Below are 144,179 nucleotides of genomic sequence, written 5' to 3' on the forward strand. Positions count from 1 at the left end.
TTAGCTTGTGCGCTTGGTGGAAGCATGCATGTCTTGGGTTTGGAATCTTAGACTAGGAGCTTGTCTGACAAGACAGTAATCGGATTACCTGAATTGTTTGTGCAAAGAATGATGAGCGTTGCCCTTTAAAGAGGCGATTAGGGAGAATAATGGGGGAGTTATTTTTTCATGGGGGATTGAAAGTGGGATAGTGGGTCTCTGGGTGAGCCTACCTCCTACCTGTGTGAGAAAGCAAATAGAGAACCACTCACACAAGAGGAAATTTCACCTGTCAACCATAATGCCTGTACAGGAGTGTGTGTGTGTTTGAAGGGAATATTTCCACCCCTTTTGACCAAAGAAGGTGCTGGGTTGTTGATGGTAATGTGGTATTTCAACCCTCTTTGTTCATTTCTGTGTTTTGCAGGTGCAGTGACTCGTTTGGATTTCTATACTCTGGATCACTCTACAAGTTCTTGGAGCCCATGGTGTTGGATATGTGCAAGTGATACGGCAATCGGATCCTGGCGTTTTTGTGCGGCGACCCGAGTTTTGGCTGCGTGATCGCTGTTCATGCTGTTCAGCCCAGATGTGATCATTACTGGCCCTGCTGAAGAAGGTGCCACGGTGCGGCTTTTTGTCGCACTCCACCCGAGAGCTTACTCCAGCAGGCATCCAAGCCCGAGTGTCACAAGATGGACAGTAGCCACACTCGGGAGGATACCAATGCACCAAGTTACGACAGCAGCGACGAGTGGGAGATAGGATTAGGTAATCTCATCATAGACCTGGATGCTGACCTTGAGAAAGACGGCCACCATGATGGCCCTCCCGCGCATCTCGAAGCCAGCCCCATGAAGGTCGGCAAGATGAAGATCAAACGCAAAGTGAGCAGCAGTGCCACCAAAGGCGAAGGGGTGTCCCCGATCACCGTTCGCAAGGACTCGAATGCAAGCACGGGATCCTCGTCCACGATGGACGACGCATCCAGCGCTTATGCCTCCCCGGATCGGTCGGGGCGGGCCGAAGACCAGATTGGAAAACCGATAAAGAGCGTGGTTGCGCCACCCAGCAACCAAAGTGGAAGTAGTAGCAATAGTTGTGGCCCTAAGATGGAAGTGAATCCCGGTATGAAGCTTGATAAGCTTGTCCCGAACCTCGCAATAAAACCAATGACACCCATGACAAGCATGACACCCATGACTACCATCAGCAACGTATTGCAGCTAAAGACTCCCAGTCCCAGCACTAACCTCCTCATCCCCTCCCCCGCGCCCGCTACCACCGCCACGCCCCCTCCAGCCGCCCCTCCAGCCGCCCCTCCGGCCAGACCAAGCTCCCTGCACCTTCCTGGAGAAGGGGGCAAGCAACAGAAGACTCCTAAGAGCCCTGGTGAGGAGGCGGGAGAAGGGGAGGAGGCTGCCAGTAAGAAGATAAAGATAGAGAAGCCTGATTGTAAGGTAGATGGTGCAGCGGGGAAGAGGAGTGGAGGAGAAGCCAGCTGTAGTACAAGTGGAAGGAAACATGGAGGCAAGAAGGCCAAGATTGATAAGGTAATAACTTCATTCCTTTTACATTTTGCATCTGCCATTTTTTGTCCATTTCTTGCTCTCTTCACCATTTCCCTTTATTATTCACCCAATTGGTTCTTTTCTTTTTCTTCTTTAGATTTCCTTTCTCTATCTTGATCCCTCTCTCTCTTTAAACTTCTTTCTTGATATTACCTTCTGTCTACATTTATTTTTATTTTCTTCCCATCCCCTTTTTGTTGTTGCTGTTTCTGTTTCATATCATCTGCTGAAAATCAGAAGGGTGTTTGGTATATGACCTAACGTCCCTCTAGTTCCTAGCCGACAATATATTCTACTACTATTAAACTAACCTTCATTTTGTAAGTTAGTGTATCTGTTATTAATGAAGTAATATTTAGTCCTTTGTTAGAAAATGGCAATCGCCACAATGCATTCAGATGGCCTTGTTCATTTTCATGAATTTAAAATGTAGAAGAGAATGAAATGTTCGGAGCTAATCTGCACTGGAATACAGCCACATCAAAGAAGTCCTAGAGTTGGTGTTTTTTGTGGAATCAAATATCATGCCCGCAGTGTGTAAAAACCTGCCCGCATTAGGCGCATTACTTGCAAAACCGTCCAGGGATCGTGTTCACCACACCACCATTCAATTCAGGTTCAATTTTTATGGCAGTCAAGTGCACTTGAGTTTCATTCCACGTTTCTTGTTCAGAGTGCCTGATTAGGTTCACCCCACAACGTCCCACGTTACTTCAATCCGAAGAATGTGATAATAGACCACATAATCACTCGTGATGGGCCTTCTGCTTATCGCCGCCTCGCACCCATTTCTTCCCGAGCTGCCGTCTCCCAAGTCCTCCCAAGTCGCATGATCCGCCGCAGTGGATGAAAGATAATCATTTCTAATTTCCTTCCTCCTTTTGCTGATGGGTCAATTTACGGTGCTTTGAGAGAGAGCGAGAGGTTGGGAGAGAGAGACGGACAAAGAGAGATTGAGAGAGACTGGGAGAGAGAGAGAGAGTGAGAGAGAGAGAGAGAGAGAGAGAGAGAGAGAGGAATAGAGAAGCGTCCATGGAGGTACGAAAGGGCAGTGAAGCATTTTCATTACTTTTTGGCAAGTTCTGATTTTGCTCTTGCCCTCCATGTCCATCTTCATCCAATAATATTTCAAGGGTTTTAGTGGTGATGGGTGAAAGTTGTTTTTCCTGATTCATAAAAAATGATGTTCATTGAAATCAATCCTCTGTATTTCCATGTAAGTGGTTTTCCCAACCCACCTCTTTAATTCTCTGACTCCTTTATTGAATTGAAGTTGTTTTATAATATTGGCTGGACTCCGAGAATTGACTTTCTCAAGTGCCAAAATGAAATTGATAGGACTCAGCCTAGTATATTTTTAAGTATCGCGAAAGCTCAACAAGAATAAATATTGGAGAAAAAAAAACCTTCAGGAGTTTTTCTCCCATGCTAAATAGCGTATTATAAGTTGTTTGCTGATCAAATATTCCTTGCCTTCAGCTGGGCGAGGGATCAAGGTTTAGAAGATGTGTCACCCTGTGTAAGCTTACCCTAAATCTAGGGGTCATCCAGAGGGGGAGATTGCTACTCATTTCCTCTGATGGTTGAGTGCCAGTAAAAGTTGCTTTTAACCCTAACTTTAACTTTGGCAGGCGGACTGTGACATCAGTTTAGCCATGCAGTAAAATTCTGCCTTGTTTTTAGAAAAGGTTTTGGACTTTTGGTTAATAGGTCATGGATCAGAGAGGATTACGTTTACTGTTTATTCTAAAAATATTATAGGTTTCATATAGAAATGTCTATCTTGGACAATCAAACTATTAAAAACTATTAAAGAAATTTATGCTTCAATTCAGTGGCCTTTATAGACAGGTTTCACTGTATAACTGTTACACATGCTTCCTATGCCTGCGCCGGTTCAATTAATTAAGATTAGTAAACACGGAGATCCATTTAAAATACAAAAGTCTGAAACATATATTTTGTGCCAATGATAATTCCAAAGAGGTATTTATTAATATTCAGTGTCAAAGGTACACCGATAATAAACTCCCAGTGTGACAACTGGCATTTCGATTTCAAACAAACAATTCTTACAAAAACAGCTACATGCAAAGCTTTACAATATGTTGTACAGGTATACAATAAATGCTAGAAAAGGAGCAACCTCTTGACAGAATGGAAATTCTTTTAGGTAATCCTCAGGCGTCCGCTGGTGGCTTTTTCACTGTCTTGTTACTCTTAATGTTATATGCTCTGTGTTGTCATTCCTATTTTGTTCATACATGTACCTGGAAATCAAATAAATTTCAAATTTCAAATTTCAAAGTAAACTACACTGTACATTAGAAAAAACATCAAAGAATAGAAGAAAAGAATGTTCATATAAAGTACAAATGATAAAACACAAGTCGTTCGTCAGTAAGCACTAAATACATCGATCAGGCGGAGAGCGTTGCCTGAACAACGACAGCAGTCCCAACTCTTGTCCCGAGGGAAATGGAAGTGGAACCATGGTGGAACCATGGTGGAACTGTTAAGAAACAAAATCAAGGCAGGTCTTAAAAAGCTGAGACATAGTAACTTCTGGGGGAAGTTACATCACACGTCTATCTGCCTTGAAGTCTAAACTTGCTCTCCTACTTAATCAATAATAATTCTTCTTTATATGGAACACAGTAATTCAACAAGAGTATTTATCGTCTTACAAGTAGTTAGTGGGCTATCACTAAACTATCTAATCAAAAGTATTTTACAATGACTGAAATATCTATAAATAGGTCTGGCTTGTGGAAAGTGATATCTTAATTCATACACAGTCACAACCATCTTGTATCAAGAGTTAATGGATAAACACATGAAAATATAACAATGGGTTTTCCAACGTAAGGAGAATCACACTAAACAGTATCGTACAATTCATTCAAATTGCATGAGGATCTTATAATTTCTCTATAATTTACTAGAATAAAACATGAATATACTTTTAGGAAGGTGGGTGTTCGCTTACCTGTTAAGAAACAAAATCAAGGCAGGTCTTAAAAAGCTGAGACATAGTAACTTCTGGGGGAAGTTACATCACACGTCTATCTGCCTTGAAGTCTAAACTTGCTCTCAACGAGAAAGCCAATCTTTCTTCCAAACCAGGCAAACAACCCCACTATTCCCTATCCCCAAGACAAAGGGGTACCAGTAAGTGTATCCACTGGTCATTCATGATTTATGTACTCTACGAATAAAGGAAGTGGTCTGGGTTTAAGACATAAACAAGGCCTATAGAATAGGGGTCTTTTTGTTCCCATCTATTTGTTTCACCAGTAGCATATACCAGAGAGGTGATCTTAATAGAACCATAGTTTAAAGGTACACTTTAAATAGGGGTTCAACAATTTAAAGTAATATAAGCTTACTCAAAAATAGAATATAGGTTTACTCAAAAAAATAGAATATACCTTAATAAACAGGGTCTGACACTCTCCCCTCCTAGAATCATGGCGTCCCGACATCTTTAATTACAAGTCAATACAATGATAAATTTCCGCAGACTTCAGAGGACAGAGAGAGATTAACCAATCTCATACTTTCCTACCTAGATGGCAAGATGTAATTCTCTGTAGATGACCTCAACATTGGGTGCACCTCTTCGGTCAAACACCGCATCCAGCCGAATGATTCCTCCTTCCACTATGCTTCATTCTTGGGTAGAATGAGCTTCACCCGAAAGGTGGTGGCAGTTAAGGATTTCATTGGTTTGGTGCTATAGTACTTATGAAAAAACTTGTAAAATAAAAATAACTAGTGCCAGCGTTGTCGTCTCTGACTGAACGCAAACCTAATTGTCAGTGTGAAAGTGCAGATGGGCCTCGATGTACCCAACAATGTATGGAACTTCTGATTTCACCTGCACCAAACACGAACAGGTCGTCATGGATTCCAAGTGACAGTGCGCTAACTTTTTGTGATAACAATAAGCAGATATGCATGTCAATTGGGATCGACCTAGTGTCCATAAGGCACTCATAGGGCACACACTCCGTCAACCTCAGCCCAGACAGTGAATTGGGTACCCACTAGTGCGGCTGGAGATTTATCAGATGTGGCCCGATGAGATGGCTTCGTCTGCAAACTCATAATTGCAGATCGCCTTATGGAACTCTTCTTAGGTTTATCTTTGGCCACCTGTTCGGCCAGAAACTTCACTAGCTCTGCCTTAAACTTAGGGTTAGAGTCAGACATTTTTTTTAAAAGATTATAAAGCTAAACTATCCAAAAACAGGGTTAACAAAATAGTTTAAGATATTAAGGTGCCTAAATATACTATTTATAACACCAATCAGGATTAAAAAACGTGCTAATTATTATATAAAAAACAAAAATAATTATAAGATGAGAATATTGATATAGTAAAATAGAAACCACAGTAACAACTAAGCTGGACAAGCTACCCCTTGTTTACTGTTACGCCTGTCAGTAGTAGGGCTGCTACTGATTTGACCTGAACAACAGCAACAAAAATTGATTAGGTCACACTTCAAATTATTAAGACCACTTTCAAATATACGCTATGTCCAACTTAGTGTTTTACAAGTTGTGGCAATCAACACAACAACAATCATACACAGAATATTGTTAATCTCGATCTTCTAAGCAAGGAGAGATACTTAATTAAAAGCAATGAAAAAGGTATTTTCCTTTTGGGAAAAACAACTAATATTTTCCAAGAAAATTTAACATCCGGGCAGTGCCTCCATTTGTTACACAGGCTTCCTATGCCTGCACCGGTTCAATTAATTAAGATTAGTAAACACGGAGATCCATTTAAAATACAAAAGTCTGAAACATATATTTTGTGCCAATGATAATTCCAAAGAGGTATTTATTAATATTCAGTGTCAAAGGTACACCGATAATAAACTCCCAGTGTGACAACTGGCATTTCGATTTCAAACAAACAATTCTTACAAAAACAGCTACATGCAAAGCTTTACAATATGTTGTACAGGTATACAATAAATGCTAGAAAAGGAGCAAAGTAAACTACACTGTACATTAGAAAAAACATCAAAGAATAGAAGAAAAGAATGTTCATATAAAGTACAAATGATAAAACACAAGTCGTTCGTCAGTAAGCACTAAATACATCGATCAGGCGGAGAGCGTTGCCTGAACAACGACAGCAGTCCCAACTCTTGTCCCGAGGGAAATGGAAGTGGAACCATGGTGGAACCATGGTGGAACTGTTAAGAAACAAAATCAAGGCAGGTCTTAAAAAGCTGAGACATAGTAACTTCTGGGGGAAGTTACATCACACGTCTATCTGCCTTGAAGTCTAAACTTGCTCTCCTACTTAATCAATAATAATTCTTCTTTATATGGAACACAGTAATTCAACAAGAGTATTTATCGTCTTACAAGTAGTTAGTGGGCTATCACTAAACTATCTAATCAAAAGTATTTTACAATGACTGAAATATCTATAAATAGGTCTGGCTTGTGGAAAGTGATATCTTAATTCATACACAGTCACAACCATCTTGTATCAAGAGTTAATGGATAAACACATGAAAATATAACAATGGGTTTTCCAACGTAAGGAGAATCACACTAAACAGTATCGTACAATTCATTCAAATTGCATGAGGATCTTATAATTTCTCTATAATTTACTAGAATAAAACATGAATATACTTTTAGGAAAGTGGGTGTTCGCTCACACTTGTTCCGAAACAAAATCAAGGCAGGTCTTAAAAAGCTGAGACATAGTAACTTCTGGGGGAAGTTACATCACACGTCTATCTGCCTTGAAGTCTAAACTTGCTCTCAACGAGAAAGCCAATCTTTCTTCCAAACCAGGCAAACAACCCCACTATTCCCTATCCCCAAGACAAAGGGGTACCAGTAAGTGTATCCACTGGTCATTCATGATTTATGTACTCTACGAATAAAGGAAGTGGTCTGGGTTTAAGACATAAACAAGGCCTATAGAATAGGGGTCTTTTTGTTCCCATCTATTTGTTTCACCAGTAGCATATACCAGAGAGGTGATCTTAATAGAACCATAGTTTAAAGGTACACTTTAAATAGGGGTTCAACAATTTAAAGTAATATAAGCTTACTCAAAAATAGAATATAGGTTTACTCAAAAAAATAGAATATACCTTAATAAACAGGGTCTGACATAACCTTTGGATATTGTGTTTCTTAATGCACATGTATTAATAATGATAATAAATAATAATATTCCGCTTTTATATAGTGCTTAATACATAATGTCTCTAAGCGCTTACAGATATATCATTACCCTGGGCCAGCGGATTCAGGCTTGCACGCACTCAATGTGTGTATATTCTCCACTCCCTGGGGAGCATTCCAGCCAGGCGTCACAATGAAACCGAGGTGGCAGATCAAACATTATTTATTATTGAGTACCGAAGAGTGATGTCACAATAGGAACGGATAAACATGGTGACCAAACAGAGGATGCAATGATTTGGATGATTGATTAAAAGGGTCATTAAATAGTTGAGGGATTTGTTTATGATGTCACTCTGTGTGCCCTCACCACTCCTTTGTCAATCCACAAACAATTGAGTTACATCCCCTAGGCAGGGATCGTTGTTTGATCCTCAAAAGATTCAGCATTCATTCAGACACGTCAGAATTCATTGTATACCTGTAGCTAGCTATATAGTAATTGCTACTTCATCTTTTTCTTGTCTGAATGGGGCATGCATAAAGAAACGTCAAATAACAAAAAAATTGTACAGCAAAATTCACATTTAAGATACATATAGTTTCGAACAACAGCTCCATGAGTATTGGGTTTCGGTTTTAGTCTGAATGTTGTATCATCATATGAAAATCTTATAAAAACTGGATGAGTTTATCATGATCATCATTATGATGGTTGACTAGCTGTCATAACATCGTACCACTTCAAAACTAGGTACTTTATTTTATAGGGACTGCATGTCTTTATACAATGTTCTTATTCAGTGTGAACACTTCATGATTCTTTACAATTACACAATACTTAGTGTTGTATAAACTTTCCGTGTTCTGAAAGGGCCAAATGAGAGCAAATGCTAACGCTTTAATGGATGAATACGCACAGCTTATTGCTTCTAAGGTCTTTCTCTTTGTAGTAGGATGTTTTTGCCAAAATTTTCATTTAAGGCTTGAGTAACCGGAGGTGGGATTTGAAAGATATACATCTGTGAGATTTCAATGACACCGTGAAACATTTAATTGTTGGATTTGGGGATTTGCAGTGCAGGCAATTACGTTTCCTAGGGTTGAATGCTGAGGTGTGAATGGTTGTTTATCAGCAGGAAATCTTACTTCCAGTTTTTTGTTATCGATGTTTTTCGGTGATTAGAATTGGAATCAATTGAGGATGATTTTGAAGCAGTTAAGGCCTGAAGGCTGCAGTATTTATGTTCATCTGATTATCAAGTGAGTCCCTAGATTTCTCTATATTTGTTACAAAAAAACGACAGCAGCAAACAAGCCATCAAACGAAAGCTGATATGTCTCATTAAATTTTCAAATTAAATAATTCGTCCTTGTTTTCACAATGTGACGGTAGTGAGGAAAATCGTAACGCAAAGTGAATGCAATTTTTTTTCACTACCGTCACTTCATGAAAACAGCGACGAATTGTTACTCTTGATGCAACACAGAACATTTTCTGTAAGAAATGCCTGAAATTCATTTCACATGCAACATAAGCCAAGAAACCATTAACCAATTATTTTCAGATTCTATACCTGAGACGTTTCTGCAATTTATTTTTGGACCGGGGCTCTGCATTTTTAAACCTCCCTCCCTTCCCAGTCATTTCCTTAGATATGAATTCATTCCATGTCTTTCATTCGTTCATCTCTGTCTTCCGTGCTTTTCTGTCTTTCATCATGCCAGCATGAATTGCGGTTCTTCTGGAGCCAGCTGTTTCGCACACATCTCGGGACCTTGCCCATCGATCTACCAACTGGACAAGTTCAGTTTAGTCTTGGGATTGAAACCGCTTTTCATCACTTTAAAATTGATCGCCACACATTTGGATAAAGGCCTACCCATGGACTCACTTGTAGTCTGCCAACTAACGAATACATATTTAGCCCTAGATTTTAAAATTGTTGTAAATCAAACAAACAATTTTTACTAAATGAGATGTTTGACTGAGGGTAGTAGGGAAGAAATTTGTTTTTGATTTATTGTAAAGTTGTAAAATCCATATGCTATGTAAAATACTTCTTATTGTTTGGGGGACAGCTCTAGAATTTTGTTAGCTTCAAATGTGCCTTTTTATTATCTGACAACATAATTGTAGCCTCATTGATATTGCATCGAAGAGAAAGATATTTCATTTATTCTCCTGATTCAATGGACAGTTCCTCTTGATTCTCTTTATAATCTGTCAGTCATAAACATTTTCAGGGCATGGAATATAATATTTAAAAAAATGAAGATTGATCAATGTCAGCTGCGAACAAACACGGTCGCCTTTGATACTGTGCCCACTCTTGATCATGACAAGCCTTACAGCTGTCTGATTAAAAGACTAATCCTCCATTCCCCCTCTTTTCTTTCCCAGTTCCGAGGGGGGATCCGAGTGTGGGTTGTCAGGTCAAATTTCCTGCCTGGTTTACCGCATTCAGGCGGTATTTCCTACCTGAGCCTGTTTTTCTCCCTATTTCTTATTTACGCCTCATCACTCTCCGAACCCCCTGGTCAGAACCACTACTTGCTTTTTCTCATTGATTTTGATAATGAACCATGCAAAAGTGTAATGTTTACGACCGATAGAAACCTGGTGCGAAAGTCTGACGAAGGTTGTTTCGAGAAGAAACAGTGTTTGCATGCCTGTACATGCATGTGGCTCATGGGCATGTTCAACTTTTGAGCGGACACCTTTTTGTCAGGGTATGTGCGACTAATTACCTTTAACGAGCATGACTAATCAATTCAGACCGGACGATGTTGTGTTGCAAATTGGGTTTGATGTGTTTCGGGGGAGACAACCTTTCAATTGGTGATTTTGCCCATGCATGTGATACCTAATTTACAAAGGAGTCACCGATCCTGCTAATGTTTATTCTCCTTTCAATCCAACTTGGCAACCCCCCAATTACAAATCATTATCATGTCCACAACTACCAGGAAAAGTGTCTTGTTGTTGTATGATACATGTAGTAGAGCTAATATTATTCCAAGGAAGACTATAATATTGACAATGATAAGGTTTCATTTTCTCTTTACACTTGGAGAGTGGGAGGACGAGAGATTAGAATCCTTTCTGAAAGATGTAATTTAGATCAAATGAGAGGTTTATGGATCATTGTGCTTGTGACGAGTGAGTGGGATGAAGGTAGTAGTGGTGGTGGTTTTGAGAAGATCATCATACTCGGCTTTCATCACTTTATCCCCCATGCCTACGTCTGCCACCACCGCAGCGATGCCACATCAGCAGTAGAGCTTACCTGAGATAGGGAATGTCTTTGCTGCATCCACACTGCAGCTAATATCTAGAAAAATAACTTCTGGACAAAAAACTTCTGGAAAAATAACTGCTAGAACCATGATTTTATGAATAAAGCCAAGTAAAATTGTTCCTAGTTTCTCAGCTTTTTTTTTTTTTTTTTAATGAGGTGGGCCCATGTTATTTGATATTTTGTTTGTGTATATATATATATGAATAAAGCCAAGTAAAATTGTTCCTAGTTTCTCAGCTTTTTTTTTTTTTTTTTTTTTTAATGAGGTGGGCCCATGTTATTTGATATTTTGTTTGTGTGTATATATATATATATATATATATATATATATATATATAGAAATGATATGGGGCCAGTTTCAGATCAAATTTCATTAAATTCAAATTTTATTGGTACAGAGACTAAAAATTTGGAGAAATTGCTTTATAATCATGAGTTTTGCTGACCCCGTTGTCGAGATGTCCTTAAACTGTTATTTGATTTCTGAACGAAAATTAAAAATTAAAAAACAATTTAGGTGGGCCGAAGAAAGGAAGGAAGGATGTGCATTTGGGAGTCTATTTATGAAATTGCCAAAATTGACTCTACGTGGTCCAAATCCAATCTTCCAGAGAATACAGTTCGGGAAGATACCGACGACGCTATAGTGTGAACCGACCGATGTCTTGATTTCAGTCTCCGTCAACATCTCCCAGATAGTGATGCTCTGATTAAACCGTGAGGGAATAATTAAGAGGGTCTGTTTTTCCCACTCGCTCATGTTTTTGAATCAGATTCGCTTCTAGCTCTCGATCCCCACTCTTCCAGCTGCCCCATGTGGAATTGGGGAAAAAGCCAGTAATAAACACTTCCCATGCAAATGGGTGATTTTGCGAAGCTTTGGATTTCACTGTAGTCGTACACGACTCTACTCTACTAGTGTAAAAATTGTAGAAGACTGTTTAGAAACTGTAGAAAAGCAGAATATACATTTGAGACAGACATGTATCAAATAACTTGCTTCGTGGCAGCTATTCTAAGCATGCAATTCTCTTCAATTGCTCTCAAATTAATCCCTTTGAATCGTTCCTTACTCTTCAATTTCTTTAATTTATCCAAGAAGAGGATTAAATGTATGTGTATTTACATTAATTCTGTGATTGCCTATGTGTGACAATTTCTTTTTAGAAATTTAGAGGGGGAAAACACCTAAAAACAAGTCATCCCCTCCAATTTCCTTGTATTTTTTCACTCTGAAAATGACCTTTTGCCTGTTTTGAAATGTCTTTAGTTGGTAATACATCACCAAGTGACAAGTTAGCCTAAAGCAAGAAGAAGAGTAGTTATTCGTTTAGTGGTTACTTGAAGACGGCCGGGACAGGAAGAAAAAAACATCGCCAGGAATTAGAATTTTTTTTAAAGGATGAAAAAAGTATATTTACAGATGACCTTTAGAATCATTGTATACCTCCCATTTTAAAGAGAGACAAATAATAATGGAAAATTTATGTCGATTATTGTATTATTAATGTAGAGTCAGTATTATGGTTTTAGCAAGAGAAGTACATTGCACGCCATTAGCCCCTCATGACCTCTGTAAGATGGTAATGTTCTAATTTATTACATTGTATAATGGTTTTTTTAATGTACCACATCAATTAAAAAATTAATTACTTTTTACTCTTGGGTTGGTTCACACTTGAATGCTATCAGTTTCATGTTTTGACTACATATTTTTATTTTGCACTCAAGCGTAAAAGGATATCATCAAGTAGTCGCATAAGCATACCAGCATATATGATGCATATTTTATTGCAGTGTGAAATTATAAGCCTGTAACAAAGGGAGGGGAATTGGTGCCATTAAAGGATGTTGTTGGGCGTTTATGCTCTTTTGGATAGTTGGGGATCTTTTTTTTTTGCATCACATCTTTTGCAACGTTTGGTTTGAGCTCCAAACAAATGATGACTCATGTGCAAACGCTGCCAAGGGAGGATTTATTCATGATACCAAATTATTCAAGCCCCTGCGTATTAACAAGCGTTCATGTATTTGAGTTGAAATCACCACCCCACGGCCCATGCTGTCAGTATTGCATTAATAGTTTAAAGCAACTAGTGCTATGCGATAGTTGAAGACTGGAATATTATTTTACATACATGAATATTTGCCTACGGGACTGAGACAAGATTCTATGACCGCTCAAATGCCACAACTATTTCCCATGGTGAGAATAATCTATCATGGCCTACGTGTCGTACCCAAGAAGTCGACGCTGTAGGGGACTGCTTTAACATTTGCACCACAGGCAGGCAAGTGAGTGCGTGGAAGTATCAAATTAGCCTGCTTATTTTACAGATCATGATGCAAACAAATTTCAACTCGTTCGCCGCGTTGCAACGAGAGACATGAACCGGTGCCATTTGGCAGACCTCTCTTGTAGCGATCGTGAACAGAGCTCTTTGAGAGATCATGAAACAGTCTCTTAATTTGATGTTTCACAGCAGCTGAACAGTCCCACATTTCTAAAGTGTCGCAGTGTGTGATTAATGTGCTTTAATTCAGACCCGTTAGTTGATGCTGGCTCATAATTTGACCTTTGTTTTTGATTGGCAGTGTGCTTCCTTTTTAACAAGGAGAATTTCCGACAATTTCCTTCATCACTCCCTGTGGAGACGCTCTCAGAATCCATCCTCTTTTGAGGTTAAAAATATGATATTTTGAAAATGCGTAAATAGTGACCAATCTCCAATTATTTTGATGATATATTTAGAGCGATTGCTTAAGAAGAAAAAAAGGTCATGTTTTGATCTTTACATGTTTGTCTCATAATCTGCACAGAGAGGAAACTGAAATAGCATCAATTAGGAGGTTGTTTAATATTTTATTGGGGACAATAAAAACATACTCATGGGAAAATGTCTCCTGAATTTTCCTTTGTGGCGAAACATTCTGTAGTTGTTTGGAATATGAAAAAGGCCCCAGGAGACAAATAAATTAAACGGTTCTTCAGATTTCCGCATGATATGAAACTTCATGTTGCACTCAGGACATTATTTAATTACACCATCAATATCACAATTAATAACAATGGAAAAAGTCCTCAATAAGTGTGATCATAACCAAACCGAAAGAATGAGGAAAAAAAAGATGGCACTTCCCTGCTCAATTTGGGACTTCCCTTCTCTGTTACATCTGTTTATTGACAAAACATGTAAAAGGATATTTAAGCGGTTTACCTAGCAGCCCATTTAACTTCTTGTTTCAAATTAAAGATATAATTACATCAGCACGTGGGCTTTATGGCAGAGGAAACCGATGGAATAGGGAAGGAAATGTTTTCTGTCCTGGTTGGTTTCACGAAAAACCGCTCGGCGTAGATCTGACACCGGCTTGTCGTATCTATCACGTATATCTCTCCTGCCAGCTCTTTGTCTTGTCTAATTTTTCCTTGAGGAAGTCGCGCAAATTTGCCCGTGAACTCTTGTTTCTTCGGTGCGACGCCTCAGTCATGACACGTCATGTAGGGCTCATTAGAGTATCATACTGCCTGCCCTGCTGCGTTCTTTAATGTGGTTAGGATTTCATTCAACAATCTTTCTGAGAATAGGTGAACATGCTGGATAGTTTTGCCCATGAAATTAAGGAATATTCAAGCTAGAATGTCAGATGAGACAGGAGAGGTAAGAGATTTTGTGTCATATTGATCAGAACTTTCAATTTTCTCTCAATTTTCCTTACATTTGATAGTAATAACATCATTTACTTGCATGTGCACAATTTCTACATTGTTTATTGATAATTTCCTCCCCCCCCCCCCTCCTTTATTTTATTTGTTTATAGGTGTATTTGAACTTGTAGTGAAATTATAAAATGTTTATTTTTTGTTTTTTGTCTTAAAAATGGAAACTAATTAGTGTTTATGTTCAATATCCTTTTGGAAAATATGCATGTACATACAAATTACATTCTTAATTATCTGCAAATTAACTCAATTTGTTACAGATATATTTGATTAACATGCGGTTTTCTATTTGCCAGCCTGGAAGTTTTAGATTGAATTTGCATTCACCTTAGCTAGTCTGTCACCTGTGAGTCTGCAATATTTATAATGCCAAGGGAAAATGTGTTTTATAGTACCTGTAAATATAAGATTTCCAGTTATAGCAAAGGGCATTTGGAACTGAACCTTGATCTTCAGGTTGCTTGAAAGGGAACAATTTTAACCAGCATGCAAAAGACTAGCTTCATGAATGTTTATAGTGGTATAATAAAACCCGCATTTCCATGTACAGTGTAGCTGATGTAGTCCCATTTACATTGCAGAAAAACCATTTTTAGAAGTACTATTTACACTATTGGAAAACTCGTAAAAAACCGCTGGTGTTCGATAATTCTGTTTTTTTTGTGTGAGTTGAGCACGTGTGCCACTTCTTGCGTTGAAATATTTGATGACTTTAAACCAGGGTTTATAACAAGACATCACTCCAGAGGTTGGTTTTTCATCGTGATTATGGATAGTTGCCTATCAACTTGTGTCAAAACTCGGGAATGTGAGGAAAACCAACGTCGTTTGCTTGCAGTGTGAATGCCCCTTGTGCCATCGATATAGACCCGATGCTCCCTTGACATTGTAATTGAAACTCATGGCATCAATTTGCTAAGTGTTAAGCAATCATAAGAAATGGAGAGAAAGAAAATAAATGAATAAAAGCAGAGGTATCAAACTTCAGCTGTAGATAATGAACGCTAAAAAAAAAGAATCTTTACTATCATTAGAAATAGATTTCTGTAGCACCTACTCTCTTTACCCATCCTGCATTTCATATTTATGTATTCTCGGCAAGGAAAACAGACTACGAAGGTCCCAGATTGGTTCGTTGTGCAGACAACGCAACTTGAATGCTGTTCGCTCAGAGGAGACAAATACTGTTCTTGTACTCCCAGTATACACACGGTTGATACAGCCTTCTAAATGTTTGCATATGTCATGGCCACAAGAATGTTTGCAATAGCCAATAATGTTTGTCCTCGAACCTGTTCAAATGATCCGCACTTGTCTTTACATTGGTAGACTTTTTGTTACGTCAAATGATACATGGTATCTCAACTGTGTAGTTCAGTTCAACTACATGTATGTGGGCCTCTATGCCTTGTTGTAAAAAAGGTTTCTTTTTAAAGTTAAAGACCAGTTATGGTCATGCGATTGCATTGTGAAAGAAACGTTGTGGAATCGATCAGAAAAGGTTGATCATCTAGCATCTAGCATCTGCAAGGTTCTGGAATCATCAAAATGATAAGAAATTTGGCCCATTCTTCGTAAAGTTACAAGCACTATACACAGAAAGATGTATATGGGACTACCCTTTATCTCTCACAGACCATGAGAGAAACAAATTTACCAAATATATGAATTAGTAGGCGGTTTCCCTGCAAATTTTGTATCATCATGTATTAGTCAAAACATATTCTTTCACATGATTGGTAATGAGAGCTTCCATTTCATTTTTTGAAATTGGGGCGTTTCCAATACTGGTCTTTACCTTTAAAATAGAGGGGCTAAATACTGGTTACATTGTGGTATAGGGTAGTGGTTTTCGCATTAGTAATTGGAGTGAATTACCCTCGCCTTGTGGTCGGTGATTAAAGGCCACAGGAAAAGCAGACACCCATTGTTTCTAACCAGAATCATTAATGTACGCCTTCACCTCTGCATGCGGTGTGAACATGGGTCTGAGCCTCTGGATGATCTGTAAATGCATACAGCCATTCTAGGCTAGACCCTTCATCTCTACGTTGTTAACCATGTTTTGTCCGTTTGTGTGAATGTGGTTCATAGGCTGTAGGCCTACTTCTTCATTTCTACGTTGTTGATGATGTTTTGTCCCTTTGTTTGAACATGGTTCATAGGCTGTAGGCTTACTTCTGCATATCTACGTTGTTCATGACGTTTTGTCCCTTAGCTTTGGTGTGAACATGATCTGGTACAAGGAGTTAATGATTCACAAGCCAAAATGGGGGGCACGGGGAGTGTGAGAGTCGTCTTTTATTGATGCGTCATGACAGACGGAGGGGGAGAGCGTTGATCGCTTGATTCCTCTTCGCCTATCATGCAACGTGTGGCAACCAATCCATCTAGGCTTATCAGTAATTCACCAGCGTTCGTGTCTAAAGACGCCGTGTGGGGGGGACGGAAAACAAGAGCAACGAGAGCAGCGATGATGAAAGGAAAAGGGCGCATGTTTGGCATTTCAGTCACTCATGTAAATTACAATGTAAATTGAACATTAAGCCATGGCTGTAGTGGTGGCGTAAGCCCGAGTACTAGTGCTTGTGCGTTATAGCTATTTACAGCCCCATAATTCACCAGTTATATAGGTAATGAACAAGCCAGCTTCGTGATAATGCTAATATCGTGTCTATCACTGGAGCATAGCAAGAACAAATTAGAATGTAAATTTGTCTCTTGATTTTTGCCACAATGCTTTTTTTTCCCCACAGAATATTTAATTATAGGGTTGGTGTGTTTTGATTGAGTGCATCAGGTATGAGGGTTCCTGGCTGTTCTGTATAAAGAAATTAATTAGTCCTTACCTGATGATATACCTCTAGGAGGAAAATTAATTGTATGCAATTCTATGTCTTTAATTTTAGCGTTCCTTCCCACCTAATGACGAAAGAGCAAATTTGAGATACTCAAGTCTTTAAACGGTAGCATAGAATTTTTATTCTATAATTTTGGTGTTTATTCTTATACAATGCAAGAAGTATGATTACAAATTAAAAAATGTATAAAGAAATTAAAAAGCAGGAAGAGAAAATATTTTTTTTAGTGTTTTAAAGGGCATTGTCTCATAGTTTTTCTTATCACAGGCACAATGTCATTGATGCTCTTTTGCTCTAAAGCTATGCTGAATGTAATTTTTCATGGCCAAATTTCTTGAGCAGCTAATGTTTCATTTTGAGTTATCCCCATCCCCTCCAAAGCCAAATTAGGTTGATTGGATGCAGAACTATCACGCGTGGAATTTGTTATCAGTATTGAAGAAGGAATAGCGTCATTCATTTCAGGGTCGATCGACGCTGCATACTGATATTCACCCCCAAGAAATATATATAGGTTGATAATGTAAGAGCTGTCGTGCAGAAAAGGTTACGAGAACAGTGGCACTCAACTGAGAGGGATTTTCCCTTCCTCGTTCTTCTTCGCCTTCAAGGATCTTGCTCCCCTTTTTTTTGTGCTCCTCTTATCCTTTAATAACTTAATAGCCATGCTAGGGCTTTGAGAGTTATGTATGTTTCATAGTTTTCAATATGGCAGAAATCATTGATTATTCCACGTCAACCGTTATTCCATATACCTCCAGTTGAAGGCTTCTCCATCAAATATTCATTCTCGTACCTACTCCACAGTGACAATACAGTGGATTGATATGATCAGGCATGCATGCTGGGCAGGGGAAGAAAAAAATACTGTTGTGTTTGAGGGAACTCTTTTTGGATTTGGAGTCATATAAATTTGCTCACAGCAATAGTGAAGTATTTAATTGATTTCAAGAGTGCTCTTTTGGAGCTTTTATAAAGGGCTAAATTGCAGACCGCTCTCATGTATTTTGTTGTTGTTGTGCTGATTCTTAGGTAGAGTCCAATGGTTTTTTATCAGCATTTATACCTCTCTAAATCAGATAAATATCACTTCATGACTTGAAAGGTTAAATTTTTGACAAATACTACTTGATGAAGTTTTATCTGCTTTTTTGTAATGTGTAGCATAGACCGTGGAGGAATTGATGCCGACAGTAGACATCATATAGAAAGATATTGAAAGAAAAAGAACTTTATTTGGTTTGTACAAAAAATGGGTTAGTTAAAATGGGTTTCAACCCATAATTGGCCATCCCAGCCATCAGAGGACCTCTCCTGTTATCGAGCTGTGCCGTGTCAAGCCTGATTAAGCAGCCATGGAAGAATGTGTTACAAGCATCGCTTTACAATCAATAGGAGATGAGCTCCAAACAAGTAATAGATCAATAACAGTGATGGCATTGAGCTGTTAACCTAATTGTTCACCGCTCATTGTAAAGGCAAGGCGCATTGTAAAGATTATGCCAATTGGCAATGATTATGTTTTTAGTATCTCTCCCGCTTTCTCTTTCTCACTCGTTCTGTCATTTGTCCTCTCTCCTATCTCTTTTGTTACCCTCACACATCTATCCCTCTTTGTCCTGTTTCAATCCATCTCCTCTCTGTATCTTCACATCTCTCTTTTCTTTTTATCCTCTCTCGTCTCTTTTTTCTTCTTACTCCTTTCTTCTCCCCTTTTTTTTCTTTCTTTCTTCTTTCTTCTCCTCTTTCTTGTCCTCTCTCTCTCTCTTCTCACTTCCCTCTCTAGCTCCTATCTCTTTTCTTTCTTTACTTTTCTCCATTTTCTTCTCCCCTCTCTCTTCTCTCTCTTCCCTCTTCTCTCTCTCTCTTCCCTCTCCTCTCTTCTCCCCTCTCCTCTCTTGTCTTCTCTCTTCTTCTCCTCTCTTCTTCTCCCTTCTCCTCTCTTCTTCTCCCTTCTCTTCTCCTCTCTTCTTCTCTCTTCTCTTCTTCTCTCTTCTCTCTTCTCTCTTCTCTCTTCTCTCTTCTCTCTTCTTCTTATCTTTCTTTCTCTCTCTTTCACACACTCTCTCACTCTCTTTTTATCTTGCTTTATAAATAACTGCTTGAGATGAAGTTATACCAAGTGAATACCACTGTAGTTACTTTTGACAGATTCTGTTTTAAAGTTAGAATTATAGAGTAAGGGGGAAACCCTAAGATCAATCCACTCGTAATGACTCTTTCTGCAATTCTGCAAAGATTGTGTGTTTCACTAACTACCAGTTAATATTTCAATATCTGCTAGATAATATTTTAACTATCTTGCCTTTAGCAAAGCATCTGATATGAGCCAAAAGAATGGTATTTCCTCTATTCTTTGTGTTGAGTAAATATCTCTCTCTACCTCTTGGCAGACGTTATGTTTTTTTATGTGACAGACAACAACAATGTTTTCAATTTTGATAATTTTGTAATGAACTTGGGTCTTAACAGCCTTTCAATGAATCAACATTATTTTATGCTTGGTTGCAACTACTCGGAAAAATGATTAAAAGGTTTTTGCGATGGTTGCAAATTGTTCTCAATTTCCACAGCCATGGGATGAGACATTTCTGGTGCATCAATCTTTCGTGATCAAATGCTGATCTACTCATACATCAAATTCAATTTTGCAGTGGCATGGCGAAGTGGGTCGACTGTATGTAATTGTAAGGCTGATGCATGCATAGTCTCTTCCTTTCTATCTCCCTCTCTCTCTCTCTCTCTCTCTCTCTCTCTCTTCCTTTATCTCTATCTCTCTTCCTTCATCTCTAACTCTCTCTCTCTCTCTCTCTCTCTCTTCCTACCCCTCCCACTCTCTTGTTTGAATCAGGGATGGAGACGATGTGTAATAATAACAATAATAATATATTGAATAGGGAGTGTGATTCTTGCTCCAGCAGCAAGATCGACCGCAAAGAGACCACACATACCGAATTCAACAATAGATGATAGATGCGATCACGTCATGTATTATTCATGAGCGAGTGAGTGAGTGAGTGCGTGCTACTGATGAACAAAAGATTATATTTATTACACAGATGTAGCAGATATTTTAGCTAAGTTTGTATGACACCATTGTAGTTTTATACAATGTATACATATATGGTAAGATAAGATATAGTATGATAAGATTGCTCCTGATAAGTTTGACTGTATTTTAAGTTTACTCAAGATAAAAGATAATCTCAAAGTCTAAAAGCATGAGCTAGATGTATTTAAGTTTCCAGACTTTTGTGTGAACCTGGCTACAGAAGATGAAGCAGCAGTCGGTATTCAACTTGACTTTGCCAACCGTTTTTACGAGGAGGAGCTATAGCGCCTCGATTCTGTTCTTCTGCTCTACTAGGTAGTAGACAGATAGGAATCACAGCCATGGCCATGAACAGGAATTGAGATGAGTTCCAGTCTACGTTTTATCTGACTCCAGATCGCTTTTCCCCCTCTAGTCCTACATCAACACAATCGTGTCATGTAGGTCAGCTGCCTAAATGGCACCTTTCGGTTTAGCAAACTCTCTGCTGGCTGGCATTCTACTCTGTCAATGCATCTTGGTTATGGGCATGGGTAGCTGATTTGTGTAATGCAAAATGTTTAGGAAAAATGTTCCACATGTTGAATGCATTCAGTGTTCATGGAATATACCCACCAATTGCCTTTATAGCATGACTGTATAAGTGGTAGTTTTTCATCATTACATTAGATTTGCAAATTTCTCACTGTGCGAAGAGCACAATTTTTAAAACGGACATGCAATCTTAAAATTTATTTTCAAAAGTATTCGCAAATAGCTGTAGTGTATACTGGATAAAGCTACTTCGACATTGGTCTGTGCAGCCTTGTATATTTTAATGAAATTATGAAAATTGTTACTTTTTTAAAATCATACCCCAAGTTTATAGCGAGAATATCATGTTCATGTTGGTTATTTCTCAATTTTTTTCTTCTAAAAGTCATCAGAGTCTTCAAATCAAACTCAATGTAAAGATATTAATGCTATTCCTGAAGTAGTTAAAAGAGACTACCATTTTTGATTTGTAGGTTATTGGATTTCACCTGGCTCAAACACTATGCTCGATGTTATTGACCTGATGGCTCGCTCAGGAAGTAACATGGAAATGAATGTGTGGGACTGTGCGACATATAATTTCCTATAAATATTTTCCACTCTGACATGATATGAACAGGCACTATTATTATTATGACCACTCACACGTCATGCTATGGAATTCATTATAAATTATTCATGACATATTAACTTTGTCTCCACAATTGAGGTTTTGTGAAAAGATTGTGCAAATGTAAGGGGATTCGATTTTGATTATTTTTTTCATTACCGCAAACATGCGGGCGAACAATGTTTTCAAATACTCCTGTAGTGCAGAAATGTAAGAAGTGCAACTTATGGTACTTCATCATATAGTGCTGTTTCATCGGTCCGCCATTTTATTCTTCAGACAAAATCCATGGAAATGTTTGTTCTGTGGATATGATTTTCGATTCTTTGTCATAGACCAAAAGAAGTTGGAAGCTAAAAATCTGCCGTTTAATTTGTTGTCACTCAGCAGAATGACAAGTTGAAGAAGACAGATGTATCTCAAAATAACATGATAATAAAATGATCAGTATAACAATCATTCAATGTTTGATTATGTATTGCCAATAGATCGCGGTGACATATATGCTTTTCTTTCTATTGATATTATGATGGATCTTCTGTGAAAGAAAATGTATGAAATTCGTTTTTTGGTGGTTGATACAAAACTTGCAGGTTTAATAAAATAACCAACATTTTTTTACTCTGAGGGCAAATAGAGGTTTAGATAGCAGTTATAGTCTGTTGATATTGGAAAAGGAGTGGGAGAAGGAATTGATACAAACAATGAGTATCAGTATACATGTATTTCCATTACCTTTAGCTTTCTTTTTTGCCAGGAGAGCACGGAATATGAAGAGAGATCAAAATCGAGTAAAAAATAAACAGTGGTAAAGAAAGAGAGGGAATATTCAGCATTTGTGTAAACACGGCTTTGATTAGATATTATCACAGCGGCATCGGTGTTCATTGCCTCTTTGAGTTTGAGCAGCCTTTCGTTGCCTCTTTGTCAGGGTCTGAGTGCATTGGGATGAAATGGAATGGAAACAGAATCTGTTATTGAGGTAGACATGCTGACATTAGTGTGATTCGCTGTATCTATTGTCAGCAGCAATTCACTCTTTATTATTGGGAGCAGGAAATAGAGGTTATTGTGCGCACAGCCTTGAGTAAAGAGGAAACTACTAGTTGTGGCACCCATACCCATTTATATTACTTTCAGCTCGCAATTCCTAAACTCAACCAATCTTTTTAAAGCAAAAGACTGTGTATGCGTCTGCGATGTGTGAAGACTTTAAAATTGAAATCATTGCTTTGATTATTACAAATGTCATTTTGAGATTGCAAAATTCTTCAGAGGGCAGTACGAGTGAAATAGAGTAATGTACGGTGTCTGTGAAGGTAGACAAAGTGAGAAAAGGGCTGATAAATGCCACTGATTGAACTTTGTTATACAGGCTCTCAGGAATTTAGCTTCCACTCCTAATAATTATTGCATTGTGCTAGCTTGATGTGAACTGTGCTCACGTTTCGGGGTCATTATATCAGGTGAAATATAAAGGGCATTATAAATGGGATGTGTGATTGATTGGTATGTACTCTCTAATTAATTGACGCGGCCCAGAAAGATGTTGACATGTTTTCCGCAACTTCTGTATATTATGACACTCTGCAGTTTTATTAATTACCCAATGGATGGAGAATAAAAAAAACATTAAATGCTCATTTTCACTTTCATGATGAAAGTATTGTTTATTTATTTATTCCAAGATAAATGATAAGGGGATCCATTCGTAACCAAGGTATGTGGTTATGGATAGATCCACTTCATTATTTCATTTTGTTTGTTTTGTTTTCTTTAATTTCAATTTTACATTTGTTGAGTATTTACAATGTAGGCCTCTTATGAATTATGGCAGGCTTTTCTGTTTGATAATTCTCTACTTCATGAATCAAATTTTGAGTGATAATTGACAATGCTCTTTTTCATGTCGTTAAAAGATGCAATTGCCCCCCCCCCCCCTCCCTCCCCCTCCCCTCAGATATATGTATAGCAATTTATTTCAATATTGATCAAAATCGTGAGCAGAGTAAATAGATACGATGTATTTATTTGTTGGGGGGGGGGGGTGTTTATGCATTATTCTAAAAACAATTTTTGCATGCTATTTTAATTTTTTTCCTTGAAGAAATTCCATCGCTTGTTATACTATATCGACTTATATTTCTTTCCATGCTTGTGGTTGGAATTTTTTTGTCAGATTTGTCGGTGCAAGGAAATCGTGCCAAGCTGGGCGTAAACTCTTCAGGATGTCTGTAAAATTTGATTGTGATGACACTTAGCGATAGCGCGCATTATTCATGATTATATTTCTCTGCGGAATCCCCTAGTCATTTACTCCGATAAAGACGGCGATAAGAGAGTGCTTCATAACGTAAAGAATGGCGTGGGATGCGATAGATAATGAGGGATCTGCTGTACTTGGCATCATTTTCTTGAACTTGATATCGCCGTCACATATGTGATAACAGGGGTGGCTGTTCTTTTAAAAATGACTCATATTAAGTGCCTTTCTATTTCTCTATTTCTCTTCACTGTTACTCTTTCGAGTTTGAATTAGAATACAAATAAGTGGAAACCCCTAACGTACAACCTTTTTAATATCCATACTCTCTCAAAACAAAGAAATACTGTGTTATTTCTGCAGTAGGGCAAGACTCCTTGACTTGAGGTATAAATCTACTGCCACCTGACCTCGTTTAGTTTGTAATCCAATCTGATTTATGCTGTAATACAGTCAGAGTTGATTGGTGTAGTAATTCAACAGGCCTCTGCAATATGAACCAGTTGCCATATATAGCAGGCAAAGCCCTACATCCTGACGTAGGTGTGTTCTGAATATAGAATTGGCCTGTGCCTATTGGCATACTTCATTTCTAATGAAAAATTTAAGTATCAAAAGTTTTTTGTTATTGTCCAGTTGGGATTGAAGTCATAATTAGAAAGGATTGAAATCTCATTATTTTGCTTTTTGGTAGGCCTACATTTCTGTGATAATTATAAAGTGACTGCCGTTTTCTTCTTTTTTTCCCCTTCCTTTTCGAAGCAAATTTTTTATTGCTGGCATGGGCTCTTCCTTTTGGAGTTTGTTTTCTACAATATGTTTGTCATGTTTGTTTTGTTACTTATATTCATAGTTCCAAACTTCCTGTGAATGCAAGAAATGAAGTGTGGTACGGAACATGTCGCTATGAAATGTAGCAGGGGGTACCAAAAGACCTTCTCCAAAGCAAAATGTATCTCGCCACTTGGGCTAGTTTTATTAAAAAGCAATATCTTTGGTATAGAGATGGAACAATATTATCATGACAGAGAGATAATAAATAAACTTTTACTACATTTAGTAGGCTAAATATGGCTGAAACTGTCCTTCAGACATATAAAATTACCGGTACTCTTTTAAGTTCACTGATATCGCCACCAATTATGCCTGGATTTATCTTGTAGTGCTTCTGACTAAATGAGTATGTATATGATATGACCCTGCTGGAACGCAGTAACAATGACATGTTGTCATCAAATATTGCAGCACTCTCCTGCAGACTGAAAGTCAGTGAAGAGAGTGGTGACTGTCGCCATTTCATCTGTCATAACAAGTGGGAAAGACAGACAGTTAGGGGGGAGGAAAGGGCAACGATACAATGACACTTGTGTTACCAGCTCAGCATGGTTTGGCAAGAAGCCTTCCATAACACATGTCAGAACCTGTATGCTGTTTATGGCACCAGATTGGCAATGAATGCTCTTTCGGTGACCTCGGTTGGCTCTCTTTTAGAATGGCCGCTTTCCTAAAATGTGGATCGCTTCCACCAACATGAGCTACTTTTGTAGACTGTTATTTCCTATTTTTTTCTTGCGTGGTGTTGATGTGGGAGCTTTTGTTTGCTGTCTCCGAGTTATTTGATTAGGATCTGTGTTGTTATTTGATTAGCCAGTCAAAGGGGCATTTTACATAGAGCGGCTTCGGTTGAACACAAGAGGGAGAGACAAATTGAAAGGCGAGAGAATGAATGATTGCAAATGAGGGCCTTCGTGTTTGTTTGTGTTCTCTTGAAATGCTTTGGATTTCACGACTGAAGAAGTAGGGTCCATTGTATACGAATAGTCTCCCTTTGGAATAGGAAATAAGCTTAAAATTACCACAATGCAGTGATTTACAGTCATTAGTTTCCCCTCGTAACTATAGAGAGCTAATATTGTTTGCGTGTAGCACTCTCAGGAACTCTTTGGTGTGTTACCTTGGTTTGTAGGAGAAAGTCTCACATAGCAAAGAAATTTGATTGTGTATAAATCAGAACATTTGTTCTGAGTTAGGGCAAAAAGATGTGTAAACAGCTTAGGTCGTTAAGAATGCGATATATTATTAAAATGTAAACTGATCTTTATTCACAAGGTTATGGTTTATTGTATGACCACAAACATATGGGACATGAAACCTTCTTGAATTGCGAAAAATGTCTCGTGTATCACATGTAATTCAGTATGTTGTTGCATTAAACTACCCAAATCTGAACCACTCACTAAATTCATAAACATCTTAAAGCCCATCTGTACTAGTTTTACAGGAGGGATTAGACCACCCTACAAGGTCACATGACAGGTGGTTATCTCAACAAATCAGCTCTCAATTATAAGAAAAAGAGGATCATGGGGGACCAATGGTCACCGATTATGGACTGTTTGTTATATAGAGGGCGCAAGTAGCTATAGTACAGTGGGGCTTTAACATGCACATGACAATATCTGGTTTTACCATTGTTGTGGTTTGCGAAGACTCTGAGTGGTGTGGAAGAGGCCTAGCATATCCACCTCCTGATAATCAGACATTCCTGACTTGACTTCTCCTGTGACCTTTTTTCAGTCCTTGAGTAAATAAACAGCCCCTTTACACAGGACAGAAGAAGGGTTTCCATGCAAGTCTACTCTCCAGACTCCACACAATCATGTGACCCTATAAAACAAGATACAGAAACAAAATTAATGTTTGTCTTGACGTTTTGAAATGATTTCCACGCTTTAGAACTATTGAATGACAACAAATAAAAGCATTATAACAATTGGAAATATTTTTTGGAATAGTTAAAAACAAACAAGTTACCGTTATGCTGTAAAACCTCAGTACTCTTGCAAACTGATTTGTCATTAATTGTTTAATAACGTTAGTCATTTTACATTTAGTAATTGCAACAATTTGAGACTTGTAATTAAATCATTCTGTGGCATTGATCTTAGCAATTTTGGAAGACTCACAAAATATGTGCTAAACCTTTTCTTCTTCTTTTTTTTTTGGGGGGGGGGGGGAGGGGGGACTATAGGCCTACATAAACTTAATAAAGCAGTGGCATTTGGATAAAAGTATTAAACCATTATTTTTAAGCATCCGCAAATTAATGAATATTTATTTTAAGAAATGCAGAAATATGAATCGAGTTCGGCTGTGGAAGTAGACAAATGTTGCCGAAACTAGTGCCAGCCCAATGTTCGAGAGATATTTTTACACTTGAAAAAATAACTAAACCCAGGCATCCAAAATGACATTAATATGGTGATGAATGGGTGTTTTCATGATCATCAGAACTAGACTCTCAACATCTAGTCGCATCTCCGCTATTCATCATAGTACTGATGGCACTGGAGTGAATCAATTATAAACTGCAAATTGAGCAATCAATTATGTAGCGCCTGCCCTATTTGTAGTGGCTGGGGTGGTGTTTGCTGCCTCAAATTGTATGCAATTTGTCAATAATGTTTTGACCTGTTTTTAAATTTTAAAATTAGATTGAGAAGTGGCATTGCCCTAATAATGGAATCGATAGTCTGGATGTCAGGCTGTTCAGAGGCACATTTGTAAATTGATCTTTATTATAATCATATATTTTTGTAAAACTAGTGTCCATGAAATCTTATAAGGCACGATCACCTGTAGGGCTACTATTTTTTCTGGAGATCAATATGTTTTAATCCTCTGGAGAATAATGAGTTTTATATGATTGTTATATTTTTGATATTATACTGCAAATGATACAGTTGTTTTATACTGTAGACGTTTTTCTTCTTAATATGCATTGTTAAGTGTGTATATATCTTCCCTCAGTGTGTGTAATACTACATGTACTAATATTTCTTCCACTAGCATAAACTTTAGAACCTTTCACCATATCATAGATAAAACATGTAAATACAACTATAAAGTATGACTGCTCATATAATTTAATTAAAATATGTATATCATCATCCAACACATTATGAAAATCGCTTTCTATTTTGCCCTCCTACCCACTTTCCACACATTATTATTGATCCTGGTAAATTAACAAATCAATCGTCCGTTTCATTCTCCTCACAGCCCTTGCGTCATTCCGTAGCGGTGGATACAATGGACATCGGTGTAGCCACAGAGCCTGAATCCATAGGACCATGTGAGCCTGGTACCTCCGTCAACTTAGAGGGCATAGTTTGGCATGAGACAGACCAAGGTGAGAGCTCAATGTTGTTGTTGTGGCTTCAATGCTTATTAAAGTTGGACTCTAGTCAAATTGTCTGTATGAGTAATAAATGTTTAGGGTGTTGACACAAAGTCGAGTTTGCGTCATTGATTATAAAGCTCACTTGTTATTGATGTGTGATTAATTTTATGGGCTATATTGGATCATGCCCCCTTTTATATGACAATTGTGACCACTGTTAATGTTGAATTAAGCAAAATATGATCTGGAATTATGAAGTATTGTACAAAAGTCTTGTCAATAATTAGGCTCTGCAATATGTACTGAACAATACAGCCTATAATTTTTTGAAAATGAGAGGAAGGAATTACACTTATTTTAACTTGACGTTTATAAGTTTAATAACTTTTTATTCTTAATCTTATTTTTATCTTTATCAGTTGATCCGAAAAATTAGTAAGAAATGTACCCTCAAAAGTACTGCTCCAGTTGATTTTTTCTCTAGTGGTATTTATAAGTGAGAAATAAATGGGAAGACTTAATAAATCTGTAATTGCTATATATCAATTGTATAAAAATTGAAAATGAATTAAAAATAACAAATTAAAGTAATTCTTTAATAAAGACGGGGAAACAAATCTTCCTTAATTTATGTTTTTGCATGCGATAGACATTCTAAGTGTGAATTGTTTGCTTTGATTTTTTTGGAATTTTAAAATTTATTTATTAATTTCTTTTTCTTCTTTAGGTGTCCTGGTAGTGAATGTGACATGGAGAAACAAGACGTATGTAGGGACCCTGATGGACTGTACAAGACACGACTGGGCTGCACCAAGGTATGTAGCACTACTCCTCGGGTACCCGTTAGGCCTGTTTTCATCAGCTGGAGATTGCCAAATATCCAGCTATTTGAACTATCCCGATTGAAAACTATCCAGTTAATTTGCGTCTTCATCAGCCCAAAGTTGCAATTAGCTGGATATTTGGTCGAGATAATCATCCCAAGATATCTTGGGCTAGTTTGCAAAATATCCCACTATTTTGACCTGTGCGTCTTCACCAGCCTAAAATATCTCGAGATAATTTCTTGAGCTGATGAAGACGCGATTTGTAACTTTAGGATTATTTCCCAAATCAGAAATAGCGTGCTATTTGTCAATCTCGAGCTGATGAAAACAGGCCTAGTTGAAGAAAATGGATGGTTTGGCTTTACTGTACTTACAGGGGAGAGTTTCACATCGAATAAGATCGACTTCAATTTGGCAGGCCGTTCATACCACTATTTTCTCTCATCGTTTACTGGCATTGGTTTCTCAAGGGACGTACCAATCATGCTCACAAATCTACAGAAATGACATTTTTTGATTGTTCATTATTGAAGGAAAAAATATTATCTAAAGATCATAATTGAGAGAGACCAATGGTGAGAGCAACCAGTGGCATGAACAGCCTGCCATGGTTAAGTCCAACTCATAGTTGACCTCAGTCTTTGTGAAACACTCCCCTGTTTTAATGTCAAATTTCTTTATCTTTTAGTATCAGGATAACTCTTGACATTTAATTGCAAATGGGCGGTGTTTGAAATGTTTCCTTTTCGACATGGGCCTTTTATTCTCAGGTCATCCAAAAAGAAAAAATCTCTTATTACAGCAAATAGCAAGTTGTACTGATAGAAGATAGAATCATGTATAATGATCATGTCAGGAGTTTCCATTTTTGGATGATACAAAAAGTGCAAATTGCGTACTTCTATGTATATATCAACATGTAGCATTTTGGTAATTAGGGTTGTGGTTTATCAATAATGAAATCAATTTATTATTCAATACCATGAAAATTAAAAACTTTTTCTAATCTTTCTGCTTTTTTGTCAGGTTCTGTGATTCTCCAACGAGTGACATGGAGAGCAGGGGCAAGGGTAGTGGACGTCCCAAGCGGGGTAGGAACAACAACAGTTCCAGTAGCGACCTCAGCAACTACACCGAGACCCGGTCCTCCATCCACAGCAAGCTGCGCAACTCCACCAAGGGCCGACGCGGCAGTAACGCTTCCAACGGCGCACGTACCCCTCCTTGCACGCTAGACAAGAACACCAGCAAGCGCAAGACCAAAGAATCAGACGTCGAGGAACCCGTACCGACCAATAAGCGCCAAAAGACGAGTGTCCGACCAAACTCATCCGCCAACGAGGATAGGCATACTCCAGTACTTATTGAATGCCCACAGCCGAACTGTAATAAAAAGTACAAGCACAAGAATGGACTCCATTACCATCTCTCCCACGCTCATCACAATAACTTGGACAAGGATGGTAACTGGAGGGAGAGGACAGACTATGACGATGACAGTAAGTCAAGTGCTTCTGATGATGTGGGCGGTCTACCTCCTCTTCAAACAAAAGATAAAAAGAAAGACTTGAAAGACAAGAAAGAATCTTCCAAGGAGGAAGAGGAGGAGGAGGAGGAAGAGAGGATGGATGTTGATAAGGGTGATGCCAAAGGGAGGGAAACTCCGGAGGAGGAGAGTGCACCGAGCTTGCAACAGGGTGGCTCTTCAGAGGGGAGCGTTGATAGCGGTGGTGAGGCTACAGGTCAGAAGAAGGGTGAATCATCGAAGAGTAAAGATGGCACAAAGAGTCCAAAGACACACAAGAGTCATGTGGACAAGTTTACCGCTGGTATGAAGTGTTTGGGTATCCCTAAACCCAAAGAGGCCAAATCTAGCCCATCTAAAGTGCCAAAGAATGATGCCGGTGGAGACAGACTGAGTAAGGGTGTTAAGAAACCTCCTGCAGCGAGCTCGGATAAGGACATGTCAATATTTGACTTCAATTCAGCTCCTGATGAGCAAGTGACAGCCAATGCAATGCCTGGAAGCACATCGGAAAAGCATGTCAGTGTAAGCGTTATACGACCCAACCCTGAGCCTATGACTATCAAGTCAGAACCAGTTAGTCCCAGTTCTTTTGCCAAAGCAGCAGCAGCAGCAGACCATGCCAAAGGACCAAAGCAAAATTTAAGTACAAATAGTGATAATGGGTCTGAGGATAAGACTTCTAAAAAGACTGACAAGGACAAAGTTAGAGCAGATAAGCATAAGAAAGCAAAGCACGACAAGATGCTGTTGAAGACGGGAAAGACGATACGTCCTATCGCTCCTGCTCCTGCTCCACCCGCGACGCAAGCCCCACCTCCACAACTCATAGCCATCCCAACTGCCCTTGTTCAAAACCCTGTGACAGTCTCGTGTGCACTGAGTGTACCAGCTGTGAATACTATCCAATCCAAACCACAAGCATCACTTGTAAGTCCCGCCTTGAAACACATACAGCCTAAACCAGCTACTATGAGTTCAGTACCATCAAATGATGTCAGTGGTAGCCTTTTAACAATGAAGGACAAAGATAAGAAATCCAAACAAAAGAAAAAGGTGAAAGTTGACAAGGAGAGAGAAAAGGAGAAGTTGCCAGGTTCTCCAGTGGACAGTTCTAAAGCTCCAAAAGAACACCTAGGTGAGCAGAGGATAAAGAACAATCCTTTGCTACTTGCTGCTGTACCAGAAACAAACATTCTTAAGCAAGCCTTGACAGCGTCTGGTATAGTTGAACCTGACAACAGCGACAAGAACAAGGCAGTTGCTCCTGATGTGTGGAAACGTGATGGCAGCAAAAGTGAAGCACCTATGGACAGAGTGACAAAAGTATTCCCATCGCCACAGGAAAAACCTGCCAGTACTGCCCCTGTGAGCAATGTAGCGATGCCTCAGATCCCAAAGTTGATACCTACAAGCAGTGTGACTGTACCAAGTAGTAGGCCATCGAAGCAACTTCCTCCGCCTCCCCAACACCCTCAGCATCTAATGCAATCAAGTCATCTCCAAACCCCATCTCAACTGCAGCAACCGCATCCTCACCAACCTCCTATGTCCTTGGCAACAGGGATGAAGCTCCCTGTGTCAAAGCCAGACACCGTCAGCCAAGATAGGGCTTCCTCGAACCTCTCTGTGCATACGTCACTGGCCAAAGAAGGGCCTAGGAACACTCAGCTGTTGTCCCCTCCTAGCGGGAATAGGACTGGTAATATTAGCCCCGCTTATTCAGACATTTCGGAAGATGGTGTGGATGACCAAAACAAGCAAACAAAACCCTCAGAGACTTTTTCCTTTGAAAGGCCAGACCATTTGAAGCCTCACTCAGAACCCTTACAGAGAATAAGTGAAAGCAATCTAGGAGGGGAACGTAGGCCATTGTTTCATGGTAGTGATAGAACCGGAGCTCCAGATGGTGTAGGGAGTGGAAGCATTACGCAGGGAAAGCCATCTCATGAGAGAGATGAGGGGAGCAAAGGCGATGTCAAAGATCAAAGTACTCCAAGGTCAGCTTCAATAAACCCTACCCTTCCCCCTCCAGTTCCCCATGTGTACTCAGGTAGCCATTACCCTTATCTTCACGGCTATGTAAACATTGACCCTTCCTACCACATGCGCTTGATGGCTAGTGATCCCCAGTACAGGCAGCAGCAGGAAAGACTCATCGAGGACCAAAGGAAGAGAGTTGAGAAGCTCAGAGGTCAGGAGGGTCCAGAGAAACCCGGTGAAAGTAAGGCTGGAAGTTCAGAAAAGAGGAGACCAGTGATAAATATTCAAACAGAACCTATAACACCACCTCAGGTCCCACGGCATCCTGACAGTAGAGATAAATCAAGGGACAAAGAGCATATAACAAAGTCAAGGCATATAGAGTTTTCAAAAAAGGAGGGAAGTTCTCCAAGCACTTTAAGGACTCCTGAAAGTGACAAACAAAACAGTGCTATGTTGCTGGAAACGAGGCAAAGGGAAGATATGAGGCAGTATCATTTGTATCGGCAGAAGTTGATGGAACAGCCGCCGCATCGGCAGGCTGAGGAGCCGAGGAAAAATGTGGAACAGGAGAACCGAAAAAAGGAAGGTGTTGAGTTGTCAAAAAAGGAGTTGAGTAACCCTGAGCAGGCAGAGAAGAGTAGAACTCCTACACCTACTCACAGAAATGTGAGTACCCCCACCAAAGAAACATCAGGAAGACTCAGTGCAGACCCTGACAAAAGAGACAGTAAATCCCCCTCAGGGAAAGGGTCCAAACCTGATGGGAAGAAGCTCATAGATGGGTACCCCTACCTCCAACCCCCTTACCCCTATGGGACTATCCCGTATGACCCCTCCCATCCAACCTTCCAACCTATGGTATATCCATCATTCCTTCATCCGGACCTCCGCTACCCTGCAGCCGGTCCAGGGGTCACTCCTGCTTGGAAGTCTCCCAGCGATAAGGCTGGCTTCGAGCAGGAGCCAGAGCGATGCTCATCCTCTTCTCCACACAGTCTTTCCTCCAAGGGTAGGAAGTCACCTGATACTCCAGACCTTCCTGCCCGTGCACTGGATGTCCTTCAGCAACACGCCAACCAGTATTTCAGTCCCCATCAGCAGAAGCATGGCTCCAACTCCCGCCCCAGGACGCCGGAGAAAGGCCGCACCACACCTGTGCAGCGGTCACGGTCATCATCCCCTGCAGCCAGGAAAACACCGGAGGTATCGACATCGTCCTCCATTTCATCGAGCAGGGAAGATGGGAAGAGAGGTTCAGTTCATCAACACATGCATACGCATCAACACACACATGTCGGGGTAGGAGTGACGTATCCAGTACTGCCTTCATACGATCCATATGGTGAGAACTCTTTCTCTTTCTTCATACACCAGTCGCACCATCAAACCGAATCCAAACAAACGTCTGACTGAACAACAATCAACAAGATTGGCCATCCTGTAAAATGTATTCTTTGTTTGGTGCAGGTATTGTCTGTGTGGCTGGATTATGATGAAGATGTTGATCTATTTAAATTTGACGTAGATGCCCCAAAGTAACTACTGGGCAAGTCCAAGGTATTTGGTTATTTGCTGTCCCACATGGTACCATGAATAATGGAAACTAAACAACAGTTGACATTCAAACCATGATTTTTTCCCTTCATAATTGGTCCGATCCGGGCTCTAGCAGGCTATCAACTTCAGATAGATTATCAGGAATATCAGAATTGAAGATGAAGTTGGTTACACATAGGACAATATACCTTAGGCTTGCACTACTTTGTATCATTGTTAAGCAGATTCTTGTGAAAATACACTGAATTACAAATTTTTCAGCTCTCTTCGAAATATTAATTTACCAAATTGTGTCGGTGAGATGTTTTTTTTAAAGAGTTTTGTAGCTAATTTGACACAACTCCTTTTTGGGATACACCATTCATCATCAATAGATTTTGGATAGGTGCTCATTGATATTCCATGATACATATGTTTAATTAATTAATTATAATAACATATTTCCATTCTGATTTCAGTTATGGCCAGTCAGCAAGCTGCGGCAGCGGCCAGTGCTGCAGCTGTCAATCAATATTCAAGAAGGTGAGTGTCCAAGTTCTGCAAATGATGATTTGATATTTCCATCGGGGGGTGTTTCACAAAGACTTAGATCGACTTTAAGTTGGACTTAACTATGGCAGGGCCGTTCATGCCACTAGTTCCTCTAATCATTCCTGGCATTGGTTTCTCAAGGGACAATTAAATCCTGGTCACAAATCTACAGAATTTACATTTCTTGATTATTTGAGGAAAAAATATTATCTAAAGATCATAATTGAGAGACCAATAGTGAGAGCAACCAGTGGCATGAACAGCCTGCCATAGTTAAGTACAACTTAAAGTCGATCTTAGTCTTTGTGAAACACCCCTCAGGATTTAGATTTACTGTGAAGAGAGGAATGACAATTGGGCAGCATTTCACAAAACCGTCGAAAGTACAAGTTGGCCGATAGACAATTGAAACACATGTATTAAAATAAACACACACTTCAATCGGATGTCCGTGAACTTGAACTTAGGACGGTTTTGTGAAACGATGCCTTGGTGAGGAGTAAAATGTTATAGTAGTGTGAGGTAAACCACTCAAACTTAACATCTGAGCCTGACAAATCTTGCTCGTTAGAATGTAGGGTTGGACTTCACTTAAATTCTTTTAGGACCTTAGTATTAAAAGGCTGCAGAAGTAAGCTACAAAATCATCTTGTAAATAACCCTTTGCCTTTGTTGTAAGATTGCCCTAAATAATTGTTTTCATGATTATTTTCCTGTTTGTTTTCATCATTACAGGGAAAAGTCGTAGTAGACATGAGTTGGCTGTAGCTGGGCAAGGATTTACGTGATCATGGCTTTAATTATCATCATTCCTGGGGAATGCCTTCTTTAAGTGGCAATGATCAACGGATACAGACATTGAGCCATGTGGGACTGAACAATGAAAACAAACATTTACCCATATGGGACTAAGCACCGAACACAAACATCACCAGCATTCTGTTTAGATTCGGAACAAGATAAAGCAGCTGAGAAGACCCTTTTATTGTTGCTATGGCTATGATGCGGCCCATCTCAGAATAGGATGAGAGAGACGTTGATTGAGCACATCCTCAGCAAGAGGTTTTGAACAGTGGCATGTGTGAAGCGAAGGGTACAGACAGTATTCCATGAATGAATCACTGAAGGACTTGAAAGCAACATCCTTGAAAGCAACATCCACGAAAGGAACATCCATGAAAGCAGCATCACTGAAGGACTTGAAAGGAATATCCTTGAAAGGAACATCCTTCAAAGGAACATCCTTCAAAGGAACATCCTTCAAAGGAACATCCATGAAAGGAACATCCATGAAAGGAACATCACTAAAGGACTTGAAAGGAACATCCTTGAAAGGAACATCCATGAAAGCAGCATTACTGAAGGACTTGAAAGTAACATCCTTGAAAGGAACATCCACGAAAGGAACATCCATGAAAGCAGCATCACTGAAGGACTTGAAAGGAACATCCTTGAAGGGCAGATCATCTCTGCATGAGACAGGCCGTTGTAACGAACTTCAGAAACTGATATTGGCATTTGAACGTACTTCAATCCTCATGGCAATTTGGTCTGTTAGTGTTTATTAGAGAATTGTGAAGATGAAAATTTCACTGGTAATTGTTTGAATGTTAAGAGAAGGATGTTAGCGAGATGACTTGTATAGAATGCACACAGGTATACAGATTGTACAAATGTAGTGAAAGGTTGTGACTTGTACAGAGACGGATCAAACAGAATATGACAGACATCTTTTCAGTAAAGTGATGGTCTCTTTACCCATGTTAATTTGCTTCTTTGTCTCTCTGACTCTCTCTCTCTCACTCTTGCCCCCTCTCTGTTATACCCTGATGTTATCCCTTTTTGTTTAATCTTTCTTTTTGAAAATAAGTATGTAGTGTTACCCACTTGTTCTGTTGATACTATTCTTATTCCGTTGTACCATCAAATATCCGGGAATCGTTACACGAAACCGTCAGAAGTACAAGATCACCGACATCCCATTGAAACATGTGTTGAATTTAAAACACGCATTTCAAGGGATTGTCAGCAAACTTGTGCATCTGATAGGTTTTGTGAAATACTACCCTGGTTTCTTATGTGAACAAATTGTGCAACAATAATAGGGTCCAATAATCTTCTCCAGTACAAAAATAAACAAAACTAAATATTGCAGATCGTAATCTTACAGTTTCGCTAGAAAAGGTTCTTGAAAGAAAACACTAGAAATTCATAGATTACTGTCCCTTACATTACAACTTATAATGGAATCTAAACAAAAATTGGCTTTAAAAATGTCAATTCCTTCATATTTTGGTCCGATTCAAGCTCTAGTAAAAAAAAGGCTAGAATCGTAGATTTACATGCATTTCTAATTTTCTGTATCTATAATTCTAGCACATCTAATAACATAATAACACATTCTATAATTCCTAAATTACAGTAATGTATGGGACAAAATACCTTGGACTGGGCCTGGTAACATCATTCATAGTGTAATCTTCTACATTTATTTTTGATTACGTTCACTTTGCTTTAGAGTCGAGACGGACGTTGATTGACACAGTTTGTATATAAGCCTGTACAGGTTGTCTGCTGGGATCAGGAGCAGGTGTAGAATTGTATGACTGTCTTAGAGGCAAGATTGTTGAAATGGTGTTGGGCTGAATACATGTACAAACGGCCTTGTGATTTTGAGACTGTCCGACAACCATTGAAAAGTGATGACATCTGAGATAGTGGTTGTGAGGTCTTTCTTTTCGACCTTTGACCCGAATGGATCAACATGAAAATAACATCTGTATGATGCAAATTAACCATTTCCAAACCAAAAATGTTAGTAGACCTATTTGCTATCAATGCATTCAAATTTATTCAGGTTTCGTACATTGGGTGATCTGATTGCTTGTCCATGATTTACCTGGCATAGAGACAACTGCTTTGTGCAAGCCGAATTCGACCCACTGAGATTCTATCATATAAAGAGGATAATTTTTTTTGCTGTGAGACAGAAGAGTATTAACTCTAATCTTAATAACAGAGTTTGTATCTCTTCTTGCTATCAGCAGAAACGTTAGGTTTATGGGAAGGGGGGGAGAAAACGTGCATAAATATTTAATATATTGATAAACTGGTCTTTCCGTCTTTCTCTGTAATGAGAAACTTGCTTTGTATGAACGCATCATGTGTTTGGAGTCAGAAGGGCGTTAACTCATGTACATTAAGCACAAAGTAATAATGCCCTACTGGCTCTGAACAAGTGATATGAAACTGATGGTAAAACTTTACCGGTAATATGTGTAATGGACCTGATTAGACACTTGCTTTGGATTGAAAAAGTGTTGTAGGTCATATTTCTTTTGGTCAAATTGAATCTTTTCCCATCTGGACACCAAATGACACCACTAAAAAGAATGTCCCCTGTATTTGAAAATGCTGCAGACAGCCTGCACATAACGTTCATCAGATTTGTAGTTGATCACAAAGACTGCAGGAATGTAGCATGATTTCACCTATGATCGAAATCCTGGAGCTGAGTTTTTGTCATATATTTTGTGTGTGAGTTTATTACTTTGGTTCATGTATTCAATGTGCCTGTACCCTTTCAAGTTAGTTAAAGTCCTGTTCATCTCACAGGACTTCTGATAATTGTCATCCAACTGGCTGTTGTTCATGTCTCTGTTATGTTTCAGAGTCTAACATGCTTTTAGCCCAGACAAATATTCTAGAAGATGTTTTATGTTGCTAAACTCTCTCTTTTATAAACAAACTTTAATAGCAGAGTAATGATTTATGTCGTGTTGCATTTCACTTCAAACCTGCATTCATGAGAAAAGCAATTATGACTTATCTCAGATAATCTTGCCTTTTATAACACTTTGGGAAAATTGGAAACTTATAAAAACAGTTTTGTAGAGGGGTTTCAATACAATATTGGGTTCTAAAAGTATAAGAGCAAAATAATGACTACACATTTTATTGTAAGTAAAAACCTAATGATAAGAAACAAACACTCATAGATCTGTAGACCAGAATAATGTAAGTCCTTCTGCTAGTTAGCTTAGTTTGTTTTTTAACTCATAGATATCATCATACCTGACCCCAAAGAAAGCCTACCCATTTCAATTATTCAAGGAGTGTTCAAGAAAAGTACTAAACTCATGTGTATTGGTAATAGTGTACATGGCAAAGTACATTTAATTACTGTATTCTGTAAACATTTAAAGAAGCATTATGTTTGTGTGAAAGTACCCCTCTTTTTCCAAGAATGTAAGCCCAAGTTTACAACATTTTTCACCATTCATTCAGCCTCTAAGCTGGGGTCGATTAAGTTCTGTTCATCATTTTGTATGTTCTCTTTTGTTATTAATTTCAAGTGTTAGAGAGAATCGTGTCCTGTGGTAGTGCTTAAGAGAAAATTTCCTTGTAATTTGTCACCTTGATATCTTTGTAGTCCTAATACAATCAAGAACGTTCTGTGAAAACAGGACTTGGTTCTCTTGTTGGACTATGGACTGAAGTACATTTTGTTCTGTTAATGATCCCATTATGAGCTCTGATGAGAGTTTAAAGAAATCAGGATCTTGATCACTTGATGGAACAGTTATACAAATCAGATATACGTTTAAGACAAAGAGTTGTATTTTGTTAGTTTCTTTTTGTATTCTTTCTTATTTCAAAGAGAGAATCTATTTGAGACATTTATACTATGTCATTTTTTTGTTAACTGACTTTCCGATTTTGTTGTTTTTTAGTTTGATTTGTTTCTAAAATCATCATGTCAGTAATGTTCTAGATATAAAAGAAACCAGTGTGTTTATTTACTTCAAATGTGTCATCTTCCATTTGGAAAGTTTAAAAAATGAAGACGAAAAACAATATCCTCCGACTATAGTGAGTCGTTGGGGGGTATCTCCATTGTCAATATTGTAATATGATCTTTGTACATTCTTGTATAGTATCGATGGTATATCCATTTACTGTTGTCTTGTTCTTTTAGACGATTTTTTTGAGGAAAAATTAAACATGGAATATGAAGCGTAAAAAAACAAAATTTGGTTTTGTTATTTTTGTAATTTCTTGAAAAGGTTTGAGGTATGGTGTCGATTGTCTTTGCGAGGTCAGGGTCCTGTTTCATGAAATCTTTTTTCAATGGCAAGTAACAATAACTGTTATAAGCTACTGAAATAGTGGCATTTGATTGGCCGAGAGCTAGGTTGTCATAGAATTTTAGCACTTGTTTATTGATAACAAGTTTTATGAAACAGGGCCGTGGTCATTGGATTGCATTTTGAAAGAAACTGTGTGGAACATACGGAGAGAGTTGGTGTATACCGTGAGGTTCTGGAATCATCAGAATGATAATTAATTTGGATGTAAATGGGATGTACCGCACACAGAAATCGGTAGAAAGGACTACACATAATTATATGTGCAATGAACTTCAGTCCAAACTTGCAGAATGTCTCTAGACATATATATTTAATAGGAGGGCATTCAGAGAGCTATATCTTTTCAGGGGACATTTTTGTTTTTATGTTCTTCCAAACTGACATAATTATAGAGAACAAGAAAGTTGAAGAAACCTCACAAGCTATTTTTCACCTTTACTAGAAGAGTTTACTTCTCTAAAAGGGTATTAAAAAGTGTTGAAATTAAATGGAAAAATTAACATTATTTAGGTTTTTATTCAAAGTCAAGGGCTTGATATAAGTAGGGTCTACTCTGTAGAAGTCCATAAGTCATTTTTGAGGATTTTAAAAAATATTTTGTAAAGATGACAATTTTGTTAGTCTAAGTCCACATAGAGAAATGGAAGGAAGAGACTTGACCAAATTATTAGTGAATCAATAATTATACCCATTTCCCATTTTAAACAACAACAAAATTATTATTAATGTTATTAGATAGATTAGTACCTGAACAGATAGTTTAGTATTATTCTTTCAAGTTCTGACATATCTCTACTTTGTTTGAAAAATATTTAAAAAATTGAAAAGAGAGACAAACAAATCGGATTGTGAGGAGACAGAGCGGGGTCAAAAGAGAAATAGAGAGAGAGAGAGAGTGTGTGTGAGAAAGATATGGGGAGTGAGAAAAGGGAGATTTGATAAGGGAGGGGCTTTGTTAATGGTAAATATAAGTTAGGAATATATAGAAAATGGGAAAGAAATTTAAATTCCATTGTGGAGTGAAATTATGATATTCCAGATCAAAACTCACCAAAGAGTGAAATGATTACAAAATATCTTATCCAAACAATGCAATGAAATTCATGCTTTGAAGGCTTTAAGAAATAATAATTTTTCTTCTTCTTCTTTTGCTTACTTCTCCTTCTCCTCCAATAAACATAAAAACCTTCTCTCTCTCTCTCTCTCTCTCTCTCTCTCTCTCTCTCTCTCTCTATCTCTCTCTCTCTCCTCTCCCTGCTATATTTCTTTCCTCTCCCTTCTTACACCATTCTCTTTCCCTCACTCTCTCCCATTCTCCCTTCCTATTGTAAGAGTTAAAAATTGGACTCGTTCTATATTTGTATTTGTTACAAATACTATTTATTTCTCTAGTCTCTTCACTCTATACACATTCATTTCACATCATTTGCTTACCGGTATCATGCGCGGATCCAGGATTTCTTTGCACCCCCCCCCCCCCCTTGAGCGCCAGGGGGGGGCCCAACCCCCAAAAAAGGTAAAAATCACGTGATTTTACATGATTTTTTTCTCAAGGGGGGGGGCCCCGGGCCCCCCGGGCCCCCCCCCCCCCTGGATCCGCCACTGACCGGTATTCACTTACATATTCATTTACTTCAATTCCTTGACCCAATTCCTTCCTCCATTCATATCCTCTACATACCAAGTCATCCATTTCACCTGGTATGTTCCTTTGTTCTCTTCTCATTCTTTATTCATGGATCTTAGGTATTTCCACTTACTTATCATTAGTTCTCTTCTTCTTTTCCTTTTGAACATTATCTTAAATCCTATTTTGCTATTGGTTTATGTGGATGATGTAGTTTCATCTCACTTGGCCTAAAAATGTTCAGTATGATGCTGCATGCAGTACAATAAAACACATGCAGACCTGGACTGATATGAATTGAGTGAGTTGTATTAATTTAGGGCTCTGCTATTATTATATGATGGGGACTTAGGAGAGAGGTTTTAAGTGAGTATTTGAGTGAGTTTGGCAGTAGTTTTGGATGATTGGTGTTATAAAAATTGATTTGGCAAGAGGTTATTTTTCATTAGTTTACACTATTTATATCTTTCTCATCTCACATTTTGGCCCATTATTATTGTTGTTTTCATTATACATATCCATATATCTCCCATTCTACTTCAATTATCGTAGATTTCCTTTATTTTGTTCTCCATTTTCCTGCTTTCCATGATTTAGGCATCTAAGTTTTATTTATAAATTTCTCTTTCTTTTTTGAAGGGGGGATGTTCAAAGATAAAGGGGTAATTCAACGATAAAGGGGGAAGACAGTGGAGCCAAGCAGTTTACGAAGTTATAGAAAATATTATTATTTTTAAAACCTTTCACCTCTCTCTGTGCGCCTCCTCGATCAAAAACTGAACTGGGAAAAAAAGTTATAGCGCGCCATCTGCGGCTGACAGACGTGCCATGAGTTTCATTGACATCTCATAATCATATTTGAACGGCGCGTGCGCGTGCGTGCATGATGTGCCAGCTTCAGCTGTCGTGCATGATACAGACTGATTGACCTCCGAGGATTGAAATTGCATTAAAATTGTAGGTAACATTGGTATTTTTAAGAGTAAGAAATGAACCAGACGTAATGCAGGCGTTCGGTTTCAGTCATACATGTTTTTGACTTGTGTCATATGTTGTATTGCGATTGAGAAGAGGTTGTGAGAGTGGTTTCAATGCAGTAAATTGCTGAGTAAGGCATATCGTCATTATCGAGTCGAGGAGCGTCCCCAAGCCACGCCGCGCGCGCGGGGCTCCATCTCTGCAGCTTCTGCTGGAGCTCTTATTACAACACTAGTCGCAAGGACGTGCACGTGGGGCATGGCTGTCCAACATTGCTATTTTTGTGGAGGGTCAAAAAGAAAGAAAAAGATAAATAAAAGAAAAGAAATACAAATAAATGCAAAGGGAAAGATTAAAAGATTAAGAAAATTGTTAAAAGAAAGAAAAGAAGAAAGGAAGAAAGAAAGTGAAGTCAAAGAAAGCAAAGAAAGAAAAATGATGTTTCTAAAGACTAAACACTAAAACAGTAGCCGAGACCTGAGTAGGGCTGTCTGAGAATGAAGATCGTCCGCTTAAATGAGGATATCGTTATTGTAGACAAATCGCGTCCTAAAAAATACGGATCTTCCATATTTTCGTGGACGTTTTTATTCTTTGGCGCTCTGCGGGTGTAGGGTTCCCAGTCCGCAAATACCCCCAGTTCACTGTCTACTTTTATTTGCATGAGCGTGGCGGTTCTTTTCTCCAATGTTACATTATGTTTACTGAGTTAGTGAACCTCAAAATGTGGATAAGATGTTTAAAATTGATTCTTTTCAACACGATTCTCCAATTATGTTTACCCATTTAGTCAACCTCAAAATGTGGATAACATGTTTAAAGTTGATTTTTGTTTTTAAAAATCTTTTTCGTTTTTGTATTTTAGGTGAAAGTCGTATTGCACTCAGACCTACACAAATCTGATATCAAGAGATGGAGAGAAACCAAGAGACGACACAGGAACCACATGGTGTGCCTTCCACCTCGGATGGCGTAGTCAGACCCAAACCCAAACTATCCGCTGCTCAGAGAGCCAAGGTGGAGAGAAACCGACAGAGGGCGCTGTTACTGAAGCAAGCTCGATTGTCAGCGAGGCCCTATCCCGAGGGAAGAGGAAGTAAAAGGTATGAAACAGGCCTGATAATTACCAGATTTAAATCTGTTTCCCAATTTTTAAAATTTTCCCCCAATCTTGTTTTCTTTTTTTTTCTCCCGATCTTTTAATTTTTGTTATTTTACCCAATTTTTGTTTTCTTCCCGATTTTCCTGATTTTCCCTTATTTTGTCTATTCTTCCCAATTTTTTCCCAATTTTTCCCCAATTTTCTTACTCAAAAGGGGGGGGGGGTATGTTGTTAGATGCCATTTTTTCTTCTCCGAGTCTATTTTTTTTTGTTACTCAAGGGGGGGGGGGGTTCATGGTTGAGGGGAAAAAAAAACTTTTTTTTTTTTTTTTTTTTAAAGTGCTCACTATCACCCCTGATGAAAGCATGAATGGTGCATATTGATTTTATTGAAATTAATGATGGTAAACCTGTCTTTATCGGGTTACCCAAGGCAAACACAAAAAGTGGCCACCATTTTAGACAGGTTCTTCAACACACATTCCTTTCTTGAGCGAGGCAATTATGGGTGACCACAAAGAGGCCAGTGGCCTTTACAGAGAGGTGGCCACTAAGGCAGGTTTGACTGTAGAACATAAATTATAAATTCAAGAGCCAGGCTTGAATATCTAGGATATTCCAGACAGGAGCAGACTTCAAAATGTATATTGCAAAAGTATTTGAGTGTTACAAATTTCTAGACATCTATCTAAGCAAGGATGTGACATATTTCTTTGAATTCAGCACTGGTAACGCAGAGATGTTGCTGAAGACTGGACGAGTGGTAGACACAGGGGCAGGGTTTCTTCTCGAGGAAGGAGATGGAGACCCTCTAGACATGGTACTTATGCCTAAGGAACCAGGTAAGTTACGCCATCTTCTAATTATAAAAGTTGAAGCTGTCAATTAAATGACCATTTCAAAAACGAATTAAGCTTTGAATTAGTTCAGTCTATTATTAATTCTTCTCAAGCATAAAAACAATATTATAATATATTTAAAAAAATGGCAAATATACATAGTAAGAGAAAAAACTGAAACTACAAAATGGAGTAGTTCACAGTAAAGGGAAAAAAAATACATATACATGGTATAAACAATAGTATGCAGATTGATCAGTAACACACTACACCAGCAATCATACAGGGGGGGGGGGGGGGGGGGGGGGGGGGGGGGTTAATGGTAATTGTAAATTTAATGGAGAATTTTTTTTTGAATAATCATCAATATATACTAGGCCTGAGTCATGTCGGGATTTTCATAAACCGGGTCCCGACGGCCTTGTACCGATCGGGACCCGGTGTCCCGAAATCAGCTCGCAGGATTTGCCACTTGCCTCTATAAAAAGCGCATATCATCAGTATGTCCCTTAAAAGTGACCTTTTTTATCAATTAAATAAATCAACACATGCATACCTCGGCTCAGATCGGTATATTCTTCCATTTGACATTATTTTCATCCATGATTGGCGATGTTTAGTGCCATTTAGTGCCTCTAAAAGTAAAAAAACTGGGGCAGAAATAGAAAGACAACATTTGAGCCGCCATTTTGATCCATGCAGGTTGAATAAATCTGGTCAAAAAATATGAAAGTTAGAATAATAAAACGGCTTTTTAAAAATTTCTTCTGTACTATACCGATCATATAATATTTTAAAGACAAAATAAATATTTATCTCTTATTTTAAACACCGCATGCTTTTTTTTGAAAGCTGAAAATTACTTGGTAATCAAGAGTTTCGATACGGATAGCTGTTGCAAGGCAAGTTCAGACTAGTATCGGAAAAATGCGCAGTGCTCCTCGTAATTAGCTGTAATGCGTGCCAGAACGAACCCAAACAAAGACGTGATCGTAACGAGAAAAAAATCATTAAAAACTACGAGAGCACAATTGGAAAGACAACTACTACTCAAAATTACCATAATCAGATAGATAACTTGGACAATGAATTTAATAATCGCCCAAGAAATGCCACAGAAATTGTGATAATCGAGGAGTAACTGGGTACATTTTTATCGCAAGGGGCCTGCTGCAAATACTCGAATCCTTTGTTATACTGCTTTTTACCGTAGAGGGCGTTATTTGCCTCGTATAGCCTCGTGTTCAATTTAAACACGTGTAATTCGGATATTGCAGCAGGCCCTTCCGATAATTATTGTACCTATAGTAACTCCTTAAATATCACTATTTATGTGGCTTTCCTTGGACAACTATTGTTTTCTTCCTCCAACTTATGTATCTGATTACGATAATTTTGAGTAGTTGTCTTTCCAATTGTGCTCTCGTAGTTTTTAATGATTTTTTTCTCGTTACGATCACGTCTTTGTTTGGGTTCGTTCTGGCACGCATTACAGCCAACGAGGAACACTGCGCATTTTTCCGAGACTAGTCTGAACTTGCCTTGCAACAGCTATCCGTATCGAAACTTCTTGTGATTACCAAGTAATTTTCAGCTTTTAAAAGAAGCATGCGGTGTTCAAAATCAAAGAAAAAATATCTATTTTGTCTTTTAAAAATTATTCGATCGGTATGTTGTAAAGAAGTACTTTTTAGAAAGCCGTTTTATTATTCAAACATTAATGTTTCTTTCAACCTGATTTATAAATCCTGCCGAGAGACCCGGCCAGTACAGTAGCTAGCTAGCAGCTGGCAACAACAACCCCATGGGGCGAACTGCCTTGCAACCCATATATTTATATCAGCAGTTCGGATTGATTCAGGATGAGCTAGAATATGATTGGTAACAATTAAATATATAAGTTTTAAGGTGGATTGATTTTAGTGGTGTGCAAAACTGCAATTTCTTACATATTTCGTTATTATTTTCGGAGCGTCGGTTCTCAAAAAACGAAACCGGGACCCGACGGCAACGGTCGGGTCCCGGTGTGATCGACCGTACCGACTCAAGCCTAATATATACCCTTTTTATGCCTCCGTTACGAAGTAGCCGGAGGCATTATGTTTTTCGGGTTGTTCGTACGTACGTCCCGTTCTTGTGATCGCGTTATCTGAAGAACCGATCGATGGATTCCTGTCAAACTTTGGTCATGTATGTATCTTGCAGAGCCGATGAACTGATTAGATTTTGGGGTCACGAGGTCAAAGGTCAAAGGTCACAGGGCTCATTAGCATACCTGCCAACCACCCCGATTTAGGCGGAGTTTCTCCGCATTTTTCATACCAACTCCGAATTCCGAGTGCATGCCTCAAAACTCCCGATTTTTTAAAATTTTTATTTTTTTTAATTTTTTTTTTAATAATTTTTTTAAAATTAATATTTTGTGTGTGCGTCCGCCATTTTCAATGGCAAAATGTCCATTCTGTCCTGTAAAGTATCCTACAAGCATCTCACATCAGCAATTTGGGGATGTTTATTCATACCTGCGTACAGCCCACGTGTATTTATATTACATGTGCAGTTGATACGCCGTGCATAAACACTGTATACATTGGCGTGTTTTCTTCAATGCTTGTGCGATGACTGCAATTGTGGAAGCTTGTTATTTACCGGACTTCCTCGGATTTATTTTGGATTACTGCTACTATATACCTTTGCAAAATAGGGCTCCTAACTGAGGTGGGTAGTGAAACATGTAGTTTTGTGAGTGTTCACATTTCAAAAATTGTTTATGTGTGGGGCGAAAAGGTTGAAGGAAAAGGCCCATTTGCACCATTAAAATGGAGAGAAAAAAAAATAGGCCCTAAAGTCCTGTGTACCCCCCCCCCCCCCCCCCCCCCACATCTACGGGCTACTACCCCAATCCTTCGGTGGTTCGCGACCTCGTAGTCCATCCAGAAAAATTTACTCCTAATTTCTCTTGTCTCAGGTTGGCAGGTATGCATTAGGTATGCAAAAACAGCTCGTGATCGCGTTATCTGAAGAACCGATTGATGGATTCCTGCCAAACTTTGGTCATGTATGTATCTTGCAGAGCCAATGAACTGATTAGATTTTGGGGTCATGAGGTTAAAGGTCAAAGGTCACAGGGCTCATTATGTATGCATAAACAGCTTGTGATCGCGTTATCTCAAGAACCGATTGATGGATTGCTGCCAAACTTAGGTCATGTATGTTACTTGCAGAGCCGATGAACTGATTAGATTTAGTGGTCATGAGGTCAAAGGTCAAAGGCCACAGCACACATTATGTATGCAATAACAGCTTGTGATCGCGTTATCTCAAGAACCGATTGATGGATTCCTGCCAAAATTAGGTCATGTATGTCACTTGCAGAGCCAATGAACTGAGTAGATTCTTGGTTCATAAGGTCAAAGGTCAAAGATCATGGGCTCATTATGTATGCAAAAATAGCTTGTGAACGCATTCTCATTAGAACTGACAGATGGATTACTATTTAACTCAGGACATCTTGCAGAGCCAATGAACTGAGTAGATTTTAGGGTCATGAGGTCAAAGATCAAAGGGTCATATATGTATATGAGAAATTGCTTGTAATCACGATATTCTGAGAACCTGTCAATGGATTACAATTGAACTTGAATCCGAAAAATTTCTTCTGTTTTGGTTTGTAAAATTGCTCTATGACGGAGGCATCATTTTCGACTGCGCGCAGTCGAATTCCATCTAGTTTAACTTCGCTTTAAATGAAGTTATATTTGTTGAACCTTTTATTTCGGGTGAATGAAATAATTTGTAACGAGGCACTTAACAAAGATTTGTGCATTTAATTTAATTTAATTACATTTTCAAAATGGCCTATAGGTTATCCACTTGGCTCCTTTGATTTTCCACAGGACCAATCCTCGGCGGTGACCCACTGCGCTGCCAGGAATGTGGGCGGGGCTTCCAAGATTCTTACCTTTCCAAACATTTTGAGCTGTCAGTTTGCGATGAGTGCAGGTAAGGAAGAGAAACAAAAATACTCTGAAGTGTTTTTTTTTTTAATTGCAAGATATTTGTAAAATGCATAGCCTACTGAAGCATTTTGAAAGATAAAATTATTGTTCCTTTCTATTTTAGTTAGTGTTTTGGTACTATTTAGGTAAATACCAAGGGGTCATTTTCAATAAGCCAATTTAGTGCTTTTTATGACCCCACCACTATTATTCATATGTATATATTACTGATTTGTTAATGTTTTTAGAGTGGAAATAAATTGAATTTGAATTTGAATTAAATCATATCTACTCAGTGCCAGAGGGATATTTACACTATGTATTTGATTTAATGCCCTTCTGGATCCAAACAGACAATACGTGAATAGTCATTATTCCCATCAATAGCTACTAAGGATTGTACATATTTTGATTGAAGTACAGTCAAACTTGCTTTAGTGACCACCTGTCTACAAAGACCACTTGCCTACAAAGGCCACATGTTTCGTTTCCCTTGAAAATGGTTTCTCATTGAATCATGTACTAAAGCAACCTGTCTACAAAGACTACCTGTCTTCAAAGGCCCCTTTTTGTGTTTCCCTTGGACGGTCGCTATAGACAGGTTTGACTGTACATGTATCGTTGTGCAAAGAAGTTTAATCTTAATCTTGTAAAAAATTCACCTTCTCATGCATTTTACAGAGATAATGACGAGAAGCATGTCTTGATTACCAAGACGGATGCAAGGAACGAGTTTCTCCTGAAGGATGAAGATTTTGAGAAGAGAGAGCCCCCTCTCAAGTTTATCACCAGGAAGAATCCACACAATGTCAGATGGGGAGAAATGAAGCTCTTTCTTAGACTTCATGTGAGTGCCTAATCAATATATTTTAAAGGGATTGGGTATCTTGCCTCAGATTCTAAACAAAATCATGCTGCAATCATAATTATAAACCTTTAGGTCAGTCAGAAATCCCATGACTTTTACAAGCCGATTGCCTACCGGATTATCAAGATATTTATGATTGGAATTAAAAATTTAAAAAACCGTTTTCCCCAACAGTTTTTATAACACTACAGTCTATTGGGGAAAATTAGTATGGTAAAACCGGTCAATCAAAGATTAAACATTTTGGGGGGCGCTTCATGATAATTTTGAAGCGCAATTATTTCAGGGCTTCAATATTACACCACATCACAGACACTGATAACACGTAGGGCCGGGCATTTCCGATTTGTAAAACTGGAAACAATGCCTTTAAAGATAAAGTTGAGTTCTGGTCATGCGATTGCATTGTGAAAGAAACTTTGTGGACTCGATCAGAAAAGGATCAGAAATCATCTAGCATATAAGTATAATATATATATAGTATAAATATAGCCCATATAAACAAGTGTTTTCATCGGCAGCAATCTTGAAAAGATCCCAAACTCGATGTATAAGAATTTGAATGGTTTTGTTTGTAGGTGGAGGAGAGAGCCTTAGAGGTGTGGGGTGACCCTGAAACAATGGAAGAGGCCAGGGAACAGAGAGAGGTCAACAAACAGAAACAAAAACAGAAGAAATTCAACAAGAAAGTCAAAGGTAAATTATGAATTGGCTTTCATAAATACTGGATGTAAAAATATAAATACGGACGAAATTCAACAAGAAAGTTTAAGGTAAATTGTGAATTGCCTTTGATAAAAACTGGTGTAAATGAAAACATTGCAGTAACAAGCCAGTTCGTAGATACAAACTGCGCATGGGCAGATAGAGGTCATCATTACCAAATTGTAAAACCCATCCAAATGGATACTGGATATATGTCCATGAAATTTATTCACGGACACCACTTTCTGTGATACACAGGTGGAAGTATTTTCTCAAGAGGGCAAACAATAGGTATTCATGAATCGACTCCATTACTATGGCAGTGATTTTACTAAAATGCCCAAAGTGGGACGTATCCATGTGTAAAAGTCTGTGGGGGTCATTTGTATCAAAGCTATTTAACTGCGAACTGATCTCTGGGATTTGGGCTTTTTACAGGAATCACCTGGGTGCTGTGGGCAATGATATTTTCAAAGAAAACAAACAGGGACAATTGCATTGTTTTTGTTGCAAAGCACGAATGTATTTTATAAGCAATAACAAATAAAATAACTCCATCTACCAACTAGAAAAATTTAAGAAATAGCTTAAAAGAGAAGAAGAGAGGTGGCATACTTAGCAAAAAACAAATTTAAGAACAATTTTGGAATAATCGTTTTCGCTCAGTAGAAAGATGACACATTTTGATTATTTTCACACAAATCTGTTTCTATGATAAAATTGCCGTTGTTATGTAATGTTAATGTTGGTCGTGTTCAAACTTTCATCTTTATCAGACCTTAGACGAGCAGTGCGAACGAGCATGTGGACCAAAGACCTGAGCGTTCATCAGCACACGTACGGCGAAGAAACGTTTGATGAGGAGACGGACATGTACAGCAAAAAATGCTCAGGATGTGAACAGGTTGTAAGCTATGAAAAAATGTGAACCGGTCTAGAGAAAGTTAATGTGCAATGCAAGTACTATGCTTGTTGAATTGATGTTTATCCCAACAAATTTATGAGGTGCACGAGAATGTCAACATCGGTCATTATAGCCTTGATATAAGGCTAGTTGAATCGATGTTCTTCCCAAGTAATATATGAGGTGCTCGAAAATGTCAATATCAGTTGTTATATCCTTGATATAAGGCTAGTTGAATCAATGTTTATCTCAGGTAGTTGTGAGGCGCTCAAGAATATCAATATCAGTCGTTATAGCCTTGTTATAAGGCTTGTTGAATTGATGTTCATCCCTAGTAATTTATAAGGTGCTCAAGAGTGTCAATATCAGTCGTTATATCCTTGATATAAGGATTTTTCATAAAAATTGTCAATATCTGTCATTATAGCCGTGTTTTAAGGCTTTTGAATTGGTGTTTATCCCAAGTAATTTATGAGGTGCTCGAGAGTGTCAACATCAGTCATCATAGTCTTGATATAAGGCTAGTTGAATCGATGTTCTTCCTAAGTAATTTATGAGGTGCTCGAGAATGTCAATATCAGTCATCCCAATTAATTAATGACCATGATAGTTAGGATACCACATTGCAGTAAGTGAATGAAAATGTTTAACACCCATCAACTCCAAGTGAGGGGAGGACCAAGTTGCGAACACACACTTATCGTATAATCTGGAGTACTCACATTTTACCCCGATATGTGCAGTGATGATCTAAAAATATAACAGCCTCTCTTAATGAATCAAAACAGTTTATAAAATATATTGAAGTCCTGGCAACTTCTTCGGTTAAGCAACCACATAAGGGTGCTGTAGAAATTTGAGGATTGGATTGGATTGGATTGGAGTAGATTTCTGCTACTTACATAAATAGATGACCATTGATAGTCGTATTAGATTTTTCGTAATTTTTTATCTTCCCTACTTGATGATGTCGCCTCTGACAACTTCAGACAATTCAAAATTTCAACATGATTTAAACAAAATCCTACAAGTACGAGAATGATCACTTAGTGATTTAGTGAGTTGGGTTAGACATCATTTACATAAACCAGAAATGAGATTTAGTGATATCGGCTACAATTTTGGATGAAAGGAGTGGAGGTTTTTTCGTTGCAACCTGCTCGATGATATGGGTTGGGGTTTTGAAAAATCAGCAAAACCTAGAGCTGGTGCAGTTGTGAGCATCTTCTTCAATGCCAGGAAACCATCCTCACACCTCTCTGTCTGCTTTTGGTGAAAGGGCTCAAGCTGTGCTCTACTTACCTTGGAGCGGTCAGCTGGTGTACTGGAAGATTTCCTAGGCATTGACAATCCTACCAGCAGATCATTCAGTGGTCTGCAAAGCCTGCGGTAGGTAATAACCGCAAAATCCCAACCACTTAGTGATGTTGCAAATTCCACTGGCTTCTGCAGCGGAGCGATGCTTCATGGACTTGACGTGTGATTGAATGTCATTCGCTCCTCCATGCTGATGGACATTGTTTGGTCTTTGACATTCCAGGACATCCTTGATCTTTGATGGGAATGGGTGAATCCCCTCACCACTTATCTCGTGCCCAAGACGGGTGTCCTTACTAGTTTTGAGGATTATCTAGGGCTCTTTCTTAGTTCATTGCCTCCCAGGCCTCTATTATTTCTTTCCTTCGGGCAAGGTTCCTATTCTTTTTCTCCTCATTCGGTGGGTTTTTACACTCCTTCTCATAATGGTCGAACTCACCGCACTTGTAACACACCAGTACTCTAACTGGACATTTATCGGTGGGTTTGGGACGGCCAGGGTCAGGGGAATGGGACTTTTTTGACCTATTCTTATTATTACCTGTATAATTCCCTTTCTTTGGTTCAGGGGAAAATGGGCTAGATTGCCCATATAGACTAAAGGTATCTAGCTGTTGACTATAGCTTCTTGCCGGTTGCTTGGGGTTGGGGTTCGTTTTATATTGGGCAATTTTGGCATCTCTTGTCGCCTCAGCCTCTCTTATTACACTTATCAATTTTGGATTTTTACCGAATTAATTTTGTTGCAAAATGACTTTGTACCAAATTTTGAGGGAGAAGTAGATCAGACCAAACTTGAGAAAGAAATAAGGCACTTCCTATCTAGATTGGCAGATGCGGATAGACATCTCAAGATTATCCTACGCAAGCCCAAATCCATGAGTATTTCGGATGGCATCTACGAGCATGCTAACAAATCCCTGCTCACTTGAACATGTTCGCGGCAGATATACAACTCAAAAGAGCATGTAGAGGCCCGTGGCAGCTTCTGATCCATAAATTTCAAACTTGGTTTGGTGCCGAACCCTGCAAGTGGGATCTGACTTGCACCAGTGAAGAAGAAGAGAAACTCTTGAAGGGTCATCCCGCGGATACTGTCATCTACATCTTTAACTGCAACATCTACCACTCCACTTTTTGTGCTGACCCGCCGATTTATGTGGCACCTGCTTCACCATTGTACTTCTCGACGAACTCACGTAAATTGGCAAGCATCCCTTCTCCTGAGGATTCCCCTTATTGTTCCTTGAACATCTTGCGATATAGTCTATAAACAAGTAAAATCACATGCATGATTCGATAAGTGTACAATAATTACAAATTATTAATATACAAGCTCACTGCAGACTCCGATAAAAATCATAGCATTACCATTTCCCGAACAATTTTTCCACCGATCTTACCATGCAACATTCTTTCCACTACTTTAAACAACTAGAACCAGGCAGGCGATGATTTCACGATGCTCCGACTGTTCATTGATACCAGTCATGGCAGCCATCTCCTTAGCAACGTCGTGAAATGTCTCCCAGTCCACTTCCCTTGCTTCATGGGCACCTTTCCAGAAAATAGCCGAAGAGCCATCCTCTCCCAACTCAGAACAGCTTAGAAACCTTCTTTGAGATGCTGTCAGATTCTCCTTCGTTTCTTCCAGCCCTCCTTTTCTAATGGCCTCGTTTAGTTCATAGTTCAGCTTTGCCAGCTCTGTGTTTTCCCCCCTAAGGACTGCCATCTGCCATTCCACCTTTTGTGCTGACCTGCTGATTTTCGTGGCGCGTTTTGTAATGTCCTCAAGTGACGCTTTCGTTGATATTTCACCAAACGTGATCCTGTAACACTGTCCAGTGATACATAATGAGCTTGTCATGATTTCTGTAAGTGAAAGATCCATGTCCCTTAAAGCTCTATATTGGCCTTGTTTAATTCATAGTTCTCCTTTGCCAGCTCTGTGTTTTTCTCCCTTGGACTGCCATCTGCCATTCCACTTTTTGTGAAGACTCTGTATTTTTGTCGTCTTGGATGTCTTGTAGTCTTAGGGGTGATCCGTTGGAATGATGGGTGTATCTGGAAAGAGACGGTCACCTGAAGCCTTTTGTCTATAAGCAACGTAGCACAACGTGGCTTTGGGGAGGGCAACATCAGAGTAGGATGCATGTCGAAGCCTTTGTATCTCGACATACGGGATGTATGTGATGCAGATGGGTTTACATTGTGATTTCCTTTCTTGAGATGGCTCCGCTTTGCGTTTCTTGAGTGTTGCGGGGTAAGGCTTTCCGTATTTTTCTCTTTTTTTATAAGCCACCAAATCTAAATTAGTTTCAGTCCAGGGTAATACTTCTTGGGTCCTTTAACGGTGAAAAGTTTTGTCAACTCTCGTGGGATCCCTGAGGGTGCACTTCGGGAAAATAGGGGACAGGTTTGACGCCAAATCAAAGAATGTATATAATCTTTGTGCCAATTCAAATTTACCACAAAAATTTAGATGTAAGCCATCAAAAGCATATAAATAGTCATCCCTGACAAACAAATCAGAAGCACTAAAAATTCTGCAGGACCAGCTCTTGGCGAGTTTCGATAGTTCACGATTGTAGTATAACGATTGTTCATATTGTAACACGCAGATCACACACGGAAACTGGTAGAAAAGACTCATCACACCATTCTTTGTGTTGCGGTTCGTTTTATTTCAGGTGCAAAATAAACCCTAGCTGGCAATCTGGCCTAGAGGACTGTTTCCTCTCATTGTACCCGCTTCTTACATCTTGATTGTCAATACCTATTAATGTACAAAGTAACACCAAAAGCTTGCAGAGTCGACCTCCCTGCCTGCCCCATGGATGAGGGTGCAGTGCAGGAGTGAATCTGACAAATACCTACAAGATATATACAATATAATCGTTCACACAGTCATTACACACGCCAAGTTCATCACATATACAAACAATTCAATCATACACAGTCAAAGTAATCACACTCATTCTATCACTACACATAAGAGTCTGCACTAAGTTGCTTAATTACATTACCTGGTTGGAGAAATAAATATAAACTGATTGCAATGCTTTTCTTTGTTTCTCATTAGAATGTGATTTGCCTTCATGCAATTGATAATTAAGCTCACTTACCACACACGACGACAGGGTAAGCCTGGTGTTTCTGACAAGTTTCTTTTTGGACTCTTTCCCAATGGCTCTCGATGATTGCTGGGATTATGTAATTAGCCTGCTGCTGCTGAAAAGTCGATTTTGACATGGAATTCATCCTGGCAAATGTCGCTAGTCTGTGCACCTTGTCGGAGTTGTTCCCAGACAGGTGAAGCGCGGATACGCTCAGGATGTCTCCCACATATACAAACAATGCAATCATATCACAAGCATCAACAACATATCACAGGATACATAGATACACAGTCAAAGCAATCATGCTCATTCTATCACTACACCTAAGAGTCTTCGTTGCCGTTCACTTTACACATAAAACAAAACTCCCCATTTAAGATTTGTTGTTGTTGACGGTTCACGCATTAAGGATGGAATCAATTTGTATTGCATTTATCTCACTCAATTTTTCTCTACTAACTTATATAACTTGTCACAGGTTTTAGGGTGTAGTTTGATAAATAGTTATTACAAACATACGCAAATACTGAAATCTTTTACCTTAATCGTGAGTATGTCAGTTCATAAACCCTGTAATTGATTAAAATTGCAAACGACATGAATGGGAATTTCAGTTCTACAGCTAAGCTATTCAGGTTGTGGAACAACTCACCCCCCCCCCCTCGATCTCTCTCTATCTTTATAATGAAGGGAAAAAATAACCCATCAGCCCCTCCAGGTGGGGAGACCCTATGAGAGTTTGTGCCAGAAACCTAAGGCAAGCTACCTGCTGAAGTACCCGGGGTTCCCCGGGAAAGTGCTTGCCTTGGCAGAGGCGCAACGCTACCGGCATATGCCCGTACACTTACTGCCTGAGCTTGACACTAGGGCGTGTCCCGCACATAACACATGCCCCCCGCCCCTTATGTTTTTTAGCAGGTCCACTGACCGACCCGCTCAATGGCTGCTTCCCTTGGCCAGACTGGTTCCTAGCATTCTGGCTCGGCTGGCGCTCTACTGCACCAGCGTCCTGACAGGGAGACCCTTCCTCCCGAGAGGTTATTCCCGGAAGACTGCTCCCCGCCTCGGGAACCTTGTGCTCTTGCGCCTCCCAGAGATGCCCCGGGACAGCTGAAGAGGGTAACCCAGCACCAGGAGAAGAATCCCTGGTGTCTATGGTTTCCTCCTCGCGCGCCCCCAGATCCGTCTGGATGCCGGGGGGAACAACCACAGCAGGTTCCAGGCATATAGTGCCCTGATCCGCCGTTAGATTCTCTACCCCTGACCCTGGGAACTGTATTCCCTGGGCAACATAGAAGCCTTCCCCCAGAGGGGTGACAGTTGAGCCGGGCCGTGATGAAAGCGTTGGCTCTCAACCATACCCGGCTCCCACCAAGGAGTATTGGGGTCAAAGTACTGAAGTACCTACCGGTTTGTGTCCCTACAGACATGAAGCGAGGAACTGCAGGTTCTGCTGGTGGCAGATCCGCGGGTTCCTCCAGTGACGGCGGTCCTTCCATTGGCAGGTCCGTCATCACGACCCCAGTACTTCGTGAACCAGGAGAACCGCTGCATCCTGGAAAGGATCAGGGCCCTCTTGCTTCACGCTTTCTTCTTTCGCAGCATGATCCGTTACATCTATTGCAACTGGTTCATTCTGCATCTGATCGCTCACTGACTCCAATGAATCCATCCTGTAGACCTAAAAAACCTCGAGTGAGTGTAGATCTCATTTTGGAAATATTCCCCTAGACCTACATGTATATGAACAGAAATAAAAGACTTGAACCGTAATTACATGAATTCAGAAGAGCTTGATCCGGAACAGACCTGTTCATCCTTCGGCCAGCGTCTAATGATCGAACCTATGGAACGCCGTATAACACAGTAGAACCTTAATAGGGAATATAATGCTGTAATAGGGCGTTTTAACCCCATAATCATAGCCGCATAAGGGCGTAATAATGCCATAATAGGGTGTTATAACCCCGTAAAAAAAAAAAAAATTGGCGGAAATCAGCCAGCGTAGATTTACAGTACATCTTTGTTTCGCATGCAAGGTGATAGCAACATATACATCTTCAATGGCAAAGACATTGTTAAATCTCTCGCTCACAGAAATCTGTAAGGAAACGAACCACTTAGTCCACAGAAAACCATCTGCAGTCATCCAATCCTTTATTGTCTGAAGCCCTCGCCGTATGGCTGCCTTTGATTCTGTGTCGACAATAAACTCTCTGACGACAGAATAGCCCACATTAGTCTTTATAGCCAAGAAAAATATTGGCAGGGCATACGGAGTCCATGGAACACCATCTTTAATCATCCAATCCTTGATAGTTTGTAGCCCTTGCCGTATGGCTGCCTTTGATTCAGTGTCGACAATAAACTCTCTGACGACAGAATAGCCCACATTAGTCCTTACAGCCAAGAAAAATATTGGCAGGGCATACTTTGTAGTTCTATATGTTGTAAATATGTTGATAATTTTCAATAAAATTTTAGCTTGCTAATGAGAGTACCGGTAGAATGAATGCTGTTTGAAACTAGCTAAATACAGTCAGTTATTGCAAGATACCTGCAGATTTAAGTGATCTGAAATTAATTGAATTATATATATTTGAAACTTAGGAAAAATAAGCCTTACGAATGAAATGATCAATTCTTTAATGTCTAATTAATCAGTGATCATGCACAATATGAAAAATATATGTACAGAAATAATACAAGTACATGTACACGATTACTGATATGGCTTCAGCTGTGTCACAAGGCTACTGATCCTAAGGTAACATCCAGAAGGTTGAGAGAAAATAGCATTTTCTTCATGGTCTCACGTTATTATAATGTGGCCACAATGTGATTTGAATCCACTTTTTTGACGAAAGATGTCAAAAGATACCTACAATTAATGAGAAAATAAATAAAGTTTAAAAAAATGAATGGTTGAAATACAAGTACATGTACACGATTACCGATATGGCTTCAGCTGTGTCACAAGGCTGCTGATCCTAAGGGAACATCCAGAAGGTTGAGAGAAAATAGCATTTTCTTCATGGTCTCACGTTATTATAATGTGGCCACAATGTGATTTGAATCCACTTTTTTGACGAAAGATGTCAAAAGATACCTACAATTAATGAGAAAATAAATAAAGTTTTAAAAGATGAATGGTTGAATAGCAGCGTTGTCAGAGTCTGCCTGTCATGTTTTTCCGCAACTGAAGCTACTTGTGTCGTGGATTTTGCGTGGGACTTCTGGAGGTGCTTTTCTTCGAACGACACAGCTACATTTAGTTTTTCCTGGAGTATCTCATCAGGAATTGCAGATTGTAGAGAAGTCTTAAGGTCATGTCGGATGTTGTCATTCGTTAGTCCTGTTATCACTGCATGCAGGAACATGTCCTGCACCAGGGTCATATTTCAGCCCATGCGAAGCCTGCCCTGAAGCGAGAATGATTCGCTGTCTTAAATCCAGGACCTTTACCCTGGACTAGCTAAGCAGCACCTCTTCAACACATACGACTCGATACCTACCACTGCATGCAATAATGATAATGTCTCTTTTGTTCTCTCCACTTGAAAAATTATAACATCACAAAAGTTATATACCTGTGGCACTAGGGTACATCCCTTGGATCTGTGACCCACAACAGCTTGGGATAACCCGTCTGTTACCTTGCCCTAGGCGTCCATATTGCCAGAAGATAAAACATCTGTATGCTGCATGGTGCATTGATCGATTTTCCTCTCCTGGCTCTTGTGGCTCCTCTTCTAAATTGTATGCGTCATTCCACATGGCTCGTTGGATCGGAAGGGCCACTTCGACGATGAGCTGGAAGATCTACATGAACTGGGTTCTACTTGACAAGGACCACAGGTACACCTGCAAAAAGATATATAGACCACCTACATATTACCAACGAGTACATATAAGATGTTGCACACACACACACACACACAAAGTTCAAATTATTAAAGACATAAAAAGATAGACTTCCACGATTTAGTTACAAAACTGTATACTTGTGGTAGTCTACCAACACATCGAGATTAGTAATAGTATAATCTTCCAGAAGACCAGAACATCCTAAAATGCTCTAAAATAACTAAATAAAGATATTAAAATGATCAAATATACCTTCTAGATGCAGAATAACTATTCTAAGGTCAACATTGAAGCTCATTTGTTTGAATTTTAGGTGCTTTTTTTAGGACAATGCAATCCTTTTTCTAACCGTATACAAGTATGAAATACAACACAATAATGAATGTAACGCACTTTAAATAGTCATGATTTTTACTCTCTATCATGAGGCTCCATCAATGCACCTGTTATAATGAGTCCACGGAACACCATCTGTAATCATCCAATCCTTTATTGTCTGAAGCCCTCGCCGTATGGCTGTCTTTGATTCTCTTATCAACTATAAACTCTCCAACGACAGAACAGCCCACATTAGTCTACACAGCCAAGAAAAATATTGGCAGGGTATACTTTGTGGTTTTATATGTTGCATCCAGGAAACATGTATTTCCATATCTATTGAGGGAAAAACACGCAATTGAAGCGTCCATGGTATGGGGTAGTTCTGGTCTTCTTAATCCCCATTTTCTGTCAAAGGGTCTGGACAGCCTGGGCCTCAAACTGACGTCCTTGGTCAATGTGAAGGCTTTCAGGGATCCCGTACGATTGGGGATGGTATGGGGTAGTTCTTGTCTTCTTAATCCCCATTTTCTGTCAAAGGGTCTGGACAACCTGGGCCTCAAACTGACGTCCTTGGTCAGTGTGAAGGGTTTCAGGGATCCCGTCCGATTGGGGATGGTATGGGGTAGTTCTGGTCTTCTTTATCCCTATTTTCTGGCAAAGGGTCTGGACAACCTGGGCCTCAAACTGACGTTCTTGGTCAGTGTGAAGGGTTTCAGGGATCCCGTCTGATTGGGGATGGTATGGGGTAGTTCTGGTCTTCTTAATCCCTATTTTCTGGCAAAGGGTCTGGACAACCTGGGCCTCAAACTGACATCCTTGGTCAATGTGAAGGCTTTCAGGGATCCCGTACGATTGGGGATGGTATGGGGTAGTTCTTGTCTTCTTAATCCCCATTTTCTGTCAAAGGGTCTGGACAACCTGGGCCTCAAACTGACGTCCTTGGTCAGTGTGAAGGCTTTCAGCGATCCCACCACTGCCACCAGTGTAACACTCTGTAAAAATAGATATTGGTAAATCCTCATAGCGTGGCTAATAGGGCGAGTGTTAACTAGACGTACAGGTGACTCAAGACAAATAAATGATATAAAGTTCAGGATGGTATTTTATTGATGATAATACTGATAGATGACGTGGCTAATATAGCAACCACCCCTCTGTATATGTGTGTGCAGAAGTAGTACAACATAAAAGATCTCCACTCTGAGGCCTTCCAGTATTTCCTTGTGTGAAGGCTTGCGAGGAGCTGTTGTAATCTCACTCAGGGACAAATGCTTAAAAGTTGTGCATCAACACCATGTATCCTATCAATAAACCAAGCATGCAAGTGGTTGCTACTATCAAACCACAAGGTTACAAACTGTCTAACAACTCTTAGAAGAACACAATGCAGGTAGTCAACAACAGCCACAAGTTATGTTCAACTCTGGCAAAAGCACAAGCACGCTAGAGCCTTTGACTCCATGCACTGGTCTTCCTTCCCCTACTCCAGGGCCTGACCTTTACTTTTTTTTTAGGGAGCCAGCTGGGCTCCTCAAGCACTTTTTCAGGGAGCCCGCAAGGGTTTCAGGGAGCCCAAGTTTATCACGTTTTTTTGTGGTCATAATAATGGTCATTAACTATTAAAAAATTAAAACACACCGTCACGATACCTTTTTTTATAATCATCAGCGCCGGGACCAGGGAGGGGTGTATTATTAAGTGTAAATGTGACCATGAGGATTAACTGACTGTACTGAAGAATTAATCTTACGACTATTATGAAGCCCTTTGGCTACAGTAACAGTCTAACATTGGACTTTAGGTTTTATCAGAATGAGATATAGTCACTCTTCCTCGCTCCGTCTGTTTCAATATGTTCAGTCAATCATCCATGCAATCTTCATTATTGCTCAACAGATTGAGCAAACGATAATATCATATTCAGAGAGGAAAGTAACTGACAAAAACAACTTTGGAAAAGATGTTTAACCACGAGGAACATAACTTTTCTTTCAGAATCTTCCCAAAATATGATCATTTCATCCTTGCTCAATCTGTTTCAACGCATTTTTCAGTTTCCACTCAAATGGACATTCATCTTTGCTCAACCTATTTCAAAATAATAAATTCTCACTCAATGAATTTATTAAATTAAAAAAAACTTAGCAGCATCTTCACCTCATCAAGAATTACACATTTGGAAACTTTTGGTGCAATAATAAGTCCAAATCACATCAAAGTTATAAGAAAAGTCTTGTTCTTTTTTTTTTAATGCAACATGTAGACCAAGAGGCAGACATACTAGCTGGTCTCAGCAGAACAGTATCAGCCTTAATTCAAAGTTAGATTCTGACCAAAAAGTGTCTATAAAATCTTATTTCAAATATTCAGTCACTTAGTAGTAACACTCCTATTTAAATTGATAAGAGTCAAAACAAGCTGAACTTAAACTAAAAGGTTTATATTTCATTCCTCAGTCAAGTCTTATTGAAGAGGTCACACTTGGATAAAAGGAACTTCAAATCTAGTAGTAGGCATGTCACAGTTGTATTGAAAATATTCAATTGCTTTTATTTACTAAGTAACGAGCCTTTTAATTTTGAATAAAATCAAACTACATAAATAGGTTAGAGCTTATGATCATGGTGCACTAATTACTGGGTGTGTTTTTTGGTTTCTTTTAATGCAGTTTTGGTCACATTAAATTATGGTGTAAGCCCTCGATTCACTGGGAATCTAGTTCCATGAGCTCAGGCTCACTGTCTGTATCCGAGGCTGAAGAATCTTCAGGCTGCTCATGCATCACTTGAAGTTCCCTTTCTGCATCATGATGAGGGTTTTTGTCTGGGCGTCTTGATCTGGTACCCCCAGACAGCCAAAGACTGATGCAGGGTTCTGGGTTGAATGTTGCAATGTCCTGTGCGTGAAGCATCACAAGCAACTGGTCTGTTACACGATCATCTAGAAGTGCTGTCTGGAGGTTGGTCTTAAGGAGGTTCAGCCGGCTGAATCCTCTTTCAGCGTCTGCTGAAGTGGCTGGAATGGCAAGAAGAAGATCCAGAAGACCACATACGTTTGGGAGGTGATCCTTCATTCCCGGAATAATCTCACTCCAACCTTGGCCCTTTTTGCTATGCCTGAAATTGTGATAAGAGTTAAAAGGTAGAAAACGCAATTCCAGTTATTCACTTTTTTAGTCTTCTCTGCTGCACTGACCCAAGCCACCCTTGAAAGCCAAGGTAATCTATTACTAAAGCATGAATAGTAGTAATTAAGCAAAAGCCTGGGATCACAGCAAGGCAGGGTAACTGTTCAAGTATGTTGAATTTGAAATTTGAACCAAGCTGCAATGACAATACTTGTACAAAGCATCAGACAATGCAACACATACAGAAAGAATCTGAAAGCGATTTTGCAGAAAAATATACCCCTGCTTTTTTGATAAAAATAAATCGAAATTAAACACATCAAAAGAAAGTTTCCCCCTAAAGAACCCCATCAAATCTTCCAGTATAACAAATTATTCAAGTTGAAACCAAGCATTGGATATAGCTAGGATTCTCGAAAATTAGTGACATCCGTGACTTAACGGCTGAATGAGCGCAACATGAACAAAAAATTACGCTTTTTTTCTTGATTTTTCCACTGGAAGGTTTGATGGGGCTCTTTAGGGGGGAACTTACTTTTGATGTTGTATTTATATTGACAACCTCTCTCTCTTATATCAGTGTAGCATCTTGGTAAAAAATAGTAAATTTTGTTTGTAGTTTAAATATGCTGTACTCCAAAATCTAATCAATTGACCTCCTATGAAACATACTATTAAGTTCTTGAGAAGAGATATTTTGTTTGTGAAATTCTCTACGTAAATACTTACTGTCCAAGGTTCTAGCTTTTGGTGTCGGCGGCTGGCTTTGGCGAGAAGTCGAAGGAGAGGGGAATGTGGTTGTAGATGGAGATGATCCCCTCTGGATTGGGCCCCTCGGGCTTAAGGGGACAAATCTGGCCATCATGGATGTTGTTGACAATTTGGGGAGAGGAAGTTCCTTAGTCTTCGACTTATCTGCCTTTCTCGGGCTTCTGCGAAGTGGCTCAGGGTCACACTCCATATCTGGAAAAACATCACAGACATTAGAAAAATATCAAGCAAGAAAAGAATTTTTGAAAAATGTTCAAGCTTTTTGAATTCATTTTGAGTTCAACATGTTAATTTTCAATTTTGATGAATTGGTACATTATGCCCCCCCCTCCCCCAGGTGCTATTAGGGTTAAAACATCATCTAGCATCCTTCTAGCATATAAATTCAATTGCAGCGCAGCACTCGACAACAAAGGCAGTGGTCTACTGTACTCATACAAGTAGCGTATGTTGATGCACACCTAGAGATTGACAATGTCCAGGCCAAAAATGCTAACAAAATTCTTTATGCTGGTGATTCGTTGTGTATATCAGCAGGGGTGGTATTCAGAAAACTCTCTTAACCCTAATAGCACAGGGGTATTTCAGACCTTGCTACCACCTTTGTTTTTGTTGGTTTTTTTTCGCAAAATTTATCATAGAACTATTTTGAAGCATAATTGTGCTATAATAAATTAATTTCAGCCAAAGAAAGTGAAAATAATCATATCTTTATGAATAAGGTGAGAAAACTCAATTTGCATTGAGTTTGTACACAAAATCACGTTTTTGAGCCATTTTCGTTCGGACGAGCCTGTATAAAAGGCCGTGCAGCGTCATAATGGTATTCCTGATTTTCGCAAAAATGGTGTCAAAAGATGCACAAGACTTGAAAGTAAAAAGTCAGCGAGTAGCGCGGTCAAAAAAATTTGCGCGGCGGAATGGTCGCGAACAATCTCGAGGGGGGGGGGGGCCATTATGGCCATTATGGCCCCCCAGGTGCTATTAGGGTTAAGTTAGCACTTAAAGTGGTACTCCAGGCTGAATTGGGATGTTACGTAAAGTAGAGTAAAATTTAACAAGAACAACACTAAAAATTTCATCAAAATTGGATGAAAAATAACAAAGTTATGATTTGTTAGAGTTTTTAATCATTTCGGTTAAACAGTTCTTGGCATAGTCTCATGAATATTCAATAAGCAAGATGATGATGTCACGTCTCCCCTATTTCTTTTGTATTTTATTATATGAATTCCTATTCATTTCATTTTTTCACAAATTGTGTATATAATATCTGTCCCTTATATTGAATAAGTACAAAGCAATTATGATCCTAAACATTCCACAAAGAGTAATTCCTGTTTTTATGTTCTTGGAAATAGAATTAGGGGAGACATGACATCATCAGCTTGCTCATTGAATATTCATGAGAATATGCATAGAACTGTTTTACTAAAATAATGTAAAACTGAAATCCATCCAAGTTTCCCGCACCCGTCAAACCAGCATCTCCATCGTCTACAGGCAAACCGAATTCGGCTTTTGGCCGTGCCGGGGGCTTGGACTTGTGCTGATATGCTATGACTTGACCTGCACCATCGACGCCATCTTCTACGACTTGTCCTCTTTCTTATATCTCTCCTACATCATCATCTCACTATCACTACCACTGTCACTAGTTGTGGAGCTGTGCTCATCAACTTTGATGTCTGAATTCAGTAAAACTTCTTCCTCAAGCTCGGACATTGTGATACTCCATCTTTGAATCACTTATGTAAGTACTGTTCTTGCTTGCCTTTGAGTTGGCGCTGTATCTCCTGGGGTAGCTTGGATGTTCCTGTAAGATTAAATGGATGGTTGATCATGCTTGTGGATAGGATGGTTTGGATGTACGGTTCCTGCTCTCTTTCCCCTTTGTATGGTGAAACCCATGTTGATGTTGCTGTACCCGAGTACCAGTGAACAGTGATGTACTCCTCCTTGATTGCAGTAACTTTCCCATTTTGAGGCCATTCGTGTCTGAATTCGTCAAGATAGACAGCTACTGCTCACATTAAAAAAATATATAAACATGAGATAGACATTTATTCTTTACCTTAGTGTGTATTAGTTGATCACCTATCCATTCCATTTAAGCATAATAGTATTCTGCCTCTGCAAGTCACAAAGTGATTTATACCATAATGGGTTGTAAACGTGTTGATGAGCTGTCAAAAGTTTTGAGAGAAAATAAATGAAATGCATTTGCCAGGTTTAAATTGCTGAAACGCTACCTATATATTTACTCTGTCATGCACCTACCTTTATTATAAAGCAGATATAATGTGATTCATATCAATGCCTTCTCAACAGCTGATTAACAATAAGTTTTTTTTTTAATTGTGAGATCAATGACATGAATACAAGTTAAATGTCTGTTTTCAGTAGAATTTGTCAAAATATCTCCATGCCACAAATAATTTTTTAACCCTACACGCTGGTTAAGGGATAAAAGAAACAGTTATTCCACAAAATGGTCTCCATTTCGAATATAGCTTCAAGTTCTTAATTGTATTCTAATTAGTTTTATTTTCATATGTAACATGAAGCAACCAATATGCTTTGTTAAATGTCCCAGTTTTACATTGATTAAATAACAGGAGAATGAATTCATTCATATTCAGATGTTTACCTTGTTGACGGCTCGAGCTTAGGAGACATCTTTGATTGCTGGTTCAGGGTCTGAAACTGTTTCAAGAACAGCCTCTCGGATTATAGTCTGTAGCAAAGAGAATAATAAGAAATCAGCCTTATGACAATGAACAAGAGGCATATTAGAGATTACTTTGCTTTGGAGTGAAAATCAATGGCTCAAAAACAAATGGAATCCATTCTCAAAAGAGTGCTCCAAATCACTACTTTTGAGTATACACAAAATATTGTCATTTGAATTAATTTAAAGAAAAATGGATAATATATGTCGACATGGCTCAACAAAGTGAATGTATTTTAGGTTTTCCGCGAATTGTATTGAGAGGGATGAATAATAAAAAGCAACATATCCTTGCTTCCTAAGATAAAGTTGGAATACAAAATCCGGGCTAAAGACTGAAGTAAGATCCATCAAAATGCGATACAATTTAATGTTTAAATAATCGATCTTAAAATCTCATAATCAATTAGGAAATGTTGATTCTTTTTTGTTTGCTTACGGAAAAGATTCCATTCAGGTTTTCCTTGATATCGTGCTCGAGAACTGCATCTTGGGCAATAGTCTGCAGAAATAGAAATATAGGAAAGCTGGTTTATGTGGGACAATGCACACAGTAGTGGCTGTCTGCTCACACTGAAATTTGTTTAGCGATCATGGCAACAAAGGATAATTTCGCACCATTAGGGCATAGAATTTGGAGCATCTTGCGGTGAGAAACAAAAATTATTGCCTCTTTAAGTGAGAAAAAATCCCGAAAACATGCTTGTGTCTACCAACATTCTTTAACATTTCATGCATCAGATCATTAACTATCCAAGAAAGCCAAAGAAACTTTGGAAATATTTGTTATTGGGTCAAGAGCCCCAAAACGGCATATCACTCCAAAATCTTCTTCCAAACTTGGATGTCAGGCTGTAGGTATTCCCTCTGATGGGACATAAATGTCGACATGCTTATTGCACCCAAGTTCATGAAATTCAGGACACGTAGTATCTTGGTTGGGCTGCCTCCTGCGTATAAAATCGCAGCGGAGATGCAAACGTTGCCCGCCTGGTGATCGCCCATCTTTGGTTGGGCATACCACTCCCTTTCATTCTGACAATCCTGAATAGAACAAGTAGAAACTATTTTCATGTTCGAACCAAAGCTCTTTGGTCTGTGTTTTTGTACAAGACAGGCTCTGTGACATTTGAGGCAGACTTTGAACAGTTCCAACAGGTTGCTTTCGTAGACGATATACATGTACTTCCTTCCCTCGGTGACGCTTTCTGAGGGTGCCCTGCATAGAAAGAAATCTGTGCAGAATATTCTTATTGGCAAACTCAGCATTTAAAAATGGCCTCTCGAAGCTCATCGTCGGTGCAGCCATCCAGTGCTGTATACACACTATATGGTACCACGTAGGGTAGAAGTTGCATCCCACCCATTCTTCGGGTTCATGTTCATAATCCCCTTCACATTCTGCACAGATGTTGACATCGATCACGATGTTGTCTACTGTAACAGTGTCGCCATTCTTTGCAGCCTTTTCTCTCTTCTTTCGCTCCCTTTTCTCTTTTCTTTTGCTCCCTTTCTTCTTTCCTTTTCTTCTTTCTTTTTCTCCTCTTCTTCCTTCTACTTCAGCTTTACTGTGTCGCCACTCTTTGCTGCAGCCTTTTCTTTCTTTCTTTCTTTCTTCCGCTCCGTTTCTTCTTTCCTTTTCTTCTTTTCTACTCCTCTTCTTCCTTCTGATTCAGCTTTTCTCTTCTGTACCTGATGTATGCTTTACTGCTTATACACTTCGGAAGCTGCTGTGCCGCTGATGTCTTCTTCTTGGGTTGGGGGCGTGCGTGGGAAGGGTCAAATGCTTGTCAAGGGCTGGGGATATAACCTAGGGAATGGTGCCGTGGAAGTAGAGGGGAGGTTGACTGGTTGGTGTGCTGCTTGATGTGCTGCCTGCTGTTGTTCATCTTTCTCAGGGAGTGGAACGTCAGCTCCCTCACTGGGGTTGTGATCTCCGGCTCCACAGAAGATGGTGGCCGGTCCCAGCTTTTCCTCCGGTACTTCTTCATTAAGGGGAAGATCCCGGTTACACAAAACCTGTTCCTTGCGAAGTCACGTTTGATCGATACCTCTTCCCATGCCTCTCTGAAAACTCTCGCAAAAGTGAGTTTTCTAACGAACTCCCCGGGATGGTCGTTCCTGTACCTCCTTTCCGCCCGGGCCCAATTCTCGCTACAATTTGTTCTTCACTCACCTGCAGAGAAGTGGTTTATCACCTGCTCCTGTAGTCTTCTGTTGAGGTCATTAAGAATTGCATTTTCCTTTCTGAGCCTTGCAATTTCTGCTCCAAGCTTCCTCTCAATTGTAGAAGAGGATAAAGAGAATGTTGAGGGTCCAGGTGCTTCCTCAACAGCTTTCCTCTTTGTTGCCAGCTTCACCTTTATAATGGTTTGTAGGGCAGCCCTCTTTCCATTTTGACTTGCAGCGTTTATTTCCTTCTGAAAAATAATGAACGATGACTAGAAATCTAACCCTAAAAAAAATGGTACTCACTGATTTTCAGTTGCATCTTGTCTCGCCTGTCCCCCATACTCAGCCCTCTTTCCATTTTGACTTGCAGCGTTTATTTCCTTCTGAAAAATAATGAACAATGAATTGAAATCTAACCCTAAAAAAAATATGGAACTCACTGATTTTCAGTTGCATCCTGTCTCGCCAGTCCCCCATACTGCTGGCGATAGTGAAGGTATGCCGTTTCCATCACATATTGGTCCAGACACACTGTTTGGAAGCCTGGGTATTCTGTGATGCAGTTAAGCTCACCATGGAGATATAAGTCCATCTTCTGCACGACCTGGTGAATCTGCTTACAGCAGACACACTCCCTCACCACTGGCATTGGGACGCAACCTCCACTGCATGAACACCTGGAAGTTGAAATAAAAGTAGATTTGCTTGTATTAAGTAAGCTACATATATCTAGGGGACTAAATGCTTTTAGTCCCATTTGAGGAACAATGAATCATGTAACTGAGGGTGAATACCTAAAATACCTAAGGGTACAGCGCTCAGTATTCACAAGGGCACGGGTGAACTTACCCCTGTATTTTATGCTTGATGAGATGATTTTCTTCTTTGGGACAATTACCTTCTTTTTCGCAATGGAAGTGACATTTGTCTTGGCCTGGACAAGTGCAGTAGCTGGCTCCTCGTACTCGTCCACTTGCATCCCAATCTCCTCATCCTCGGTCTTTGTGTCTCGACGGAGGAGTCCCAGATTTTGGGGATTACCATTTTCGGTCCATTGGCAATCCGATCTTCAATCTCCTCTTTGCTATTTAAATGTCAACAAATTGTATTTTTGAATAGTAATTACTTGATCTGCATCCCATATCATTGCCTCAGTTTCTGATTCTGATAGGGTCCCCTCAGGTTCCACATCGGGGTTGATTTCTTCCAGAAGTTCAATCTCCTGTCTGTGCAAATAAATCTCATCTGAATCATCAACAACAACATCAACAACATCATCAACAACAACATCAACAACAACAACAACATCAACATCATCAACAACAACATCATCAACAACATCATCATCAACAACATCATCAACAACATCATCAACAACATCAACAACAACATCAACAACATCATCAACAACAACATCATCAACGACATCATCAACAACAACATCAACAACATCAACAACAACATCATCAACAACATCATCAACAACGACATCAACAACATCATCAACAACATCATCAACAACATCAACAACAACATCAACAACATCATCAACAACAACAACATCATCAACAACATCATCAACAACAACAACAACATCAACAACAACAACATCATCAACAACAACATCATCAACAACATCATCAACAACATCATCAACAACAACATCAACAACATCAACAACAACATCATCAACAACATCATCAACAACGACATCAACAACATCAACAACATCATCAACAACATCATCAACAACAACAACAACATCATCAACAACAACATCATCAACAACAACATCATCAACAACATCATCACCATCATCATCAACATCATCATCAACAACATCATCATGACTGTGATTGGGAGGATTTTGACTGTTCATGCAACATCAGCCTGGTCCACAATTCCCTGTGTTCCTTGTGACAAATGCAATGATTTGTTGTACAGCCTGTGGCACACTTACAACCTTTCATGATCCAGTCAACCTCCAAAGCAATGGCTTTCCGGTTGATGTCGCTGTCCCATATGACCGATACGAGATCTCCTTGTACATCATAGCCATGGTCCTTCAATGGAGGATGACCAACTTCAGATCGATGCCTCTGTTTCCACGTTTCGATCACCCATCTACTCCTTTTTTGATGAAGAGCAAGAGCTTCTGTAGAAGGCATTTCACCATCCTCAAAGTCCGCCTTTCCCCATGGCCCCTCCTTCCAATATACCAAGCATTGTATTCTACGTTTTCTGTCAATGATTCGTCACAACGTTGTTCTTCTAATTTGATTCTATCTTTCATAACAGTAATGTGATTCCTGAAATAAGACTTAAATCAAATTTTGGTTCTTCTTTTGCTTTGTGATTCTGTCTGAAGTCATAATCTGTCTTCCTCAGATGTTCCATTGCCTCATGAATTATCTCAACATGATGTTGTGTCCATAACTTATTTTGCCCAGGGGAAAGTAGAGCAATGGAAATTGAAGTAAGAAGGTCCGCAACCTCCTCCCCCAAAATAGCATTCATAAGCAGGCTTATTGCGTATGTACAGAACCTTGGACTTTTACTGTGTTTCTCCTCCACATCTTCATTGCAATGCAATGGATCTGTACAGTGCATAAGGGCTCTTGGTGGGTCTATAGGATACAAGGTACTTTTTAAAGTAAACACTTCCGACAAGTCGATAGAATGCCGAAAGGGAGGTCTTCTCGTCCTCTCTGCGCAAGATCCCAGGGACCACTGTTCCGCTCGTTATAAATTCTGTGTACCGGTACAATGCAGTGAAAAAGGCGGATTTACCACAACCAGCGAAAAATGATGTATAATCGCATCCACTGTAGACATAAGTCGCCTGCATTACAGCAGCAAGGTGTTCGGCTGGGATTGAATAGAGGTCTGGGTCTTCATCAAGTTTTGCTGCAAAAGCTGTCATGTTGCAGAACATGTGATCGGCCGGCTTCGTGGATAACTGCACCATTACTTCCTTGCAGGGTTTCTCACCTTTCAATGTTTTGGCTTGTTCACGGTCACTGTTTTCATTAAAGTCCATAGCTGCAAGTTGAAGTTTGAGTAGCAAAAACTGATACTGATTTTTTACTCTTTTTTTTTTTTAAATACTTTTTTTTTAACTTCTTCCTCCTGTTGAGGTCCATCCTCTTTTCTCTTGTGTATGTTTTATATTTGGCAAGCTCAGTCTTCCTCTCCGATGGCGACAGTGGCTGTCCCACCAAGTGATGTTAGAAGCATTCTGGAACCTCTAACAAACTGGTGATTGTTACACTTTAACATCTGTACAGATTTATTTACTTCTTCCTCCCGTTGAGGTCCATCATCTTCTCCCTGATGTAGATATTAAACTTGGCCAGCTCGGTCTTTCTGTCCGTTGTCAACAGTGGCTGCCCCACCAAGTGATGTGAGAAGCATTCTGATGAGCAGAAAATGCAACACATATATACTAATAATCCCTTACATAATACCATAGAAAACCTTAGGCATAACTGAAGATTATGATGAGGGCAAATTAGACGCATCATTTTACATGTACTGTAATACTGTGGGAATAGTCGGTAAAGACGTTTAAATCCAAGCCAAATTTTCTGTTAACCTTGATCCGCATCATTTTCATCTCTTTGGTTTAAAAGATTCTAATTCCTTTAGTGTCATTAAACTATGGATGCAAAGATACATAATGTTTACATCTGATCCAAATTCTGATGTGTTCAGGACTTTTTTTCTTCTTTCAATTACCTTTCACTGCCAGGAGATCGTCTGCATCCAGCCTCTGTTTTGCTGGCCGGTCCTTAAATCGTGGGCAGGTCTTGCCCTCGAGCTAGCTGTCTCTGAGGGTCTCCGAACCCCAGACGGCAATTGCGAGGTTCTTTACAAATAATGAATTTGTGCTAGAACCTTTAACAGTTGCGTACTTTGCTTCGACTAGCGACACTCCATGCCCATGGAAAATCTAAGAGAGAGATAAAGAAACAAAAAATCATATTTAAATACATACATGTAAAGTAATAACCACAGCTATTTCATCATACAGGAGGATGTCCTTAATTTGAGTGATGGGATACCTCATGCGCACACAATCAATCTTTAAGTGGTAATAGGTAGGCACCTGTGACTGACTTCTCCTTATTTCCCCACTATTCTTATCCACCCACTCTCTGAAATCAAGTTTCCTCAGGATAAGGTCTCTTGGAGGATCATTCATTCGGTCATCATATTTTTTCTCTTTACGACTCTAGTGATTTGGACGAAGGGTCGCGTTCAAGTTAACGCGACGCGACGCTACCCACCCGTATGGCATAAGCCAATTCTGACACATTCCTTTCAAAGTAGTAGCAGAAGAAAGATGTAAATATCATCCATGCGTAATCTTGGAAAGTCAGGTGGCTTTACAGTGGAGAGGCATTAATCAAAAACGTCCCCTCCAGAATGACACAGCCTTGGTACGTTCCTTTGAATGGCTAGGCTGAAAGACTCCCTCGTATCGCTTCCTATACACCGATGTAGCCACTGCTTTGGAGCCTTTGTACATTGAACCATCACACTTAGCTATTGCCAGTGGATATTCAATGTACTGTCCAAGACTCTGAATAGGCTTTCCCGTCTTTTGGCATGTGCAAGCTGTCAGGGTAGACAAGCTGCAACAATGCATTTGTTCTTGTCTCTCTGATCAACAGCACCTTTCCTTTGTTGTTTGGGCAGGAATGTCCTCAAACCAGGTGTCCACTATACTTGCATTCAGGCATGCAGGTATCTTCATTGGAAGATGTACAGTTTGGCTCGACACCTACCACTGCATGCAATTCGAAACATATCGAATAACTACTTATAAAAAAAGAATCTCATTTACTACCATAAACATCGGCTGACATCACTGTCAGCATACTTTTCATCACATCATGATTACTTTTCATCAAATCATGGTTTCTTTTCATCATTTCAAGCTTCTCCTGCTCAATTTGCAGGAGATGCTCTTGGTACTCTTTGTATGATATTCCCTTTGATTTTTTCACCATTGATTTTTTTTCTTCATCAATTTGCAGGAGATGCTCTTGGTACTCTTTGTATGATATTCCCTTTGATTTTTTCACCATTGATTTTTTTTCTTCATCTTTCCCCTTCTGGGTTCCCTCTCCACAACCATCTCTACCTCCTCCTCAACCTCCTCTGCTCTTGCCTCCTCCCCCATTCTCTGGAGAAGCTCCACGGCCCCTGCGTTTTGAGACAACTGTGAAGTAGAGATCAAAACAAAGCTAAATACTACATTGTAAATACTATTCCATTTTTCAGAACACCATTGAGGTAGGATCCCTAAATTCATACCATCTGTTGATGATAAAAGTATCAATTATCTAAACAGTGGCAGTGACATGCTCTACACAAATTGAAACTACTGAAAATATTCTTCAATGATGGGGGATGTAATTCAAAATAGAGGGACGTATTGTTTTTGTATAAACATGTGTGGGCATTTGTTAAAAGTCCTGTAACAATATACATCTTATACCACATGCACTCAGTAGCATGTTCTGGCTTTTCTTAAAGTCTGTAAATTTGAAGTTATTGATAATGTCCCCAAATGACCATTCGATACTGATGCGGACCTTGGACATTGCCGCATTAAAGGCTTCCTGTTCCCTGGTAATGTTTGCTGTTTGGAAAGGTGCTTCCAGCTGTTGGCCAGCATAATGGGTAGGCTGGATTGCCATAAATGCAAAGAATATTCCCTTGTTCATTATGAGACCTGGCCTCTAGTTCTGTCAGGAGCCCCGAGTCCCGCAAAAGAAAAGCGTCATGCCTATGGCCTTCAACAGGTCCGTACAAGGACGCAATCAAACCATTTGGAGCTGTCACTGATTGGTATTTTAGTGCATGAATTCTCTTATGTCCATTATACATGACCCTCTGGTGTTCACCTGGTCTGCAAATGGACGAACCGTACCATCAATAAACCCCCAACAATTGCTGAGAGGTGGTGCAGAGACAACCAGTTCTGGTCGAGTGATGTAAAGAGAAAATTGTGTCTTTCATAAAGACAGTTCGTCATCCATTTGAACATCAGACATAACTGAGGCACAGAAACAAAATGTCACACTGTTACATAAATATCACTGCTATTCAAAGCACACGATGGAAAGAATGTCACTGGTTGTTGTGAGTTTTGAAATGTTCCTCGTACCATTGCAGTAAACGCATGGGTGGCGAGTTGTTCTTCTGCTGTTTCTGTCTGCAATCTCTCTGTTGATTTCTCCTTCATCTGTAAATCCAATAAGTTGTCCAGATGATGCCGCATATACAAGTACAGATTTAATTTTCATTTCATCTAAGATAAGGGTGACATTTGCAGTATGTGGTTTGCTTAGGTTCATTTCATCGATCATTGTCTCAGAGTATGTCATGCTGTATGCCGACAGTAGCATCCGTGTAATTGGTATATCTTTTGAGGGTGCTTTCATGTGGAAGTTTGAGAAACCCAGCTTCTCTCAAGACTTTGTATGCAGATGAAGATTTCGATTAGATGGCAATAAACCATCGCATGACTGCTGGATGCCATCTCATGTTTTTCTTGCTTTTCACAGCTTTTAATTGTTCATCCCACAAGAGCCTTTCAGGACTCTCATTCGGTAACACATTTTCAAAAACGTCCACACACTGCAACATGACTTTAGATGGATTGTCTGTTAGCTCAATGGCTTCAGTTTGCCCAGTCTACTGAAGTCTTTTTATAGTCCATTCCTGCCTGGACGGAGCAGCTTTTCAGCGGTTTTCGACATTGTACTGCGTGTCTACAAACTTCCTGAAAAGATCTTGAGTGTAGTTTGCCCAGTCTACTGCAGTCTTTTTATAGTCCATTCCTGCCTGGACGGAGCAGCTTTTCAGCGGTTTTCAACATTGTACTGCGTGTCTACAAACTTCCTGAAAAGATCTTGAGTGTAGTTTGCCCAGTCTACTGCAGTCTTTTTATAGTCCATTCCTGCCTGGACGGAGCAGCTTTTCAGCGGTTTTCAACCTTGTACTGCGTGTCTACAAACTTCCTGAAAAGATCTTGAGTGTAGTTTGCCCAGTCTACTGAAGTCTTTTTATAGTCCATTCCTGCCTGGACGGAGCAGCTTTTCAGCGGTTTTCAACATTGTACTGCGTGTCTACAAACTTCCTGAAAAGATCTTGAGTGTAGTTTGCCCAGTCTACTGAAGTCTTTTTATAGTCCATTCCTGCCTGGACGGAGCAGCTTTTCAGCGGTTTTCGACATTGTACTGCGTGTCTACAAACTTCCTGAAAAGATCTTGAGTGTAGTTTGCCCAGTCTACTGAAGTCTTTTTATATTCCATTCCTGCCTGGACGGAGCAGCTTTTCAACGGTTTTCGACATTGTACTGCGTGTCTACAAACTTCCTGAAAAGATCTCGAGTGTAGTTTGCCCAGTCTACTGCAGTCTTTTTATAGTCCATTCCTGCCTGGACGGAGCAGCTTTTCAGCGGTTTTCAACATTGTACTGCGTGTCTACAAACTTCCTGAAAAGATCTTGAGTGTAGTTTGACCAGTCTACTGAAGTCTTTTTATAGTCCATTCCTGTCTGGACGGAGCAGCTTTTCAGCGGTTTTCGACATTGTACTGCGTGTCTACAAACTTCCTGAAAAGATCTTGAGTGTAGTTTGCCCAGTCTACTGAAGTCTTTTTATAGTCCATTCCTGCCTGGACGGAGCAGCTTTTCAGCGGTTTTCGACATTGTACTGCGTGTCTACAAACTTCCTGAAAAGATCTTGAGTGTAGTTTGCCCAGTCTACTGAAGTCTTTTTATAGTCCATTCCTGCCTGGACGGAGCAGCTTTTTAGCGGTTTTCAACATTGTACTGCGTGTCTACAAACTTCCTGAAAAGATCTCGAGTGTAGTTTGCCCAGTCTACTGCAGTCTTTTTATAGTCCATTCCTGCCTGGACGGAGCAGCTTTTCAGCGGTTTTCGACATTGTACTGCGTGTCTACAAACTTCCTGAAAAGATCTTGAGTGTAGTTTGCCCAGTCTACTGAAGTCTTTTTATAGTCCATTCCTGCCTGGACGGAGCAGCTTTTTAGCGGTTTTCGACATTGTACTGCGTGTCTACAAACTTCCTGAAAAGATCTTGAGTGTAGTTTGCCCAGTCTACTGAAGTCTTTTTATAGTCCATTCCTGCCTGGACGGAGCAGCTTTTCAGCGGTTTTCGACATTGTACTGCGTGTCTACAAACTTCCTGAAAAGATCTTGAGTGTAGTTTGCCCAGTCTACTGAAGTCTTTTTATAGTCCATTCCTGCCTGGACGGAGCAGCTTTTCAGCGGTTTTCGACATTGTACTGCGTGTCTACAAACTTCCTGAAAAGATCTTGAGTGTAGTTTGCCCAGTCTACTGAAGTCTTTTTATAGTCCATTCCTGCCTGGACGAAGCAGCCTTTTAGCGAATCGCCCGGGAGGAAAGACCTTACAAATTCTAGGAGGTCTTGTATGACGAAGCGGCTGCGATCAAAGGAGGTATCGCATGATGCTATACTCGGGTGCTCCTTCCGACGACATCACCATGAATCCGTGATGCTTTGTCTTTCTCGATGTCCACTTACACTCCCTCCCGCATGCCGAAACTCCACACTCTTTACGAATTCTCCTTTCAAGTTCAACTTCAGCGGTTCGCTGAAGTCTGATGCACTTCCTTTTGCTATATTGTGCCTATAGACTTGGCTGGTGTCCCTTGGTACAGAACTGAATGACTGCATGTTAACACCTCCTTCCTTGCCATAGATATTTTCATTACTTTCTGAGCTGAGGACCGTTTGGAGGTTTTCAGATCCTCGATAAGTTCTTTCTTTGAATCAATGAATTGTCTATCCGCATTCTTCTGGTTGCCATGAGGAGTAAAGACAAGCTCAGTTTTTTCGCCTCTCCATGCATAGCGAATGATGCAGATTGGGTGTACATTTTCTTTGTTGTGTAGTTCGTAGATTGTTCTCTGGAAGTTTGGTGTGTCTTTATGATTGTAGTATTTTCGAACTGAAGTGTATGCTTTTACCTCAGTTTTGACACCGTCATTCTTATCCAGTATTACAGTGCACTTTGAGCAGCTACTTTTCAAGTACTTTCCAGTCTCATCACAAGTCAGATCTTCTGAGTAACGAAGTATTGACGAATCAACCAGAAAAGCCATTTCATCATCGCAACCTGAAGGCACAGAGTCGTTCACCTTTGTTCTTGGGAAGAGCAACACTTTCACGACACGTTTACTGTTCTTAAAGAAAGTATTCTGTTCATTGAAGATATGCCTTCCAATCTGTCCATCACTTGAACTGGCATTTCTACTCTGTAGGGCAGGTGGGTATGGCCTCATCTAAATTTCTGGCAAAGATGTTTGATTTGGGCATCTGTGTAGTTCGTCCTCCTTTTGTCTTGTTTCAGCATAAGAAAAATAAATATGATTAAGACCAAAGTTACCTTAACCTTCAAATGTTAATTCATACCTCTTGGTAAATGTAATCATTTTTATGAATCATCTGCCCATTAGATGAGCTGTCATGGTGCCGTCCTGTAGAGTGTAGTCTCATTCAAGGCCCAACGACCCAGCTCAATTACAGGCCTAACAAGCTTTATGAACGAACACGACCGATTCATATTCAGGTTAACGGAAGCTTAGCATATTTTCAGAAAAGGTTATCAATACAAAATGAGTAATTTTTTAAAGCTATTATATGAATGGTTATGAGCGAAATTGAAAGTTATTTTCACTAGCGAACAATTGGCAGAGCTTAAATTGATCTTTCCTCAATGTCTGTGAAAGCTTGTAACGTGATGAAGGTGGATACCATTCAGTGTGCCTTGTTTGTATGAAATTGTGATGTATATCATTTAAAAACGGGGTAAGATTTTCAAAGTTCTTGACAAGACTGCGGCAACTGAAATGTATACAAGAAAGATTCTGAGAAAGACTATGATTTTTCCCCCCATCTATTTCATTCAGAATTGAAAAGTATCTTTGCATAATGACACCACATTCAAGGAATTGTAAGGGACACATGACACAGAATCGCATTTAAGACTTTTGAATGCAGTGTTTGATCCTGTCTATTCCGTGAATCATAGCTGTGTCATCTCTTAAATGGAAGTTATATCCAGTCCAATCCAATCCAATCCAATCCAGTTCAATCCAGTTCAATCCAATCCAATCCAAATGGTATTTTGATATTGTGCACTTTCCTTTCAGATTCAAATTGCTGCACTAGACTGTTCATCATGTGTAGTCATAATACAGTCAAACCTGCTTTAGTGACCACCCGTCTTCAAAGACCACCTCTTTACAAAGACCACATTTTTTGTTTCCTTGAAAATGGTTTTTTATTGAAACATGTACTAAAAGAACCTGTCTACAAAGACCACCTGTCTACTAAGACCACTTTTTGTGTTTCCCTTGGGTGGTCGCTATAGACAGGTTTGACTGTACATCACTTATATAAGAACACTTGAGCCCATATGCCATACTAATCCAGAAACTCATAAAATGTTACTTTATATTATCCTGTTTTTACTCTTGTCATATATACTGTACTGTTTTGTGGTCTTTGTTGAAGATCATGCTTTTTTTTTCCTTTAAAAAAGGGACAATTTAGCCTAACTGCTATGAGGCAAACTTTTGATAAATTAACATTTAATCTTTTTTCTTCTTGAAAAATGCAAATCGTCAGTGATGTAATTTAATTGTTTCATGGCATGTAACTTTTTGAAAATCTCCTCCACTTGTTAAAGTTTTAGGCTTATAAATGTTTGTTGTAAAGGCAGCTGATGTCATTACATGATTTCTTTCAAACTGAATTTGTACTTGTACATTGAATTAGATACAATGAAATATTAGATAGATGAGATATGTTCTTGTGATGACAAGATTATTTGTTTGAATAATGTATGCACTTTATATTTCCATAGATTATCAATACCGGTAACTGTTATATATTGAATATTCTTTGCAATAAAAATGAATTATTGAAAATAAATTATTTTATATATCATTATCAAAGAATGACTACTGACATATTTGTGAAGTGTTGATATCAAGGTGATTGTGAAAATGAGAGAGACAGAGGGTGAAAGTAAGAGAGATTGAGATAAAAAGGTACAGAGATTGAGATACATGTATATACAAATAACATGAGTAGGGCAGCAACAGGGACAGAGAGGTAGAGAGGAGGGAGAAATGTAAAGAGAGGAAGATTGAGAGAGGGTGAGAGAGGGGAAGATTGTGACAAAGAGAGAGAGAGTGAGAGAGAAAGTGGAAGGTTGAGAGTGGGAGAGAGAGAGAGAGAGATATTGACATGTAAAGGTAACATGAATTTGGTGACATAAATACATTTAGAAGCAATGAGAAGAGCAGGAAGAGAGATAAGGGGGGGGGGGGGTTGAGACATGAATAGAAAGGTTTACAAGATAAAGATTTGTTGAAAGGAACAAATAGAAAGGTAGAAAGAGAGAGTGATTGAAAGAAAAGGGGAGAGAAAGAGGGGAGAAAACGATAGGCGTTTTTTTTTTTGGGGGGGGGGGGAGCGCATCTTTAAAATGAAAGTGGGGATGATAGGGAGGATATCTTAAAGGTAATACAAAGTTTTGGTATGGGGTCGTGAATTTGGTTCAAATGAACATATTGGAAGCATATGCGATCCTACAATATTCACTGATCGTTGTCGCGGTCGAAATCGACTCTTAAGTTATGAAATTGTAAATAATAAACACTTGATGTTGTATAGCTCCCTCTCAAGGTCAAATATTCATTAAGCTGTAAAACAATGTTTCTTGACTAAAATCGACCGATTAGCTATTCCCGTTCGGAAATTATATACCACAACTACATATTCTGAGATTTTCATGGTCGCAGCTACCATTGTACGGCCGTAGGTGCTATTTGAAATTTTTCAAAATTTACCGGGAGCACCGGTAAATCTTTATATTCAATTTTTCTCGAAAGCAGAAGTATTTTAGGGGCTAACATTTCTAGTCCTTTTAATTCATCCCCAGAGGCATCCAAATATATCAAAATTGTAAAGAATCACTATCCACCCATTTTTCAAAATTTCCCAAAACTTTGTAATACCTTTAATCAAATTATTATCTTACATCATCCCATGAAGGCCATGATTATTTCTTTATAGTAATTGAAGTCTACAGTACATACCTCTTTCATAAGAAATCTCTTTCGTTTTCTCTCTCTCTCTCCCTTTCCCTCGCCCTCCCTCTCTCTCTCTCTTTCTCTCGCTCTCACTCCCAATCTCTTTCTCTCTCCCTCTCCCTCTGAAATGGTAATGTTATAATTTATGAAGTTGGAATTATAATGCAGCAAGGTAAAGAAAACGCAGAAAAATGATTACAATAAACACTCCAAATTTATATGTACAAACAGTACCAATCTGAGTTTTATTATACATATAATACAATACTCCACAATTTACTGATAAAAGTCACTTCCACGTGGTGCACAATATCAAATAAAACATTTATTTAAAAAAAAATCATCCTTACAAGTCCTCATTAAAAAATGATTATAATAAGAAAGGGGTAAAAATGTGTAAAAGAATTTATATCATCAAATTTTGAAAGACAGGAATCTGTAAACTCTCGAAGACGATAACATTTTTTTTTTATAAAGAGCCATCGTCGATGGGTTGTTAAGTACATCCAAATGCAGTACCTTTTTTCACGGTAAAGATTTAACAACGACTTACTTAGTTGAAATGCCATTATTTCTGGGCTGATCACCATTTAACAAGGAATAAGTTATATATTTACATGTAATGGATCATTCCTAACCAAACCATTTTAGAATCCTCTTCATTAAACTTTTTTTGCCTTCACTTTGGCAGGGTATTGGAAATATTAACAATAATAATAATAAGGGATTCTTGTATGGTGCTCATGTCAGACTCGACAATCCTGGCACTCCACAATCTTCAAAATGAATGACCATTTTCAAATAAATACATGCTACAGGCACACACATTTATAATACCATCCCAAAGATAAAATACATGTAGGGTATTAAAAGGTTTCGCACAATATGAAAGTCAACATGTATTTAGAAACACACACTTTTCTTCTGGACGAAAAAAAACCTGAGTGACATACAGAAGACACTTGCTTTTACACGTTTCTTAAAAATTCATTTCTATCACGAAATCACCATTACTTTCTATAAGCTTGCACCTGTTTTAGAAAAACATCCGACTATAAAGCACAACATGTGACACAAATAATGTTTAAGTGAAGGCAATTACTCCATGTTTTTCATAACACTATTTGCTATCTCATAAAAAGACATTTTCTTTACTCAGCCTACAAAGAAACATTATTTACTCTGACTAATGAAATTCATGATCAATCATATACCTAAATAATCATAGTCTTTTGCTGATCCTCAGTTAGCTAATTATGGTGTCAAGATAATTTATAATAATGTGAGCTCAAGAAAAACAACAAATAAGAAAATGGAATGTTATAATGAGCAAGAAGTGTGACTTGAGTAAATTCTTGGAACTCAAAAAAGAAAAAGTTAATCCATTTTTAATTCACAAATGGATAGATCGGATAACTTTTCCAAAAACCCCCCAGACCTTTCTATTTTTTCAGACAGTTATGCCAATGAATACCCTGGAACATGCTGTGCTGTAATATATATCATTGCGAATGCAGAACATGCTGGCCTTTGTAGACAGGTGGCCCTTCTGTAGAGGTGTCCACTATATCAAGGTTGTCAAACACCCTGGGAGATCACTGATTCTGGTAAACATTTGTGCGTAACAGTCTTTTTCTGTAGATGATTTTTGGGGATATCAATGATTCTTGATTACATTTGTGCGTCTGGTAATAGTCTTTTTTTGTAGATGATTTATGCCCTGTACCCGTAGCTTGACTCACGCTTGGAGGGTGTCTGGAGCTGTTGGTATTGCTTGTCCCGTCGATGACACACCAGGTAGCAGGTACAACAGAGGGCCATAGACTGCGGAAAGAGATTAAAAAAATCAAAGATTAAAGGCATTGTTTAACAATATTAGATCTGAGATGCATGGCCCTACATGTTATTAGTGTCTGTGATATGGTGTAATGTTGAAGCCCTCATTTTCCCAAATAGACTGTAGTGTTATAAAAAAAGGTTTATAATTATCATTGTAGCATGAGGTAAATCCAGGGTTTTGTTTCAGAATCTGAGACAAAATTACCCAATCCCTTTAATGATTAAATGCATTCATTTCCTAAAGTTTTATTCTTACCACATTTATCTAATCACATGAAATTTACAGGGGGGGGGGGGGGATTTTTTAAGAATCACTACAAAAATAAAAGATACATGACATATAATGGGTCTTTCAGACTTCATGAATTATTTACAATCTCCTATCAAAATAGAAATAAATTCTTTAAAAAGAAGAAAAAAAAGATAGAAAAAAAAATGTTTACTTTTTCGTGGTATTCTGATTCCCTCATTAAAGGACCATTGTCGATAAAGACTTATTTTGGGATCCCTAGTGATAGGTTTAATGCTAGTACAGGGCAAAAACTGTATTACAAAAACGTTATATGCTTTCAAACTTTCCAATCCCTTTAAAGGATACAGCAAACTTGATGTTATTGATTTACTGAATGTTTGTACTTGTACCAGACAAGTGAATATTTGAACAAGCATTCATGCAGGATCGGATACCACATAGGAAGTACAGGCACACCAAGCACTGATTCTCTCTGCTACTGACTGGTAGCACACTGCACAATACGACCTTGTTATAACCTTCCTAATCTCAACTCCACAGACTTATCTGATTAAACAAAGGCTAGGGTTGTGTTAACTACTGTTATGACACAATCAGCGTGTCCACACACAAAACAATTTATCCCGAAACTCTATAACGATACGTCGTATAAAGAATCATCGTATAAATTCCAGGATGTCCACACACAAGAAACGTCGTCACTAAAGAATCATCGTATAAAATGCCCCCTGTCCACACATAACATTTTCCGTGATTCTTTATAGAGTTTCGCGATAGTGATAAGAGGTCTGGTCTCATTTCGCTCGAGGTCACGTTAAGCCCCGCCCAGTTAGTTACACTAGTTACACTCCCCCTGTCCACACACAACATTTTCCGTGATTAGGCGTGATTCTTTATCGAGTTTCAGTTCGAAACGATGCCCAAACCTGCGTTTCGTTAGACTAGTTTCATTATACGACGTATCGTTAGTGAGCGTCCACACCTACAATTTTGGTCGTAAAACTATCGCGAAACGGTATCACTATCGCGAAACGGTATAGCTAATCATGATTAGTCACGGAAAATGTTGTGTGTGGACAGGGGGATGTTATCACAAACTGATACAAAACTTTACATTAAAAAAAAAAACCTGATGATATTTATAGAGTGTAAAATTGTACACTTAGCATTCAGGGAGCTGTAATCTTATATCTTGACTTGCTATATAGTAAAAGTAAGACTTTCTCTGTTGATTTAAAAAAATATTATTCACTTTTACTGTTAAGATGTGAATGAATATCCCATACTTCACACATTTTAGAAGTCTTATCATGTTTTTTGACCGGATTAACCAGATTTTGACACATGCATTCCGTTTTTTTAAATATTTCTTTCATACTTTTTGAATTACTTACCTGCAAAAGAAAGAGAAGAACTGCAATAATGATGATGTATACAAGATAAGCCTTGATGTCATCGTAAAGCTTTTCTTGACAACCCTGTGAATGGGGAAGATAAAATATATTTCATGAGATTAAGCAAATTAAAAACTTTATCAATGAAAACATGCTTCTCTCCTTCCATGATGTTCATGCCTTTTCATGCATACTGTACTGTTAACCAAACAGATGCATTGCCTTTTCATTTTGCAATTGAATATTATTTTAATAGAGATAATAGAAATAAAATATAAGTCAATATCCTACATAGTCTTGACCTAATATCAGAAATTGGGAGGATTTCATGATTTTTCACCAAATTCTTTCATTGAATCAAAACTTATTATTCTCTCAATTCAAAATCAGTATCATTTGTTTCCAGTTCCATTAAAAAAATTGTTACAAATTAAGCTTAATAACTTTTCAGTTTAGTTCCAAAAGCTGCTCTATCCATTCAACAGAGATTGACTTACATCGTGGTTGATGTTGAACTGATCGTTGACCAGTGACCCCGTGCAGTTGGCTGTAGCGTTATCCTTACAGCAGCTAAGAGGGACCATGTCGGGGTTAGCGTGACCCCATGGAGTGGTGGCCCAGTCCTCAGCGTGGTGGGATCCACAGCAATCAAGCTGGAAGCAAAGAAAGAAAAATCATTTAATCAAAATTAAATTTAAAGCCCTACTGCACTACTTATAGCTACTTGCGCCCTCTATATAGCTAACAATGCCTGATCGGTGCCTGTTGGTCCCCCATGATTCCCTTTTTCTTATGTTTATTGAGAGCCGATTCAATGAGATGACCACCTATCAGTGACCTTGGAGGGAGGTCTAATTCCCCTGGCCAAACTAGTACAGACAGGCTTTAAGATGCACTTGTATTCAGGAGCTTTCAATTTTTTGTTAGTGTGTGTCTGTAAAGTGGCACTGTTAGATGTTTGGTTTTCAGTCAGCCCAGTTGAGTTTATTTATGTAGTAGCTGCGCTATATAAATTGATCTAATGATTACAATTATCATTAGATTGACAAAAATCATAGTGGTATATATACAATGTACTTTCAAGTTAGATACACCTTGACCACTTGGGCTCCTTGATCACTAAATTAAATCCATCAAAAAGATTCAAAAGATCAAAGATTTAAATCTATAACAAATTAAGTTTTAAAAGTGATACACTTTAATATTTTGCTAGGTGCACACAAAAGACAGCAGTGAACAAGTACCGGTTGGTTGGTTGGGGAATTGTCAAAACTAATTGAGAAATTCTCTTCCTGACCTCCTGTTATCATTGAATTGAAAAGGAAAAAAAAAAACATTGCAAAGAGATAAAGAAAATGTTTCTTTTATGTAGCTGACTAATCTACTATATACCTCTTTCTAAATAGCATAACTACATGTATTGAATGACATCATCTGCATATTTTGATTATCTAGCTTAGTATGCCTGCATAGAAAACTGGTAATCTTTCTAGTACATATATCTTCGCGATAGGCTGCATAAAGTTTGACAATAGAATTATATCAGCCTTTGCTGAATGTAATGTGTACTATGAGAATGACATTTGGAAAAGGATGTAAAACTTACATGTCCTTGTACGTAGTCCATTGACCTCTGGTAGTTCTCTTTCTCATTGTAATGTTTCATGGTGTTATTAAGTCCATTGTCAATACCCGTGTTGATCTGTTAATTGCCAAAAAAAAATACATGAATCAGTTAGTATTAATTACAGAGCACTCATTACAACGATTCCCCATTTTAATGTTTTCTACTGTATCCAGTATGATATATATTGCCATAATCACAATGATTACAGGATTGCTATCACTTTCGTTTTAATAGATGTCACATTGGGCGCGTTCATGCTTGATTTTGACGGCCAGAATCAGGCATCTGTTACGCGTTTAGTTTAAAACACGATTGCGTTCATGCTCACTTTTGTAGAATCACCGAAAAACGGCGATCACGATCGCCGATCGTAAACTCACAAAAAGATGCGTTTACAATTTGTAAACGCGTTTAAATGGGGTCAACACACTGACCTCTAGTGGGTCTACGTAGCATGCGCACACAGGTTTGCGAATCCAGCTGAAGGCCACCCAAGGAGAATTGCCTGGAGAAGTGAGCATGAACAGTGCACCGTGGAACTGCGATTACGATGAGCGTTTACGATGAGCGTTACAAATCGCTCATTCTGCCTTCAAAATCAAGCATGAACGCGCCCATTGATACAAAACATTGTAAGGTGTTTTTTTAAATAATTTTGTTATGCTATGTTTTTTTAGACTATTCATATTTCATATGACCACTTCTTTTTATATATATAAATAGATCAATGTTCTGCATCAAATATTTGTCTGTAGATATGCAACTGCATTATTTAAAAAATGATAGCAAGAACAACAAAAGTAACATTAATAATAAAGGTAATAATTACAAAATAATAACTAACAACACTACTACTACTACTACTAATATAGCAATAATATTAATATAAATAACACCAATACTCATGAATTAATCATAAAGATAATGATGATAATAATAATTATTATAATAGGAGTCATCATAATAATAATAATAATAATAATAATCATTATAATGACAACTTCTCACTAAAACAAAATTAAACATGACTATTGTATTTGAATGAAATCCTTGAAGCTCACCTCCTCCTTGAAGGCAATAGCAAGGGCAGCCCCTGTGATCTCCAGAATGACGATAACCATTAGCAAGGCAACAAACTGAAGAGAAATCAAACATATACCAGTAAAGATTTATTATAATTACATGTATGGGTACACATTACATCAGATTCATCTACAGGGTGAATTGAATGAATTTAATTGAAAAGAAAATGGTATAAGTATACAGCTTAATGAACACAAATTAAATGATATGAAATCTTTATTCTCATTTCCACAAGATCAAATTCCCCCATAAGTCTATGCAATGCATTTTCTGAGTCGATTGGAATACATGTATTAACACATTTTGTATGGGCAGGGTGGCTCCAGTATTACAGCCTGCCTATGGGAATAACATAATTTAGTAGTCGATGGGTAAAGTCATGTTTCAGAATGTAACAGGATACCTTTTTATACGGAGGTTACCTTTTGTTGAAGTTCTTAAAGAAAGATATCAATTATAGCATTAATTAATTTATATGTTCATACATGTAAGAGAACACATTATAACTAAGACTGTTTCTGTGACACATCATACAGATTGAATCTCTGAATTCCCTGATCAAGATCTAAAGATGAGATACATGTAAACCATAGACTGGTGGTTGATTTATTCTTATAAACTTGACCCTATGCAACAGCAGATAATCATCAAAATGACATAAAACTTACAATTTATGATGAATTTGGGAATATTATTCTTGTCACATTTTGGAAAAAGAATATATCTCCCATTTTCTTTGGTATGTACTCTTTTTTTCCTTCTCATTTACAACATAAAGTCTTTTTTAAAACAGATCTAGTTACAATAATTGTTTTACTATTTTCCTATATGAATATATCAAAAGTAAAACAGAGTAATTCCAACATTGTTTTTTCCAGATATGAGTACCGGTAATTGATATTTGATAACTGTGATGATAACTTATATACATTTACCGGTATATTATCATCTTTGAAAATGATAAAGAAGTACCGGTATGTCAAATATATATAAAAACTCTACCACATGAAATGGTCACAGCATGAGTAGCTATGGATGAAAATTAATAGCATACAGTGACATTTAACTGATTTAAGTATCATTTTATTGAAAATGTCATGGGGGTAACTACAGGGTACAGTTTAGGAACTCCATGTAACTTCTGTACTGGAAGTTAATCTGAGGTCATTTCCTGGCAAGCGTAATATCACCATTCTGACGGATGTAAGTCTGGTTTCAAATTGGCGACGTCACATTTCCAACTAATCAATCTGACAATGCTGAGTAATTACTTTCTCAGATTTTACTGTCCCAAAGTAATATAGACCCATTTGAACCCAATAGTATATGTTTATTCTGAAACATATTAAATTTAAGGAGTTGATATTGTCGTTTTAGGGGCTTGTTATCACTATTTTATTAAACAATTTAGTCAAAATACTTTTTCATCATGTCTTTGTCTGCATATTGACTGGATGTATGAAGATAAAACTGAGAGCAAAAGTTTGATATAGGACGATAAAAATTGATGATTAGAAGACCTCCCAAACGTAAATCTCCAATTCAGTTATTCAGGTTACAACTTACAGTTACTTTAATATATTAGTCTGGTAAGTACCAGAAGGGTTTTAACTCATTAACCTTTAACATTAACTTCAGATATTTCTCGCTCTCATGACGCAGATTATCCCTTTCAAACCTGTTAAAGACCAAGTCCAAACATTGGGGTATTGTTCTTCTGCTACTTGTGATATTCAATGGAAACGTGTGATAAACCATATGTTTTCCATCGGAAAGATAATCACTGGTTATAATCTTCATTCTATTACTCTCTAAAAAAATATAAAACTCCTCAAACTCTAATCAACTCACCATTCTCCTGAGGAACCTAGCATCTTCCCTGGTAAGAGCGATGAGTCCGATGATACCGACGGTCAGGAAAAGAATACTGAGACCGATGCACACGCTGGCGGGGATGGTCAAGAAATAGTTGCTGGCAAGGTGGTGGATGTTTCCGGCATATGTGAACATCTCAATACCGAGGTACATGAGACCAGCAGAACCAATCTGGAGAGAGAAAAAAAAATTGGAATATATTTTAGATTTGGTGTTTCTTTAAATTGTTATGTCAATCAATGTATATAATGGAGAGCATTTATAATATATTGTACAACAATATGCTTTAGGGTTTGGAATAGACGACAAAACATTGTTGTCAATGACAAGTAATAAAATACTGCATGTAAGAAAGTGGCACCTTCAGTTAAGACAAAGTTTAGATACAGCTTTAATATGCAACAAATTAGGTTCGTTTCCGAGGCTCACAAATTATCCATCTCGGTATAGTTATATTCCTCAATCGTTATCTGGTTATCTAGGTTGTTAGTTATCAAACGATATTTAAAAACAAATACACCCTGGATTAAATGCCAATTTAGCACAATATTTTCACTTTCTAATGAATATATATCAATAGTTACGGTTATTTCATTTTTCTCCACCATTTTCAGTTCCACATTGCATTGACGGAAAACATCGCGTTCTTAGAAAGCACTCTCGCAATATATTTCATTTTCATCCCAATAATGCAACATCATCACAAAATTCAAAGTCAAATTACAGGTCGATCTACAAATAGCATAACAAGACTTGTAACTTACCCAAAAGAGGACTGAGAGACAGAACATGATAAATTTTGCCGACAGGGCGATGGAGCAGCATTTAAGGACCTTCATTTTGAATATATTTCAGTGTTTTTCCGTCAGATGTGAGGCAAAAAATTTTCAGAGTACGTGTTGCTCTCGGAGATGGATTTGCGATTTAGTGACGATCGAACGCAGTGTGCCGTGTGCTGAAGATTTGTATGGTTGCATCTGTTTGTTTACACCCTCATTGTTCGGTCGCTAGCACCGGTATACTCAGTGCAGGCGAACTGGTCGATTTGTGCATAGACAACGATAATTGGTAGTGAGTTTTGCGTGTGTGTGCTGTATGGATGATGAATGAATGCGCTGGAATGGAACGATGTGTTTTCCAAGGTAACATATGGAAGAGTCCATTTCTCATATAGGTAAAACTATAAGTTATCAACGAGGAGGTCACAAAATATATTGCATGTCTTTTCCAAAAGTAAATCTTAGTCGTATAGCTTCTAAAAACGATTAAAATTTTCATGAAAGTCTATGATTAAAACAGAATTAGATATTTTTTAAACACAAATCAAGGCATATTGTAAAGATTGTCCCCTACTCTGATAATATCGAGTCTTCTTGCGCTATCTCTATTTTTAGAGTGGTGGTGGATCGGAGGATGCTGGTATGAGCATCACATGTTTACCTGCATGGTAAAGATGACGTAATGATGAAGATGAGTAAATGCTGTAACCTTCATCTAAACAAAATATGTGAAGACGATTTCCCCAGGCTTACCACAGAGTATTATAGAAACACGAGCAGGGTTAATGAGAGAGTCGTAATGTTTTCCGAGAGATACAGAAACTAAATGAAAGAAATTTCGTTTTCCGCTTCATTTATTAAGCACGTACCCTTCTTTGAACTTTTCTTTAAATTATTAAGCACGTACCCTTCTTTGAACTTTTCTTTAAAGGGAAGCTTTACTACTTCAGCAAGAAGGGATTAGACCGCCCAGCGAGCCATCGAGGTCACTGTGACAGGTGGCTATCTCATTAACTCAGCTCTCATTTAACATAAGAAAAAGAGGATCATGGGGGACCAACAGGCACCGATTTGGGAAGTTTTCTATATAGAGGGAGCAAGTAGCTACAAGTAGTGTGCCTTTAAATTAACATATCATATTCAAAGATATATCACATAAATATATATTTGTTTGAATATATAAATTTATTCATATATATATATATTTCATTTTCATTAAGAACATACGTTATGATATGATATGATATAGCGCTTAGAGACTTCGGTGGTAAGCGCTTTATAAGTAACGTTTTTATTATTATTATTATTATTAAAAGTTGATGCAGGTGTGAAATGATCACATTGGAAGAATATCATGATTATTAGCAACAATCCAATCACAGAAAGGAGTATAGCTGCTGGGAAGAAAATGGATGTCTTAAGAAGCTAGGTTGTACACAATTTTAATCTAAACTAAGTTTGGGTGTATTTTACTCCCAAATTAGAATAAGAAAATAGATATGAACCGAATAGAGGCCTTTTGCATGACAAAGGGCATTTATTAACTTAATTTTCTTCTCTTTTATTATTATCTCAAGGAACAGATATAATGAATACACATCAATTTGCTCATTATGGGGGAAGTTGTTGAATGATGTATCACGGTGGCCTTTATTACGTTATAGCATTTAATTACTATATACTTGCCCATGCAATTCGTTCTTTTTATGACACTTTTGTAAACAGAGTAAAAGAACTATTTTTGAAAAATGCAACTATGTACCCTGCACTGCATCCTGGACAGAGTATTTTCCGGCAGTGCTTGTTTATTTATTGTTATGTAACCTTGCACCATTGTCTCTTATTGAATGTGAATCCGTACTCAGTCGCAACGCTTCAGGAAACCTTTTGAATGTCCATCTTGCTCGCCGTCCTAATCAATATATCGCTACTGTTTGGTGCATAACGTCATCGATGTACTATCAAAGAATCCGGGGGGGGGGGGGGGACTCAAATGTTAAGACATACGGGGGTGTCGTTTTAATGGGCTACTTTTTCACAAAAAGTCCCTAATCATGGGTCCCATTTTTAACAAAAATATTACTAAACATGAGTCCGTTTTTTCCTCAATTTTTGTTTAATGACCCTATAAAATGGGCAGGGGTTTCGAGGCTTGAGCAGCACACCCCATCCAAACCAAATCCAGGGGGAGGGGGGGGGGGGTAGTTGGCATTATTTTTTTGGGGGGCCCTCAAAAATTAGAAAAATCGCACCCTCCCCCCCCCCCCCTTGAGCGCCAGGGGAGAGGGCCCATCTGAAGAGAAAAAAAAGGTAAAATCAATGTGTTTTTGCACGTTTTTTCACCAGGGGAGGGGACCCGGCCCCCTTGGATCCGCCACTGTTCAAACAGGGACTTGTTAGTTGATGGTTCAAAGATACCCAAGGTCCTCATAATTCATATAGGCTTACTACTCGCCGTCTAGTCGTTCACAAACAAAAAATATATGTAGAGAAAAAGGCAGATAGAGCGAGGGGTGTGGGATGGGGTCATATCTTCTCATTTTCATGTTACCTTCCCTCTTCCTTTCCTTTCTCTCTCTCTCTCTCTCTCTCTCTCTCTCTCTCTCTCTCTCTCTCTCTCTCTCTCTCTCTATCGATCGATCGAAGGGGTTTCCCCTGTAGATCTCTGCCATTGCTTGAATAATATTTTACCAGAGCATCCATGCAATCACTTCAAATGAAGGGAGCTTCAGAAGGGCAATTTTTCTTTTAGAAATTGGAAAGGGTACAATGTACTCTGAAAGTCACTTCATACATAAGACTTTTATTGAAGAGGAAAGAGGAATGTATCCTTAATCACCTAACTGCAAAGTGTATCTCATTTATATATTTCCTTAGTTTTTCATTAACAAATTACTAATAACAAATAAAAATGGGGTGGGGAAGGGGAGGGGTGCCCTGTCTCAATAGTTACTCCAAACAACTCCTAGATGTATCAACTAGAATCAGATCACACACACACATGCAACTACTACATACAGAATCACAACAGCCAGGAGTTCTGTTCTGTTTTGCATTTCATTCAATACAAAATTGCCTTACTGACTTAATATTAACATTAAAGATCACGTACAGAATCAAGACAAGAATACAGTTTATTTATGGAACAAGTTTCAATTACATTGAATGACACATTTACCAGATTTCCAGAAGTCTGTGTCATATAAAGGTCATGATCCTCTCAAAGACCATACCAAAACCACTTGACAGACTGAGGAAGTGGTGTATGAAACAAACCTAATAATAGCTTCATGACTGTTTTGATCTTACCATCACACTTGACCTCTAAGCTCTACTTTCATGTTAAAGTTGTCACGCCAACTGTCTAAACAAAGAAACGATGTAGAGATTGATTCTTGGACAATTACCACATCATGATCATCCCTAGAAAACTGTCCCCCTAATGCCTGAGTCACACCTTTGAGTATTTGGCTTGCGTATTGCTGTGTATTTACCATTACCATTGCTTTACAACAGAAAATCATTTCTTGATATCCAGAAATAGGAATAAATATTAAAACGGCTTGCCATAAATACGCAGCAATACGCAAAGGTGTGACCGAGGCATTAGACAACAACCTTTGACAACTACCCCATACACCCCGGAGAGTTATTCCTGGATAGCAAGCCCCAGACAAAAAAATGCTTTACTATAACTACCCCGCATAGTTGTCCGAGGGAATTTGTAAAAGGTAAAGTCATGCAGTGTAACATATAGGAGGGGGAAGGGAGGGGGTAGTTGTCTGGGGCAATTGCCCTGGGAGGTAGTTATTCATGTCATCCAAAAGTAAGGCAATGGACAATTAACCCCTAGGGCAAACAACAAACACGTCCCTACGAGGACAATTACCCCTGGACACCTACACCCCCTCACATTTCAGGTCTACATGCAGTTGCCTGAGGAGATACGGGTGTAGTTGTCAAGAGAGTACTGTAGTTGTGTGAGGAACATTAGGGTGCTTTCACAAACACGACAGAAGGCAAAGCAAAAACAGTCTGCGCATGCACGAACCAGAATTTTCTCCGTCTTGTTGATTTTCCCGACTGTACGCGTCCATGATAGCGTTCGTTCCCTAAACACAACGGAAGAGCTGTATCGCCGTAATTCTCCCGTTGTCTTTGTTTCCGTCGTGTTTGCGAAGGCGCTCTTTTATCCTACAAGGCAAAGGGTGGAGTTGCCTCAGGATGATCCCCCAAGGTGGCTATTGTCCAAGCCATGCTAAAGTATAACAAAAAGTCTTTGTAATTCCGTTGATGCCACCTGAAAATTGTCCACATGGTCTGATCTTCAATATGGAGTTAGGGATCTAATACAACAAGTGAAATAGTGAATTAGATTGGCATCTGTTGCAACTGAGCTTAAACTGGAAGAGAAATATTGTGTGTAGAGCTCCTATTTTTGAACAAGGCCTGAATGGTAGGCTTAACTGCGACTTTAATCAACTTGCGAAAACCTGAGCTCATAGGTAGACAGAAATTCTAACCACATACATCAGTCATAAATTGGTACATATTTTCATGGAATTCACATACCGGTAATATATTTGTCATTTCTAATTAAAACCCTGTAGCTCCAAGTTACCTGTACTGAGATTTAAAACAAATCAATGTATTGAGGGTGCAGTACATGAACTTTAATATGCGATCTACATTTATATGAAAAATTGATGTTACATAATAAATAGCTTAGGCAACGTATCAACCAACAAATTAGTGAATAAAAAATTAAGCTACAGGTAAGAGTTCAGCAAACTTTGATGTTTCCTTCTGCATCCCTCTTCACTGCTCCTGAGGTAATATTCTCAACACTCTCTTCATCAACTTTCCTCTTTGAATCCGACCAGTTGTCAGGACAACCAGGCTTAATATTTGTTGTATCAGTCGATCTGTTTTTCACATGAATCTCTTGTTTTATGGAACATGTATTTTCAAATGTCCGTTTGCGATCAGAATCCAATACACCTGATGTCTCTTGAATGTCTACTGATTCCCTCATGTTGTCATTCTCATGCTTGCATGTCCTGAAAGAATTGTCTGATGCATCCTGCATCTCTGTTTCCTTGGCAACGCCATCTTGAATCACTTCACTGGTATCTAGGCATAACCTCTTACAGCTTTGCTCTGACTTTTCCTGGGGAGTTTCATGAGAATCTAGATGTGCTTCACTTTTCACCTCAGGGGGAACTTCTAAGTCCTCTGAAACTCTCTTCTTCTGAACCTCCTCCTTCGATTCATCTTTTAATTCCACCTTCTGTCCATCATTCATAGATTCCTCCTTTACTTCATCTTTCACTGCTACCTTCCGCCTATCGTCTACACATTCACTATCAACCTTGCAGTTTCCCTTTGAGTCTGCTACGTGGATGATGTCTTTGATGTTCTTGGTGGATAGTCCCTGCTGTGACTCGAGGACCAGCGAGGGTCCGGTGTACTCTGGTATCGGGTAACCAAGCTGCTCCATCAACTGGGTCATGACGTCATCAACGTAGCAATTGATCCTCATATCAGCTTGCTTATCCTGGGATGAAACAGATAAGACAGAGTTATACAGGGACACAATAGAGGACAATAAAAACAGGAGAGTAGGCAGACTCAAACAAGGCGAAGCTCAAAACAAGGATTTTGCTTTCAGATCTAGTATTTTGTTCTATGATTCAATAATATTACTTGATTTCTTTGGCAATACTTTACAACTAGCCTACAAGGTTGAAAATTGTCTGCAATGTATATTCCAAAATACGTTCACAAAATGTCATGAAACATGCCCTCTCTTCCTTGCACTGGATAGTAACATGAAAATAATGCCAATTAGATATACCCTAGTGATATTAAACAATTTGACACCATAAAAATTCATCTCTTGACTCTGTTTTCTTGTCATTTTATCTGACACAAGATTTTTGGTGCATTTTTCTTTCTCCAAAGGAGTAGCCAAAATCAGGGTGCAGCCTTTACGATGATGTGGCCTTTATGCTGGTTAAAACAGTTAGTATTTTCTCCATAAGCTTACCAGTTTGGTCGGCTGTAAATTGACAATGACCAGTGACCCTCCATTCTTCTTGGTCAGTTTAGGTAAGGTCCCACTCGGTATAATCTGCAGAGAGGTTCCTAGGCATATTGACAGGTCACTCTTCCTACGAAGATCCATTGAAGAAAAAGAAAAAAATGAAAATCAAAACCACATTCTGTGTTTGCCTGCAGTGTGCTATGTTCCTCTGTGGAAATATGGTGGACAAATATATGTGCTGATCAAATACAGCTGTGACATGTATTTGAGCTTGCTATTTACAGCTGTGATATTATTGAATTGCCATGAAAAACAAATACAACTATTCAGCAGAACAAACTAGATGGAATTTTGACTGCGCGCAGTCGAAAATGATGCCTCCGCCATAGAGCAATTTTAACAAGTTTGGAGTTTAAATCTCCAGTGGTTCTTGAGATATCATGATAACAATCTCAATGTATGGAATTTCATAAGTTGACCTCTGTGACCCTTGACCTTTGACCTACGTGCTCCAAAATCTAATCAGATTGTCTTCCTATGGTGATACACACTATCATTAAGTTTGAAGTTTAAATCTCCAGTGGTTCTTGAGATATTATGATATGGTGATACATACTATCATTCAGTTTGAAGTGAAAATTCTCCAGTGGTTCTTGAGATATCGCGATAACGATCTCAATGTATGGAATTTCATAAGTTGACCTCTGTGACCCTTGACCTTTGACCTACGTGCTCCAAAATCTAATCAGATTGTCTTCCTATGGTGATACACACTATCATTAAGTTTGAAGTTTAAATCTCCAGTGGTTCTTGAGATATTATGATAACAATCTCAATGTATGGAATTTTATAAGTTGACCTCTGTGACCCTTGACCTTTGACCTACGTGCTCCAAAATCTAATTAGATCGTCTTCCTATGGTGATACATACTATCCTTAAGTTTGAAGTTTTTACATCTCCAGTGGTTCTTGAGATATCATGATAACAATCTCAATGTATGTAATTTCATAAGTTGACCTCTATGACCCTTGACCTTTGACCTACGTGCTCCAAAATGTAATCAGATAGTTTTTCTATAGTGATACACACTATCACTAAGTTTGAAGTTTAAATCTCCAGTGGTTCTTGAGATATCATGATAACAATCTCAATGTATGGAATTTCATAAGTTGACCTCTGTGACCCTTGACCTTTGACATACGTGCTCTAAAATCTAATCAGATCGTCTTCCTATGGTGATACATACTATCCTTAAGTTTGAAGTTTAAATCTCAAATGGTTCTTGAGATATCGCGCTAACAAACTCAATACAAGGAATTTCATAAGTTGACCTCTGTGACCTGTGACCTTTGACCTACGTACTCCAAAATCTAATCAGATCGTCTTCCTCTGGTGATAAATACTATTCCCGAGTCTTAAGTTTAAATCTTAAATGGTACTGAGATATTGTGATAATGGTCAAACGGGACGGACGTACGGACGGACAACCCAAAAACATGATGCCTCCGGCACCACCTTCGGTGGCGGAGGCATAATAAAATTCTGCATTAAATGTAGTAAATGGAACTGTCATAGTCAATACCCATTTTTTTACTGATTCTGCGAGCTTTAACAAAAATTATCTTTTAATTTTGCTTTATCTAGGTTATCATAGCAGGCTCTCAAGTGAATAATGACAAAAAATATTCTGATATGTTTTTTACTTTTATGTTGGGCTTCAAGTATAATTACTTATACCGGTATGCCCCTCTGCAGCAGGATGTGCTATGGTTATTTATACATGGAGAATAAAACCTTATCATTTAAGATGGAATACGGCTTAGTTTATCGTGAAGCACACAATGTGCAGAAAATCATTCAACCAACTATGAGTTTCATTGGGTCATTTTACTTTCTAACACTTAATTATTGTCATACATACAAGGCATTCTATTATTTTCATACTAAGTGAAGTAAATAGATGGTGGAAGAATTCCTGTTACATCAAATCAGATATCGCATAATCAAACCTACTTAAGCGACCACACAGCAGGTTTCACTGTATAAGGAAGACAAAATGATGAGGAGTTATTTACCGTAAATGTTCTTCGGCTTGTGTAAGATCTGTTTCAGGCAAAGCATCTTCCCAGTCAAGTATTGTGTCATGCAGCTTTCCTCTAAAAATATGTGTAAAATGAATACAAAAATGGTTATATTATTAGCTAATGTCTAAGTTATTTAAGAAACACAAAGAGAAGGGGACTGAGACTTTAAAGCCTGTCTGCACTAGTTTGGCCAGGATGGATTAAACTCTCCTGCAAGGTCACTGACAAGTGGTTATCTCACCAAATCAGCTCTCAATTAACATAAGAAAAAGGGGATCATGGGGGACCAACAGGCACCAATTAGGCATTGTTTGCTATATAGAGGGCGCAAGTAGCTATAGTACAGTGGGGCTTTAAAGTGTATGGAGAAGTACAAACAGAAGAGAGAGAGAGGAAAGATAAGAAATTACATGTTAAAGTGAAAAGGAGAACAGGAGGATGGCAAAGAAGAAAAAAAAGAAATATAAGGGGAAATAATGTGAATGACCCAATAGAGAGAAAGAAAAGAAAGATCAGGAATTGCTTCCAAATAGTGCAAGAAGAGATGCAAGAAACAAGCATGGTAATTGATATGTACCTGCATGTTCCTCTTCCTGGCTTGTCACTGCATCGATTCCCTGTTGGTTTCAGACCCAATGTTGGAACTGGCATGGCTCTTATAGTTTGCCTATACGTTTAAAAAACATATCATAAACAGTTAATATATATATCATGTGAAAATTTGCCTTTACTTATGAATCTCATACTGGAAATGCTGTGAATAACACTTTGCCAAAGTGAACGAATACAATCAAACTTCTAGTAGCGACCACCTGTCTATAAATACCACATTTTTGTTTCCTTTGAAAAAAATTCTCATTGAAACCTGTACTGAAGGAACCTGTACATAAAGACCGCCTGCCTATAAAGACCACTTTTCATGTTTCACTTGAGCGGTCTTTATATGCAGGTTTTACTGAACAAAGACTTTTATATCTCAGACAATCCAGACACACAGTATCACTTATGATCAAAATACCTAGTTGAGTGATTCTCTCTTTATAGACCTCCAGAAATAAAATAATGGTAATAATTCAATGACATATCGATCTGGGTCGAATAGAAGGAAAAAATGTGCTAGTATCATTAATATGGTTAATGTTTTGATATTCTAAAGTTTGTTCAAAGTTGAAACCTTTATTGTCCATGAATTTTCAAAGAAAGAGAAATCATCCAGATATTTTCTTGATGTTTGTATCAAGACAAACATAACCAAAGTATATTTGTAATCAATCAAATGTTATTCTGTGAACCTTACCTTCTGCATCTGTGGCACTGCTCCACAAACATGTTTCCATGCAGTTCAGCCAGTCTGTCCCTAATGGGTGGAAAAAGTGGAAACATCCCTTATCATATACTCTCTACCATAAGTCCACCATATACTAAATATATACTTTAAAAAGAAATAATGGTCATGCTCAAAACTTTTGTAACCTGAAATACATGAATTCCAGGAAATATATACTTGCTCTTGATATAAAATGTTTAAATCTGAAATCTAATTCAGTTCATTCCATTATTTGCTTTAAACTGAAACCTGAATTCATCCAGAACAATCTCATAATTTCTTGAAGTATGCTGTTTACTTCCTTTGTACAAAATCATCAACAATCTTAGTTAGCATTTTTTCTCAAATAGATAAGCACAATATAAAATCCAATATGAACTTGGATTTATAGGGGTAGTCATATTTCAATACTGAGTATGACTGCATACCTTTGGTAAAATGGATATGTACCTTCATCTTTTCTCTGTAAAAGGGAAAGCATGTTTGGTGAACAAGTCCACAATGCATTTGTTAATTATGTGCATAAATCAGTGAGCACACGTCCCCCCCCCCCCCCCCACACCCCACGATCACATATGATGTTGGCAGCCAACTTACTTTGGAAAGCCAGATCTTAAGTGAAGCCCATCGATGTTCTGACTGATAAGATACTGCAGCTTCCCTCTCCTCTCCAACTCAACCAACGCCATGTGGGTAGCGGTGGGCTTGGCTGTGTCAAAGGTCACATTCGCCTCTGGCTTCTTGCCCTGCTTCTCCAGGGTCCATACCCCTTTAGGTCCCCTGTAAGGCGAAAGAGCACAAACGATTAGTCCTTCATCATAGAGTAGTTTTAGTTACTGATGGCTGAAAACTGAGATCTAGGTCCTGTTTCATAAAACTTGTTATCAATAACAACTGCCACAGATCCATGACAAATCTGCTCACTCCAAATCAAATGAAAGGGTTTCGGTAGCTAATAACAACTATCGTAACTAGTTGTCGATAACAATTTGTATGAAAGGGGCCCTGTTCTTCATCTTCTATTTATTTTTGCAACATAATTCTAGAAATTGGGGATTCTGTGCATTAAGTCCCTCGTAGACATTAAGGCTTTTACACCATTTGATTTATTTCATCCAACAAAAGAAAACATAATTTGACTTTGATTAAAGGTAGGGATGCTAGAAAAGCCAGAGTCGGTAGTTATGTTATCGTACTTGAAATAAATCAATGAAGATATATGTTGTAGGGATACATCTCACAGAATCTGCAAAATCAATTTGTGGCACACCCCCGCAATGCTCTTCTGCCTTGACTCTTTGGTTTCTTGACCTCCAATCCATCTGATGTTATACTATACAAAATTAATTCATACATGCCAACATTTGAAAATCAGAAATCTGTACAAATTATGCTATTTTCAGAAAAAAGAGGAACAATCCTAACTCTCCTATTCAATACTACAGACAAATTTGTACAGGAAGAGGAACACCTGCATTAAAATGATAATTATCTTCTCCCAAAAAGAGGAATGTTCCTCTTTAATCTGAACAGTTGGCATGTATGTTAATTCCTTCAAAGAAGAAAAAAGATATATATATGTATGTTTAAAATTTCTTGGAATGGAAAAAGAGAGGGGAGGGGCAATGGTGAATAAAGGGGGCATATATCAATACTGGGGTTGGTGTGGGAGGAGATTATTAAAGATGTACAACACAGAGGGTTTAAAGCTAAAGACTTCTTGTTTTGAAAGATTTGTATACAGGTAAATCGCATTGCCTAAATACTGGTACTTACCTAAAATCTGGAATGCCAGCTGCAGTGCTGATGCCCGCCCCACTGTGCACCACCATGTGACGACTCCTCTTCACTAAATCTGCAAGTTTCTTCACCTTCTCAGCAACAACCTCTGGCTCATCAAATTTCTACATTAAACGAGAATCAAATTGAATTTGAAACCATTTGTAAAATGATAAGTTTACCTCCTATTGTTAGTTGAAAGCTCAATGTTTATAGGTTATGTTTAAGAAAATAATGAATCCTATTTAAAATAAAACAGAAATTCCATTTTGTTTATATTCATAGATGATATAACTCATTAAAGCTGGGAATTGAATTAAATTATAATAAGACTCTGTCATGTTGAATTTGAGAGGAAATATATTGCATGTTTTCTAGGATTTTCCAGGCTTCAGCAGCTTCACAACAACATGGCATGATACCCAGAGTTGCCTAAATCAATATGTTTAAAACATAAATGTTTACTCATTTATGTGTTTGAATGACTAAATAGTATTTTTGTTTGGCCATACAGCCATGCCGTATATATAGTTACATATTTTGTTGTTGCAAGGGTTCGATGCATTTTGAAGAATGCTTATTTCTTGAAATCATTCATAGATTAAATGTTGACCTTTTTATTTAAAGATAAACTTGAGTACTGGTAATGCGATTGCATTGTGAAAGAAAAGGTGTGGGAAGGATCAGAAACAGTTGATCATGTAGCATGTAAGTATTGGTGTGCACTGCAAGGTTCTGGAGTCATCAAAATCATAATAAATTTGACCGAGTCTTGGTAAAGTAACAAGCACTCACATAGAAAGCTATATATGGGCAATTCCACGGTAACGGAAGGACACTCAGACAAGATTTTTGAACTTCAGGTTCATACTAAAAGAAATGTTTTATTAGTATGTATTAAACTATGGGGAACAAAATGTGTTTCAGTCAAGTGGAAAGCTTTATCAACTTCACAAAATTTGGATAAACACTAATTAACTGGAAAAACCATGTCCATTTTTATGTCCTTCCGTTACCGAGATAATTAATATGCACATTCTTAAACTACTTAACTATAATGACAATTTTTTGGGGGAGAATTGAAGGTACTTATATAGGTATTATATCTGTACTGTTTCACATCTTATACTAATAAAACAGTTCTTTTAGTATGAAACCTGAAGTTCAAAAATCTTGTCCGAGTGTCCTTCCGTTACCGTGGAATTGCCCATATGGGACAACACGCATGGTGTCGGGGCTAGTACTACCTTGATTTCATTGTCTTTCTATGCTCATTACTCAGCTAGTATACATTTCCTTCCAAAATTGTTTGGCACATGTCATTTATTTGTAATCTTGAACATTCAGTGTAGGTCTAGACCCTAAGTTTCGTTTGATTCTGTGAGAATTAATTTTTTTTTTTTACCAGTAGACCTACTGGAGTTTATCTTTAAATGATTAATTTGCAAATAAAAGGAATATAGAGGTAGGTGCGGTGATACCTGGTGTTCCAAATCAGCATAAATTTTATTAGGTTGAAATGTCACAACTTAGATTGACATTTTTGACAATCATCAATCATGTCTTTTCATGATCAATATTGCTCATATTTTAATGGCCAGTAAAATCTAGCAAAGTCAAAGAGCGTTTGCAGATTGCATCCGGGTGTAATATGAATTCAATAATTCGAATTGAATACAACTAATTCGGTTAAGATATGGCTTTCTAGTGACTGGTGCAATTGCAATAGATTATTTAAGTTACAAATGAGTGGCGCAATAAATATCTATTCTAGGCAATCCACCAACGCAATTTTATAGGCATGGGACCGAATAGAATTTGAGAAGAAATTGATGACCCCCGTGAAAGAGGTGATATTTACCTCAGGAAGACCACATTTCCCTTTGTGGTCGTACGGTGAAAGACCTTCAGCATAATTTACAGACATTTTCCCTCCAGATCATCCAAGTACTTCAACAAAGATTGCTTCTTTCTCTAAATTCTAAAGGCTAATGTTCATCCCAGCTTCCTGTGCCTGTCTGAGCTGAGGCGGCAAGTTCATGAATCTCAACTCTCCTTTTAAATTCTATTTAAAAAACCGAATGGTAAGTGTTATTATATTTCTGCTAATATCAAGCATTTGTTTAGTGTATTTTTGAATTAAAAAATAAATAAATATGAGTTAACAATATATATTTGATATTTTATATTCTAGAGGTTGTTGCTCCCTCCTTTTTTTTTAAACTAAAAAAAGCTTTAATTTCAGTCCCATCTATTGAACAACATGTTGTTAGATTTGATAATTGAAACCTGCGGCTTAATTTTACTTAAGTTCTTGAAATGCGTACAAAGTAGAGAGGAATTGAAGAAGGGAAAGAAGAAGAAAGTTAAGGAGGAGGAGGAGAAGCTAGAACTAGGAGCAGTCGTTTAGTTGCTGAAAAGGCTTTTGACGAGTACCAGCATAGACGTAGACGTACATGTAGACAGTCCTGAGGGGAGAATGAGAAGAGGAGGCCGGAGGGGGACAAAGAAGAAGAGGAGAAGAATAATAAGAACGGACCAGGAGGAACTTAGGGGAAGAGGAGAAGGAAAAAATGAGGAACAAAAGGAGGGGACAAAGTGGAAGGAGATGAAGGAGAATCACCTTTCCTTAATTTCTCCAAGTCTACAATGATGAGACCCATGCACATCCAGTTCGCAAATTTCAAGACCTAGACTATTTTGTACAAAATGACCACTTTTATTAATTGCACATCTAGCAGAGTTTTAAGTTTTAACCAGCCCTCAATAGTTAATACGTAGAAGAGAAATGAGATCTCAAATATATTATATATTAATGCAGTTCTTTTGCATGAATGTTTTAACTGTTTGAACAGATCGATAGATCATTTATTTATTTATTTTTTTTAATCTGGTCTTTCAAATGTCAAGTTGTTTTTGTTTGTAGTATGTACCTCTTCTGTTCCCTTTCATTGTAGATTGTAACCAGCATCTCTACTATAGTTGGAACAAGCGATACAAATTTGTAAGTCCTAATTTCTGAAATACTGAACCAGACATTGTTCTCTACAATCAACTCATCTTGGCTAAAAATTAAACAAAGGTTTGCCTCTCTCTTTTATTGCTGAAACCAAACTTGCAGAATTCAAAGAGTAACTAACTAATACAAAACTACCTGCAAAGGTAGCGGTGAGAGATTTTAGAGCCATAGCATTACCTCAATTAAACTATACTGCTACTGGCCAGTGCTGGGGAAAAAGACACTTCTTCATGATCATTTTTTTGCGGAAGCTGAGAGGAATCTAAAAGCTAAGAATCATGCCTAAGAAGATGAAAGGAGAGAACTCCAAGGCCGTGGAGGCCAAGGCAAGGAAGGCTGAAGCCAAGGCTGCGATAGCCTCGCAGAAAGAGAAAGAGAGCGAGGACGCATACTGGAAAGACGACGACAAACAAGTCAACAGGAAAATACAAAGGAAGGTAATTAAGGCACTCTGTAAATCAGTCAGTTAGGTCAGAGGTTCTTTAGAACTTTAGCCCCATTACCTAATCGCACACACCCCTTAAAGCTCTCATTACTCCCAATTGTTTTTCCTTGTCGGTGCTGCTGCATGTATTTCTGTTCTCAGACTTTCATCTATTCATCCTCCATCTTTTACTGTATTCATTTTTCAGAGACTTTTGGTGCATTTTAGGCTCTTGCAGTTATTTTGTTCTTTCCATTATCATGTATATTGGTAAACAGATTCTCTATGTAAAGTGCATGAAAAAGTAGCTGTCTAAATGGAACATTATTGCTTCAGTCAAACCTGCTTTAATGATGACCTGTATAGAAAGACCACCTGTCTACAGAGACCACATTTTCCCCCCTTGAAAGTGGTTTCTCATTGTAACATGTAAGGAACCTGTACATAAAGACCACCTGCCTATAAAGACCACCTTTCTTGTCTCCCTTGGGTGGCCTTTATAGACAAGTTTGACTGTTCTATCAATAGTCTGCCCATGAGAATAATTTGTATTGTCTTCTACCTCCGTCTAGGCTGGCAAGGAGCAGAAGCGGCAGGAAGAACTCGCAAAAAAGGAGGAATTAAGAAAGATGCTGGAAGAGGAGGAGAGTAATATAAAGATCAAAGTTCCATCCAGCAAAAAGGGAGGCTCAGGCAAGCTCTCAAGGGCCCAAGTTGAGGCCAATCAAGAACGGATGGAAAAGGAAAGAGGTAATGTTAAACAGAAACTTCTTTGTGACAAAAAATTCATGCCACAAAATAATTGAATCCCATCTGACATATCTCTAATTTTGTTGTGATTCATTAATTTTTTTTTGCAGTGAAAAAATGCTGTTGTTTACTGTTCATGGAAAGAAAAAGAGGTTTGGAAGAGTTTATGTCATAGAAAAGGAGGAAAAGAGGGTAATTAAACTAGTATAAATAGAGGAATGAAGAATATGATCAGCTTAGAAATGTATTCAATTCAATTCAATTAAATAATGTGACCAGGCAGGGAGGTCTAATCCCTCCTGGCCAAATTAGTGCAGATAGGCTTTAAGGGTGATAATAATGATGAACTTTTAACATAATTACTTGAATCCTATACTATAGAGGAAGCAGCAGCTGCAGCCCAGAAGCAAGCGACTCACCTTGATGCCCCTCTGGAAGAGAATCTAAACATCAGGCTGGCACAAGAGGAACAAGATGGAGTCGTCTCAGCCAGGGACGTTGGAGAAGCCATCTCGGCTCTCAGGTATAGTTGATCATTCTTTTTTGTATATGTTCCTGTAGTTCCTCTGTGTTGCACACGTAGCACCCCTTCTTTTTCTTAATCTCCCCTTGTGACTGCCTTTGCTGTCTTTTATGGGCATCTAACGATTTTGGATTGTCACTCTGATAATCTTACAGAGCCAGTAAAACTCTTTCTCTTTCTAACTCTCCCCTCTCTGTCTCTCACCCCTCTCTGTCTCTCACGCCCCCCTCTCTCTCTCTCTCTCCATCTTTATCTTTCTCAATCTATCTCTTACTCTCACTCACTCTCTGTGTCTCTCTCTGTTAATCTTTCTCATGATTTGTGTATAAGTTTAAACTTATCTATCTTTTTGCCCTTGTTATAGACAAATAATGTGTGGAAGAGCTTTTAAGGGAGAACGAAAGCTCTTTTCCACTTCTTTTTCTTAACCTCCCTTTATCGCTGTCTTTTCTTGGGTATCTAACGATTTTGGATTGTCACTCTGATAATCTTACAGAGCCAGTAAAACTCTTTCTCTTTCTAATTCTCCCCTATCTCCCTCTCTCTCTATCTTTATATTTCTCTCAATCTATCTCTTACTCTCACTCAATCTCTCTACGTCTCTCTGTTAATCTTTCTCATGATTTGTGTTCAAATTAAAAATGTTACCAGAATGTCTTTTTGCCTGTGTTATAGACAAATAAATGTGTGGAAGAGTTTATAGGGAGAAACTAAAAGTCTTATCCATCTTTCTAATGTTTTCAATGTGTTTCTGTTTGACTTTAGGTATAAATATACTTGATAAAAATATCAGATCCATGCCATGCTCGCAGCATAAATAATCAGTTTGCATCTTCATCTTCTCTTATATGCCATTAATTTGTATTAAAATAACTCCATGTACTTGTCATACCATCTTTCCACTCTTTAAACATGCTTCAGTGTCAAAGATGCTGACCTTGTGAAGCATCCTGAGAAGCGAGTGAAGGCAGCCTACGCGGCATACGAGGAGGTGAACCTACCGATCCTCAAGGCGCAGAACCCCAGTCTCAGGCTGTCGCAGCTCAAGCAGATGCTGAAAAAAGACTGGATGAAATCCCCAGAGAACCCCATGAATCAGCAATTCCAGGACTATAACGCCAAGAAGTAGATGCATGATGGAATGGGCAACCGGTTTTAGGGTTCACAAAATATCTTGTGAGATTCTGCAAAAGGACATGATGAAGTGTTTTGGGAACTGAATATACCAGAGATTCCAGAGTTATAATGGTATTTCTAAGAAGTTAAGATGGCGTTGATTGGTGGAGCAGTCAGCAAGTTTTAAAGATGTACATCAACTTGGAGATGGTTTTAGGATATACAATATATATGATTCGTCGTGGAGATTCTGCAAAAGGACATGATGAAGAGTTTTGGAAACTGAATATACCAGAGATTCCAGAGTTATAATGGAATTGCTAAGAAGTTAAGATGGCATTGATTGTTGGAGCAGTCGGCAAGTTTTAAAGAGGTGCATCATCACGGAGATGGTGCTAAAGGACAGGACAGTGTCTCTACGGATAAAGATTCTTGAAAACCTCTCGTACCCAAGGTTCCAGATGTAATGCTGAGAAGTAGAAATTGGATTGATTTGTGTAGCAGTAAGCGGTTCTAGGATATGGATGCGTCATCTCGAACTTGAAGACACCGAAAAGGACTGGATGAAATTTCTAGAAGACCTTTTACATGAGGTATTCCAGAATTATAAATGCCATGTAGTAGATGCCGGACAGACTGGCAGAGTGGTAATAGCTGGTTAAGGATACGGAAGAACCATTTACGAGTTTGACACTCTCTTGAGTAATGACGAAAAAGGTATCAAGGACATCGGATATCGAGGATGAACAGAACTCATGACTGATAGCTAATGAAGCCTGTTACCTTCCGATTGTTATATGACTGAATAGGAAAGAGAATCACGAGAACCGAGCTGTCAAACACTTCACCTTTTGCTTTTTAAACTTATTAGGCATGCACTCAGAATATCATTTGTCAAACACTTCATGAAGAAACATGTTGCCATTGGCCAATACAGGAGTAAGATGTTTCCAGGAAATAAACATGTGCATGCTGTGGCATGAATTCTTTCAAAAATAACATGTATTTGACGATTTGTATCCACTATATCTTTTGGTTTCTTTTAATGATTACACCAGACCTGACCTGACCACTGTATTTTTCAAGTCCTGATTCGACAGGGTACTTTTCTTTTGGCTTTATTGGGATAGCCAGAGTGTGAACAACAAGGTGTGTAAAGAATGACTGCAAAGATGTTTTGCTAACAGCGCAATGCACAGCGTACTTGTTTGTTTGACAACTCTTTCCATATGATGGAATTAATTTTTTTTTGATGAGGAAATTGACATGGAACTCCAATGATTAGGATTTGTTATTTTTTCAAAACAATTTTTTTGTTGAACATGTGTTTGGTGTTTATACAGGCAACTCAAATTTATATCTATGAGTGATGACAATTTATGCGTGGTCGCTAAACTTACATGTACATGTCAGAGTCAGGGATAAGCTCAGTTCCCTTTAAGTCATAGAGGCTGTTCACACCAGCAGAGATAGCGTGCGCTAGACCGCGCTATCTCTGCGGTTTGGAAGGTACAACGTCGTTTCGGTCCGCCCAACAGCGAGCCACGGCGAGCCGACACGGCGTGCCACTGGAGCACCTCTTGGGGGTGGTCCATGAGAGATAGCGCGGTGTAGCGCGTGCTAGAAAAAGGGGGGTGCTACGATAGACCCCGCTATCTCATTGCGGTGTGAACAGCCTCATAGTCACTAACTCACTTGGAGCATGTTATTGTTAATGTATAACTTTGGTGCTACACATAGAGAGGCAGGTGCAGAGAAAGAAGAAAAAAGATCCCCATAAGTTCTGATTTGATGATTTCAATTTCATTAGATTTCATGTAGTGGGAATTCATATATAGAATCTAAATTATTTATAGATTCGTTTTCTATAGGTAAACTGCACCAATTTCACCAAAGCTCTTCATACTACCATCATTAATTCAATAATGTTAGCATTTCTTGCTGTTTACACAAGTAGTGACTGCGAGGTAAAGTAGTTGATAATTAACTAATACTTATCACATTATATTTTTATGCATTTACCAATATTAAAAAAGGTATTTAAAAAAATCTGGTATGATCCATTACACAATTCTTTACCCTAGATTTGAAAAGAAAAGATTTATCATATCCTATTTTTCAAACGTTCGTTCGAGACGTTCATACATGTAAATGATGTAATCATTTGAAAATCTGTGTACGACTTTACATGTATATAAATATAAATACATGTATATATATGTTTGCTTCGTTCGTTTAAGTTGAGAACAAATGTGTTCACTATTATTTCTTCAATTGGAATTGGCATTTTTTATGGCATTTCAAGTCATTGATCATTTGGAAAACATATACCGGTACATATATGTATGTAAATGTATTTTGTGTAAATATGCATGTTGTCGAAAGAAGTTCAGGCCAAAACGCCAAATTGCATGAAAATTTGGCATGAATTAAAGGTCATCTTTCAATATACCCAGATATCATTATGATTTTTATTCTTTGCCATTGTTGTTTGCAGTCAAAAGAGAACAATAGAGGGAGAGAGAGAAAGAGAAAGAAAGAAAGAGAATGACAGAGAGAGAAAAAAAAGGTAGAGATGTATATACATGTTTAGATAGAGAGAGAAGGGGGGGGGGGGAGACTTTCAGTATGAAAGTTAACTCTTAGATACATGTACCTCCCTTGCATACCAAGTTGTATGTGTCATCTATTCTACTTACGAGTCACCTTCATAGTTTGTAATTTCCATATATGTAACCTGTAATATCTCCGAGTCTTTACAGAAGCAAATATTTAAAGTTTGTATTTTCAACATACAAGTATGTACATGATACCGGCCTGCAACTGTACATTACACAAAGCACAGTCCCAAAAGTGGCGAAGTCCCCAAAGTGGCTAATTAATAATGACATGACAGAAAACATGCACCATTGACAATATAAATACATTATAATACAGGTTTATTCACATGTTCACACTAACATGCATACATGTACACTTCACATTAAATATCTTTGTATACTGATATCGGTTAGAACAAAACTAACAAGAGGGGGGGGGGGGGGGGGACTGGTTTGACTTTGCCTATAATAACTGAACTCCTTCATTCAGACTTGGGAATGTAGAAATATTATTTAATCATTGACCCTGCATGAACATGCATTTCCTAGTGTTTTTTTCTTCAAATATCCCTTTAAAACTTGCACAAGTCTTTGTTTTTAAGAAGAGTGTAAAATTTGAAAGGTAAGAACTTAAAAAATAGTGTCTATCAAATGTTGCAGATATTTGTGCTACAACCAATGGGAATTACTTCAGACAATTGTTACCGGTAATAATATACTGATGTTTTTCTTCTTATAATCCGTAAACCTAAATAATAGCAGGTTCATTTCTATTTCTAACCAAAGGGTTTACCTATTTATGAAAGGCTTCCTCCTCTACATAATTCAGAATATTAACTGAAGAGGGGAAACAAAAATAAATCTAAAAGAATGTTATTTACAAGCTCTGGATATAAAAAAACACCCAGATACAATTAATATATCACATTTAAAATTCAGAGTCCTTACATTTCAACCTTGCCTTTCATTATAGGAGCATGTACATATTAATGTCACATACTTTTGAAACTCGCTATAAATGCCATCATTTAAGAAATTAGCTATAAATTGTGTAGGTTGCTCGAGAGAGAAGATTGAGCACAAACCCACCTTACAGTAGTTGTAGTTAAAAATTGTAATTTTGACGAGATTACCGCAAATATCACTTAAAAGACCTGGTAGGAATTTATTCCTTGAAATGCTAGAGCGCCGTATGGCAGCCGTGCTAAAGCCAGGGTAATAATCGGGAGCGCCAGGCGGGTCAAATCTGACTGACATGTGCGCTATACAAGAACCCACTATTATTATTATTATTATTATTCTTGGAAAATATGCAAATCAAAATGATGCAAATGCTAGACTTTATGTTGGCTTAGCAAAATGCAGTGGCACATCGAACAGCTTTTTAACTGAGGAAATGCCTGGCAAATCATCCTTCAACTTGCCTATCCTGGGGTAATTTCTGACTAGCGAAGGATTTCACTTCAGTCCAAATTATTCTTTCAGGTATATGCCTCTACTGAATATTTAGATCTCAGATAGCAGTAAGTTGGTTGAAAATTGGAAAGATACATTCCTTCAGTATGTCTACAGTTGTGCCACTCCATTTTGATGTTGTACATGTACATTATTTAATTCATATACAGTATGTAGATATAATAACCTTCATTAGACGACATACAGTCTACACCAGGTTTCTCGATTCTAAATCGGCTCCAGGTCTTTTTGTAGCTCCAATAATAACAATATGCCCTCATTTCAACAAAGCGAGCAATACATATTCCAATTCCTAAATGTTTGTATCACAGACAGTCTAAAGTTCAGTCTCTGTGCTTCAAGCTTTGTCCCGGTCTTCTGGTATTCACATTGTAAACCTTTGCACGGATAGGTTCTAGGTTCAATTCTCTTCTGCCACAGCCATCTCTTCATCCTGCTCCTCGATGACTTGAACTTCTTCTGCTCTCCTCTCCTTGAGACCTGATGACAAATAAACCAATTTTATTTTAGATAATCTTTCTATTCGTGGGAATATCAGTGGAAATGTATCTTTAGTATGTTACTAGATTTTCCTTTTTAAAATTGTGTATTACTCTTCAGAATGAGAACTAAAATAGTAAATAAAATAAAACACATTGTCCAAAATATACAACCTACTGGACAACTTATTAGACAACAACACATCCCCATCTATTCTGTGATTTTTTTTTTGTAACTTTCAATTCAAGAAATGTTTATATACTCTTTCCATATCTAATCTTTTTTCCCATTTCCAAATTTTGCCACTTCTTAGTGAAGGTAACATATTTTGGCAGAGTTTGATTGCCCTTTTTGTCTACATATTATACGACTCTTATCTTTGTACTACAATTGTCAGAAAAAAAATTGCAAAAATAAGTTGGCGCTCTTCTGGGCTGAAGGTTTCGCATAAATGAAATAGATTTGTCAAGTGCTATATTTTAGTATTTTTAAATGAATGATTTACAACTGTTCCCCTGTTATTTATTTTTCATCAAATATGATTTTTGCATTCTCACCTATGATTTTCTCCTCATTGAAAAGCAAAAATCTTACCAACTAAAGCTTGGTGCATGAAACATGTACAAGTTCGCCTAGTACGTCACATTTTAAAGAAAATGGCTGCGCCCTTGTGATGTTAAAACTAAAGGCATTACATCATGCCAAGAATATCTTCATTGATATATCACTTGACTATTGTACACTCTGAACATCAAAGGGCAGGAATACATCTCATTTTTCAGAAAACCTACTCTTCTTCTCCGGGGTGAAAAGGGGAGAAGAGTGGGGGATTAACAAGGTGGTGGAAATGATGAGTGATAATTTGAACATACCTGCAGCAGGAGATTTGATAAGATGGATGCTCTTTTTGACTTCCAGGATATCTCTCTGCTTCCTCAACTCCTTGCCCTTCTTTAACCTGTGAAAATACATGAAAAGAGAACTCAATGGAAATGGGAGCACAAGTTTACCTGTAAATCATAAATGAAATTCCTTGGAATTATGCATCAATATTGAAATTCCTTGAATATTGTGCATATCAATATTTTACATGTCACTTCTGTGTTTGAAATGTCCATGACAGATGTTTTAGAGCACCAAAATAACAATGACCAGTACTTAAATCCTTCTCATTCCTTCAATTTCCTAGAGCATTTCCATTTTAATAAAATTTGGAGTGGACTTAAACAGATTATTATTATTATTATTATTATTATTAAATGTTCCAATCTCAGATAAAAAATATAGCATATAGATCTGTTTTTTACATGGCACCCCTAAATTTTGATATCACATAGTTTTTTTTGTTTTGTAAGACAGATCTATTTAAAAAGAAAAAAAATAATTATAATATCATGGTCCATGAAAAACATGGGATCGATGACCTGAAAGAAAACTACTGCTTGTCCATGGATTTTGGAATAACAAACACATACACATTTTGATGTTGAATAAACACCACATGCAAGTACAGTCAAACCTGCTATAGTGACCACCTGTATAGAAAGACCACCCGTCTACAACTATCACGTTTTTTGTTTCCCTTAAAAATGGTCTCTCACATTGAAATATGTACTAAAGGAACCTGTACATAAAGACCACCTGCCTATAAAGACCACCTTTCTTGTCTCCCTTAGGTGGTCTTTATAGACAGGTTTCACTGTATATCTGAACTGTGATGCTAACCTATTGATGATGTGTTGACCTTCTCTCCTCTGTTTGATCTCATCCACCCTAGCCATGGCCGTGATCGTCTTCTGCCAGAGCTCTCGCTCGTATTTCACTGGAATATTTCTCCTCTTCTCAAACTCAAATGAATTGTCCTAAAAGAAAAATAATGAAAAATGGAAACTACATGTAGGAAAATAACAAATACTAGCCACTAACTCCGTGAAAAGGATCAAGTTTGTGGTGTATGTTTTTACTTTAGCGATACCATGAATATATTCAATGACATATTGTACTGATACATGAGACATGTAACTGAAATTCACTAGAAATCTACTATCTACATGATTCTGTAGATAAAGTTTGATACTTTCAGTCAAGATGTAAAAAACATTGAAATAAATGCTACTCTAATTTAAACATTTCCTCTCCAAATACCAGGGGATTTTATTTTAAAGATGAAATAATTCTCCACCCCAAAAGTAAGATTTAACAGGTGCTTTTCTTTTTTCTGTGTAAAAGACTACTAGGCCTAGAAACTACAGCAAACTAAAAAAACAATGAAAACAATGATCACAATTATTTATTTAAAAAAATCTAATCGCGATAGGAATTCTTCAACTTGCAACAGGGTGTACAGGTGTTCCACATTTCCCTCTGCGACAATTGCTCCAGGCTTCACTTGTCAAGGGTTGCAATTAGTTTTTAGGTTAGAGTTAGGTAAAATGTTTGGTCCATGTTTGAAGTTACGAATTTGGTTTGTGTAGGGAATTGATGTGGAACAATTGTCGCAGGAACAGGTGTCGTACAATTGATGTGGTGGACTCAAAAGAACAAAATTTGAATGATGAATGCTTACCACAGCCAACTCTTTCCCGGCTCCTTTCCTGAAAGCCTTGGTCCATCTGACCTTCCTGGGGTTCTTCTTCTTCTTGAATGCCTTGTGACATTTACCTCTGCAAAACCTAAAGATCTGTTCAGAAAATGACAGAAAAGGATTTGATTTTGTTATTTGCAAAAACTGCCTCATAAATTGTCACTCATATTTTGGAAAAGTTAAGATACAGTACAACTAAAAGTACACAGATATCAGATATACCTGCATCTACTGAAGATGGATAAAGAGCTAGTGTCATGAGAATGTAAACGTTGTTGTTATGTTACTTGTTAGTAAGATGGGGAGTTGTGTGTCCGCTTAAGAAATATAAGAAGCCTTCCCTTTTGTCTTTGATTAAATTTCATGAACAGTCAGTATGTATCAAAACCATCATTAATAAAATGCAGAGACGCCAAGTTCAAAGATCAGCTATGCGTGACATTTCCATGACTTGGCGCGCGAGCGAGGATATAGCATACTATAACGTACGTTTCGAAATTGAGAGCATTTTCTGACCCTTGAATGAGTGACGTCATTCACGCATAATGCGTAACACTTGGTAGCTCTGAAAATGCGTCCTTTACAATACTGTCTAACTCTAACATAACTTCAAAGATTTGTGAAATATTGCATGGAAACTATGGTAAGTTACCGTTTTATTTTTTGAAGCACAATCTATCTGGACAGTTACTGACGGAGTCAGGCCAAATAAAAAACACTGGTCAAATACCTGGCTTTGAAGCTTTGTCCCTTTCCCATGAAAATACACTTGCTAAAGCTAGTGATTTTTTTTAATGCTACATAGTATATTAGGCCTAGATCAAAACTCACTTTAGTCAATCATACAGGGCACAAGATTAAAACAGACGCCCGACACCCAACACAGTCGCGCTCTCATTCAATTTATACACATAGCTCTAACACACTGCTGTGCATTCATACTTACCACTTTTATCACGCATTCAAAATAAAATTGAAAACGAGTCACACTCACAAGCATAATTCACTCAATACGGTTCTAAAAATGCACTTACTTTACTGTCATTTCGAACAAAATGAATCCCGTGTCCTGGATAAATAGGACTCGAGCAAAAATAGCACTTTTCAACCCTCATTGTGAGAGTTTAAGACGTGTAGATTCTACACGTAGCAGAAATTAAATGCCATGCACCTCACTGGAAACACGATGTTGCAATAATCTTGTTCATAAATCGTCAAAAGAGGGAGGCTGTGCATATGGATGGATCGCCGCGAAAGAGTTGTGAGGAGGGGGTGCATGGTTGCAGATTTGATGGGGAGTGGACATTACATTGCCCCCTGGTGTAACCGCTGTGTTTCTAAATCACAAGTTGATATACATGTCCGAGATGTGTCGTTGTTGATGCAAATACGATAACCACGCCTCATCATGCAAATTTTGTAAAAAAATATTATTTGGATACTATGAAAAAGAGCCAGGAAAGCGTTTCACGAATAATTCCTTGTCATAAATTACATGTATAGTATAGAGCTAGATGCAACATCAGTTCTCCTCCGTAAGCAAAGCTCTATCGGCATTTTTTTCTGGCCCTCTGAGGAAATGGGGATCTTTAAGACGTTTGAAAAGAGGAAGAAAAATAATACGTGACCGCAAATAATTGTCAACAATATTTTTTCGAAAACTTTAGGTGAACTTGAATATACTTTCTATGAGGAACCTTTATCTATTGGGGGAGGGGTTGGCTTATTTTATTGGCAAAGTTGATTCAACATCTATATTCTGGCGATATCCCTATTTGTTCGCTCATGCATTTGTCTCGTAGTCAGGGGCGCCGATTTGACCGGGCCGGGGGGGGGGGGGGACGGACCAGCATAGTGTAAACTATGCTTATTTATTGTGATACCAACGGAATACGGATTTTCTACAATATTTACCTGTTCATTTTGAAGGATATTATGCGATCATTTTTATTAGTAAAACGCTGCACTCTTGGGCCCACCTGAGCCTAAAAGTGTGTTGCAGTCTTTAGTCATGCAGTATTTGACATCTCCCCGTGATCGCCTATGAAAGGGTCTGAACTGATCGAGAAGTATTCATGAGCCAAGACTACCATTATGGCGAGGAGGACGAGCTGGAGTGCGATCGAGGGGCCTATAGGCAGTAGCTCAAAGCCATGCTAGCTGGTCCTCAACACGCTCTTCACGCAGTGGCGTATCCAGACCCTGGGGTGGGAAACCATTCTTTTTAGGGCCCTTTTTTTTTGGGGGGGGGGGTTGTGGGATGGGTATCCTCCAAAATGCCATATTTTGGGGTAAAAGCGGCCCATTTGACAATGTGTCTATATTTCGTGCTTTTATGGTCATGTGCATTCATTTACAAATTATTCCATATATTCATATCCTGCCAACTCTACGCCGGGAATAAAGAAAAAATAGCTGCAATTTTTTTCGGAAATCTCTCAGGAGAAGCACGTACATTGCCCCTAGCCCCCTCCTTCAAACACGCCAGTGCTCTCCAGCATTCATTAATGACGTACATCTTCAAGCCGCATCGGGTCACCATGGAGTGGCGGTAGGTAAGAGCATATGGATGAGAGCCGCCTACAGCGATCTGCCACTACCATTCATTATACAAGAATATGAGAGATAACAACATTCGATGGGGATACTACAGGCAAGCAAGGCAGCATGGTCGCCGTGTCGTCATGCCTGAAACCGGGTTAGGGGGTCCACAATCGATCGGTGGATGTTGAAGAACATAAGTCTTCTGGCATTGTGTGAGATAGGAATGCAGGATAACCAGCCACGAGCTGTAGAAATGTTGACGTCCGTTCAATAATGCGAAATTAGAATTGTTTTACTAATTCAGTCATTATTTGATTTCTAAGAATCATGAATATAAAAAATAATGATAGCTTCTTGTTTTGCACCTGTATCCGCCTCTGCTGGTTGCTCGTGTTGCGTGCTCTGAAAATTTGACAACATTCATAATTATTCACTGTGGTAAGGGCCAGTGGCGGAGTCTGGGGAGGGGCCCCGCCCCCTGCCCCAAAAATAGGTATACAAATAAGATGGTAACGTTAATTTTACCTTTAAAATAAAGGGCCCCCTGCAACAAAAACAAAAAAAGGTAAACATTTTTTTGTTGCTCAAAGGGGGGGGGGGAAACAAAAATAGAGCTGCAACCCCCACCCCCGTTAAACCCCCCTTAAGCCCCCCCCCCGTTAAGCCCCCCCCGTTAAGCCCCCCCCCCGTTAAGCCCCCTCCCTGTTGAGCTCACGAATAAAAACAAAATAGTGCTCACTAACTCCCCCCCCCCCCTCTTTCGGTCACGAAATTTTTTCTCACGAATTGGGTCCCCTCCCTCACCGCCGGCTGGATCCGCCCCTGGTATGAACACCTATGAAATGTGTTTTACCTATTGAATCTCATCTGGCATGGGTTAATGTTAAAGTTCTCCTATTCATACAGCCCGGAAATGTACTCATGAAAGGATGAACATTTACGACTTGCATTTAGCTATGATATATCTAAGAAAGTCGTTCTGCTCAGAGTTCGAGAAAGAAAATAAAAAAACACCCCCAAAATGGTCCTTCGTACAAGAAGTAATTGTTTTAGAAACTTTCACCCTTATAGGACTTTTTCAAGAACTGATTTTATTTGACTTTATACATCGCTTTGCTTCAAAATAGTATGCACATCCTATCACCATAATTTTTTTAAACGGCATTAGAGAATTATATATGATTTGTTCGTGAACTAAAAGAGAGTCTCTCTGAATCTTTCAAACATGGTCAAATAAGTTATTTCAAAGATTGTACTTTTGATTTCATGCTCAGTAATGTTCCATCCAATTATAAAGCAAATTCAAGTACAATGGTAAACACAATGTCATGCCTAATAATAAATTGTTTGCTGAATAAATGGACTTTTAACCCGGTGTGCTCCCCTATCGACTTTAGTGTAAAGCCAAGGGAGTTAGGGACTTAAAGCCCCTCTATAAAGCATTGGGGCCCAAAAAAGTTTGATGTCATCATTGACTCATATTGTATCATAATGTGAAAGAGGATCTCATTTAAGACTATTTCTGCTAGGGTTTTAAAAACAAATACGTTTGAAGTCGAATATTGATGTAAGAATACAAAATTTAGATTTTCTGCGTACAACAGAATACCCAAATTATTGTTCTGCTTCTATTGAAGCTAACTTAATATCAGAGTGGACTTCCCCTTCGAGTCCCTGTATTCAATAATGAGCAGAAAAGTGTAATCTATTCCTTTCTCCATTCGACCATTTTTCTTCAACATGTCTCAGCAACAAAAACACCGTTTAGAATTGAACTATACACAGGTAACCTTAGTTCCTTGATTATGTGCATGACAATCCAAACCTTTCTTATCATCATAACAATAATAACACCGTTTGGAATATATAGAATTGTAAACAGGTAACGTTTGGTTCTTGATTATGTGCATGAAAATCAAATCTTTCTGATTATCATAATAATTAAAACACCATATGGAATAGAGTTGTAAGCAGGTAACCTTAGTTAGGTTCTTGATTATGTGCATGTCATTCAAACTTTCTGATTATAATGATAATAAAACACCATATGGAATAAAATTGTAAAAAGGTAACCTTATGTTCTTGATTATGTGCATAACAATCAAACCTTTCTGATCATAATAATACTAAAAACACTATATGGAATAGAATTGTAAACATGTAACCTCATGTTCTTGATTATGTGCATAACAATCAAACCTTTCTGATCATAATAATAATAATAAAAACACCATATGGAATAGAATCGTTTTTTTAGGTGCTTTTGTGAGAGACAATTTGAGCTACATGACGTAAAAGTAGTTCAACTATTAAACAAGTTCACGCACAAACAAATTCAAGTCTATTTAATTGAACAAGTGAATAAGCAGGCTTTGCAATTAATGAAATACAATGCGTCCCCGAAAAAACGACACCGAGAAATATCGATGTTTTATCATAACTTAATCACAATTATAATTAATAAATTACACATATTTGGAAGGCGTAGATCCTCTTCTTTCATTTAATGCAACTCATATGATTCATGTCTCACGCATGAGTGATTAAAAGCGATTTGAAGAGAGGAAACCAAAAAGTCATTTGGCGGGTGGTATCTGAATTTCAAGGAGAAAATCACATTTCTAGAAAGTTCATAATGACACCTCAATCAGGAAAAATGAGCCAGGAATAACAAAGTTCTGTATGTTTAAAGTAATGCTTGCATTTCCATAATTTGATCAAACGGGTTCGTTTTTACTGGCTGCCTGCCTGCCGTTGCAACGAACAGAGTTGACAAAAGACTTAACTCCGTTTCGTTGACGATCAGCCATGCACAAAGAAGACGACAAACCTGATGCATGGCTGAGAGTCGAGAACGGTACAATTTCAATTTTCAATTTCAATTTATTTATTCAACCATAAAACATGGTTTTGATGGAGAAAATGTCACTCATGACGATGATGTTGATGGTGAAGAAAAGGGGATAGAAATAATTTGAAATTAGGCCATTGTAACCAAGACGAGATGGTGGCTAGACTTTCTTCAGGTTTATCCCCACACCAATGATGCCACAGCCCCCTCTCTTGGAACGCCTGCATGGACTTAAGCCATTTCGAGAAAATGTGAAGAAATTAAGTGACATGAAAATATGGTACGCCATATTATATACAAGGCCAAGGGTATGGATAGCTGAATCTTGAATAAATTTGTCTCTGCTATTATTCATTAGATAAGTTAATTGTTTATATATTCATTGATGTATTTGCATGTTTATATATTTATTAATGCATTTGCATGTTTATATATCTATCAATTAATTTATAGGTTTCATTTGATTCTATAATTTTTTTATTCAAACAAACGATAAGATTTGTGAAAAGTGCAGTATGAGGCAGTCCAGTGGCGGATCCAGGGGAGTCCCCCCCCAAAAAAAAAAAATAGTGCTCACTACCCCCCCCCCCCCCCCCCCCCGCGCCTTTTCGGCCGGTCGGATGAGTCGGCGCTCAATCTTTTCTCACGCATTGGCCCCTCCTTCGCCGCCGGCTGGCTCCGATATCATTTTAGATATCAATTATCAACTTTCCAGTGACTGAATTTCGAAAGAGAGCGAACAAAATAAAGACATCATGGTAACAATATTATTTCGTCATCAAGATGCACTAGTCAAGCACAATACGCTGAACGAATATGAAGTAAAAACATGCTTGCCCGTATTCTTAAACTTCACAAGCCGCCCCCCTTCTCCCTCGCCTGGTTCATCTGTGGTCATAGTAAATTAATCATTCAGGAAAGGGCTTATTCTTTTCTCAATATAATACACGTTAAACCTCAGCTTGGTATAGGTCTATTCCCTCTTTCAAGATAATGTTGGATTACTTTTTGTTTCATCTTCTTCAAGCAGGCAAGTCTGATTTCCCAAAGGAAAAGTGTTTTAGATCTCAAAGTTTGGATGCACTAAACTGATTGAATGACTGTCCGCATGGATGGACACCCCTTAAAAGGGACATATAACTCTCCTACAATTCAGTTTACAGAGCCATTCAAAATGAAAATGACAGTAATAATTTACCTGGGGAAACCTCATCAGCATCAATACTGTTCTTCCCGAGCGCGGGTGCCCTCAATATTATACACCAGCGTCACGAGGTATATTTGTTAATTCTCCCGGGTCGAGAGAGTCAAAAGTGGGTGAAACACCTTGTCCAATGGAAGCCCCGAGCAAGGATCGAACCCATGACCTTTCGTATGAGAGTCTAGAGCCTTCTCCGACATACCACAGTGCTCCCCCCCCCCCCCGCTATTATGAAGTATAGGTTCCCAGAGTGGCCCCTTTCCCAGTTCAAGTGAACTAAAGATGACCTTTGGTTGGACATTCAAAAGCCATTATCTGTTTTGGCTCATCGGACGTTCCGGGTTATATGAGGTAATAGATGAATAGTGAAGTCGATCACTAAAGCGAAACATTTAGGCCTGCCATATTGTCCAGATGTTGATATTTGCAAAATGGGTTAATGTTCTAGCATCAGCATATATTCATAAGAGTACGGTTTATTAGACCTATATCAGGCTTAGTATTTTATTGTGGTACACTGTATTACATTGAGGCACACTTTGGGGGCACGATTTGGGATGGTTTTGCAACTCTGTTTGTGCAATTGTGCCAATAAAGGTGTTTTGACGATGTTCACATCAAACTACTCATTATTATCATTATTATTGTTATCATCATTATTATTATCATTATTATCATTATTAATGTTAGTATTAGTATGCCTATTCTTATATATTCCTTGTTGTCGTTGTTGTTGTAACTACTATCATCACTTTCTTACTACATATTTCACAACATTGCAGACATAGACCCATAAGAACATGATATTTTGGGTGATGCTTTAAAGCCCGTCTGCGCTAGTTTGGCCAGGGGGGATTAGACCTCTCTGCAAGGTCACTGACAGGTGGTTATCTCATCAAATCAGCTCTGAGTTAACATAAGAAAAAGAGGAACATGGGGGACGAATGGTCACCGATTATGCATTGTTTGCCATATAGAGGGTGCAAGTAGGTAGTGCAGTGAGCCTTTAAACTATAACACCTCACAGGTCATTGACACACAGGTTGACGGGTACATGGACCGTTACTCATGCATGCCTCGGGCTCTCAAATGAAGTATGGGTGATTGAATTCATTATCATCGCTAATGCTCTAGGCATTCAACATTACAACCGCTTGTTCAATTTCATCTCCGCGTATATAAAATGTATGTGCTTCCACCACGGGGTCATAATAGGTCTTCATAATGTACGTAATGAATTGGGTGTGAATAATATGGACGCGCGGGGAATAGTTTAAAAAAAAACCTCAATTCTATTATCATGATGATGATAATCAACTGTTTTGTTATTTAAATATGAACTTGTGCAAAGATGAACCAAAGTTCAGATAATATCGCGAACCTTAACCGTAATAAGAATGAAAAAGATGGTAGTAATAATAATAAAAACAACAAGAACGACCACAAAAACAATATAAAGATTAAACAAATAACGGTAGTAATATTAATGATGATGATAACAGTAACAACATTAATAATGCAATAGATTATTGATACCTGTAAAATTATCATATTTGCTCTTTACTTTGTCTAAATTAATATTATTTTCGATGTATGACATATTCATGCTCGTTATTTGTTTTCAGCCAACTCCAAATATTTCTTATCGAACAAGTCCCTTTGTGTGAATGTATATGTCTGTATCCATGTGCCCTGTAAATACAACAAATTTCCATCGCCGTCAAATGGACAATGAATATGAACCATATGAACCTATATAGCTGTTATTGAGTTAAATTTGTCTTATGTATCCTATTCCCAGTCTAGTTAATAATGCATCAGCATTGTATTTCTTTATAGACTAACTGATGAGTCTTAAGATGCTAGCTTTCGTAAGAACAAGAGCAGTCACTCAATTTCTCATTTAGCCCTATGTGTACATAGAAATGAACAATAACAAATGACTTGTGTTTTTTTTTTGCTCATTTGCCTCCTCATCATAATTGGGGCTAATGATAGAATAACTTTTCAATATTTTGAAAGATGGATAAAGAAACATCATGAAATATTACTTAAGTTTGCTTAGCGTCTTCATCTTTTGTTTTATCTCTTTACATTATGCATTACTTCTATACGCAAATTTATGTTGTCATCACTCACTGAAAACATTTGAAATTCATTAAAGCATGACAATATCATAATATATTCGGTATCATATAAAAAAGGGTAAAGAAAATGTATTAGAATAAGAAGAATTTATCTGGACATAACATTTTTCTACTAATTTACGGGGAAATGTAGGTTTCCTTATTTAAAGAAACACACTGGGTTGTTTTTCTTCTTCTATTTCCAGACATTTTCCCATGGGCTGGTCTTTGTTATATTTTACTTGGGTACGATTTTTGCTTATTAATGGCATTGGAAATTTGCATACTACCAAGATAAATTGCGCAGAAAGGGTTTTATAATAACATTATAATGTACTAATTGCAGACGCAATGAACTGTAAGTATAATCGAGTCGTTTCCAACAGTAATTGCTCGTTAGAAGACAACCAAATAAATATATATTATTTTTAATTAATGGCAAAATAGAATCTCACATGAAATTATTTAGGTTTGATTCAAATAACAATGAAGACATTTCAAGAGGTTAAACAATTACTATGCAAATTGAAAACCACAATCATTAGTGTCAATTTTAAAAACTCATTCCATGCATGTGTATAATAGACACAACAGCTAGTGTAAAGTTTTTAATACTCATTCTATTAATGTGTAATAGACACAGTCATTAGTACAGCGATTGTATAGACTCAGACTAAAAATATCTTTAATGTTTTAAATTTCTTAGTTGTGTATGTGTCCTTATTTTATCATTCTCTATATTATTCTTTATTTTATTATAGGTAAACATTTGCTAAAATGAGGCATATAATACCAATATCTCACAGACCACAAACACGGAGTGTTGACATTAGCATCGTTGGCAGGCAATACATTATAACAGCTTTTGATACATACAGTGTGAGTCAAAAAAAAGTTTACACCTAGAAAATTGCTAATTATTAAAAAGAAACCATCGATGAACATTAAACTGTTATATGTCTTATGAAAGAGTGTTTTATCCCAAATCATTTGGTACCATTTGTGTGTGGTATGTGTTCACGCTTGGATGAACAGGAGACATTGTTTGCGACAGTGCAAAAATCGACTTGCGCCAAAGTTGCCTATGTGATGTTTGAATAAAACAATTTGGAATTGGGTATTAATTCGGTCTTTGCAGATCCAAATAACATCCCTAACAAAATTAATCATGCCACACATATCAAATATCGAATATCAAATATGAACGAACATTTGTGCGCGTGTGTGTGGTTGTGCGTAACTTTGCCCATTGAAAAAAACATATGCAATGCATTTCATTTGATACATTCAATGATTCTCTCACTCTGCTAATCCCAACATAATACATACTGTAGGCATCACTTTGGCGCAAGTCTCTCGCAAACTCTCGCAAACAATACCACCTGTTCATCCAAGCGTGAACACATACCACACAAATATGGTACCAAATGATTTGGGATAAAACACTCTTTCATAAGATGTATAATAATTTACTGTTCATAGATGATCCTAAAAATAATTAGCAATTATCTAGGTGTAAACTTTTTTTGGACTCACACGGTATAGGCATATCTCTCTCTGTTGCCCCTCTCTTTCTCCCCGCACCCCCATTGATGTCATGTCCAACCGTAATCTTGTCGCGTATCTACACATCTCCTCTCCATCAACGGACGGCTCAAATGCGTTTACAAGAGACCCACGGAGATCAAGAGCATATTTTGGCGGTAACGTATAGGCCCATAACATTCAGATAATTGGGGCACCGATCAAAGCGCATTTATACAATGAGATACATCGGGAAGCTGTTCCCGAGGCCGCAGTACCTGGGAGATTAGGTTTTGATGGTTCGTTGTGGTGAGGGGGAAAAGTGTGACATGCCCTTTCTGTCTGATGTGGTAAGAATGATTCACTTCATATGTTCATTGTATTATTATCATAAGCCTACACTCTTGTGTATTGCATGTATGAAACAAATTACTCACCTAGGCGCATGCTCCAATCAGGGGTGCTATTAACTGTATGATTGTGGCTTATAATGAAATTATTATTATGAGGGAAATAAGGAGAAGATGGGAGGGGTAGTTTTTGATGTGGGACTCGACATTTGCTGATGCAACGAGTGGTCCGGGATTTATTTCGCCCCTTGAAAGGAAAGGGTTAGGTTCGCACTTGATTTTCAGTTACGTATGTTTATGGTAAGGATAAGGGTTAAGAGTATAGTGTTGGGTTCTAGGTTGTTTAGTTCAGAATTTAGTTTTTGAAGGAAATGGACATTGAGCAAAGTTGTCGCATGAGCATGTGTCGTACAGCAGTCGATGTACAGTACCAGTAATATGCCTATTGGGGTGATGCTCTCTTTAAAAAAATACTTTTGTACTGTACCTCTCTAATTTGGTTAATCGTATTGTGACGAGAGAGAGAGAAAGAGACAGAGCGAGATAGAGAGAGAGAGAGAAAGAGACAGAGAGAGAGAGAAGAGAGAGAGAGAGAGAGAGAGAGAGAAAGAGAGAGAGAGAAAGAGACAGAGAGAGAGAGAGAGAGAAAGAGAGAGAGAAGGAGAAGGGGAAACTGTGAGACTGCAACAATGAAGGTGAGGGAGAGAGCAGAAGGAAACATGATAAGATGGACAAAGAGGCAAGAGACTTGAAATTGCCCGGGGGGGTGGGGGGGGGGGTACTCACATATTAGGACATACGGGGGTGTGCCGCTCTAGTGGGTCACTTCCCCCCCCCCCCAAAAAAAAAAAAAAAAAAAAAAAAAAACCCTAAACATGGGTCCCACTCTTAACAAAAATACCATTAAAAATGGGTCCGTTTTTCAAAATTTCGAAAAATTGCAAATATGAAAAACACCCGAAAGTTGTAAAAAATATGGGTCTTTTTCCGAGAAAAATGCCCCTAAATTACCCCAATAATGGGTAGGGGTTTCAAGGCTTCAGCGGCACACCCCCGTCCAAATCAAATCTGAGTATCCCCCCCCCCCTCCCCCGGGTGATATTCTTTAGAGAAGGCCGGTGGGGGGGGGGGGGGATTCAATGATGCTCTTCACATTGCGTACCTATGCATTAAACATGGTTTTCGACCAGCTGATGCTGCTAGTATAGAACGCCACATTGGAAACGGAAAACGAAGACAGGTATCATGTTTTTCCTGCCGCCTGTATACAAGGGAGGTAGACCCATGTCGCGATAAATGGTACCAAGCCAACGGAGCGAGGAGCAAGCTAAAATGACGTGTCTCCACGCGGGGTTATACAACCTATGTCTGTGTAATTAAGACCGCGTATGTCATGGTGATTGATTGCTTATTAAAATACTCAAAGTTAAACATTACCTAATTATAGTCTCAACTTCAGACATAGATTTTTTCGGTCATTCCAGGCAAATAAAAGATGATTTTCTAGACCTCTTTGTTCATTAGGATTTTAGTAGAATGGATTAAGATACCCCCCAAACGAACTCTCCAAAAAAAGTTTTAAAATATGATACAATATGACAGAAGATTAATTTAATAAAATGAGGATTTATCGAAATTCAATCATTTACTGAAGTACGTCACATATTTTGATTAATGCAACACAATTGTTTGCAAGTCTATTGCTATCTTAGTAAGATGTTAAAGTATTGGTCAACCCTAAACAGAACAAAAACAACAAAAAGTCGGTCTATCATTTTTATTTCTTCATTTGGTCGATGGGCGGCGAGATTTCTGCCCTTTTTTAAACCGTTCAATTTGTTTACAGTTAATAAGCTTTAGTATTAATCCAGAGAGAAATGAGAAAGTTTTATTGTGTTCGTGTATATCTTTCAAATAATAAGGCAAGTTTAATAGCCATGTCCATTGCCTATAGAAAAGGGAGAAAATTACAATGGCGTCTGACTGCAACTAACTACCTCACCAACTAACAGTTTTACTAATTAACTAACTATTAAACTAACTACGGACAACTAACTAACCAACTACCAAACTAAATAACTAATCAACTATGAATAAATAAATAACTGACTAACTAACTAATTAACTTACTAAATAGCTAACTTACTTATTGATAAGTGACTGACTAACTGAATATTCGTGCATGTTTCATTTTCTGTTCTTAGTTAAGTTGGCCTAGTTATTATTGTTTTTGGTTAAGCAGTCTACAAAATCCTTGAACAATCCTTGCACTCTTCTTGAAGTAAGACTAAATTCGTCGCACGCCCTCGAGTGTTGTCTGTCTATCGGATGATCGATCGACGGCCCGCTCATGTTTTTCACATATGAGATATCGATGTACATAGCATGCACGGAAGGGTTGTCGTACTCGACGACGATGAGGGAACAACAATAGATCACGACATCGATGACGTGACGTAGGAGAACTAATAATTAGTAATTAGTTTCCATTGGCCTTGCAGATAGGGTTTGCAACAAGCAGGCCTTTTTATGATTGCAGACTAAGTTCGAACAAATTATTGCTGTCGAGTTAAGCAAGCCTGGAATAGTTTCTGTTTTCTTTCTGTAGCGAAAAAGGTATACAGAATTGAAATGGGAACTTGTATATGGTAACGCGTGTTCATTTATTGCACATGTAGTACGAATCTGCGACAAGTAATCGAAATAACTGCAAAAAAATTCTATTATAGTGGTGGCCATTTTTTACGAGAGATTTTTGTTGATTGTCTTTTGCTTATTGCGACAATTAAAAACATAGACGTATTCAATTTAATAAAAAGAATGAAAAGGAAATGAACGGTTATATTTCAGTACAGAGCTGGAGAGAAAAAGTGCGCTAGCTTTTTTATCAAATACTTGGGGAGATTTAGACTCGTTAGAATGATAACATCCATTTTGCCATGTCCTTTGAATTAGAAATCGACAACGAAACTTGCAACATCGGTGATGTAAATTTGAAAATAATTCTCGGGTCTTCGTGCGACCTTGGTACGTCAAAGATGTTTTCACATTTCTCATTTACATTGTGGTTACAAGTCATGTCAATGCACAGGTGAATTTTCCATAAGGCACAAACCACGGAGCGATGAAAATGAGAAGTTGCTGTCGGAACGATGTACATACATGAATGTTTGTCGCGACGGGGGAATGATGCAGCCGAGTAGGGGCGTCGCTAGTGGTAAATATAGGGTGTGCACCTCATTTTAATCTTTTTTTTCAGGCAGTGGGAACTTGATGTCTAAAATGTAAATACATGCATTTGTCTCGCGACGGGGGCCGATGCAGCTAAGTTGGGTGCGAGTAGGGGCATCACTTTAAATTAAGGGGGTACACCCTCCCCATTCATTTTCATTTGTCGGCGATGAGAATTTGTTCGTGTGGGGGGGGGGGGGGTGGATACAGCGAGTTGGGTTTTGGCTGTGGCGTCGCTTGGAGGGAGGATGTTGGTTTTAATCTTCCCCTTTTTCGTTGGCAAATTTGGGATTTATTAATTGTAAGGTAAATTGCATAATCATTGACCTCCCGATAGTTCGTTCTCAAATCACCATGAAATTCAAATGAACATTTAGTTTCTTCCATTCAATTTTAAGACATAGTTGACATCTGTTCAAACAACACAATGTATACGTAGGAACATAAACTTGTAGTACAATGAAGAAGGCGCGAATCCCGCGATCATTACCGCATCGGGTAATGTTCACATTTCAAAGAACCCTCTCGTGTGTTTATCTTTCTTGTTAGATTGTCTAGAACATCTGTCGGCAATTTAAAATAGTGCGGATTTGTTTTTCTTGGTTTTTTTTTTTAACTTTAGAGGTACCATTTTCGAAATTTAGTCCGACAACACCCCAGGGGCAGATCCAGCCGGCGACAAGGGAGGGGGCCCAATTAGTGAGAAAATATTTGGCGCTAAATCAACACCCCCTTGCGCGTGGGAGAGGGGGCTCGTCTTCTTTTTATCTCAAAAAAGGATAAATTTACCTATTTTTAGGGCCAGGGGAGGGGGCTCGCCCCTGGATCCGCCACTGAACACCTCCCCCTTTCAAAATGTTCTTGCGACGCCCCCCGGAATACCGGCGTCCTTGAAAGGTAAAATATTGAAAGGCAATCAGGAAGAAATTGAGAGAGGACAGGTGTGACACGCATCACGCCACATAGGGCTGAGAAGCCAACTGCGACCAAAACAGTTCTTAATTTGTGTTCTCCGAGAGAAGACATGGGATCTGAATGTTGAAGTTAAAGATCATGTATAGTTTTTGGTAAGTCCTCCAAACTGTTCGTCAGATGTATTTTTTTGTTTAATGGTAGATAACGAGATCCTAGCAGTACTAAGATGCCGCGAAGTTTCTTTATCATCATACGGAATATTGAACAAATGAGAGGTAAACAAACAATTATTAAGATATCTGGCCTCGGACGTAAATTCCAAATGTGTCAACGTGCGCTCTACATGACTGTGTAAAACCTATGTGAAAGGTTTGTGTATAAAAGTGATCGACCGTTCCTTTCAGAAATAAACCTTAAAATAGACCAGAAATCATGAACGGAATATCAAATAATCTCGCACGTGATACAGGGAGAATAATGTGAGACTATGTTTAACAGTTTCATGCCAATTTTGCTTTGTTGTTGTTACTACCAACACTGATCGTGAGCTTTAATTGAGCGGGAAGTGGCGTGCCGCATGATCGTCTGCTCACCACTCAAGGGCTCATTAACGTCATGTGCTCACTTTTGTTTTCGTATCCAGGTGAAAATAAAAATAGAGAAGTGGTTTTAGTTTCGTTCTGCTGGGTGGTGGGAAGGGGTGACGATAAATGAGGACTGAGGAGGAGGAGGATAATGCCAGAATACTGTCACAATAATCATGATTATTGAGAAATCACGATAGATGAATACAAATGAAGGTCACGTGACAATGGGAGAAAACATACGAAATATGAATTATACGATCTTCCTGATCTCAGCGTTTCTTTTCAATCTATTATGTCATATATCGGCATCAGTATGTGAAATTTGATATTGCTGTACAAAATTGTAGAATGCAGCAAAATAAAGGCTACAGCTTACTTGTACTCGACGAAACAAGTTCTTGTTCCTTTTGGCATTTTGTCATCTATTAAAAACACTGATTAAATGGAGCGACAACTAATAAACACACTGCCTAATAAATATGATAATATCGACTGAAAGGCATCAAAAAGTGAGATGCGGAAAACAAAATGTGCCTAAACCATTTTACCGCTGATGGAAGTGTTGTTGCCATGACGACGGGCTAAGGATGGGGGTTGCTTATTATCCCCTGAGAGCAAACGAGATGGACATTGCATTCGCAAGATGGGATGTCTAGCAATATCATATGGCGTTAACATCTGCGACATGCATATTAATTATTATTCCTGTATTAATGTTTTTGCTCGAGCCGAGATTTCTTGCTCATACAACATCATAGCAGTCGATGTATGATAGGAGGGAAATGAATAAATTCAGATTTTCTTAGAAAATATCTTTGAGATAGAATGTGTTGAAATAAAAAACAATATGGAAAATAAGTTTGATAGTAATTTTGTTTGCACTTTCAAACTCAGATTTCATATAAAAAAAATTCTCAATTAAGATTTCGTTCGACAAAATGGTTTGATATGATTTGATTTGATTTGATTTATTGGTTTCTGCAAGCAAATTTCACCCCAGATTAATCACCTATCTTATGGGGTGTTTTTTTTTCAAATACTATTTAAAGTAAAAAAATATGTTTCGTTACACTCTGTTTTAAAACTGGTGTAACTATCATCATCACCGTCACCGCCGTCATCATAATTGTTGTCACCATCACTATCTTCATTATAAATCCACCACCATCATCTTCACTATCATTATTGTCATTTTGATCATCACCATCATCATCATGCCCTTTAAGTACTAATATCTCTTCATTTATTCAGACGTAGCTACATGGAAAAAAGAAGGCAGAGGTGGGCAGCTGGAACACGTTTTTTTCCCGGAAACATTGTTCAATATACATCTGGCGATTTTATATTTCTACATTTTGCTTATAAGGCCAGTCCGAAAAATAAAACTGCTATAGGGGTAGGTGCTTGCATATATCATGTGATGGGTTCATCACATCTGGTTTATATATTCTTATTTCAAAGAAGGACATGCACATGCATGCAAACGAAGCGGAGCCATCGGGAAGGACAGGCTGTGAACCTTTGCCGAGGCCACCTTCATCCTTTCTTCAGATGCTTTTCCCAGGGCTGTTGAAAGACAACCCCGTAAAGAAAATGTAGGTGCACGGCAGCTTTCTTTCTTCGTCAACCTTAATCATGTGCTTTGGCCGTATTCACACTGCTTCATAACTATATCCATATCCACTCACCCACACCCGCGGACACACTCCTCGCTCACACACATACGCACTCACACACATGCGCGCACACGCACACGCAAACGCACACATACACACGCACACATTATATAAATATATATTTATATATATACACACACACATGTATATACATTGTTAATATTATTATCATTATCATCATCATCGTCATTATTATTATTATCAAGTATTTGGTGACACCTATGCCTAAGAGACGAAAAGCGTGATTCACTGTAACCCTCGGGTCTCTCTTCGGGATATCTGGTTGGGGTGTGCATATGGACCACTACACCAGGGTAGCCCCCTAATCATATACGAATAGTGCAGTGGGATCTTAACGTGCAAAGGTGGTGACTAATAATTCGCTAACAGTTCTTTGCAATTTAAACATGAAATCGTAATGACAATTTTTTTTGTTTCGCCAAGATAAAACAGTTGTCGCATTTGATATTAAATGAAATATATTCAATATGCATTGGGATTAAACTTAATAAACAATATGGTGCTATGTAGGCCATAGGGGGAAAACACCTCACATGGAGAAGAAATGATTAAAGAACTAGCGGGAATAAATTCCATCCTATAACCCCATTCTATCTGTTTGATGAATTCCTCTAAATGGGATTGACAAAAAACCCGCTTGGTAGAGGTAGATATCAGTATCAATCTCGGGCTTTCTCGCCCCGCCAGTTAGGGTATAATTAGACCAAAATGTCACTCTTCGGCAGTCGTCCGATAAGATGTTCGTTTGTTATCGTTTCGTCTGTAACCCGTGGCAACCGATACCTCTCTTGGACGGGAGAAGCTACCTGGTATTAGATGGACTTAACTCTTGTGCGGATAAGAAACGTTACAAGACAAGAAGAAGGAGAAGAAGAGGAGGAAGGAGAAGAGGAGTAAGAAGGAGGAGGAGAAGAAGAAGAAGAAGAAGAAGAAGAAGAAGAAGAAGAAGAAGAAGAAGAAGAGAAAGAAGAAGAAGAAGAAGACGACGAAGAAGAAAAGCAAGAATAAGAAGGAGAAGAAGAAGAAGACTTTTAATGCTTTGGAATTTCTTCAAAGTAATCTTCAGTGTAAAACAATACAAGATCGATACAGTCTGCAAATCCTCGAGCAACTTTAGTTTAGAACATAAAATATACCTTTAAATTTAAATGTGATGAAACATTCCTGTTTAACTTTAATCTGAGAAACTTGCAAATGCACTTTACAAGATGAGTGCCCTTGAATTTTACAGCATGTGACAACACTATGTCTACATCTTGCAAAGATACAGAACCGGTGTCTTTATTTACCTTCCGGGTCTGAAAATATACAACCTTAAGTTGATACAAACTCTACAAGAAATATCCGATGCCTTAAAAAAAGGAATTTCATGTCACGAAACACACATGCATTCGCTTAGGATTAAGCAATTTCCTTGCAAACAATGGGTATGTTCACGGACGCGTGCTTTCATAGGCATGGGGGGATTCGGGTCACGAGCTGAAACGTTTTCACCAAGCAACGGCATTGATTCGTGTTTTTAATTGAGTTATAGAAATTTGTTCGGAGTATTGATTTCCGATGTATTGAGAATTTGTGTCCTTGAGGAACAATCGTCCATACCCTTAGACAATTATGTGTCAAAATGTTTGTTCATGTCGTCGATATGCAACCAGATTTTTAGCCCCCCCCCCCTCTTCAACTCCTATTATATACCTCTCTTTAGAAATCTCATATGAAAACGTTGTATCGTCCGCTCAGTCTGACTTGCGTGTATAGAACAAATAATCGTTTTTGCATAAAAAAATGAAGTTTTCTAAAAAGTGCGTTTCTTTCCAGCATTGGGGTGCCCGGGAGTCACTTGGGTAACCTTTAAAAAAGTATAATATAACAAAATAACACATTTATAACCCACGGCGCGTCTTGGGATTATAGCAGGATGTAACGTCCCCTTGAGCCTATAAAACATCAATGCCTCTCATAGCAGTCAATACATCTACATTATTGAATAGCAGTGGAACTTTACCTTTAAAGAAAACTTAAGTTTAGGAGGGAAAAAGGGCTTCATTCAATAGTATACTTTGTAGAGAAAGGTATGGGTATCGGAAATATAAGATTATAGGATACACATTAACCACCCAATTGCCGGGGATACATAAGAAGTACCTCACCAAAGGGATGCCCCAGTTTATACTTCGCACATTCCTACGAGTACGAATCTGTTTATTTAAAAAAAATATCCTAATGTTCGGGGTTGGTTCAATACCATACGTTTCAGTCTTTCTGCTCATCGAACCGACGTAACCATGTTTGTGGATGATTCTGGTTTTTCAAAATGTCAAAAAAGAGATATGTATAAGTGTAGGTCGGATCGCATTCCCAGCATCCGGACAAAGATCTGCGCTTCACCAGGAGCAGCCTCGGTCGGAACTTCAGCTTTATCTGACGGTAATTGAACATCTGTGTTCAAACATGTTCATGTTGCCTCCCGCTGATAAGCCCATCTATCGCCATGTTTATTTGTCAAGGAGAGGATCGAATGTTTAATGAGTTCTGCCACATATGTTTCCTGTGCTTTGTTATTGAGAGAGACGTGCAGCCTTTGTGCTATGTGGGTTTACTGGAAGAACAAGGCAAGGGGTACGTGACAAGAGGAAATGCTTGATGGTGGGGTTTCGGACCGAATTTGCCCCAAAAATCTTCGACGAGAAGTAGACAAATAGTTTCTTCCTCAAATTCAAGTGATATTTTGATCATAAGTGTTTTATAACCAATACTTGCAACCGAATGAATAATCTTTCATAGATATTAAGGGCGTTGATAAGAATGCGTCGAACAAAAGACTAGTGTTGAATATGTTAAATGGCGAAGGACACCCTTCCATTATAGTTATGTTCCTCATCGAAACTGGATATAGATGTTGATGAGGGAAAATAATATAAGAATTACGTTCCGTCACCCATAATGTTCCGACGCCCCTTCTCTATGTCCCGAGTACCCTATCTTCTGAAGTCCATAATTATTTTGTCCTATGGCCCATCATGGTAGAATTCAAGAGTCTTTATCATTTTTCTCAACAGTTTGAAAAGGGGTGAATAAAGACAAATGTCTGACGGAAGATGGATCGATGTTTTTCTGCCTCGCGACAAGGGATTTTACCTTCGGGTTGGTTTTTATACCATCACTTTTCGCCTAAAACTGTTTGCTGTACATGGCTTCAAATACGAGATCAAAGTTGAAGGGGTAATACAAATGATATTTATATACATGTTATATGGTCTCTTATCGATGCTGAATACCTTAAATTAAAATATGATTTCATCGCACTTGATACCCATCGGCTTAGTTCTAACAATATGCATTCGTCCCAAATTTAATCAAGTTTTAAACAACAAGATCAGATTACTTTTTAAACTTTTGTTATAGAATGTATGTGAAAAACTACTGAAATTCTAAGTCATTAGCCCCCCTTTTCGTTATTGCTTTAATAATTCTTTCAAGTACTTTTAGGCATACTTTAATTTCACTTTGATACTTCTGTTGGTTGATGTAACTTTATTCTGATCATTGGTAGACGAATAGGCAACTATCCTCTCTTTCGACCTTGTTAAATAATGTCGAATAGTATTTGAAATTTAGGGCTTTTGCATTTCCTACCCTAAGTATAGTATCACAATGCATTCGTCATTTTCAAAATGCTAAGTAGACTCTTTGTTGGTAATTGGAAACTATTCACGTATTACCTTTCATCCGTTATTTTCATACTGTCTAGGTACTAGCCGCTGACACCCTTTATCAGTAATTATAGTTTTCTTATTCACTTTGTGGTTAACCATCCAGTCATCCATCCCTTAATGTTGGCTCTCATCACTTCTCATCAAGTAAAGCCATTGATCATTTCATGTTAACAAAATGTATCCATCAATCATTGACATTCGTCTTAAAGCTTAAAGATAAAGCTGAGGACTGGGCACACGATTGTATTGTGAAATAATCTGTCTCGAAGAGATAGATAGCGCATAAGAATTGGTGTGTATATACTGTGAAGTAAAAAATCATGAAAGCGATAGGAAATGGACCGAGTCCTTCACACCTAAATGTGTATATCAGCCTACAAACATTTTTAGTCCAAACACTTCCAGTTATTTCTAATCAGCTTTCAAATATGATTGGCTTTAAGAATAGTAACCCTTTTCAGGAGACATTTTTACAAGGATATTCTTCCACACTAACATAAAAAGAACAAAGAAACACGAAAATTGTTTTCCTTTCTATACCAGAAGTCAACCTTCTCTTTAAGCATCTCTCCTAGCTAATCTTGAGTTCTGGTACATGTACTGCATTCATCGGAATATTTTACCACACAGCACATGAAATACTTTGACCGGGAAAATGTAGAAAAAACGACAAAAACTTGGTGGAATCAATCACATTCACTGAATTTTTTCTTCTTCACACGAGCCCAATTGTTTAATTTGTGGGTCGGGTCTAGTATTTCAGCTCTCTCATATTTCCTTGTTCGTGTTCACCACTATTATATATTTCATTAAAAAAAAACTTGAGTACATATAATTTCTTTGTTATCATAGATATTCATGGTAAGTTTCTTTTAATATTGTAAGAAATAATTTGTTTATCCTTACAGAACTCAACCTGTCTTTAACCAACTCTTAGCTGACAGCCTCTCCATGTAGCAGACCCCTTGTGTACGCTCTTATTACATCCTTTATATTACTCTTTCACATTACCCTCTTCTTGGTATATCAAGTCCTTCCCTCTTACTCACTCGGTACCCTCCTACCCAATGGCGGATTTGGGGGTGGGGAGGGGTCGGCTCATGCCCCCTTTATTGAAACCCAAGTGACAAACTTTCATTACACTAGTCTAATTGTGCCCCCTCCTTTTGAGATTAAGACCTTTTGCTTGTTGGTTTGTCGCGTGTTTGTTGCTTGTTTGCTTGCTTGCTTGGTTTTCACGGAATTTTAGCCTAAATAATTACCCCTGCCCTCCCCTCATTTTACGAAATCCTGAAGCCGCCCCTGCTTCTCCTACCAACCATCTTCCTCGACATTCCTTGCGTGCTTGCCGAGTATCCGGAAGCCATGTTCAAGTTTGATGCTTGATGGAGAAAGCTGGTAGCAGCCGCCACACCAATAAAGCCAGCCGTAAAGACATCGTCAGAAGCACCAGGCGTATGTAATATTTTACCAGCAGTTGTTGTTAGACGGCATGATATGTGGTGTAAGAAGTACAGGGATATTTCCATTAAATATTGACTCCTTACCAGGGTTTCTAGACAACATAAAACTTTAACCTTTGACCAGAATGAAACGGAATGATGATTAAACTGTTGCGGTGAGTTTCAGGCTGCCTGAAATAAGTACTTTATTAAAAAAAGAGAATAAAATTATTCGAGAGCTACAGGTTCTTTCTACTGAACTTGACGTAAAATCAGATTTCGTTTATATCAACAGCATTTTCCCTTAAAGAAGCATGCAAGTGTGAGAACTTCAAGTGGCTCAACAATCCACTACTCATTATTGATTCTAATTGTAAAGTTCTGTATTCATGTATTTTTTTTACAGCAAATATTATCGTAGGTAAGAAAACAAAATATTCTTATGATTCCATGATGTTGGCCCTCATAAATCATGGTGTACACTTCAAGATCAATTGAGTTCAAGTTGTAAACAGCATATCTCTAATTCGACCATTGATGGCGCTTTCGCACCCTACTTTCTTCATTGCGCTACTATTCATGGACAATAGGATGTAATTTCATTGTACAAGCCCGAATGCAAACATAGATCTAAGTAGCTGATAGGATTAGGCCTATGCAAATTTGTATTTTTAAGCTCTACCAAAGCTAACAACGGTCAAGTTGAATGAAAAGGCATAATTATGTCTATACTACCATTGATTGTATATGTTAATTTGCAAGTGCAAGAACAATGTTTTTGCAAAATCACGGTAGTTAATGGTATACAAGATTACCATATTTAAAGATTGTAATGACAAGATTCGAAGATTCGAAGAAGAAAAAAAAGACATTTTATAAAGGAAGGAGGAAGAACGATAAAACAGAATGAGAAAATAGCCCATGCTGGGTTGGAGGAAAGGGTTATGAATCATTTTCCACATTATTCTTGCTACAAGCAAATTAATTTGATCTCGGTTTACCCAGATACCTGCAAATATTACGTTATACATAAATATACGGTGAAAACGAAAAAATTCCCTGCTGTTGTTAATTATGCCAAACCATGCAAGCAAGGAGCATAGTGGTATTATATATACCAATGAGAACATTAACAACAACAACAATAATAATAATGATAATAGTAATTACAATGATAATAATAATAATAATAATAATAATAATAATAATAGTGATGACGAGTTCACCGGAAAATAAATAAACCAGTTTTCACTTATTAGCCCTAAACCAATCAATTGATGGCATATTCCAGCTCTTCTGATTGAATCAAGCCATTTCGCTGACCCGAATAATTTTAATCTCTGTGATGCACTTGATGGAGCGTCCATCCTCACCTGCGCATCCTAAAGTATATATCCGAATACCAAAAAAAAAACGAGTCAAAATAGCCTGGAAGACTAGCCGAAGGCCAATATCATATGATATTGAATGTGGTGGTTAAGTATGACTAAGAATTTAGTTTCCGATTTCAATGTCAATTTTTCCCCAAAAATCTTGTGTTATACGCTAATATGTAAAATGATACGTAAATTAAAGGGTACATAATCATTGAAAGTTATTTATGGTATGTAATAATGTATTGAAATATCACTGATACTTTTGTTTTATTATTTTGTGTATCATTTTCAATCCTTGATTGTTATCTAAAAGCTGAAATACATTTTCTGAGCTCTATCAGAATTTTTGGTTTAAAAACAGTTATCAAATTGTGACGTTAGCATTTTCCAAGGAACACAATGGCAATTACCATTGGGAAATCAACTCAAGGGCAATTTCAATACCCTATTGTATGGTCAAGACAAATCATGTTCGGATTACGTAATACTTCGTCGTAATGTTCGCACGTTTCAATAGGTGACGCAAAAGGCTATCAAAATTGATTTCTCGAAAGTAGCTTATATCGTGTTAACAGTAACATTTTTGTTGAAACCGTCTGTATAATGATTGTCGTTTTTGAATTGTTTACATTTGCATATTATCACGTCGCTTGGAATAGTCTGAATAGTTGTATTACTCAAAATGTAGGCTACCAGTACTTTTCTTTTAATATGAATGGTTCCGGTCAAAACAGTCTTTCACCGAAACCTAATTAGTACATACTCTTTTTGATTAGTCTTCTTCTTGTTGGTTCCTTTACTATATCCCCTTTTCTAGGTTTGTAAACATAGACTATACACCCTTTTGCACGCCCCCTACCATTTCTCTGAGCTTTCGCCGACCAATAATTTCTTGCATCACAGTCGGCTGGACATGACGGTCAGTTCGTGATGATGTTAACCTTCGTCACACGGACAAGACCCCCCATAGGGATTCAAGGATTTATACCGACCCCCATCGAGACCCCAGTGGGAATCAATGCTTTATAATCAACGCAGTCTTCATTACCACAACCCGATATGTGCATTAAAGCTTGACCCATACCAGAGAGCGACTGGACGTTTGTTTAATTTCAGTTCATCAAAAATCATGGTATAAAATTAGTATTTAATTAGAAGGATCATAGTGTTTAAATTCGACTTTTTTCAGCCACATGTGCCGCCGAAAACATCGTAATAATGACGGTGATGGGGATGATGTCGAGAGTTATAATGATGATGGGGATGATAATGATTATGATAGTGACGGTGATGATGATGATAATGATTATATAATTGATTGATAATGTTGATGATGATAATAATGATAATAATAATGATCACATTTATAAAGATTACTATATCTTCATATTAACTACTTTTATCAATTTAGTTCAAAATAAAGAAATATGACTTATGATTTAAATATAGTTATCTGAATAAAAGTAAAATATGGGAAATTCTTGCATAATTCCTACAAAGAGAGAAAGAGAGAGACTTTTACAAAATCTCATGAAAGGAACAGGCATGTTCTCTTCACAGGGTTTGTGTTTTTATTTTTAATACATCCGTATTATATATCATTCATGCAATTCACAGCTCTGAAATTTGCAGAGTCTTGCATTATGATCTTCTGTTTGCCTACATCCTCTTCATTGCAATGACGATCTTCGTCATTGCCTTGTTTTCGTTCACATTCTGCCCCATTAATATTCTCCTTTTCCTTTTCCTTATCCTTATCCTTATCGTCAGGAAATCGCATTCGTTTTGCACGTAGTGTTTGTGATTCCTAGTTAGGTGCTTTCCTCATGTCCTTTTCCTTTCAAATTTCATAGGCATAGTCTCTAACATCTCATCAAGGTCACTACATTCTTCGATTTTGGAAATCACTCATGCATGACCGTCCAGGCGCCATTTTGTCCGTTTCTGGTCCATTTTAACGCCTTTATATCTTCCTTCCTATCTCCACTATCCTAGATCCTACAAACTTCTAACAAATTCCTCTAGATAGTCTGAGAGATGTTCTTTCATCTGCGACATATGACTTGACCTTCAAAATGCCATCTTCATACTCGAAATTCAAATCTAAAACCGACTCCGTCAAAAATCTCTCAAGTTCTTGAAAAATGGACCCCTAAATAATCTAAAACTGCCATAACTTTCTCATATAAATTCCGTTTTGTATTTAAATCTTACAGTATCTTTATCTCATAATTGCACAGAGCCATGCCAAATTTCACGCTCCAATGGCTTTGCACAACATAAATAGCGCCCTCTAAAGTTCAGGGAATTGGCTTTCTCTCTGTGGCCGTATCTCCATAATGGCTTGGCAAACCCGTACCCTTTTTTGGATTTAGATACTTGAAGATATGCCCTTTCCAGCCATATACAAAATTATATACCCTAACACTGACCAAATTTGAGAAAAATGCCCTCCAAATTCGCCATTTTCGAGGAAATTCCAAAATAACTTCAACTTGCTCTAAAATGGCGATCTCTATACCTATTTCAATGAAACTTTGCAGATATATGTATCCATATACGTGACAACTGTCTGCCAAGTTAAGTAAAATTCGAATATGTCAGCGCAAAGTTATCGTCAAAAATGATGAATTTACTATGCATTATGTAATAGCGCGTTTAATGCGTGCAATACATTCCGCGCGGATGGCAATGGTGTCAAACTGACCGCAATGAAGTGCCTTTTCGAATGATACCAAGTATGGTATATGTTCATACAGAAAATTGTGAGTAAATCGCATTTGAACAAGGGTCACTTTACGAATTCCGCCGAGTTTCCGCCCAAATCTAACAGTATCGGCTATGACGTCATTTTTTCAGACTGCTTTTCGCCCCTTAAACGTCCTTTTTTTTCCTTGAAAATTTGCAGTGACATGCCGAGTTCCAATACGCAGGGCACCTCTTGGCCAGATTTTTGAAATTGGTCAAGGGGGCCATTTAAGACGCCATTTTGTCCTATAAATCTATTTTACACCACGTGTTTCGATAGGATTATCATAGAAAAAAAGAGAGTGGTTTACAATAACAACCATGAAATTCTCTTTCTAATGATACCAAATACGGCCCATAAAGAGACGTAAAGAGAGAGAGAAAAAACAATTTAACTCCGGTCATAATACAGATCCTGCACGTTTTCCGCCCATTCATTACACGCATTGTCTATGGGGCATATCGGGTTCACGCTTTTGGCCCCCAGAACGATCTTGATTGCAATGTCAAACATGCACCAAATCCCATTGGTTTGTGCACGCAGTGCTTGCGAGCCCTTTCTAGGTTCTTTCCCCTATCCCAATTTATTTCAAACTTCGTAGGCATAGTCACTACCATCCCATCAAGGTCACTGTTGATGCCTTTCTTTCGCCCTACCTATCTCCAATATCACAGAAGCTACAGACTTCGTGCAAATTGCTCTGGATAGTCCGAGAGAAGCTCTTTCGTTTGACACGTAGAAACATGGCGTCATTGCACGCACATCGTTCTGACACGATTGCATTTCTAGTTTGCTTTTAGTCTTGTCTATGTTTTGATAAGATCCTGTCCGGTCGAAAAAGAAAGAAAAAAAACAGTGTTTATTCAGAGACTACTTTCCAAAGTTACTCTAAACGGTCTTGGCCCGTAGGACTTCCACTAAATCGATAAATAAGACAAAATTCATTACCTGCTCGGCGCCAAGTTCTTCAGGTAGCAGGTAAAAGCACTGGTGATGTATTTGGTACCTGGTGGACGTTGTGTAAAGGGAGTCCTTTTCATGGCGCCGGCAGCAAGGCAGGTAGAGGGGTTAAATTAAAGAGCAGGGATGGTAACAGTGCACTATCAAGTCCCTAAGGAGACGGTTCGTGTTATACAGCATTCATTGAGGGACTTTATTACTTACCAAGGTGCTAAACTCGGACCGCTACATGATTATATAGGTCTGTTCTGTTTGGTGAATGTGTAAGAGTTTGTGCTCGTATTTAAGGGAAATCTAATCGCATCGAACCTTTCAGGTAATTTCATGAAATGCACTCTGATTAAACAATCAAAAGATGAATAATGTAGTTATGCACAAATCAAAATGAAATCTTATAATCTATAAAAATAAAAAAATGATACATCAATTTTTATGACATGTTATCTGTATGGCAACAATCAAAGCTTGAATTTCTTAAAACTTTCCAATCCATTAGATATAAAAACTCAATTTGATTGAAAATGATACAAATCATGTACATACACCAGCATAGTACAGTGGACGAAGCTTTGTTATTCGAATAATTTCAGCAAAGACAAGATAAATGCATAATTATTGTTATGCCTTCTGATTTCGAACTGATAAGAAGTATGAAAAGATGAAATATAGAGACTAATACAATGCTTGGACAGTGCAATTTAATTTCTTATAAGACAGTATAATCATACCTGAAAATATTATATAGGGCCTTATAGTCTCTGCATTATATATAACACTAGCAGAAACACCCTAACATATACTACACACTCACCTACGCACACACTCACGGACACAAACACTTACACACCCATATATTTTTGTTAATGATATTTAAAGAAAATTGATGTTTTACTTTTCATGCATGATATACAATGAAATCCAATATCTTAAACAAAATTAAAAGAGACAAATAAACTATTTAATAATACAGATGAAAGAGTTATTATTCGTGTACAGGTTAAGTAATATATTAGTCAGATAGTGTGATTGTGAAAGATCGGCCTACTTTGTAGTAAGACATGATACTATAGTTTGTCCATTCTGTTTCATGGAAGTCAGAATACATTTTCTTGTCGTCAGAATATGTTTAATGTTTTATGTTCATAATTTATTGCGATTATATATCTCCAAAAGAACACACACAAAAAACACAAAAACAGCCATAATAGATAATGCATTTACAAATTGCATATATTTTTATTATACAAAATGTTATACAATTAGACTGATTTGCGAATCTTAAATTCGGCGCCTACAAAAATGAAAGCGTTGATTTTGCATGAAAACAAAAATGCTGCACTGGTATACACAATTTCAACAGACACTGGCTGGACTTGAATTTAAAGTAGAAAATATACGACATGTTCAAATGAAAGCCTTCATGAATTTGAAAGGGGCAAAGACCAAGTAAGCTGTTCGTTCTAAAAATTGGCGCTAACCCAAACCAGATGCGTGTGATCACACCTGAAAATTCTGCACTGGTATACATAATTGTGAGAGATATACAGTTCTGTTCATAGAGTCCCTCGATAATACTAATAACACTCAGCTTGGGCATCTACTGATGAAATGTGGTATCGATCCCAAAATGCTTTGCGAGTTTTCGCACACATCGTCGCTTAGTCTTTAATATCAGTCCTGTTGATATCACTGGATTAATACATTCAAGTTCGCATCTAACTAGAAGTTTGCAGTTTTATGCATACGAAAATCCCATGACTTGTATGAGATACCCCCAAATTATGTTTCTAGATTACGTTTAATTTAAAAGAGTTCATTTTCCGTGAGCAACTGCATATACTATATTCATTAAATATATTTAATATCAATTTTTGTACAAGTATATACAATTACCTATTTCCTATCATCTTAAGTCAGTAGCAATCTTAATTTAATGGGCATGAATATCTGAATATGGGAAATGTACTAGTATCGTTGATTGTTAGAGTTAAAGTAAAACGATGCGAGGCACTTCAAAAATTATACGTATTGTAACAATTTGTCTTTTTATGATGGATTGTCATTTTTCAATGTAGGGAAATGAATTTCTGATATATTGGCCTGTCTGGGACGGAAACGATAAGTCAAGCTTCCCACGTGTTATGCATTTTAGCTAAATCAAATTTTGCTCCCGAAGGGGATATATTAAAGGGATCGTTTAACAATCTTAAATCTGAGATATACGGCCCTACGTGTTATCAGTGTCTGTGATATGGTGTAATATTGAAGCCCTAAAAAAGTTGCGCTTCAAAATGATCAAGAAGTGCCTCAAAAAAGTAAAAATCTTTGAGTGACCGGTTTTACCATACTCATTTTCCCCAATAGACTGTAGTGTTATGAAAAACGTCAGGCGAACGGTTTTCAAAATTTGTAATTCCAATCATAAATATCTTGATATTCAGACAGGCGATCGGCTTGTAAAAGTCAGCGGGTTCCTGACTGACCTAAAGGTTTATAATTATCATTGCATCGTGAGCTAAATCCAGAATTTTATTTCAGAATCTGAGACAAAGTTACCGGATCCCTTTAAAAGGATACATTAACAATTCGAAATGTGACATTGCACAAGGATTGTAATAATGATGATAATTTATGAGATTGATAAGGCGCCGAATCTACTTAAATTCACATATGCTCAAGGCGCACTTGTGAAGAAAGAAAAAAGAAAACATACAGAACACATGGAAGCATCTGCATTAATATTCATTACATGCCCGAGTCTTGAATTATAATTGCTGTGCTGTGCATGCCAATACTGCGAGTCATTGAAGAAAAAAATTAAATTTTTCTCCAAGATCAATTGCTATGAAGATGATAATTACGCCAAGCATTGTTCGCCCTGTTGCATCGTACTTTTTAGCCTATCGTTAATGATCACAGCAGAAGGTTAAGCCTAGAAATCACAGATCGGTAATCTTTAATAAATGATTGATTTGAAGAATCCAAGTTCATTCTCGAAGTATGAAGTAAACTATGAATGAACTAAATGGCACAATGGCACCAGTCACTGATTTAGTTTCGAACAGGAGACCAGGATAAAAAGCACATTGAAATTGCATCTCCTTTCATAATAGATGTTCTAATGATAAACGGTTTAGTTGAAGAAAAAAAATCCACTATCCTCCCATTATTCATTTAGGGTATCAATTAAAAATGGTATTGTCACTAAATGCTTTCTTAATTATTTCGTAATCATTTAACGTTTAGGTATTGAAGTTTCCTCAACGAAACTAGTTGTCTGCATACTGTGAATACGCTGAAGAAACTTTAGCATTAACATGTACAATTCGTTAAATTAAAAAACTTTCTATCATTGATTTCTTTTGTTTTTCTCTAAACGTCATTCAACAACATTTATCTATATGGGTGTTTGT

At 38.2% G+C, this 144,179-nt stretch overlaps 6 protein-coding genes and 2 long non-coding RNA genes across 10 annotated transcripts; 4 read left to right on the top strand and 4 right to left on the bottom strand.

Annotated features, from left to right (window-relative positions):
• Positions 1-230: 230 nt before the first annotated feature.
• Positions 231-39,703, top strand: LOC582941 (zinc finger protein 608). 2 transcript variants are annotated; one of them, XM_030976284.1, is made up of 6 exons: positions 231-1,532; positions 28,130-28,259; positions 28,978-29,065; positions 30,104-33,930; positions 34,604-34,667; positions 35,412-39,703. In XM_030976284.1, the coding sequence occupies exons 1-6, from the start codon at positions 675-677 to the stop codon at positions 35,422-35,424; spliced, it is 4,980 nt and encodes a 1,659-aa protein (XP_030832144.1). In that variant the 5' UTR covers positions 231-674; the 3' UTR covers positions 35,425-39,703. The 2 variants fall into 2 exon arrangements, with proteins under 2 accessions (XP_030832144.1, XP_030832145.1); XM_030976285.1 differs by lacking the exon at positions 231-1,532 and adding an exon at positions 14,531-14,685.
• On the top strand, positions 3,435-6,925 carry LOC115920493. Its single transcript, XR_004062379.1, has 2 exons — positions 3,435-3,666; positions 6,532-6,925. It is a non-coding gene; the product is annotated as an uncharacterized LOC115920493 (long non-coding RNA).
• Positions 3,941-5,419, bottom strand: LOC115920492. Its single transcript, XR_004062378.1, has 2 exons — positions 4,540-5,419; positions 3,941-4,062 (listed from the first exon to the last, which is right to left on the bottom strand). It is a non-coding gene; the product is annotated as an uncharacterized LOC115920492 (long non-coding RNA).
• A 3,597-nt stretch (positions 39,704-43,300) lies between the features above and the next one.
• On the top strand, positions 43,301-61,108 carry LOC105437552 (DNA repair protein complementing XP-A cells homolog). Its single transcript, XM_030976570.1, has 6 exons — positions 43,301-43,534; positions 44,257-44,375; positions 48,269-48,374; positions 49,052-49,217; positions 49,817-49,934; positions 50,720-61,108. Exons 1-6 carry the CDS (start codon positions 43,344-43,346, stop codon positions 50,869-50,871), a joined length of 852 nt encoding a protein of 283 aa, XP_030832430.1. The 5' UTR covers positions 43,301-43,343; the 3' UTR covers positions 50,872-61,108.
• A 19,544-nt stretch (positions 61,109-80,652) lies between these two features.
• LOC581955 (tetraspanin-36) lies at positions 80,653-89,555 on the bottom strand. The gene is made up of 7 exons (XM_781932.5): positions 89,274-89,555; positions 88,486-88,680; positions 86,613-86,687; positions 85,531-85,626; positions 84,422-84,577; positions 83,925-84,008; positions 80,653-82,262 (listed from the first exon to the last, which is right to left on the bottom strand). Exons 1-7 carry the CDS (start codon positions 89,346-89,348, stop codon positions 82,152-82,154), a joined length of 792 nt encoding a protein of 263 aa, XP_787025.1. The 5' UTR covers positions 89,349-89,555; the 3' UTR covers positions 80,653-82,151.
• Positions 89,556-93,939: 4,384 nt separating this feature from the next.
• On the bottom strand, positions 93,940-102,501 carry LOC581757 (NAD-dependent protein deacetylase sirtuin-6). 2 transcript variants are annotated; one of them, XM_030976511.1, is made up of 8 exons: positions 102,387-102,501; positions 100,523-100,650; positions 99,344-99,526; positions 98,717-98,776; positions 97,997-98,086; positions 97,411-97,491; positions 95,338-95,461; positions 93,940-94,845 (listed from the first exon to the last, which is right to left on the bottom strand). In XM_030976511.1, exons 1-8 carry the CDS (start codon positions 102,450-102,452, stop codon positions 94,072-94,074), a joined length of 1,506 nt encoding a protein of 501 aa, XP_030832371.1. In that variant the 5' UTR covers positions 102,453-102,501; the 3' UTR covers positions 93,940-94,071. The 2 variants fall into 2 exon arrangements, with proteins under 2 accessions (XP_030832371.1, XP_030832372.1); XM_030976512.1 differs by lacking the exon at positions 97,997-98,086.
• On the top strand, positions 102,496-108,808 carry LOC581814 (coiled-coil domain-containing protein 124). Its single transcript, XM_781797.5, has 5 exons — positions 102,496-102,609; positions 103,483-103,981; positions 104,541-104,718; positions 105,100-105,241; positions 106,163-108,808. The coding sequence occupies exons 2-5, from the start codon at positions 103,823-103,825 to the stop codon at positions 106,368-106,370; spliced, it is 687 nt and encodes a 228-aa protein (XP_786890.1). The 5' UTR covers positions 102,496-102,609; positions 103,483-103,822; the 3' UTR covers positions 106,371-108,808.
• A 471-nt stretch (positions 108,809-109,279) lies between these two features.
• Positions 109,280-114,695, bottom strand: LOC581865 (probable ribosome biogenesis protein RLP24). The gene is made up of 5 exons (XM_781843.5): positions 114,532-114,695; positions 113,480-113,593; positions 112,639-112,775; positions 111,786-111,871; positions 109,280-110,913 (listed from the first exon to the last, which is right to left on the bottom strand). The coding sequence occupies exons 1-5, from the start codon at positions 114,610-114,612 to the stop codon at positions 110,834-110,836; spliced, it is 498 nt and encodes a 165-aa protein (XP_786936.1). The 5' UTR covers positions 114,613-114,695; the 3' UTR covers positions 109,280-110,833.
• Between the last annotated feature and the right edge of the window lie 29,484 nt (positions 114,696-144,179).

This window comes from Strongylocentrotus purpuratus, unplaced genomic scaffold, assembly GCF_000002235.5.
Source record: "Strongylocentrotus purpuratus isolate Spur 01 unplaced genomic scaffold, Spur_5.0 spur5_scaffold_9, whole genome shotgun sequence".
Lineage (NCBI taxonomy): Eukaryota > Metazoa > Echinodermata > Echinoidea > Camarodonta > Strongylocentrotidae > Strongylocentrotus > Strongylocentrotus purpuratus.

What these genes read in the sequence shown, in the direction of transcription:
- LOC581955 (XM_781932.5), bottom strand. Translation starts at nt 89,348, where the DNA reads ATGAAGGTCCTTAAATGCTGCTCCATCGCCCTGTCGGCAAAATTTATC. An exon ending in CTAGGTTCCTCAGGAGAATG is followed by an intron (nt 86,688 to 88,485) that starts GTGAGTTGATTA and finishes ATTTCTCTTCAG; the next exon opens with TTTGTTGCCTTGCTAATGGT. An exon ending in CTATTGCCTTCAAGGAGGAG is followed by an intron (nt 85,627 to 86,612) that starts GTGAGCTTCAAG and finishes GGCAATTAACAG; the next exon opens with ATCAACACGGGTATTGACAA.
- LOC581814 (XM_781797.5), top strand. Translation starts at nt 103,823, where the DNA reads ATGCCTAAGAAGATGAAAGGAGAGAACTCCAAGGCCGTGGAGGCCAAG. An exon ending in ACGGATGGAAAAGGAAAGAG is followed by an intron (nt 104,719 to 105,099) that starts GTAATGTTAAAC and finishes CCTATACTATAG; the next exon opens with AGGAAGCAGCAGCTGCAGCC. An exon ending in GAAGCCATCTCGGCTCTCAG is followed by an intron (nt 105,242 to 106,162) that starts GTATAGTTGATC and finishes AACATGCTTCAG; the next exon opens with TGTCAAAGATGCTGACCTTG.
- LOC581865 (XM_781843.5), bottom strand. Translation starts at nt 114,612, where the DNA reads ATGAGGGTTGAAAAGTGCTATTTTTGCTCGAGTCCTATTTATCCAGGA. An exon ending in TTGTTCGAAATGACAGTAAA is followed by an intron (nt 113,594 to 114,531) that starts GTAAGTGCATTT and finishes TTTTCTGAACAG; the next exon opens with ATCTTTAGGTTTTGCAGAGG. An exon ending in TATCAAATCTCCTGCTGCAG is followed by an intron (nt 110,914 to 111,785) that starts GTATGTTCAAAT and finishes ATTTGTCATCAG; the next exon opens with GTCTCAAGGAGAGGAGAGCA.
- LOC581757 (XM_030976511.1), bottom strand. Translation starts at nt 102,452, where the DNA reads ATGTCTGTAAATTATGCTGAAGGTCTTTCACCGTACGACCACAAAGGG. An exon ending in GCTGGCATTCCAGATTTTAG is followed by an intron (nt 99,527 to 100,522) that starts GTAAGTACCAGT and finishes TTCGCCTTACAG; the next exon opens with GGGACCTAAAGGGGTATGGA. An exon ending in ATTTACAGCCGACCAAACTG is followed by an intron (nt 94,846 to 95,337) that starts GTAAGCTTATGG and finishes GTTTCATCCCAG; the next exon opens with GATAAGCAAGCTGATATGAG.
- LOC105437552 (XM_030976570.1), top strand. Translation starts at nt 43,344, where the DNA reads ATGGAGAGAAACCAAGAGACGACACAGGAACCACATGGTGTGCCTTCC. An exon ending in GAGGGAAGAGGAAGTAAAAG is followed by an intron (nt 43,535 to 44,256) that starts GTATGAAACAGG and finishes CTTTGAATTCAG; the next exon opens with CACTGGTAACGCAGAGATGT. An exon ending in ACTTATGCCTAAGGAACCAG is followed by an intron (nt 44,376 to 48,268) that starts GTAAGTTACGCC and finishes GATTTTCCACAG; the next exon opens with GACCAATCCTCGGCGGTGAC.
- LOC582941 (XM_030976284.1), top strand. Translation starts at nt 675, where the DNA reads ATGGACAGTAGCCACACTCGGGAGGATACCAATGCACCAAGTTACGAC. An exon ending in TTGGCATGAGACAGACCAAG is followed by an intron (nt 28,260 to 28,977) that starts GTGAGAGCTCAA and finishes TTTCTTCTTTAG; the next exon opens with GTGTCCTGGTAGTGAATGTG. An exon ending in CACGACTGGGCTGCACCAAG is followed by an intron (nt 29,066 to 30,103) that starts GTATGTAGCACT and finishes CTTTTTTGTCAG; the next exon opens with GTTCTGTGATTCTCCAACGA.